The sequence below is a fragment of the Plecotus auritus genome (assembly GCF_963455305.1).
Source record: "Plecotus auritus genome assembly, chromosome: 8".
Lineage (NCBI taxonomy): Eukaryota > Metazoa > Chordata > Mammalia > Chiroptera > Vespertilionidae > Plecotus > Plecotus auritus.
The window spans coordinates 49630528-49774706 of record NC_137782.1 but is presented as its reverse complement, the minus strand read 5'-3'; the positions used below and the strand labels follow the sequence as shown (position 1 = coordinate 49774706).

Below are 144179 nucleotides of genomic sequence, written 5' to 3'. Positions count from 1 at the left end.
TATTTTCTCCAGACATAATAGAAATACACAATCTGTTAAGTAGGCAGATAGATCATGTATCACTAGTGAGAAAGGAGAATAATCATCAATGTATAGTATTCCACAAGTTTGGGGTAAATGAAGCTACTAAATGTAATCAGACTTTGCCTTTTGTACTGCTCAGAATGTAGCTGGGAATTGAGAATTATGCTTGGTAATGAGCTCTTAAGCACATTTGTATTGTGGGATAAAGTTCTTACTTGGATGAGTGATGTTCATTCAACCAGAGCCAATTTTAAAGGGATAGAATATAGGCCAGCAGATTTCTGTGGCACATGTATAACCTTTCTGTAAATGTATTGCCTTTATTTTTATATCAAATGAATGTTGGGGTTTCAAAAGGTATTATTCATAAATAGGATATAGTTTCTCAAAGGGGGAAGAAAACTAGCCCATAACATGCTGAGCCCTGGGAAATAAAACACCAAATCATTTCTTCTTTAACTCCAAAGGAAGCCTATATGTTTTATCAGTCACTTTTATAGAGAAAGAAGTCACCAGAGTTTCACCATCTATCTCTGTTTCTCTTAGATTGTCAATTTGGTTTGAGTTTTCATCAGAGTTGGATTAACAGCTGGGAGAAAAAGTTGTCTTATCCAAACATTCACCAGGGGGCACTGAGAAAAATCTATTAAATTTGACAGAGGACAGTGATACTTATTCAAGAAGACACTTTGAACATTTGTAAAGGCAGGCAATTTTTGTAAAAGTTCAGATAATTCTCACAAATTTAAGATTCTATTGAATGGAAAAAGCAATCCAATTCAACAAAGGAGAAATAAAGAGCCATATCTGTATGTATACTAATTAAGGAAGTACTTTAAATTAAGGCATTAATTTTGGAGTCCAAATGCAGTCAGACTTCAAAAACTATCAGTGCCAGAATCTAATGGAAAATAATAATTCTATGTAATAAAAGATATATATTATTTTTAGTTTTGTTGCAGGAAATGAAAAGGATTTAAAGATTGCTCTAGCTACAGTTCAAGTGGCATATATTTTTAAAAGAAATAGTTGAAGTAAATGTGATAAAATATTAATGTTATCTAATTTGGCTGATGGCATCAAAGGGGTCTAATACATTCATTTCTTGGTTTTTCTAAATATTTTGTAGCTTTATTTCATATAAACAAAATTCCTAAGAGACAGCAGGTAATTGTTAATAAAGTCATGGGAAATAACTTTGATAAAGAAAGCCATAATATTTATGTGGTGAAATGCAGATTGTAAAGTATGATCTAAGGAAAACATCTATATATATAAAAGTGTAATATGCAAATCAACTGGATGGCAGAACGACTAGTTGGCTATGATGCACACTGACCACCAGGGGTCAGATGCTCAATGCAGGAGCTGCCCTCAGCATGAAGGCCCCGATCGCCCGATGGGGAACTGGGAACTGGGGGTGGGTGGCTGTGGACACACGGCCCTGATCGCAGGCCAGGCCTAGGGACCCTACTCGTGGATGAATTTCGTGCACTGGGCCTCTAGTAATAAAATAATATACCATCACCAATGAAGAAATAATGTATCTAGTTTAGAGTTAGAACAAGGAACTACCCCTATATGAAGAGTTACCAGAAAAAAAATCTCTTCTATTAATATTCAATGAGTGTAGCATATTTACAGATTAAAAATCTTAGATCAAATGGTATAGCAGTTAATGTATTAGTTACATAAAGCATAATTTATAAGATTACCTATAATTTATTACAACAGTCCCATGTTGCTTTGGGGAAAAAAGAGTTCCCATGTATGAGTTCTACATTGCTATTGACTTCCCATGGCTCCTTGAGATGTAGCACTCTTTACTCATCATTAATGAATTATTCATTGAATACTAAAGGAAGTATCATTCCATCTCTTATCACACAAGCTATCATGAAATTTAAAACAGCAAGTTAGGTAATATACAACTTTCTCCTTTAATAAAGAAGATATTCTTAGGTATGTTTTCTTCTAAGTGCATGCACTCTACAACCCCTGAGGCAATTTGACCTCCAGGTTGCTACTCCAATTGTAAATATTCCTTCTGTCAGTTGGTGTTAGCATCGTATCACATGGTGACTGAATATGGTCCTCACTCTCACATCCACCAAGCATTAGGTATAGAAATAAAATATTTCTGTGGCCCAATTTTAGCAGTTTGAGCTGCACTTCCTGATAGAGATGTCCCCATTACTTTTCCTTTGTGACTATTCCTCAAAATTGAAATTCACTTCCCTATCCTAATGCATCTATAGAGATTTAAAACATATTCATGAAATATTCTGAGCAGTTACACATAATAATCTATCAACTGCTATAATGTTTCCTCTCATAGACCTTTCTCTCAGCAATACTTCATCTTATTAGAAAGATCTTATTCTTTTGCAACATATAGGGTGTCCCCAAAAATGTATACACACTTTAATAGCTAATAATTCACTTAATTTTGAAAATGAAATGTATGTTAATAAACACTGGCTTTGTAATTATTCAAAATGTGTATACATTTTTTGGCACAAAGCTTACATATACATATTTTGGTGCAAAAATGTGTCTCAAGCAATGTTTACAATACAGAAATAGTAATAACTATTATTACTTGGCATTGTTTTGTGTCTCCATATGTAAACAACATAATCAAAGCACATTGTATTTTCAAAGAAGTAAAATATAGCATTTCAAATTGTATAAAATAACTAGAGGCCCAATGCACGAAATTCGTGCAAGAGTAGGCCTTCCTTCCCCTGGCTACTGGCACCAGCTTCCCTCTGGAACCCAGGACTTAGGCTTCCCTCCGGCCGCCAGCAGGCCCCCTTGACCTGGGCTTCCCTCCAGCCGCCAGCAGGCACCCAGGACCCAGGCTTCCCTTGCAGCCCCAGCTTCATCTTGAAGGTCGTCCAGAAGGACATTTGGAAGGACGTCCAGTCTAATTAGCATATTATGCTTTTATTATTATAGATGAATATAATTGCATTATTTAATTATTTTTTAACATATATGTAGTGTTTCCATTATAGACCAGGAGGAGTAATCAGGGAGGGTGACTATTCCAACTGATGAAAATAGTTGGAGGTTAACATGCATAGTACTGTTTCACATTCAGGAACAATAGGTCAAGTGTGACTAATTGTGGCCCAACCTCTTGTGAATTGCTGTTGTTTTGAATATACATTACTAATATTGGGGCTTCAATCATATGCAATAGCAGAAGTATTGTCCAAATTATATTTTTAATTTTCAGGATTCTGTTAACTTTAATGACCCAAAGTCATAATCTAATCTTTTCCTCCATCAATATATCTGTTACAGATCATAATTTTCCCTGGACCTCCTCCTGAAAATGCATATAAATACACAATTTTAAGGTGAGTCTGATTTTTTCTAACAAGGTCCCTTCTTCTTTCTAGCATGGACCCTAACGTCCTTATGCAAATAAGACTATTTTTTGAATTTATGTGTCTATAAAATACTTCTGTCAGTGGCAGGAAAGACATATCTATGTCAGCCATTTCTGCTTGTTTAGTTCAAAATCTAGGATAAGCTTATTTAGTTTACTAAGACGAATGATCCAACCCAAAATCCTTATGTGAAGAGGTGTTATGATTGATAACCTTGGCTTCATATCTCACAGTTTCCCATACATATAATTCCTGAACAAAACATGCACTGCTAAAATGAGTGGATGTAGGAACCTCAGAGGACCTTGTAGTCTACAATCAAGATACTTGTAATGACCCACCCAAAAGTTCAGAAATCCCAAGAAGTTTGCTTTCATCTATTTTTAGGATTTTCTGGCTTATATACCATATATTCCACACTGAAGTCCACTTAGCTGGTGATGTATTTTTAGAATAATCTAAACTGTCTTCTCTCCCTTTACATAAAATATGCTATATTTAATCAACTCCAAGTTATCTATGACTGTAATTTTTGCTAATATGCCATGTACAAGATAGAATTATAATTATAAACTGTTGATGGCAAGACATTTCTCGATTTCTGCTACGTAAATTTGTGAAAAAAATATGCATCTTAAGATCAGTGTGATATTCTTTATCATTAGAAAGGCTAAGTATAAAATATTTTGAGCAACCAATCAGAGAAGCTCCTTGTTGTTTTTTTAAATAAAACAACAAAAATGTTTAATCTTGCAGATAGTTTTTCAATAGTTAATTTATTGTGAATATGATGTGAAATCTAAACTTATATGTCCGCCTGCATAAAGTAATGCATCATTCAGTTGAGACCCAGGGGACCAGATTTCCAGCTGTAACTCTTGACTGATTTTTGACAAAACAATGGTAATAAGTAACAAGACTTCAGACAGTTTATCAAGCATGCAAGTTCTTTAGTTGTGTCTCTAGAATTAACTGGTCCATGATCTCACATTGTAAGTATCCACTGCTTGATGAGATTACTAACTTTCTTTAGAAACTCCTAGTACACATTCAGAGAATCTAAGGAGGACATTACTATGTGGTACCACATGGATGGCTTGTACTTTATGAATTTGCCTAGTGTGTTTGTCTGCCTTGTGCATTCATTCATATATATGCACTGGGGGGGTGTCCCTCAGCCCAGCCTGCCCCCTCTCACAGTCCGGGAACTCTCAGGAGATGTCCTACTGATGGCTTAGGCCTGCTCCTCTGCAGGAGGAGACCAGGCTGATCAAGGGAAGGTGCCATCCCCATCACCCCGCTGCTGCCACTGCCGGCTGCCGCAGCTGCCAATGTGTTTTCATCAACATAGACTCCAGTCCCTTTACCACGAAAAGATGACAACTTTCTTTAGGCATTTTCAAGATGTCTCTTTCAAAGGATATGACATTTCTTTCTTTCTTTTTTTTTTTTTTTAACCCTCACCTGAGGATATTTTTCTATTGATTTTTAGAGAGCATAGAGAGAGAGGGAAAGACAGAAAGAAAGATCAATGTGAGAGGCACACTTCAATTGGTTGCCTCCTACATGAACCCTGACCTGGGCCCCAGCCAGGGAGGAACCTACAACCTAGGTACATGCCCTTGATCAGAATTAAACCCGGACCCTGCGGTCCGCAGGCCGAGGCTCTATCCTCTGAGCCAGTGGTCGGCAAACTGTGGCTCGTGAGCCACATGCGGTTCGCGAGCCGTGGTTTGCCGCTCTGTTGACTAATGAGTTTGCCGATCACTGCACTGAGCCAAACCGGCTAGGGCAGGATATAACATTTCTTAGCCCCTCCAGCAGCGGACCTTCATTTTTTTCCTCCAGGAGTGAGGTGGAAAAACCCTAGATCACCTTCTTGGATTCTTATTACCCAGGCAAGTGGCATACTGGAAGTTTAGCCAATGAGTGGTCAGAAAAGGTGTTTCCTCTGCAGCTCCCAAGCAGAGGCAGGACTGCTGGTGCGCCACAGCCACAGGGCTGCTAGGGGCCGGGCCCCCCTGCGGTTTGTGTCTCCTCTCTGGCCCCCCTGCGTGTTGTTCTTTCTGGTTCCGAGGCCTGGCGTGGGCCACCCTGTCCGTTGTTCTCTCGGGCTCTGGGCCCACGCTTGACCCCTTCTCCTGAGCTGGTCATGACCGTTACAGCATCCGGCCTAATTTCATATTATATATATATATATTACACACACACACACACACACAACCCTCACCCAAGGAGTGAGAATATTTTTCCCATTGATTTTTTATAGAGAGAAAGGAAGGAAGGGCGTAAGGGAGAGTAAGGGGGAGAGAAAGAGAGATGAGAGCAGGCAAATTGGTTATTTATCTCATGCATGTGCCCCAAAGGGGACAGGGATGGAACCTGCAACCCAGGTACCTGCCCTTGACTGGGAGTTGAATCCAAGACCCTCAGGTGCTCAGGCTGATGTTCTAACCACTGAGCAATGCTAACCAGGGCCATATTCAAGGCAACTTGTAAATAAAAAGAGTTTTGAGGGGTATCAAAATAGTTTGTTAAAGACACTGAGAAATAGCATAGTTTAGCACTATTTTTTTTAGGGCTGGTAAAGCTATCAAGTAATTGTTTTCATACCCTTATAAATAGAAGTAGAAAAACTCAAAAGTAGGTATCATTCTGTGATGAGGTGTTATCAGTGAAAGCATATTTGGGTGGAAAGAGAACATCTTATTGTAAAAAAAAAAAAATGACCAAGTTAGAAATCTGAATTGTATAATCTTATCCTATAAAATAAAAGGGTAATATGCAAATTGACCAAATGGCGGAATGACAGCGTGCTGCTCAGCCACAAGCCAGGCTGACGGCAGGTGAGTGCAAAGGTGGTGGTGGGAGCGTCTCTTGCCTCCGCAGAAGTCAGACATCCCCCAAGAGCCCCCGGACTGCGAAATGGCATCACCCCCACCCCCACTCCCAACCCCACCCCCACCCCGTGCACAAGTGTCGTGCACCAGGCCCCCTAGTTATATATATAATTAACAACTATATAATTTTTTTAAAATGCATGAAATCCAGAATTATTCTGAAGACATTATGATTCTGTGTAGGTAAATACTGACATTTAAATATTCAAACTTTAGTCAGCTTCCTGAACCTTCTCCTAGATCCGACTGTGTACTTTCTTATAAAGTCCAGTTTTAGCAAGAACCCTGCTAAGTCATTTTAACTATAATTCCTCCCATCCTGCCTCAATATCTGATCACCCTCAAAATCTGATCAGGTTCCTCATCCTCCATAATCTCCCAGGTGATAACTGATCACTCTTGTCTGTCTGGAACAAAGTGCCTGTTAGATTGGTTTTGCCAGACTCTCTTACCCTTGATGCTTTTCCTCTTAGTAATTTTCCACTGACCGCTACCCTGCTTCTTGGCTATACATTGCCCCAGTATAAATTCACTGCACTAGTTTCTATAGCTGTCACGATGGTCCCAAATAAAGTCTGCCTTACCATCTCTAACAATGTCATGGACTTATTTTTTTTTTAAATAATACCTGCCATTGTTTTAAAGAATTTTAGAAAAGATGCATATAAGTACTATAAAAATGCAATACCTTATATAACCCAATAAAGAAAACTAAGCAAATTATTTTTGCTGCTTAGCAAACTTAATTTAATTCAAGATGCCCACTTTCTCTTTTTGAGAAAACCATGAGAATAAAACTCTGGTTAAATCATGTCGTGTTCATCTAGGACCATGGTTGGCAAACTGCGGCTTGCGAGCCACATGCGGCTCTTTGGCCCCTTGAGTGTGGCTCTTCCACAAAATACCACGGCCTGGGCGAGTCTATTTTGAAGAAGTGGCATTAGAAGAAGTTTAAGTTTAAAAAATTTGGCTCTCAAAAGAAATTTCAATCATTGTACTGTTGATATTTGGCTCTGTTGACTAATGAGTTTGCCGACCACTGAGAGATCTCAGATAAGTATACAAAGATTCACAACTTAGAAAGAAAATGGTTTACAGAAAATTATAACCTATAGTTTTTATACCTTAAAAAGCATGTGCTACCATCTTATAGGCATAACCTCTCCATCTTTCTTAGCCTTGGACTACAAATTGAAGCTTTGGGCCTTTCAGAATTGTAAACTGAGCCAAAGTTCAGCCCTATGTGCAAAGCCCACGGTGTAGCTTTCAGTGTGCATGGTCAAGGGACTCTAGCTTCATCCCTGGGCTCATAGACTCTTTGAGAAATGGGAGCCCAAATTCTAATTCATTGTAGATGTAAATGCACAGCAGATCCTGGACACGTGGAGGATGTTTCAGCCAACAGTTTCACCAATGCGTGCAAATTACATAAGTCAGAAGTCACAGTTCAGAGCCCTCTCCAATATGAATAGTCATAGAGGTCTGTGACATGTTCTCCCTGCTTACTGCTGTTATAAAATTGACTGGCAGGATTTCAACCAGTTATTTGCATTGTCTTGCCAGCAGATAAGCTCCATAAACTGCATGTACAGGCCAACTGCAGAGATAAACCAAATGCTCTAGAAAATAAGAACTTGTAAAGTTAGGCTCAGAAAAATTGGTTGAGGCAGTTTTGCGATCTGTCCCAGAAGGTCAGACTGAACAAAAGATAAACATTTGTAAATTGAGCAAAGGTGAGAGAGTAGGTGAGTACCTTGGTAGAGTGACTAACATATTAGAATGCCATTTGGGAATTGAAACCATGGAAAATGCTCTTCTGGGCCATATTTGTCCATGGCCTCCACCCTAAAGTTCAAAAGCAATTTTAAATCACTTTAGTGAGCAGAGCTGAGAGGCAGAGATTCTGTCCAGACTGAGACAAATGACTGATCACAGTGGAAGCTGCCACTCAAAAAAAAAAAAAATGGGAAAGACACAGAGTCAAAATTTATGGCCCTCAATTTAGCATTCCTAAATTGTAAAGGAAAAGATTGTGGGACCAGCAGGATCAAGGAAGAAACTGTCAGAAATGAGAAAATGTTTCAATAAAAATGAAATGGCTAATGGGATTTTATTCTTCCTAGAGTATAATATTATAGTAGTCAGAAAAGCCAGCATTTTCATTGAGTTTGTAAAGCACCACCAAAAGCTCTTTGGGGGCTGGGAGGACTTGTCAGGTTGAATAATCAGAATCCATCTTACACTCACCTCTATTTGTATTTTTAGAATTCAGAATTCTTTGTTCCTATGTGAAAATGTGTACCAAAGACATTAGGCTAATTAATCTATCATTTGTGGTCCTTCTGTAATTTATTATATTGTCTTTCCAATTATCAGTATTGGGGCTATGGTTCTAAATTCAGAGAGTCGGATAAGACATATAGAGTCAGAGTAAATCCAAATATAATATTGTATTTTTGCCAGGTTTTTTTTTGAGTTTTGGGTTATGAATATCCAGAGTGGGAAGGTACACACATGAAATACTGAAGCCAAATGTCATGAAACTAATATATTTCCTTCCTTCCCTGTAATAAATCTGTAGCTTTTACATATAAAAACTGAAATTCTTGATTTATTCTCTATGACAAAGGAAAACATTTTCACTTGGTATTGTTATAAGCATAAACAGAAATGTACTGAAAATAAAGAAAAATGCATTCTCGGACCCATGTGTGGAAAGAGTAACATATCCAAAATAATGTACTATAATGAAGATAATACTGAATGGCAAATAAGTAGTATGAGAACAGCATTAATAATTAAAAACATTTCACAGAACAGTTTTGGATATTATGAAGAGAAGTTAACGGTAAAGCTTAACAAAGCATCTTTAATTATTTCTTTCTCCCTCAGTCATTTTATAAAACTACTGTACACTAACAATACATTAATAACTAAAACATTTGATATTAATATGCATGCTTTTGAAACAAAATTTAGGAAGTAAAATATAGATAAAATAACCTGTTTAGTATTGTATAGACAGAATTTTAGTAGTCTTGTTTACTATCATGGATTTCACACTAGGAAAGAAAGTGATGTTTTTAGGGCAGACTAGGGTTTGTTGTAAATCTGCACCATCACCACATGAGGTTGTGATGAGCTTTGAGACACTCACTGAATCTCAGGACCACAGCAGTGTTGTCTTCAGAAACTAATTGATTTCCTTTGGGTTCCCAAAGAAGGTTCTAAAATCGAACAGAAATGGATTTGCATCTCTATGCACTAGAACAATATGCTACTGTGCACATATATTCAGAAGATCCCTGGCTGGGAGTGAGGATTTATATGCAGTCTCTTTTTGTATTCATAGCACTCTGTGTTTTAGGAGACATTTCATTTTTATTTCTAAGTGGCATCCTCTTCTTTAGACAACTTTTCCTTTTCCACTCCTTGTTATCACTAAGAATCAATCGTCTAACTCTACCTGTCCAACTCCAGGGTTAGAGCTCAACAAGAGCTTCAGACCTTAGAATTTGAACATTGAATAGGAACACTTGAATGTTAAGAAGTGGGATCTGAATTATTATGATGGAAACACCCTCCTGAAGAGCCTGCTTTCAGCTCTTGAGTCTAGAGCTTTTTGCTCTCTCTGTGATGATTTGGTGGGATCAAGTGTTTCACAGAATAATTTCTTTGATTAACCTAAGGATACTCTATAAAACACATTTTACTTAATGTTATCAAAATTTAACTGGTTTTTATTTCCATGAAAAAGCAAAGGCATGTAGGGAGCTCAAAGACCAGAGCTTCCACAGACACATTACAAATTTGAGCAAAAACCATCAGTATCAACTTGGGCAGAACTATGATAAATAAAGGTTTACAGCATAAAAGTATACAGTGAAATTTTTTAAGAGAAGGTAACTTAAAAAATAAAGGAAAGAGAGTATATGGTATTTTGTGTGTCCCTGACCCAAACTCTCCCTGGATTTGTAGAGGTATTGAAGAAAACAGCCCATATACCCAGTGGTCCTCCACTGGGGGAAGCAGAGTAGACCTTATTTTCAAAGAATCATGTTTGTCTGTTTCTGTTTGTGGGCTACTATTCACAAGCCCCATGATCACATTTACACAGAAAATCCTAAAGAAATCACAAAGTACTAGAGCTAAATATATTTTAGCAAAGTAGAGGGTAAAATATTAACACAAAAATCAGCTGTGTTTCAATGCACTAGCAATGAATTATCTGAAAAGAAACTAACAGCCTGGCCAACAGGGCTCAGTGTTTGAGCATCGACCTACGAAGCAGGAGGTCACAGTTTGATTCCCAGGTCAGGGCACATGCTTGGGTTGTGGGTTCAACCTCCAGTCAGGGGGCATGCAGAGGGCAGCTGACCAATGATTCTCTCTCGTCATTGATGCTTCTATCTCTCTCTCTCCCTCTCCCTTCTCTGAAATCAATAAAAATATATTTTTTAAAAAGAAACTAAGAAAGCAATTTTATTTTCAATTACATCCCAAAAAATAAAATACCTAGGAATAAATTTAACCAAGGAGGTAAAGTATTTGTACAATTGAAAACTATAAAACATTGCTGAAAGAGACTAAAAAATATTTTAGTAAGTGGAAAGGCAACCCCATATTCATGAATTGGAAGACAATATTGTTAAGAAGTCAATACTACCTGAAGTGATTTACAGATTTAATAAAACCCCTATTAGAATTCTAATGATTTTTTGCTGCAATAGAAAGACCAATCCCCAAATTCCTATGGAATTTCAAGGAGCCCTTTGGGGCTATTTATAGACAAAATTCCTGAAAAAGAGAACAAACTTGGAGGACTCACGAATCCTAATTTCATAACTTATTACAAAGCTACCATAATCAAAACATTGTGGTACTAGCATAAGAAGAGACAAATATACTAATGGACTAGAATGAGTCCAGAAATAAATCCATATATGTATGACCAATTCATTTCCAAAAGGAATTCAAGATTACTCAATGAGTAGAAAGTTGTCTCATCAATTAATTTTGCTGGGTCCACTGCCAATAAGTGAAGTTGGAACATACCTCACACAATTAAATAAATTTATCTGAAACGAGTCAAATATCTCAATGTAAGAGCTTTAAACCATAAAATTCTTAGAAGAAAATCACAACCTCAGATTGTAGCAATGGATTCTTAGGTATTACTATAAAAGCACATGCTATAAAAGAAAACACAGACAAACTGGCCTTGTTAAAGTAAAAACAAACAAACAAACCCAAACAACTTTTGTGCATCGGAAGGAATTATCAATAAAGTGAAAAAGCAATCTATAAAATGGAAAAAAAAATACTCGCCAGTCCTATATCTCATTTACCATAAGTGTCTACTATCTAGAATATATACAGAATGCTTGTATGAGCATCTGCTTTCATGTGCTGACTCACCATTTTTATCTTTTTTGAAAGAATTTCTACCCAAGTCCTTTGCCAATTTTTAAATTAGGTTGTCTTTGGTTATTGAGTTGTAAGAGGGAAATTACTAGCATTGTTTTTAAACTTTTCCCAGCAGGTTCCATTTGTCTTCATAAGACAGAAATGTGAGGGAGCCCTGGCTGGGTAGCTCAGTTGGTTGGAACATATTCCCAATACGCCAAAGTAATGAATTCGATCCCTGGTCAGGGCACATGCAAGAATCAACCAATGAATACATAAATAAATGAAACAACAAATTAATGTTTCTCTCTCTCTCAAATAAATCAATAAAAAATTATAAAAAAGGTAAATGTGAGGAAACAAATTATGTGTAGAGTGTATATATTATCTAAATTTAATTCATTCCAAGAGGAATTTTTGGTTTGTGTATTTTTAAGCTAACAGATATTTCTTTCTAATTACTTCCATATATATCTATCCACACAGACCCACCACACATTTATCTAATTAACATTAGTATGATTTAGTAAAAACTGATAATTTATAGTTAAAATCAGATATTGCCTGCAAATGACAATTACATCTTAAAATGTTTCAGACCATTTAGAATGAAATGTAAGGGTTTAATGAACATAGAGAAAATGTTTTGCTGTAGTTGTAGTATTGCATTCCCTTATAAATGAATAGCAATGTTTCTCTGAGAAGTGAAGAGAAAAGGATATATTATATATACGAGAATTACTGAGGTCAGGGTAGGGAATGTCAATTTCTAGTACTCAGTATGATTGATGCTACAACTGATAATATTGATTATGAAATACATAGTGGGTGATTTAAACCCAAAATAAATTCATATGAATCTGAAACATATAGAGTGAAATACATTGATTTAGTATTATCATTCAATACATATGATTAAATGCTATAGGCAATGATGTCAGAATAGTGAAACTAAAATTTCTGCCTGATGTATATTATTTCCTGAAGCTTCCTGTCTTTGTTAAATTTCATGGCAGTGGCCACTGTCCTTATGCCAAACGTTTGGCAGATAATTTGGAATTAACCTTTGACTGCATATCATAATTTCTGATCTTGGCAATAATTTAATTTTTCCTTTAAAGTAGAAAGCATCCACTAACTGCCTTCCTGCTGAGACTGAGACAATAGATTTTGCTGTTTTAACCTGTAGGATGGACTATCCTCATGCCCCTCTCAACTAGTCTTTGAGGGGAAAAATGCTACAAAAGCTGAACTTGAGCAAAAATGTTGCTGTCAGAATTTTACTCACACTAAATGGCCTCAGCATGTCTCTGCCTTCCTATGGGAACCGCAATGGCTCTCTGTCAAATATCAAATTGATTTTAAAATTGCTTGGATGGCTTCTGAGGCACAGCAGTTGGGAGTGGCGTATTTATCTGAGTTGATGTCAGTACATGAGCCAGGGTCCCTTCCAGCAGGTGTGAAACATGTTTCCACGTGTTCCCAGCACAGGAGAGGTTAAAAGCCCCAAGATCAACAGCTTCACCTGCACATATGTAGATCACAGCCTTGCTTCTGTTCCACATTTTGAATATTTAGTATATGTGCTGCCAAAGTGAGTACATTTGGAATATTTATATTTTCGAGTAAAGCACATCACAATTTAAAACTTGTTTTTAAAATGTATGACTTTTAGACTGTGACATAGAGAACAAAGCTGTATACACAATAAAGGGTTAGAGAAAAATATTTTTTCAAAGGTATATAAGCTTGTTTGCATTTAGAATTATGAAAACGTGCGAAGGATTAAGTCAACAGGATGTGTGAATTCTCTGAAGATCCAGTAAATTTTAGGGCAATTAACCTTTATTTTCTTTGTGCCAATTAAGAGTCAGTTATTTAAAACACACCATATGATCAATTGCACCCAAGGATGCTTCAAGTGTTCAAGTCTATATGGTTGTTTAGTTTTAGTTTGTACTATGTCCAGTCTTTAAAAAATAAATGTATTGACTTTGTAAGAGAAAAAAGTTAAAAGTTAACTAGGATATGTAAGAACTCAGGAATAGCAAAAGACAGAAGAAAGTTTTAAAAAATCAAGCTAATTTGCACCACACAAAAATTGCCCTCTTTAATATAGTGAAGGGTCCTTTGTAGGAGGGGTAGCAGTTGGCACAGGTGCAGGGTTGTGTGTGTGTGTGTGTGTGTGTGTGTGTGTGTGTGTGTGTGTGTGTGTGTGTGAGAGAGAGAGAGAGAGAGAGAGAGAGAGAGAGAGAGAGAGAGAGAGAGAGATACAGTTACCTGTCACCTGGAACACCACAGAAAACCAAGCAAGACATCTACTCTACTTGCTATGGTGCATGAAGCATGAGATAGAATGTTGAGAAAAGTTAAAAGGTATTTTGGGTCAGGCAATAAGAGAGATGTAATATTCACAGGGAGTAGCTAGGTTCAATAAGAGAAAGAAGAGGGATATAACCCTGAGAAAGATGATGAAGAAGAGATAAAGAGAATTTTGCAAATGTGAGAGACTGTGTTTGGGAGAGAAGAGTGGAAGATTTTAGTGGGTCAAAGAGGTATCAGAGATGGATACCACTGAAGTATTGTCTAACAACAAGGGTATACAAATTCATTTGATGATGATGGCCCAGAGAAGCTTAGACTTCTGTCATGGCTGAGGTAAGGTGATTTGGAAGGCATGCTAGGCTCAGTCAGGAAGACGTTTCCAAGAGATGTGTGGGTGGCATCAATTTTAACTTCATGAGTTTCTCCTGCCCATCCACCAACCCCAGGTTGCATGTCTAGAAAATTAAAATAGAGAAGCAGATGGTGTATTTATAGAGAGCGCTCTGCTGGGCTTCTCTGTCTTGCAGTAGGAGGGAGTCATCTAGCCCAGTGCCTGAGACCTATAGGCCTTCAGAGGAGATCCTTCTTACCAGAATGCACCCTCGAGTGCCCTCTTATCACCTATAGTTTACTCTCTTGTGTCCAATAGTATCATAAAGAGTATGTATATTTCTCTATATTTGTTTTAACTAATAAAAGAATGTAATAAGGGGTCTAAATCCACTTTTTTGATGTTTGCTGACAGTTTTTAGGTCTCACACCCCTCGCTGTTCCTTCTGTTCCACACCTGGACAAGTTGATAGAAAGTCTGGGTTCTCCCTCCTTTGGTGCAGGTGGGAAAATTGAAAAGCAAGTCCTTGTCTGCATTTGGAAACATTCAACCCAATCCTTCCCCCTAACTGTAATAAAACCCCAGCCAGTGTTCTTTCTTGCTCTCTCCAACCATTTTGGACTTGCATTGGTGGCCTGCCCTGTATCTACAACACACCTTTCATGCACTCTTGCTGTGTTTTTCATCATCAGTCTTAACCTCAAACCAAACTGTACATAGGGGTTCATCTGCTTTTTCAGGATGAGAATAGCAATAACAAGGACACAATAAATGCATTGACTATTGATGGGAAAGAACACATGTATTTTCAACATTTAAAAGAGGCATTTTCAAAATTAAAGTGGCTTTAATTCATGTCTTCGATAATATCTCAAAACAAGATGTTTTGTCATAACTTATAAAAGTTAATATAATAGGATCTTGAGACTGAATGTTTGGGTGGCTTTGGTAATTGGCAAAGGGAACACCTGACTAATTTTAAAAATATATATTTTACAATCCTACATCCCAAATACAGCTGCAAACTGTTGGTGCTAAAATGACCTCTAAAGGTTATTAACTGGAAGACCAATAAACTCTGCTACCCTGACCATACCCCAGCCAGATGTCTTCTGCAGAGTCCTTCCTGGGACCCATGTATATGATCAACTAGTTAGTAGAGGGGAGAGGTTGGATAAATACACAGTGAGAATTAAAAGCATGCATTTTGGGAAAGTTGAGAATATTGCAACTATCTCAACCTGTTCAACTGTTGAATAAATGTGGAATATTCCAAAAAGCCAGGTTATAATAGAATCACATAGATTTTGAGGTGCTTTTAAAGGAGTATTATCCACTCACCTCCAGCAAGATGTCTGTTCAGGCCTGGATCTGATGTCTATTGTACCTTCCCAGGTAGAAGAGACATTGAAGACAGAATGGGTCAAAGAGGCATCAGAGATGGGTACCATATAGACACCAAAGAATATAATATAATGTTTGTATAACATTTTTCTGCTTGATTCTATTCAAATCTTGAGTTGGTCAATTCTAAATGAAGACAAACGTGCAAGTCTAGACATGATGTAGTGATTCAAGCCATTTAGGATGTTGAATACAATCTTATTAATGAATCCTTTCCTATGGACTCACTGTGTGAAATGAGAATTCCTACATTTCATTTTTTAAAATCCTTCTAACTTATTATACCCCTCTTTGCATATTTAAGGTAAACTATATGCTCTTTAGTGCAACTACTGGTATAAGACATATTTATACTTTAATCCCATATCCCACACTGCATTTTACTAAGATGCTTAGTATTTTGTTTAAATTATTATTCTTAATATATTTTGTCATAAACACTTTATTTAACAAGTTATATGATGGGACACTTAGACCTACCAAAGTGCTCTAAGCAGTAAAGGCACTGGTATTTATGTTGCTCATTCATATTTATTTGGAACCTTAATTTCCTTTTGTGTAAAATGATGCCTTTGTACTAAATCAGAATGATTTGGGGAGATTACATGGGGTAGTGTTTAAACCATGGGTTCAAGACTCAGATTGCTTGGTTTTGAATTGTGACTGTGCCTTTTAATAACTAGATGAATTGAGGTAAGTTATTTAAACTCTCTGTCACATTTATGACAGGGATGCTTGAGTATTAAGTGCTCAATGCTTACAAGTACACCTGGGATAAAAGTATGTTTGTATCTAACTTATTATCTATCTAATATATGCTAAGTGTCTGACCATTCGACCGATAGCTATGACACACACTGACCACCTGGGGGGCAGACACTCAATGCAAAGGCATGGAAACATGGAACAGACTGAAGAATCTCAGAGATTCATTGCAAGAGGGCGCAGGCCAGGCCAAGGGACCCCACTGGTGCACGAATCTGTGCACCAGGCCTCTAGTTGTAAATAATTATTTTAATAATGAGCCCTAACATTTTAGAAGAAATTACCTGGTAGATACATACCAGGTAAAATACTTTCCAAATAGTTCATGTCAGGAAATACAATCTAGAACTAAACTTATTTATTCAATTATCTGACAAAGTTTCTTTTAAAGTAATATAAAGGCACTGCACTTACAAGATTGTTACTAAAAATATTTGGCTTCTTTATTTTTTCCTTAATAGATGAATTATATCCTGCAAAACTATCCATTTGGGGAAGTCGATTTCCATGCATTTTTTAGAAGATTAGAACACATTTCTCCATTTAACAATGTGAGGAAATTGGAGAAGCAGATGAAACATCAAATTGAATCTCAGGAGAGATAAAAGGAACAATTAAAGGAAAATCACTTTAAGGTGGTTTTCTGAGCGAGTCCCTTTAACAGCTTAACAGGAAAATCTTCTTAAGAGAACTGTGAAAGAATATATTAACAAGTCATGGATACACCATGTGCTAATAATCCAAAACTCCTTAAAAAAGTTTTTTTGTTTACGCTTCTCCTAGTGTGAATTTTAATGATATCCATGTATTACATTTTTCCCACTGGGGACTGTCAGGACTGCTATTTTTAGTTTATTGGTAAGTATAATACTATATATTTTTATTTCAGTTGCTATGCTGAATACTGGCTTGCATTGTTCACTCTAGGCTAAATGAAACTATTGTTTTAGTACCCATAGTATTCATAGAACATTTTTTTTTTTGGATCATAGACAAAATAAATATGTATGTATATGATCGAGTTTGCATGTAGGGATATGGTCCTGTGCTAGAGAAATTATATACTTGATACATGCTGGAGATTAAGCAACCCTCTCATCGAATGCTAACTTCACCCATCAGTTGCAAAATCCAGCTTATGAAACAACTGTTTGACATATAATCATGAATATTTTACTGATTCCCTAAAAAAGCATTTCATATTGTGGAGATTGTAAACATAAATCATGATTTTAGAGATCACGGGGCTTAGAGCCATGGAATTATAGAACAGTTGCTACAACCCTGGTTTTATTATGCAAACATAGTCATTTGATAGTATAATTTCACATTCATGGTCAAAAATACAATGATAAAATATAGCACTTGGAGAACAAAAACATCCTTCTTCATAAATTTATTTAGGGACTCTGACACATAAAAAGTATTAGAGTGCATGCTTCAATTGTCAACCTCATAATAAGGTAAATACTATTATTACTAATAACACCTTCCTTCAAAGAACTCCATAGTGCCTGACTTGAAGATGCCCAAGGACAGTGTTTGTGTGCTATTTCATAATTAGGCACTGAGGTGCTTTGCCACAATCTATATGAGGTCTCTAGTCCGAGCTACAAACAGCCCCTTTATAACTTATTCTTATAAAATCACATTATTCCTCAAAAAAATATATCATCAACTTTCTGGCTTTTTCCAGTTTACAACTACCTAATTTTATGACATGTTCCTAAGTAGTTCAGAGAATCAGATAACTGACTCTCCTTAAAGATTATATAATAGAAAAATATTTTAACATTAGACTGAATCCAATGCATTCTTTCTCAAATTAGGTGATACTCAACCAACAGGACTTGGTTGTCTAATGAGAGGCAAAGTAAAATCAGACAAATAAAAGAACAAATAAAAATCTATTGCAACTACTCCTGTAGCCAGCCTTCATTGTTAAATTTCATATCACCATTACATTGACAAGACATTTTTATCCTATATCCTCGTGCTTATATTTTCCTCTCCAAGTTATAACTAGAGATAATGCTGAGAAAATCACAATGAGTGAAGATGCATCACTGTATTGCATCCATTATTGCAAGTACTTCCATTCTCCAATGAAATAAGGAAATAATGCCCTTTCTAAGTGTATCAAATGATCTCTGCATTTAAAGGCAAGCATCTGTTAACAACGTAAATAAAATGCAAATAAAACCATAAAATATGTAAGCTTATGGGAACAACTATAAAAAGCATATCTTTTCATTTTCAATAAATTCTTCATGGCTCAGCTGCAAAGAGAGTGTCTACACTGACTCTTGCTGGAAATAAATGCAGTTCATCATATAGCTGCAAAATATTTGAAAATACAATAAACATAAAGACCTATAAAATATTTCCATCATTTTTATCTGGTATAAAATATTTAATTTTAGCTGTCATGTGTGTGCTGATTGACTCTAGGAAAAAATTGGTGAGCCTGTTTCCATCTCTATCAATATTTGTCTTGAACTGACTTTATAATCCACTAGAGGCCCAATGCACAAAATTTGTGCACGAGGTGGGGGGTGTCCCTCAGTCCAGCTTGCTCCCTCTCCAATCTGTGATCCCTCTCACAATCCAGGACTGCTGCCTGCCTTCCTGATTGCCCCTAACTGCTTCTGCTTGCCAGCCTAATCACCCCCTAACCACTCCCCTACCAGCCTGATTGATGTCTAACTGCTCCCCTGCCAGCCTGTTTGCCCCCAACTTCCCTCCTCTGCCGGCCTGGTCCTCCCAACTGCCCTCCTCTGCTGGCCTGTTCACCCACAACTGCCCTCCCTTACAGGCCTGGTTCCTCCCAACTGCCCTCCCCTGCTGGCCATCTTGTGGTGGCCATCTTGTGTCCACATGGGGGCAGGATCTTTGACCACATGGGGCAGCCATCTTGTGTGTTGGAGTGATGGTCAATCTGCATATTACTCTTTTATTAGATAGGATAGAGGCCTGGTGCATGGGTGGGGGCCAGCTGGTTTGCCCTGAAGGGTGTCCCAGATCAGGGTGGGGGTTCCCTTGGGATGTGGGGCGGCCTGGGCGAGGGGCCTGTAGTGGTTTGCAGGCCAGCCATGCCCCCTGGCGACCCAAGTGGAGGCCCTGGGATCTGGGATTTATCTTCTACAATTGAAACTTTGTAGCCTGGAGTGGAGCCAAGCCTTCTGCTCGCTCTGTGGCGGTAGCCATTTCTGTTGGGATTTATGTATCTTCTATAATTGAAACTTTGTAGCCTTAAGCGGAGGCCAAAGCAGGCCAGGGCTGCAGAAGCTTGGCTTCCTCCATCGCCGGGGGCAACCCTAGCCTCCTGCTCTCTACAGCTCCGTGGCTGCCGCCATTTTATTTATCTTCTAAATTGAAACTTTGTAGCCTTAAGCGGAGGCCTGGGCCGGCCAGGGTATGCAGAACGCTTGGCTTCCTCCATCACCGGGGAAACCCAAGCCTCCCTCCTGCTCTCTCTGTGGCTGCAGCCATCTTGGTTGGGTTAATTTGCATACTTGCTCCTGATTGGCTGGTGGGCGTGGCTGGTGGGTGTGGAGGAGTGATGGTTAATTTGCATATTACTCTTTTATTAGATAGGATAATTCAGTGTCACCACCTTCCCTTCCTATTGTATTTATGCAGCAACAATTAGCACATTTAATCTCCAAATAACAAGAAAGATGAGTTTCTTTGAAAGTGACTGAAATTAAAAAATATGATACTATCGCCCTATAAAATAATTCTAATGCAGCCAGCTGGCTATGTTTCTGGGCATCTGACTCTTTTTAGGACTGGAGTTAAGCGGACAATGGTTTGTAATCAAAGCCTTATCTGTCCATCTTTCTGGTCCTAATGCATGTTCTGCTTGATGTTTTGTGGGATTGTATCTCACAATCACTTTAAATTGAAGTTAATGGAAATTTCCACAAGTTTGATCAATGTTTCAACATTTCATCAATTTCCAGTGTTCATTCTAGTATGTTAGATGATTTTCTATGTTTTCAAGAACATTTTCCATGAAGTTGGGAGAGATAATAGCAGAAACATCTAGAGGATTATATTAACCATTGTCTTGGTTGGGTTCCCCTGGAAAGAGACCTGAAGATGTTAATAAGTAAAAATTGATTTATTATTTTACCTAACTTATGTTTGATTCTTATTTTAAAGATTAAAGATCTATATTATATTAAACATAAATGTTTTTAGGTTACCACATGAACTAGAGACATAGTGAGTTACCCAACCTATATACTGCCTATAGAGTACACATACATATACAGATATATTCATACACATACACACAAATACAAATATACACACACATACATATAAACATGTACTACTTATAATATTAGGTATATAAAAATAGTTACCATAATTAAGCATAGCTTTGTTACTTTAGATATTAATTAGCTGGTTACACCTGGTTATTTAGATATAAATGCATATATGTTGTATTGATTTTTATAGCTCACCATATATTTATTGAGCTCTGATTTGCACCTTTCCATACCAAAATTTAGCAAGAATTTAGACCCACCGCTCATGAAACAAAATAAGTGGTTCTGATAGGAACAAGTAACCTCCAAGGCATATTTTCAGAAGATAATTATTTCATACTTATTACAGTTGTGGATGCCATCATGATGCACTGTCAAGATTTCTTCTTTAAGACGAAGTCATTTGTTCCTTTTGTGCTAAAAGCAGTGACATCTCAAGGTGCTTAGCCAAATCATTCTGTGGGAATTTCTTACTACCTTGTCCATGCTCATGGCACATTCTTGGAACAGAGTGCATCTAATGGTTAGTCAATGTAGAGAATACAAAGGCTTATCCACTTTGTCTTTAGGTAGGGCAATTCTAAAGGGTTTTTGCCAGGTCTAGAAGATTTTATGAGATCATCTGAAATCTTTACTGCTTCTTCTGGGTTTTTCAAAATTTCTCTTTTACTTTCTTCAATTCCCCACACTCCATACATGTAGCACTGAATTCCTCTAGATAATTTTTCATAAACTGTACTATAACAATCATACCTTATCTTTGCAAGCAGATCTACACTGTTGTAATAATACAGAGCAATTCCATAAAATGTGTTTATTTTCTCTATCAGATTTGTTCTGTCTTCACTGTAGATTTAATTTTAATATTTGAATGGCAGTAACTCTGTTATACTGCAGTAGGCAATCAAAACAGATATGAGCTTTTCAAGAATGTAAAATATTTATGTAGTGGTTCTCAAGGAAAATTATTTAATTCTGTGAAATATTTTTATCTATTCTACCACTTGAAATACCATGATTAATCTCTAATTGCCACTCAATCTTTATAGTAATTATATCCATACTGCCTCTAAAGGATAGGCACTACAATTTGACATATTCTATTTTAGAATTTTATATTCCCCATTGAAAACAGGGAGCATAGTTTCACAATGTATCCCTATTATCATCTATGGCTTACAGAACGAAGCCACTGGTGACCTAAACAATAAAGTCAGAATGAATTTCATCAGCACAATTTTTATGAGCTCAGAAACAGAAATCTGTTTGGCTTTTTCAAGGAACAAAGTCATCCTGTAGGTTCTCTTACAACATAGATCCATTCTTGCATGCCCACATTCTTACTTATTTGATCATATTCTCTATACCCTGCCAAGGGAGTTCTTAAGTTTTTACTCTATTTTAGATGAGCCATCACAATGCCAAGCTTCTAGGATGATCCTAGTAGTGGGTTATGATTATTTCCTGGTGTTTTAGAGAAAGGAATTTAAATCCTAAATCAAAGAAGAGTCCCCAACATATATCAACAAATTTTATTTCATGCTCTCAACTTCTTATTCTCTATTGTTCTATAATCCTCATGGTCCTCTCAAAAGCATGCTCTTCAAGTCTCTAATGATTAATATCAGTGAATTACTACAGTTGCCTTGATTCACATGCTAATTTGTACACAGCTGCATCCATTGTGCCAGCAGAGATTTGACCTCATTTCTGGACTTGTGGCCAGGAGAGGATGTAGGGGTCCAATCTAGAGAGGAAAGCATTGTCTTGCAAACTACACTTCACGGTTTCAGGACAGAAGTAATAGGCTCATTGAGGAGAACTTAGATAGGAATCAATACTATTATGTGTGACCCCACATTTCCCACTGAGTCCCACCTATACCACTTAGCAGACGCATGGCCTTTGATCACATTATAGATACTCCCAGTCTCAGCTTTTGAATATGAAATGAAATGTGGATATTGTATGTTACATAATATATATGTGTGTATATATTATATACAGAGAGAAAGAGAGAGTTGAAAATTAGTCCATTCTTGGTATTTTAGGTTGCAAATCTGATTGTTAGACTTCAACATAAATGATGAGCTAACATAGATTATGGCCCAAAGATTATAAATAGGATTGTAAGGAAAAAAAAAAATTTCACATATGAGAAATGAATTTGGCTTTTGTAAAGAAAAATTGGGGTTGGGAGGGAGGAGAATTATCTTTAAGGAATCAAGAGGATACTCTCCTAGGAGGAATTGGATGTGTGGTATAAAACTCCAGATGAGATAATTAAAATTAATGGGTAGAAATTATGGTGAAGAAGATTCTGTATCAACATGATAATATCCTAAAAACAACTACAGAGAAAATTCACTAAAATTTCTCTGGAATGGGTTTATTCTCATGTCTGTGGATGTGTTTAAGCAAAGGCAGGATGGACACTTGCCCAATGTGTTGCACAAATGTATGCACCTCTGGAAGGCCTGTAATATACGCTCAGTGATTAACTTCTCACCATGAGATCCTAGTATAGTATTTTTACCTTGCTGCATTATCCTATCCTATATAATAAAAGGGTAATATGCAAATTGACCCTAATGGCAGAACAACTGGGAACAACTGGTCACTATGATGCACACTGACTACCAGGGAGCAGACGCTCAATGCAGGAGCTGCCCCCTGGTGGTCAGTGCACTTCCATGGGGGAGGTCTGCTCAGCCACAAGCTGGGCTGATGGCTGCGAGTGCAGTGGCAGTGGCAGGATCCTATCCCGCCTCCTCTGCAGCACTCAGGATGTCCTACTGTGGGTTAGGCCAGTGGTTGGCAAACCGCGGCTCATGAGCCACATGCAGCTCTTTGGCCCCTTGAGTGTGGCGCTTCCACAAGATACCATGGCCTGGGCGAGTCTATTTTGAAGAAGTGGTGTTAGAAGAAGTTTAAGTTTAAAAATTTTGGCTCTCAAAATAAATTTCAATTGTTGTACTGTTGACATTTGGCTCTGTTGACTAATGAGTTTGCCAACCACTGGGTTAGGCCATTGGGGAATGGGCCTAAGCTGTCAGTCAGACATCCCCTGAAGGCTCCAGGGCTGCCAGAGGGATCTCTGACTGCCAGCTTAGGCCTGATCACCCAGAGAGCGGGCCTAAGCTGTCAGTCAGACATCCCCCGAGGGCTCCCAGACTGCAAGAGGGCGCAGTCCAGGCTGAGGGACACCCCCTAAGTACACAGATTTCATGCACCAGGCCTCTAGTAAATTATAATTAATCCATGATTACATTTAATGATATATTCAGGAACAGGAAATATTAATATACTTACTATGCATTTCTTAAGATATATTGATGTTTTTCCTCATTTTACTTTTTATTTATTATAGATTTATTTTTTCTGCTATATTAATCAATGTGAATATATCTGAAATAAACAGCATTTTTTATTGTTTTTATAAAGCTTGTTTTGCTAGTTACTATTGTGATTAAAGTTTTGCACAAAGTACCATTTGTGAATTTTCCCCCAAACATGAAGACTTTAAATATTCATTTAAAATTTTCTAAATAAATTTTCACCGAACAAGTTTTTTACCAACTTTAATATTGTTAATTTGCTGTCATTTGGTAAATATATTAAATTTATATTGGTGAATATGAACTTCACTGATTTCACAGTATATTTAACTGCAAGAGGCCTGGTACATACTAGATAAAGAAGTGCTAGAAGTCTGAAACAATGAACTCTCCTTCTAAACGTTTAACTCTGTTTTAATTAATTTTTATTAACTTTTCTTTTGAAAATAATGTCTTTAATAATTTTCAGAGAAATGGATGAGTTTAACAACATTGAAAATGTTACACTATATGATGGATACTGTCATGTGTCAACTTGTCTAGGCCATGTTAACCAGATATGTGGTTAAATATTATTCTAGATATTTCTATTCAGGTGTTTTTTTCTTTTTTAATGTGAGATTAATATTTAAATCAGTAGACTTTATCCTTAAAATCCCAATTAATGCCATTTTAGGGGCATTTCTGAGGTAAGAGAGATAAATCCATATACTGAGTCTAGTGGTTCTATATGAAATGATCATAGGATTTTTAAAAATATATCCTTATTAATTTCAGAGAGAAAGGGAGAAAAAGAGAGAGAGAGAAATATCAATGATGAGAGAGAATCATGGACTGGCTGCCTCCGCACACCCCATGCAAGGGATCCAGCCTGCAACCCGGTCATGTGCTCCCTTCTTGGTTCATAGGTCGACGTCCAACCACTGAGCACACCAGCCAACATAGCCTTTTTATATATTTACTAGAGGCCCCAGTGAATGAAATTCATGCATGGAGTGGGCGGGTGTCCCTCAGCCCAGCCTGCATGCTCTCCAATCTGGGACACCTTGAGGGATGTCGGATCCCTCTCACAATCCAGGACTGCTGGCTCCCAACCGCTTGCCTGCCTGCCTGCCTATTGCCCCTAACCACTTCTGCCTGCCAGCCTGATCACCCCCTAACCACTCCCCTGCCAGCCCAATCGCCCCTACCTGCCCTCCCCTGCCAGCCTGGTCACCCCTAACTGCCCTCCCCTGCTGGCCTGGTCACCCTCAACTGCCTCCCCTTAGGGCCTGGTCCCCACACAATTGCCCTCCCCTTCAGACCTGGTCACCCCTAACTGCCCTCCCCTGCCGGCCTGGTCACCCCCAACTGCCCTCCCCTTCAGGCCCAGTCACCCCTAACTGCCCTCCTCTGCTGGCATGATCACCCACAACTGCCCTCCCCTGCTGGCCAACTTGTGGCAGCCATCTTGTGTCCACATGGGGGTGGCCATCTTGTGTGTTGGAGTGATGGTCAATTTGCATATTACTTCTTTATTAGATAGGCTATTTTTTAACTGATTTTAGAGAGAATGGAAAGTATAGGGAGGGAGAAAAAGAGAGAAACATCACATCGATTAGCTGTCTCCTGCATGTCCCCAGCCAGGGTTCCAGCACACAACCTAGCCATGTGCCCCCACTAGGAACTGAACTGGTGCCCTCTGGGTACATAGGATGACACTCAACCAACAGGTCAATCATAGGATTTTGAAGATAACATTTTTTTAAAATATATTTTATTGATTTTTTACAGAGAGGAAGGGAGAGGGATAGAGAGTAAGAAACATCGATGAGAGAGAAACATTGATCAGCTGCCTCCTGCACACCTCCTACTGGGGATGTGCCCGCAACCAAGGTATGTGTCCTTGACTGGAATCAAACCTGGGACCCTTCAGTCCGCAGGCTGACGCTCTATCCACTGAGCCAAACCAGTTTTGGCTGAAGATAACATTTTTATAGTATTGTCTATTTGTCATTTGTCTATATCCTTGAGGTGTTCAATACTAAAAGAGAAGATGTGAAGTGCAATTATGAATTTGGATAGAAAAGTAGAACACTGCTAGAAAGGATATGGTGACATTTCAAATACAACCTACTATGCTTGAAGATGATAATGAAAACTTTAGCTCAATCCAAACATACTATCAAAGCAAAAAAAAATAGCAGAATGAAAGTTCAAAATATTTATGCTACACCAATTACCTTCTATAGCCAATATGATCAATTTTCTCTTTACTGTATATGAACTGTTCAAAGAAGATTGGTACAGGAGTCAAGGACATATATGCACTAAATAAACCTAATTACAATTGCCTGGTAAGTCTCCAATATATAGACATTGACTTGCCTTGTTTTAAGATAATATTTTAAAGTTTTTTTTTTCCATACAATCTTTCTAGAAGGGGAGGTGTAAAAGTAGAATCTTGGGCTCTTTCAGTAATTAATGTTATAATTTGAAGGAATGTAAGAATGTGTAAATCCATCTAAGTTTTATCATTTGGATGTATTATCTTATTGAATAATGTTAAACTTTGCTTATAAATAATAAACTTCAAAACTAAATTTTTTACAATTTGTTACTAATAATACACTTCTCCAGCTTTCTATGTGTTTACTGTGTGGGATGCAATCAAGTAGGTGTCGTGAGAAACTAATGTCAGTAAATGCCTGGTAATTTTCATGCAATTAGTAGATTTTTGTTGCTCTGGAGGAGGGAAGATAATCCTATATAATAAAGAGGGAATATGCTAATTGACCATCACTCTATCACAAAGATGGCTGCACCCACAGCTGAGGCCAAGTTTCCATAAGGAGCCTTAAGGAGCAATCAGCAGGGACCTGAGGCTCCACCCTCCCCTGCCCCTGTGGGGCTTGACAGTGGACCTCAGGCTGAGTCCCTCACCCAGCAGGGCTTGACAGGGGACCTCAAGGTGCACTTCCCATCCTGGTGCTGGGCTAGGGGACCTCTGGCTGCTCCCAGTGCCAGGCCAGGGGATGGGGGACCTCAGGCTGCAACCCCCACCCTGGCACCAAGCCGGGGGACCTCAGACCGCACTACTTGGCTTGACAGGGGACCTCAGGATGTGTCCCCCACCCCAGCACCGGGCCATGGGACCTGAAGCTGCGCCCCCCCTGCCTGGCTGGGCTTGACAGGGGACTTCAGGCTGTGCCCCCCACCCAGAGGGGTTTGACGGGGGACCTCAAGGTGCACCCCCAGTGCTGAGTCAGGAGAACTCAGGCCGTACCCCTGCCCAGTGGCACTTGATGGGGGACCTGAGGCTGCACCCCCCTGCTGGTGGGGCTTGACGGGGGATCTGAGGCTATATCCCCCTCTTAGTGCTGGGCCAGAGGACCTCAGGCCATGCCCCTCCACCCAGCAGGGCTTGACAGGGGACCTAAGGCCATGCCCCCCACCCAACGGGGCTTGACGGGGGACCTCAAGGTGCACCCCCAGTGCTGGGTTGGGGGAACTCAGGCCGCGCCTCTGCCTAGTGGGGCTTGATGGGGGACCTGACTCTGTGCCCCCTCCCTGCCAGTGGGGCTTGATGGGGGACCTCAGACCATGCCCCCCTCCCAGCGGGGCTTGACAGGGGATCTCAGGCCATGTCCCCCACCTGGCGGGGCTTGACGGAGGACCTTAAGGCATGCCCCCCCGCCCTGGTCTGGGCTGGGGGACCTCAGGCCACCACCCCTCATCCTGGTGCCAGGCCAGGGGACCTGAGCTACGCCCCCTGCCCGGCAGGGCTTGACAAGAGTGGGACTGGCCGGGTCTGGATCTAGCCCAATGGGGGGGGGGGGGTCTGGGTTTCATGCGATTTTGAGGTGAATGTGGGTGGGTAGAGACTTGACTCTGGGTCCTGTGGTGAGCCCCAGACTCTGACAGGAGGAAGGTTTTCATATACATTTTACTAATTTTCTTTCATCTCTGACATTTTTATAGAGAAAGGGCAAATAGCAATATTAAATTATTTCCTCTAATTAATCCCCTTTTAATGTGCACAAATTTTGTGCACTGGGTCACTAGTATGGTATAAAAGAGAAGGATATAAGTATTGACCTAAGAATCAGGGAAATGAGCGTTAGGATTTGGGGTAAAATAAATTAACCACGTATAGACATAAACACACTATCATATCAACCTTCTTACATTATGAGATCATGAATTGAAATATCTGTTCCATGACCTGCAGAAATTGGAAACCCTTATTAATACCACTCAAGGCAAATAGAGCCTCTATTTAAGTCACTGGAATTCAGTTTCCAGCTTGAAAAGGAAAGTAAAACTTTATAACAATTCCTATAAATGACAGATCAGAAAACATTAACACGAAAAGAAAACACAAACAGAATGAGTTTAATTCTGAGGAAGCTAAATAGCTCAAATACAAAGTCAGGAGAATGGAGAATGGAGAACTACGGCTCAGAATTAGAGATGGAGTAGACTCTGGAGTTCTTCAACTTACATTGGACATTGTTGAAACTAAACAAATAGGTCAATCTAAAGAAAAGTTTGGTCCCTTAGATATGTTGAGATCATAACCCTCAAGGTGATGGTATTAGGAAGTGGGGCCTTGTTATTAGTGCTTCTATAAAGAAAGCTCCAGAGAGCTCATCTGCCCCTTCCACCAAGTGAGGGTACAGTGAAAATATGGCCTTCTATGAGGGTGTGAGACACTGACTTGGCTGGCATCTTGATTTTGAACTTCCCAGCCTCCAGAACAGTGAGAAATTTCTATCATTTGTAAGCCCCACAGTCGATGGTATTTTGCTATAGTAGTCTGAATGGACTGATACCATCATATATCTTTTTTCTTTTAAGCCTCACCTGAGGATATTTTCCGATTGCTTTTTAGAGAGAGTGGAAGGGAGAGGGAAAGACAGAGAGAAATATTGATATGAGAGAAACACATCAATTGGTTGCCTCCTGTATGAGCCCCAACTAGGGCCTGGGCTGGGGAGGAGCCTGCAACCAAGGCAGAGGTACAATGCCCTTGACTGGAATCAAACCCAGGACCCTTCGGTCCACAGGCCAATGTTCTATCCACTGAGCCAAACTGGCTAGGGCCCATCATATATCTAACTTTAATTGTTGCAAATTTGAAACCTTAATAGTATTGATCTTTTGAGCCATTAACAAGATGTGTATATTTCTTTAAATTATAGAGGTCATCTTTAAATTTTCTCAGCACTATTTGCACTTTTCAGAGTATAGGTGTTTACTCTTGTCAGAATTGTTTCTGTTCTATTTGGGAAATTAAGAATATTAATAGAAATGATTCTAACTCCCTCTAATTATTGCCCTAAAATGAAATATGCATGTCTTGGGTGTGCTCCCAATAATGGTACACAGTGCTTTACTTGATGTAAAGCTCACAGGAAATGGACAATGAGATCTGACTCAGCAGAACTCAAATGATCTTTGCATTCATCTTTGTATTGGAATGAGACTTTTCTTTTTACATCTGTGAGGTTAAGCATGTATAAATGTTTAGTTTTACAATACAACTTAGAGAAAGATAATTGTCAATTTTATAGAGACAGGAAGATGTCTAACACTGGTATGTAAGAATGATTGGAGCTGTTTAATTTGCAGTAAAGAAAAAATGATGTGAAGACAAAGTTTGCACATACTAGTAATAGCTGATATTTAGCTAAACATGTAAACGACCTAACATGCAAAAAAAAAAAAATAAGTACACCCATCTCACCTACATGATTTAATGTGCCTTTCAGCAAAGCATTTGGTATTGGGTTTTATTAATTCACCAGCCTTCAAAGTTTTAACATGTTGCCATTTGGCCCATTACTACCTGCTTCTGAAAATTCCTAATTCTAGATTTCACATGCTGGTCCTGGTGACAGTATTTTGGCTCTATTCTTCACAATTAGAAGAGAGATAATCATTAATATTATTGCTTCTTGAATTTCTATTTGGCACAGTTAAAACTTTTACAACTTTTCAGCATCTTGGCAAATAAATTTGAGATAGGACAATTACTATAAGTTGGCATTGTGCATACTGTGCATTACTTACTAGATTTTATTAGAACTACTTTAATAACACTACCAAAATTTATCATGTTCAGAGAAAAGAGATCTGTGCTTATTTAGACATTATTTTCAGAGCATAACTTAATTATAGTTTATATAACCTAGATAGTAAATATGATTATTTAAAAAGTTATTCATCATCTTTATTTTGTGATTTTCTACAAGTCTAAGTTCCTAAGAAAGTTTTATATTCAATATGTTATGTAACAGAATGAAATCGCTTCAGGATCCAAAAAAAAATACTAGTATTTCATCCCTATGTTTTTCTAGTTCCTTCTTCCCTTATTTATTTGCACACTCTTTATTTACTATTTTATTTCTTTCTTCTTATTTAATTTATTGTGGTGACATTGATTAATAAGATTATACGGGTTTCAAGTGTACATTTCTATGATACATGATCTTCATATTGCATCTTTTTAAAATATGTTTGTGTTTATTTCAAAAAGGAAGGGAGAATGAGAGAGAAACATCAATGATGAGAGATAATCACTGGTTGTCTGACTCCTGCATGCCCCCTACTAGAGGTTGAGCTTGCAAGCCGGGCATGTGCCCTGACCAGGAATTGAAACATGACCTACTGGTTCATAGGTCAATGCTCAACCACTGAACCACCAGGCAGATTCATATTGCATCTTTACTCAGTATTTTCTTTTCTCTAGAAAAGTGATTCTTACTAGTTTTAATGTGGGCTTATACATTTTTGGTAAAAATTACAGATGATTAAAACTGAGTGTTCTTCCAAATTAGTAGTCTCTATTAACATTTTGGTTAAATCCATTTAATTGGATATTTGTGAAATAAAATTCATTATTATATAAGTTTGGAATGATGTTTTTCTTTATGTACAATCTAATAACATAAGGAAATAAAATAATAATATATGTGAACTTAAACATAATTCATTTTCAACATGACATCAAATAACTAATACTCATAAAACATAATTTTCCCCAGGAACTGTTTGAATTGCTTTACATAATCTAAGTCACTAAATGATTGTAGGTTTATTATTAGTGCCATGCTACCTTTGATAAAACACAGACACAGAGAAGCTCAGTGTTGCTCATGCTGGAACTTTAATTGAGCAGGTTTCACACTCAGGGTATGAGGAACTTAGAAAATATTTTAATTTCCATCATGTTATAATAGTTGGTATTAAAATTTAGAAATATGATTGTTGACTTTGAATTTTATGGAATACATTTTATATAATTAAATTGTGATTCTTATACATAAAGGATTCTCTCTAATTTGAGAGATTTATAAAGATCAATTGTGTGTTTTAACTGAGGCATTTTTCATTGTACTGCAAATATAAACAACTATTCACTAATGTAAATAATTTCAATATTCATACTATATAAAGATAGAAGGAATACTCTAACCCTGCTAAATAATTCAGGATATTTTCATTAAATCATGCCTTTGATAAACTTGGAACTTCAAGGAAATGTCCATTTAAATATGAATAGCTAACCATGCTACTGTACAAACCGAGTACCACTTCTAGAGGGTTTTCAAATTCAGGCTACTTTCAAAGGCGTTCAGTTATGTCTACAACACCAATACTTAATGAAATATAAAAAACTTTTCAAAAATCAGCACAGTAACTTCAGATGCTTTTTACATTAAAAGGAGAAAACCTAAATTATTACTTTAAAAGAGATACACTTGTAGTGAAGTTCATCGATTTATTCACTTACCTAACATTAACTCAGCATCCGTATTTCTGCAAGTTACTGATTTTTAAAAATTTAAGACTAAAATTGAGAGTTAGTATTGGTTTTCTGAGTCTTGATTTCTTCAGCATTCTCAAGGAATTTTAAGGATATCAGTCCATGTATTAAAAAGCTATTTGCAGGAAAGAGTGGCTGTCTGACTCTGGTTAGACTGTGCTCCATGTGGAAATGGGCTGAACATCCCTCAATCTGCCTTATTTTACTTTTAATTCTACTAATAAGAAGTGGATGTGTAAGATGGGGACAACACAAGAGAAAGGGAAGGCAATTATTCCTGTAGTGATAGGCTGACCTATAGGCTTCTGAGGAAGTAATACATTGCAGCTCCTCCATGAGTTATTTTCTTCCTGCAAATTTTCTGTCCTGTGCTAAAGGCATGTGTGATTATTGTCATTCTTTTCCTAATTAGGTAACTTTTTGACTTCCTGAAAAAGAAAAGAAACTGTCTAGGAAAGGTTCTCCTAGACCAGTGGTCGGCAAACTCATCAGTCAACAGAGCCAAATATCAACAGTACGACGATTGAAATTTCTTTTGAGAGCCACATTTTTAAACTTAAACTTCTTCTAACACCACTTCTTCAAAACAGACTCGCCCAGGCCGTGGTATTTTGTGGAAGAGCCACACTCAAGGGGCCAAAGAGCCGCATGTGGCTCGCGAGCCGCAGTTTGCCGACCATGGTCCTAGACTTTTGTAAATCAAATCCTATATAATAAAAGGCCACTATGCAAATCAACGGAATGGAGGAACAACCAGTCGCTATGAGGCGCACTGATAACCAGGAGGCAGACACTCAACACTGGAGCTGGCCCCTGGTGGTCAGTGCACTCCCACAGGGGGAGCGCTGCAGGGTTCACCAGTGGGCTCATGGCTGGCGAGCATAGTGGTGGGAGCCTCTCCTGCCTCTGAGGCAGTGCTAAGGACCCCTCAGAGGTCCTGGACTGCAAGAGGGCGCAGGCCAGGCTGAGTGACTCCCTCCCCGCCCCAGTGCATGAATGTCGTACACCGGGCCTCTAGTCTTTCAATAATTTTCATGCATTTAATTCTTTCAATTGCATTATATCTCTTTAACTTAGAGGGATAAAAATCAAACTTCAATGGGTGCATCACTTGGTCCTGTAAATCATGTTTAGCAATTACAAGATCAGGACAAAGAGCAAGACAATAATACATCTAGATTTAACAACAAACTTGGCAATATTTCTTATATTCTTATGGATACCTATGACTCCTGTGAATTCTGTGATAATGTTTAAAAAGATGTATAAATGTTAATGAGATATCTATCTGGAGTTCACTTTAAGATGCAATACTAAAGATCTCTCATAGAAAATGACTGTTGAAACTCAAGCTTTCAAAATGTTTGTCCATAACCCCAATTAAAAAGTATGAAAAATGTTATCATATCATCAGATGCAATAAAGCTAAGAGATTGAAAAAATAAATTGTGTACCATTAAAATTTCTGTCTTGTGCTTTTAGCCAGTTTATTATTAAGTTTATTTTGACACTTGTCAAATCCAAATCATTAAATTATGCGAAGTCATGTAGTATAGGATATATTTCACCTGCTTGGCATTTTTCCTATGCTTGTCATAAGACTATATCAAAATAATGTTGGTGTAAATTCATGAGATATAACACATGATATCATTCAGTCCACAGCCATTCATTAATTCTTACTAACTTGAGATAGAAGGCATCTATGACCCAAATGTCTCTTTCAGCCCAGCTTTAACCACTTCTCTTTTGGATAAGTGAATTTGTAAGGATAATTTATACCTATCCAAAGAGCCTAATTTATTATTTCATTGATGACCTATTAAGTACTCAGCTCTGTACAATGTCCTATGATTATTAAAGAGATAACTTTTTGGCATGATAAATTGCAATCCATTCAGAAAGGAGTAACTGATATGAATAAAAAAAATCTAAGCTAACTAGAAATAAAAAGATCAGTAACCACTCTATCTTTCTATGACCTGTAAAGTATCACTAAGGGATTTTGCAAATTAAGTGGCTTGCACTTAATCCCCTTTCTAAAGGTACTTCTTGAGGCATTTACTAGTTTTTCAGAGTGAATGTGGATGGAGACAGTGCTTTAAAACTATTTTAAAATATGCTCTGATGGGGTTAATTTTGAAATCTAATAGGCTGCTTCACACTGGACTATGTTTCAAAATAAAATTGCCCATAAAAATACTGTAGTTCCAGCCTGATAAATTCATGTTTTAGAAAAGTTTCCATAATTCTTTAGTAAAGCATTAAACCCACTTCACTGTTAAATTATATAGGAAAAAATGATCTATAGGCTTTTGTTTTAAAGAAATGACAGGGATGGCCACTACTTAAAGAAGATCTGTATCTTATGAGAAGTACTGTATAATGAAAATCACTCTACCAAAAGTGTCCATTCAGAGGAATGGCTGCTTTGGGAGAAATTATGGATGAAATGTGAAGTTAGATGCTGAAAATCTAGGTTATTTCAAAGTCATAGAATCCTCTCTGAACCAAGCCAAGTTAAAGTGGAGGCAGCAGACAAAACTATTCCTTTAAGGGGTGAAAACACAAAAGAACGAGGAATAAAAAGTAATGGTTAATCAATTAATCAGTAGATTGAATAGTGCTTTAATTTGTAACTGGACAATCAATGGGTACATGCTGCCTGTCACTACTTGAGCCAGGTAAGCAGATACAGGGTTGAATCATATGAGCTCTGTCTCTCCCCATAAATCAGCTGCTTATATTGGGTAGAAGAACAAAGATTACATGGTGAAGTAGGCAAAGGGGTTTGCCAAATGGGCAGTTAACAGGTAGTGAAGGCTGGAGATTTGCAAAGGCCTGCGAGTATGAAAAGGGCTGGAGGTCTTAAAAGGGCTGGTGGCTCTGGTTTCTACATCCAGGTTGTTAATCTTTCCATGATAATAGGCAGCTCCCTGATCGGGAGAATGAGCTGCATTTCCAGGTGAGCTCCCAGGTCCCACGTGCAACCCCAGCCAGGTTAGAATGTGCCTTCTTTAATCCGAACAAAACAATCATGATTAACAGGCATGATTAATATTTTTTATAATTATAGCTGGTCCCCAATATTCTATTTCTTCCCCTATCAAATTCACTGGAATATGTCCAATTAACTTAAATAATATTTACCTGAATATAAAAGAATATCTTTGTTATAATTATAAAAATTCTTAATTATCCAGTATCATATAATTTCCAGTAGATTTTCACATAGATTTTCTAATTTGATATTTAAAAACAGGCCAAATACATAAAGCAGGTGTGTATTCCTACAAAGAACTGTGACAGGCATAGGAGCACATTTGTTTTCCTCAACTCCACCTTCCTGGCAGATAGATATTACTATCTTTTATTTTGCATTTGAATTAAGTGAAGTGGGGCATTTTAATCACAGGTTGATTGAATCCATACCTGTTCTCCAAGCATAATCCAGGCAAATTCCACATCATATTGTTTACCACTTTAGGACATTGAAAATAAATCATTATTCAAAGCACTAGAGTATTGAAATGTAGCTGTAAGTGTATTGGATTTCCAAAGAATACACTACAACAATGGCTGGAGAACTATGGCCTGTGGGCAAGCTGCCTGGTTTTACCATGTTTTATGGAACAGGAGCCTAGTGAACCTTCTAATTCAGGCATCACCCATGGCTGTTTTATATTATGCAAGCAAACATTGAAAAGTGGCAATAGAGACCAGAGACAGGGCACCTTAATATGCCCTGATTCTTTAAGGAAAGATTCGCTGACTACAGCCTTGAATTCACAATGGCCACTGACAATTTCAAATTTCCACAAAAAACAGTGAGAAGCTCAATCCCCAATTAGAAGGAACTCAAAACCCAGAGCTTCTCCCTAGGAGAGAAAGGGGCCAACCCCACATGGGCACCCAGATTGTAAAACCTGCACCTGAGAGTCAGACCCCAAAACACTGAGCTTCAAAAGCCAAGGGTGCTCTGACCAGGAGACTCCCGGACTGCAGCAAACTGAGAAACCATTTCTAAAAGGCTCCTTGCAGACTCCCTTGCCCCAGACCCCACCAGAGAGGATGCCTTTTGAAAAGCTCCAAGAATTTATATAAAAGAAGCTTATTGCTAACCTTAAGCTTCAGCCTGAGGGTCAGGTCTTGCCGGGTTTGCTCCAGGGAAGAAGGCTGGAGATGTCATCACTTTTTTCCTTCTTTTCTCCATCCAGGCCAGCCTCAGCTCCCCTTGGCCCTGCTCCAGCTGCACACACACCACAATCATCTTCAGGCTCTTCCCATGCCATTGCTCATATTTGTGGGAGAGACTTCTGGTCCAAGCGACCAAGGGTAGAGAGTTTGGAAGATCTCACCCCCTTTCTTACAACAAAAACTGTACAAACTGAAAATCAATGACTGTGTAAACAGGTCGGAGAACTGATAGAGCAGCTCTTAGTTCAGGCCAGACTGCCCTGCTGGAACCTAGAGAGACAGGTGAAGGCAGTGAAGGCTGGATTGCTAACCTGGAGGATGGGCTTCCAGAGCCTTTAACTGGTGATTTGCATGAATGCTGGAGGATGTGTGCAGCCTAGATTGAGAGGGAGAAACTTCTGGAGCTTCAGTCTTTCCTAGATTTCACCTCTGGAATTCCAGCAGATTCTCAAGGGAAAGAGACAAAATAAAGAAGGAAATGAAGAAAGGAGGGAGAAGGAAGAAATTAAAGGAGAAAGAAAGGAAGGTTCCTTGTGTTTCTGGGAGTGGGAAAGGAAAAGTAACTATTGTGTAAATGTGCCCAGAAAGTTCTCTGTGAGTCTCTAGAATAGCATGTCTCCAGACAAGAACATACTGTATATATGGCAATAACTTCCATTGCACAACTCTGAGGTGCTTACAGTGTGTGTGTGTGTGTGTGTGTGTGTGTGTGTGAATGTTTGTACTAGTACATGTATATCTCTTAGTATACTAGAACTAAATCATCCTAAAAAATGGAATGTTATAGGGATCACATAGATACTCCGTTTTAGTGATATTTAATAGTATTATTTAAATGGATAGTTTGAAGAAAATAATTGCTGAAGTAACAAAAAAATCTAAAATTTGCATTTTCACCTCTTGCTACTTTGAGTCATTGAGAGACAGGTTAGGGATATACTGTCTAACAAGTAGTTTAACTGTATGAGATTTAATCTTTTGAAAAGATTAACAATATTGCCCTAAAGAATATCTACTAATGTTTGAGTATTCCAAACCAATATCCCTTAACTCTTTTATTTTTAACTAGAGGCCCAATGCATGAAATTCAAGGGGCTGGGCCCTCCGGCCGCCACGGCTTCGTCTGGAAGGTCATCCGGAAGTCAATACTGACTTTGAAAATATCATACCTCTACTGCTCTGCATCTATAATAATAAAAGTGTAATATGCTAATCTGGTCTAATTAGCATATTACACTTTTATTATTATAGATGCAGAGCAGTAGAGGTATGATATTTTCAAAGTCAGTATTATTCTGATTTTTTTCATCTGGGGCAATGTCTTAAGGCAAAAGCAAATTGTAAAAACCACATATCAGATCATTCCTATCTGAATAAAGGAACTGCCTGAAAGAAGAGACACATCTTTAATTGCTTTATAAAGGTGATGATGCTGTTGAGATCCCTATGTCTCTCAGTGGGGCTGTTGCCCTGTTTAACACGTTTAAACATCCTACCTTCAGAAAAGCAATTAGAGGTCATAATGAAGTAGTCTGGTTTAGTTAATGTTATATACAGTATGAAGATAAATAGAAGTGATTAGGGAAGGGAAATTTGGGGCTGAAATTTGCCTCAGGGAGTAACAAAGTACTGCCATAGAAACCAGCATTTGGCTTTCAGAATCATAAGGCTTATAGCTAAACAAGAGTCAGCTTGGAAATGAATAGCCCTCTCTCTATAATGCTCTCTCAGTTCAAATCCCCAGGTTCCACAAGCTTTTGTGCAACAAATTTAATTAGAAAAGAGAACCCATTATAAACTAACAAATGATTTACAAGGACAGAAAACCCTTTTGTAATCTGGAATGTTACACACACTAAGATAAATCACTCTAGTTATAGTTATTTCTCTATACATTTCAGTTCTAGTTATATCTCTATTTTAATAAATCTATTAATTTTTACTAAGGTTGCAAATCAGGAATTTGAAAAACTGGACATCATAAGAAATGTAGAATTTTAATGAAATATACATTTCTGGGTCAGTTTTACTTTTTCTTGTACATATTCAAATATGTTCTCTTCCTCTAAGCTGATTATAGTGAACATTTGCCTTCGCACAAGATGTAGTGGAACCCAGTCTTCCATCTAAGTAAAAGTGAGTGGAATGAACCCCTGATGGAGCAGATCATCAGGTTGATGACTTGTCTACCTTTCCTTTGCCAGATCAGAGCCAAAGAACCTAATGAACAAAATAAACTAATGAACAAAATAAACTGGTGAACAAAATAGGTCCAGAGGCCTGAATACATGGAAAAAACTGACAGATCTCAAAGGGAAGGCAGGTGGAGGCAATTGGAAGAGATTAACCAAAGAATATCCTAATCCTATCTAATAAAAGAGTAATATGCAAGTTGACCATACCTCTGCTACACCCACAAGCCACGCCCACCAGCCAATCAGAAGCGAATATGCAAATTAACCCAACCAAGATGGCTGTAGTCATGGAGAGAGCAGGAGGCTTGGGTTTCCTGGGCAATGGAGGAAGCCAAGCTTTCCGCCTGCCATGGCAGGCCCAGGCCTCCACTCAAGGCTACAAAGTTTCAATTATAGAAGATAAATAAATCCCAACAAAAATGGCTGAAGCCACAGAGTGAGCAGGAGGCTTGAGTTGCTCCCAGCGATGGAGGAAGCCAAGCATTCTGCCTCCCCTGGCCTGCCTTGGCCTCTGCTTAAGGCCACAAAGTTTCAATTATAGAAGATAAATAAATCCCAACAAAAATGGCTGCAGCCATGGAGTGAGCAGGAGACTTGGCTCCACTCAAGGCTACAAAGTTTCAATTATAGAAGATAAATAAATCCCAGATACCAGGGCCTCCGCTTGGGTCTCCAGGGGGCATGGCCGGCCTGAAAACCACCACAGACCCCTCGTCCAGGCCACCCCACTCCCCAAGGGAACCCCCACCCTGATCCAGGACACCCTTCAGGGCAAACCAGCCGGCCCCCACCCGTGCACCAGGCCTCTATCCTATCTAATCCTATCTAATGAAAGAATAATATGCAAATTGACCATCACTCCAACACACAAGATGGCTGCCCCCATGTGGTCAAAGATGACTGCCCCCATGTGGACACAAGATGGCCGCCACAAGATGGCCAGCAGGGGAGAGCAGTTGGGAGGGACCAGGTCTGCAAGGGAGGGCAGTTGTGGGCAATCAGGCCAACAGGGGAAGGCAGTGGGAGGGACCAGGCCTGCAAGGGAGGGCAGTTGGGGGCAATCAAGCCTGCAGGGGAGGGTTGTTAGGGGTGACCAGGCTAGCAGAGGAGGGAAGTTGGGGGCTACCGGGCCTGCAGGGAAGGGCAGTTAGGGGCAAACAGGCTGGCAGGGGAGCAGTTAGGCATTAATCAGGCTGGCAGGGGAGTGGTTAGGGGTGATCAGGCTGGCAGGCAGAAGTGGTTAGGGGCAATCAGGAAGGCAGGCAGGAGAGCAGTTGGGAGCAAGCAGTCCTGGATTGTGAGAGGGATGTCCGACTGCCCGTTTAGGCCCAATCCTACCTGGATCGGGCTTAAACAGGCAGTCGGACATCCCTTGTGGGGTCCCAGATTGGAGAGGGTGCAGGCTGGGCTGAGGGACACACTCCCCATGCACAAATTTCATGCACCGGGCCTCTAGTATTTATATAAAGAGCTAGGTGGCGTCACGACCGAATGGGCGACTGGTCACCATGAAGTGCATGGAGCACCTCTTGGTTCCCCCCTCTCCCCTAGCCCCTGAACCACTCACCATGACGGGGGCTGGTGGCGGGGCGGGACTGGGGACTATTGAGCAGTGGTGGTGGGTTGCTTTGTGGGGAGGCTGTGAGCTTAGCGGAGCAGTCACCCAGGCAGCAGAAAATTTCGCAAAGCAGTCTTGGGGCAGGGGAGTTTTGTGGAGCAGTTGTGGGGTCTGGGAGCCCCGTGGAGCAGTGGCAGGGTGGGGTAATTTTTGCAGAGTGTCCATTGGGGAGCTTTGCAGAGCGGCAGTGAGCTTCACAGCGCAGTCGAGGGGCGAGGGGGAGCCTCGCAGAGCAGTCGAGGGGGCTGCAAGCTTCGTGGAGCGTCCTGGGGCGGGGAGCTTCACGTAGCGTTGCAGAGTGGCAGAGGCCATGCAACGGAGGCCAGGCTAGGCCTAGGGACCCTAACCATGCATGATTTCATGTGCACTGGGCCTCCATTATGTGCATATATGCATAGCCCTGGACACAGACAATAATATGGTGAAGGCCTGGAGTGGGGGGTGGAGGGGCTGGGTGTAGGGGAGGAAAGAGGGGAGGAATGGAGGACATCTGTAATAGTGTCAACAATAAAAAATTTAAAAAAGAGTTACAGGCATTTTAATGATCTGGTTAGAAATATAGTAAGGATTCAATGCTAATCTGTCCTGACTAATGTTTTAATATTTTTTAATATTTTAATATTTTTATGTGTTAATATTTTTTCTATTATAAAGGGAGTATTTTATATTTACTCTGCTTTTCACCAAGTAGAGTAAAAGGAGAAAGAGAATATGGTCACTTAAGGACATTTTCCCTTTGAAAATGTGTTTAGATATGTAGCTCTGATTTATTCTCTCTCTTGTTTTCACCCTTTTCAGGTTTATTACTAAAAGAAATAGAAATGTGTGAAGGAAAATTGGTTGAGGCCTAGAAGATGAGATTGGACAGGTTAAGAGACTGTAATCAAAAGCAAGGATAGGATAATCAGATAGGACACTGACTTGTATTTGAAATGTGCTTTAAAGCCCTTGGGACCCATCGTGTTCCAGCAGCATAGCATCAGCCCTGGTGACGATGCTGTTGTTTACTGATCCAACACGTTGGTCAGGTGCTGCTGGTGCTGCTTGTTTGACTGACTCTTCACAACAATCTTGTGTAAAAGGGAGACTGGACCTCATTTCACAGACTAGAAAGATTAGGCAGTTTCACAATATTCACAGTTTTTTAGATAAAGGTGAATTAATTCAAACTCAGCTCTGTGAGGCTCAAGCTTGAGCACATCTATTACTGCTAACTTTTTTTTAAATTTATATAAACAACGAGATATTTTTCTGTCTCAACCATTAGTAATTTAAGATTCACATCTAATCCTATGAGTTAACTAAGGGTGGTATTGAAACACTTTGGGGATTAATGTGAGGCAGTGCTGTTTTTGTAAATATCTGTATTGATGGAGCCTCTATTAAAATTAAAAATGAGATCTTAATACCAGGTCTTTAGAATAGGATATAACCGGTATGAAACACCCATGTGACTAGGAAGAGATTAAAATAGGTATTGAGATATTGCCAAGTACATTATTTAGGATATTACAGCTTCTCTAATAGAGTCAGGAAGCATTTTTAATGCAGTTCAATAGGATGCTTTTTAGACTAGAGAATAGCTTTGCAGCCAGGTGTGCTCTTACATATACCCTATGATTGACAATCCCATCATTAACTAAACCAGAACTTATTTTAACACATCTGTTTAATACACCTGAGCACAAATGTGAAAATGTGAAACCTGGTATATATATATATATATATATATATATATATATATATATATACACACACACACACACACACATACACACTGTGCACTTTTATAAGGTGTTCATCCAAATTGAGAGGTTTTTATAAAGCTTTCAATGACAGGACCTTCTGCATCACCCAACCATCCTATTTCTTTTTTCTAATAATCTACTTTTCATTGATTGTTTCATCTGTTGTTTATCATTATTTCTAGTTCTTCAACCATCATTATATTGTGTTAATTTTTAAATACAGGGAAGATTCCTGCCTGGAATAACTTATACAAATTTCCGTAGCTATAATTTTTCAAATTTTATGATACTATGGTAGAAATACAAATATCATCTGTACTCATAAATTTCTATTCTATTTGCAAGTTTTCACTCTTTAAAAATTTTCTTTTAATATTCTTACTCTTTTTTTTTTTTTTTTTCAAATTTTTATTAAGGTATTATATGTGTACATATCTTACCATTGCCCCCCACCCCCACCCCACTCCCATACATGCCCTCACCCCCCAATGTTTTGCATCCGTTGGTTACTCTTATATACATGCATATAAGTCCTTCAGTTGATCTCTTATTTCCCCCACCTCTCCCTAACCTTACCACTGTAATTTGACAGTCTGTTTGATGCTTTACTGCCTCTGTAACTATCTTTTTGTTCATCAGTTTATAATGTTTTTCATTATCCCCAAATGAGTGGGATCATGTGGTATTTTTCTTTCATTGACTGGCTTATTTCACTTAGCATAATGTTCTCTAATTCCATCCAAGTGCCTACAAATGGTAGTAATTCCTTCTTTTTTACGGCAGCATAGTATTCCATTGTGTAGATGTACCATAGTTTTCTGATCCAGTCATCTGCTGATGGGCACCTAGGCTGTTTCCAAATCTTAGCTATTGTAAATTGTGCTGCTATGAACATAGGGGTGCATATATCCTTTCTGATTGGTGTTTCTGGTTTCTTAGGATATATTCCTAGGAGTGGGATTACTGGGTCAAATGGGAGTTCCATTTTCAGTTTTTTGAGGAAACTCCATACTGTTCTCCACAGTGGCTGCACCAGTCTGCATTCCCACCAGCAGTGCACGAGGGTTCCTTTTTCTCCGCATCCTCGCCAACACTTGTCGTTTGTTGATTTGTTGATGATAGCCATTCTGACAGGTGTGAGATGGTATTGCATTGTTGTTTTGATTTGCATCTCTCGGATAATTAGTGACTTTGAGCATGTTTTCATGTGTCTCTTGGCCTTCCTTCTGTCTTCTTTCGAAAAGCTTCTATTTAGGTCCGTTGCCCATTTTTTTATTGGATCATTTATCTTCCTTTTATTAAGTTGTATAAGCTGCCTGTAGATGTTGGAAATTAAACCTTTATCAGTGATACCATTTGCAAATATGTTCTCCCATACAGTGGGGTTTCTTGTTGTTTTGTTGATGGTTTCTTTTGCTGTGCAAAAGCTTTTTATTTTGATGTAGTCCCATTTGTTTATTTTCTGTTTGGCTTCCATTGCCCTAGGGGCAGTATCACTGAAAAAGTTCTTTTGGCAAATGTCTGAGATTTTGCTGCCTGTGGATTCCTCTAGTATTTTTATGGTTTCCCGTCTTATATTTAAGTCCTGTACCCATTTTGAGTTTATTTTTGTGTATGGTGTAAGTTGGTGATCTAGTTTCATTTTTTTGCATGTATCTGTCCAATTTTCCCAACACCATTTATTAAAGAGACTGTCTTGACTCCATTGTATGCTCATGCCTCCTTTGTCAAATATTAAGTGCGCATATTGGTTTGGGTCGATATCTGGATTCTCTATTCTGTTCCATTGATCTATATGTCTGTTCTTGTGCCAGTACCAGGCTGTTTTGATGACAGTGGCTTTGTAATACAGCTTGAAATCTGGTATTGAGATCCCTCCTACTTTATTCTTCTTTCTCAGGATTGCTGTGGCTATTCGGGGTCTTTTTTTATTCCAGATGAATTTTTGGAGAGTTCTTTCTAGGTCTGTGAAATACGCCGTTGGTATTTTAATGGGGAGTGCATTGAATCTATAGATTGCTTTGGGTAGTATGGACATTTTAATGATGTTGATTCTACCAATCCATGAACATGGTATGTTCTTCCATCTGTTTACATCTTCCTCTATCTCTTTTTTCAGTGTCCTGTAGTTTTCCGCATATAGGTCTTTTACCTCCTTGGTTAGGTTTATTCCTAAGTATCTTAATTTTTTTGGTGCGATGGAAAATGGGATTGCTTTTTTAGTCTCTCTTTCTGTAAGTTCATTGTTGGTGTATAGAAATGCCATAGATTTCTTGGTGTTAATTTTGTATCCTGCTACATTGCCGAATTCATTTATTAAGTCTGTTAGTTTTTTGATGGAGTCTTTCGGGTTTTTTATGTACAATATCATGTCATCTGCAAATAAGGACAGCTTTACTTCTTCTTTTCCAATTTGGATGCCTTTTATTTCTTCTTCTTGTCTAATTGCAGTGGCTAATACTTCCAGTACTATGTCAAACAGGAGTGGTGAGAGTGGGCATCCCTGTCTTGTTCCTGTTCTTAGGGGAAATGGTTTTAGTTTTTGCCCATTGAGTATGATGTTAGCTGTGGGTTTATCATATATAGCTTTTATGATGTTGAGGTATGATCCTTCTATTCCCACCTTGTTGAGAGTTTTTATCAAGAAAGGGTGTTGGATTTTGTCAAATGCTTTTTCTGCATCAATTGATATGACTATGTGATTTTTATCTCTCAATTTGTTTATGTGATGTATCACATTTATTGATTTGCGGATATTGAACCATCCTTGCATTCCTGGGATAAACCCTACTTGGTCATGGTGTATGATCTTTCTGATGTACTGCTGGATCCTATTTGCTAGAATTTTGTTGAGGATTTTGGCATCTACATTCATGAGGGATATTGGCCTGTAATTCTCTTTCATTGTGTTGTCTTTATCTGGTTTTGGTATTAGGGTGATGCTGGCTTCATAGAAGGAGCTTGGAAGTGTTCCTTCCTCTTGAATTTTTTGGAATAGTCTGAGGAGGATAGGTTTTAGTTCTTCCTTGAATGTTTGGTAGAACTCTCCTGTGAAGCCATCTGGCCCCGGGCTTTTGTTTGCCGGAAGCTCTTTGATGACTGCTTCAATTTCTTCCATAGTTACTGGCATGTTGAGCTGTTTAGATTCTTCCTGATTGAGTTTTGGAAGGTTATATTTTTCTAGGAATATGTCCATTTCCTCCAGGTTGTCCAGTTTGTTGGAATAGAGTTGTTCGTAGTATTTTTTAACAATCCTTTGTATTTCGGCGGGATCTGTTGTTATTTCGCCTCTTTCATTTCTGATCTTGTTTATTTGGGTCCTCTCCCTTTGCTTCTTGGTGAGCCTGGCTAGAGGTTCATCAATCTTGTTTATCCTTTCAAAGAACCAGCTCTTGGTTTTGTTGATCTTTTGTATTGTTTCTTTGGTCTCTATGTCGTTTATCTGTGCTCTGATCTTTATTATTTCCTTCCTTCTGCTTACACTGGGCTTTTCTTGTTGCTCTTTTTCTAACTCTTTGAGTTGTTGGGTTAGGTAATTTATTAGCCCTGTTTCTTGTTTTTTGCAGTAGGCTTGTAGAGCTATGAACTTCCCTCTCAAGACTGCTTTCGCTGTGTCCCATAGATTTTGGATTGTAGTGTTTTCATTGTCATTTGTTGTCATGATGTTTTTTATTTCTTCTTTGATCTCTCTGGTAACCCAGTCATGGTTTAATAGCATGCTGTTTAGTCTCCATGTGTTTGATTTCTTTGGGTTGTTTTTATTGTAGTTGATTTCCAGTTTTATGCCACTGTGGTCTGAGAAGATGCTTGATATGATTTCTATCTTCTTGAATTTGAAGAGACTTTGCCTATGTCCCAACATATGGTCTATCTTTGAAAATGACCCATGTGCGCTTGAGAAGAATGTATATTCTGTGGCTTTGGGGTGAAATGTTCTGAAGATGTCAATTAATTCCATCTGGTCTAGTGAGTCATTTAGGATTGATGTTTCTTTGCTGATGTTTTGTTTAGAGGATTTGTCCAATGGTGATAGTGGGGTATTAAAGTCTCCTACTATGATTGTATTGCTGTCAATGTCTCCCTTGATATCCTCCAGGAGTTTTTTTATGTATTTGGGTGCTCCTGTATTGGGTGCATATATGTTTACCAGAGTTATTTCTTCTTGTTGGATTGCTCCCTTTAGTATTATGAAATGGCCTTCCTTATCTCTTGTTATGTCCTTCAGTTTGAGATCTAATTTGTCAGAAATAAGTATTGCTACCCCAGCTTTTTTTTCAGTTCCATTTGCCTGGAAAACCTTTTTCCATCCCTTCACCCTCAGTCTGTGTGCGTCTTTTTTTCTGAGGTGGGTTTCTTGTAGACAGCAGATATATGGGTCGTGTTTTCTTATCCAATCTGTTACCCTATGTCTTTTGATTGGGGCATTTAATCCATTTACATTTAAAGTTATTATTGATAGGTACTTATTTGTCGCCATTCCTATTCTTTACCCTTGTGTTACTTCTTCGCTTCCTGTTTCTTTCTTTCTTTCTTTCTTTCTTTTTTTTTTTTTTTACAGTAGACCCTTTAGCATTTCTTGCATTGCTGGTTTGGTGGTAATAAATTCCCTTAGTCCTTTTTTGTCTGTGAAGCTCCTGATTTCACCTTCAATTTTGATTGACAGCCTTGCTGGGTACAGTATTCTTGGATTCAGCCCCTTCCTTTGCATGACTTTGTATATTTCATTCCATTCCCTTCTGGCCTGATGAGTTTCTGTTGAGAAATCAGTTGCTAGTCTGATGGGGGTTCCTTTGTATGTAACTTTCTGTCTCTCTCTTGCTGCTTTTAAGATTCTTACTTTGTCGTTGGTGTTTGCCAATTTAATTATAATGTGCCTTGGCGTCGGTCTTTTGGGGTTCATTTTGCTTGGGACTCTGTGAGCTTCTTGGATTTGTGTGGGTTTTTTCTTCCCTATATCTGGGAAATTTTCTGTCATTATTTCTTCAAAGAGGTTTTCTATTCCTTGCTCAGCTTCCTTTCCTTCTGGAACCCCTATTATGCGGATGTTGTTTTGTTTCGTGTTGTCCCAAAGTTCCCTTAGACTCTCCTCCTGCCTTTTAATTTTTTTTTCTAGAAGTTGCTTTTCTTGGGTATTTTTTTCCATCTTGTCTTCTAGCTCACTGATGCGGTCCTCTGCTTCTTCTAGTCTACTCTTGATGCTTTCTATTGAGTTCTTTACAGCAGCGATGTCATTTTTCATTTCTTCTTGGTTCTTCTTCATTTCCTCTTGGTTCTTGCTCATATTGTCGAATTTGTCTTCCATTCTTTTCAGCCACCTTATGACCATTTCTCTGAATTCTTTTTCTGGAAGGTTGCTTGCCTCCATTTCGTTTACTTCCTTTTCTGGTGATGCCTGCTTTTCTTTCATATGCGGGTTGCTTCTTTGTCTCCCCATGGTCTCTCTTCTCTGGGTGTCTGGTTATGTAGTTCTCTCTCTCCTGGGTTGATTTAAAGGCACAAAATACAGCACTACCAGGTACAACTCACAAAGCACTGAACAGGAATGTATTCACGATATTAATAACCTCCAATAAAGGTGACCACCAGAGAAAGGCAAATTAGGGGATAGGAGAGAAAGAAGAAGAGGAAAAAAGAAAGAAAGAAAGAAAAAAAGAAAAAAGGAGTGTGAAAATGAAATTGGGAAAAGGGAAAGTAAAGGGAAAAAAAAGTAAGAGACAAGAAATTGACTAAGAGAGAAAGGGGAACAGACTATATATATATTGGGGATAAAACTCCAATAGAACAATCACTAATCCCAGCAAATGCCAGCAACAAGTGCCTGGGGATTAGTACAAACTACAACACCAACTAATATGGAGTGAGGCAAGGTTAAGCTGAAGCACAAAACAAACAAAAGAATAAACAAAAGAAGAATAAGCAAAACAATCTCACAAAAAAAGCATAAAAATTGGATATATTCTACATTCAAGCAAACAACAACAAAAGGACAGAGATAAGGACAAGTTTATGGATAACTCAGACAGCGAAGGGAGAGGTGTATGTGGACTTGGAGCAGGGGATTGGAGATTAGATATGTAAGTAGGGTGAAATTTTAACAAGGGGTAAACAGAAAGAATAGGGAAAATCTAAAGCAGTAAAAGGGTAAGACAAACAGGACACTGAAAAGGGGGAGGTTAGGAAGAGAGTGATGGCCTAAAGGTAGAGTTGAGATAGAGTAAAACGATGCTAAAGGAAAGATAAAAAATAGAATGTAGAACCCTAATCCCAAAATAAAATGAAGAGAAAATAAAATGACACTTTAAAAAAAAAAAAAAAAAAAAAAGATAAAATAGCAGTAGTAATAATACGGATTGAAAATAAAAATGTAATCATTAAAAAGGCAAAATCAAGTGATGAAAAAAGAAAAAAAAGTTTCTTGATTAAAAGATGCAAAAAATGAAAATTAAAAAAAAATAAAAAAATAAAAAAAATAAAAGGTAAAAATAAAATGTGGAGTAGTGAAGGTCATTCACTTCCTCTGTTTTTCTGTTTGGCACGCCTCTTTCTCAGTCCAGACAGTATTGCAGTTCCCTGCGATCCACTGCTCTTCGGTGTTGTAAGCCAGTCCTGATTTTAAGCAGGCGGTGTGTCTTAATTTCTCGTATTCTTTTATTTTTGATTACACAAGAGTCAATTTGTGATTCAGCCCCTGGGTGGCAGTGTTTCTGGATTGACTTCCGGGTCTATCTATGGCCTCTCTAGGGAGTGTTAGAGCCTTCTTTCCCTGTGGCACTCGGGCCTGTGGGAGTGGTCTGCCTCAGAGCTGACTCTCTGATGGTCACTCCCCGCTCCGATCCCCAGGTTCCAGAAAAACAACCTTCCCCTGCAGTCTCCCAGGGTGTCCCCAACTGGGTGATCCTATGTATTGGGCTTAGTAATCAGAAGCAAGGATTTGAAGAGGAAAAAGCCCAAGTGTGCGAACTCCGGGACTGCGAGTGAGCCCAGGCACCCAGGGAGCGCACGGGCTGCGCGTAAGTCTGGACTGCCTGAAATTCTTAGGGTGTCCCTGCACTTCAGATCAAAATGGGTTGCTTTTTAGAGTGCCCTTCTCTTAGCAGCTCTGAGGACCCCTTTCCACAGTCACAGATCACGCCAGCCCCTACAGCCACGGATTTTTCTAGGCACAGACTTCCCTGGTCCTCCAGCTCCCGCAAAACGCGCGTTCCTCTCTCCCGCCGGGACCAGAGACCTCACCTTATCCCAGGCGAAATCTGACCTTTCCGTGGTGGAGTGTAGAGCTTCTCTGAACCCGTGTGCTTGCGCCAGTTGGGGAGCGTTGTTCTGGGGCTCGCAGCTGTTCCTGGGGTGCCGCAGTTGTGGATTCTCAGGCTTCAGATAAGCTCCACTTTCCGGATCAAGATGGCGCAGACTCCGCGTCCAAGCCCGCAGTGTTGTGAAGATGTCTATGCCATCCTTCTGAATTCAAAGCAGTGAAGGAGAGGTGCTGCCACGAGGAAATATCACAAGCCGACTTCTCCACAAACCCACGCAGCTCCAAACTTTAAAGGCTCAAATTGTTGAGCATCCCGATCGAGCAAATATCCAACTTCGGTATCGCTGGTTACGTACACAATTTCAATAAGATGAATGGATCTCCAAAATTATAGCTACTTTCATGTATTATCCAGATTTTCCCCTTGTTTCTCTCCCTTTCGCCCTTTTCCATTCACATTTTTCTCCCTACAAAAAATATTCTTACTCTTTGCTAAGTAAATAATAATATGAATGCATAAGGATTTACTACAGTTTATCTACTTGTTCTTGCCTACTTTCAATGTTTTCCTAAATTGTTGTATTTCAAGTCCGATTTTCTCAGGCTTTTGTAAAGTTGATATCTGTGTCACCAACATAACAGTATTTGAATGATATTGGTGTGGATGTTTACATGGTGTGGATGTTTACAGTTCAAAGTACAAAGTACAGAGTGGAAATATTGTAGCCATTCAACTACTGTAACTTTAGTTCAAAATTATTCAAAATATTTTATTAAAACATATATGCCCAACTTGGTTCAGATCAGTTAAAAATGAACATATAAACCAATTTTAGAACATTGTTCTCCCTACTTTATTTTTGTTTAAACTATGAATTTTGAACTCCACCTTGATTTGAATAGAATAATAAGGATCATTCTTAAAATGTTGATTAAAATTAAAAGTTTTATTTTATAATCTAATGTTACCATAAAGCTTTATGTCTAGCTGCTTAGCATCTATTCTTCATAAAGTTACAATAAAAATAGCCACTGCACCTAATTCTATATTCCATAATAAAAAACACCTCAAAACAAAGGTTATACTCTAAGTTTTTAATAAAAAAGGGAATGCTGATAATTTTATTGCTGTGCATGGTAGGATTCAGTGCAGTTTATTATATTACTTAGAATGAATATTAATTCAAGTTTGAACACAGTTCTTTTATTTGCTTCTCACATTTTAGTAGCAATAAAAAGTTACTTATATTATTTCACACATTCCACCATTTTTATAACATTTAAATTTAATGATGAGTAAATGTTGACAAATATTTTGTCATTGTATTGTGACATAATAAAGTTGCATTTTGGTCACATAGGAACACAAATTATGAAAAACTTTTAAACAAAGTAAATAAAATATATACAAAGCTGTAATATCAAAAATAATACATATATACTATATTTTGATTAATTAGCATACGCCAATTAGCTGTCTAAATGTGAAATCAGTTTTAAAATGTGGTCTTGACAAAGATTTAAAAATATCAAACTAGAATGAATCATAGAATCCTTGTAATAAACTTGCTTATTTATGTAAATGAAATAGTTTTTTCAAGTTTTATATGATTACTCAGATTCTCCTAGGTATTTATCTGAGTATAGTATCAGGAACTTAACACACATGTATACTTTACTCTTACTTGGTAAGATTTAATAAATGCATAAATGAAATACTATTAAGATACTCTAGGTTTAGTGCCTTTCCCACATTAAACATTCAAAAATGTTGAGAATTTGTATTGGATGTTATGGGGGCGCGGGAAATGCTAGGAGAGTATGCCAGTGCTGTGCTTGAGGTGCCTTGCACTGGCATTTTTCTCCATATCATTATTCAGTGACAACATGTGGCTAGCTTGAAATAACCATGAGTATTTGCTCCAAGGAAATCAGAAAACACTATTAACTCAGGTCTTATTTTTCTCTCAGAGAAATGGAACCTACAACTCTTTACCAAGAGACTCCCCGTTTGCCTCAAAACACATTAGCATTTTAAAACTTTTATTTTGATTGAACTTATTGGCGTGACATTGGTGAATAAAACCATACAGGTTTCAACTGTATAATTCTGTAATACATCATCTGCACACTGCATCATGCGCTTACCACCCAAAGTCAAGGCTCTTTCTGCCACCATTTATCCCCCATTCTACCTCACTCACCCTTCTTTTCCCCTGGCAATCATCATACAGTTGTCTGTGTCCCGCCCCCATCCCCCCTTAATGCCTTCACCTTTTACACCCAACCCTCCCCTTCTCCCTGCAAGCCCTAATTATTTGACTGCATAGCAGAACCAAACATACATGCTTATATTTGAAAGGGAAGTTCCAAATCATGAAAGCAATCAAAATTTTCATTCTCACCAGAGGCTGATAATTCTAAAGAGCTCAGGGATCCAGCTAATGACCCTGTTCCCTCAAAGGCATAGGTCTGGAGGGAGTCCAAAGGATGAGCGTAAGTATCAGTGTTAGCTTCTTCCAGCTTTTCTAGGATGAATTCCTTGATTACAGCATCATCTGGGCCAACCTGCCATGACATCCTGCACAAACTCCTAATCTCTGCAGAGGTGGTTTTCCGAGTCCGAGGTTCCCTCATGAAGGTGCTGCACCTCAGCTCTCCAACAGCAAAGGCCTCCGTATCTTCTTCTCTTGTCCCTCCATCATCATATCTGAATATATTCTCTCTGCAATCTTTACCTTTCTCAGGAAAAAGAGTCTGTTTTCTTCGTTGTTGTAGATGTAGGATCATAAAAATAAACCCTGACAAATAAAGCATACCAAAATATTAACACAATATAGCATAACGTAACAAGACATATTATGATAAACTTCACAATCCTTGCTTTTGTGACAAGATCAATACATAAGATTTTATTTTTTTTATTTTAAGACAAAAAAGATATATTTATTGTTGTTGAAAATTTACCAAAGGGGCTTGCAGAAAGACATGGGATGGATAGCAAACTTCCTGGTTCATGATTTAGAGTAGAAAAACATCATGAAAATATAGTGAAATGTTTTTGATGATAATTTAAAACCCCTAACATTTTATTTTTTCTTATATATTGGAAATAGAACAAAGCAGAATATGGGAACATTTTCCAATCTATTTGCATTTGTCCATTTAGTAACCAAAGAGGCAGGTTAATAGAAAGTAAGCACAATGGACCAGTTTGATAGTCCCCATCGAGGCAAATTCGGTGGTATAATTATTTTCTAAGTTAATATTTACTGCCTACAAAGTGTGCACTGGGCATTTTTCTAAAAGCTTTTAATCTATTCAGTAATTTAACTGTGAGAACCCATACGTTATTCTTAATTCCCTATTAAAGTTGAGGAAATGGAAGCCTGGGGATGTTCAATAACACAGTCACACATCAAGGAAACAGAAAGCTGGCACTCAAAATCAGATAGTTGGTTCAGAATCTGCAATTTGTGATACCATATTAATTTTAGAAATTCCAAACTATCAAGTCTTTGAATCATAACACTGGTATATCCACTATCAATATTTATTAATAAGGTAATTTTAACATGTAGAAACAGAACGATTTAAGTACACTCTAGATTTTAAAGAAAATGTGCGTGTGTGTGTGTGTGTGTGTGTGTGTGTGTGTGTAACCAGTTCTTACTCAATCTTGGATCTTATGTGGCTGTTCAGAATTTCACAGATAGGACTAGAATAAAAATTGAAGCAATACCATTAACATTATCACAAACATAAATACAGTATGTGATATTTATATAAAACTTACATTTAAAATATAGAAACACTGCTCTTGACTCAAATAAGGTCATCATGTTTAAATTCAGGTACTGGAGTTTAAAATACATCTGAGCCCTGGCCAGGTGGCTCAGTTGGTTGGTGCATCATCCTGTACATCAAAAGATTTTGGGTTTTGCTCCTGGTCAAGTCACATACCTAGACTGAGAGCCTGACCCCCAGTTCAGGAGCATAGGGGGCAACAAATCTATATTTATCTCTTACCTCTCTCTCTCTCTCTCTCTCTTTTCAAATCAATGAAAAGATATTAATTAAAATATATTTTGGGTGAGGATTAAAAAAACCTTAACCAACCAACCAAACACAAAAATCTCATTTGAGATATATAGTTGAAATTGGAAGGGGTCTAGTAAATAATTTCTAAAGTTATGAACTGGAGACAGTCCTCATGAAACTCTCAGAGGAAACTACCATTGGTGGACCCCACTTCCCTTCCTCTAAATATTATGCCTGTGCAGCTGCCCTTGGTATACCTGCAGAATTTCAAGACTTGGCTTAGGTCTGGTAATTTAGTACTTGCCAAAACTACACTGTTTTAACTACTTCTTGATTCTGATGTCTAGCTATGTAGCTCTAAATTCATTTTTATGATCCAAGATCACTAAAAATAACAGGAAACACTGAAGCTAAGTATAAGAGAATGTTGGATGGTAAAAGAGGAAAGCATGAGTTTTGAAGCTTTGAGAAAGTTGAGGGGAGCAAAGGCAAAGCAAGTCTAATATTTTATGTCAGTTGAGCCATAAGTTTGGGAATTTAGAAACAGTGGCTGTTTTAATTGCTTTCAAGACTTAGTAAGGTTGTGTTGGTTTTAATACATAGTTATTAGGTATGGAAGAGAAGGGTTTAGATTACAGATACTGATAGATTATGTAAAAGCTTATGCTAAATGAATCATTTGTTGTCTTGAAAGCCTGGCTACATGAAACATTTAGGGGCTCATTTGCCTCATCAGTAAAATGAGTATAACTTATCTTCTTTTGAAAACAATAATAACAACAACAAACAAGAAATAATGGAGTTATTTGACAGCGATTTCTTTTGTGTTTAGCACATTGATTAAGTGTAACTCTCTAGTTTACATCTGTGCATCCTAATATTTACTCTCTTTTTAACACTCCAAAGCTGAGAGTGAGTTGCTGTATAGGATTGAATCATGGTTGGTTATGGTTATGGAATCTCAAAACATCATTTAGGAGCTATGGCACCCTTTGTAAAGCACATAATTCTTTGAGGTTCACTCGCTGTCTATTCAACACAGGTGATAATAGTTACTACTTCATGAGGTTATTCTAAGGATCAAATTGCAATATATATTCAAAGCACTTAAGACACTCCCTGGAGTGTAATAAGCACTCAGCAGAAGCTCATCATTGTTGCTACTAATTTTTACATAACTATGTATGTTGCAATGTGTGTGTGTCAAAAACATTCCTAAACAAATGAGCACATACATACATACTCATCTAATTCAAGAATTGTTGATTTTCAGCTTGAAGTGCATATTCATCATTTTTAAAATTTACTCCACCTGATTTAAGAATTGTAATACATCCAGAAGAGAAATTAAGTATGTGCACACACACAAAGCCATGTTATATTGCTATCATAATAGAAATTATCTATTTTCTATATTTATCATCTTATCTTCAGTAAATGAAGGTATGTTCAGTTCAGCACTACTTACCAAGTATTATTATCACAGTGCATATCAGAATAGCAGTCATGATCTCTGTCCTGGATTCCATAAAAAGCATATCTTTATTGTGGCAGGTCTGTATACTGCCACTGTCACCACAGTCACACACTTGGATGGTAAGGGTGTTTGTACTTGTAAGGGATGGGATACCATTGTCAGCAATTAAGATGGATATGTAGAAGACAGGCTCTTCTTGAAGGCTAAAACCAGTTCTATTAGTCAAAATTACAGCTGTGTTATCTAAAACAAAAATTCATGTGCATAATTTTTTCAACAATACATAAGAAATTTATACCAGGCATATGCACTAGAGGCAATAGTATAGAAATACCTAAATAACTTTTTTTCAGTTCAGTTTCTTACACCTCAGTACTATGTTTTCCTTTTTGTTGTTGTTTTGGTATTTCCATCTCCCAAAAAATATTTTCTGTAGCAATCAGACAAACTTTGTAAGGTAATCTATAAAACCTAAACAAGTGGAAGTCTCTTGAAATGTATGCCTACTTATAAATTTTCTCAAATCATCTATTTAAAATAAATTCTCCATCTTGCTCTTGAAGTCTATAAAACCCTTTTGATTCTAGTTACTAGACAGATATAATGTGATATAATTTACATTTTTTCCCAATATATAGTTTATTTGTAATCACAAATGTTAAACCAAATCAATTATTTTCTTTGTTTCAATATCTATATTTTGTCCCAGTACATTGTTTTGTATTAATATAAACAAATCTAAGCTACATATTATTTTTTATGTTGATATTTGGGTTTTCTATCCTAAGTTCATTTGAGTTCCCTTCACTGGGGAATTTGACCAGGACTAAAGTGAGATAACATGTCTGCATTTATTCTCCCAAGAAAAGATCCCCAACATTAAAGATTAACCTCTGTTTTCTGGAAGGACAGCTGTTGGTATTGGTTACAGATTCTTGAATAATAAAGGCAATGGTTCATATCTTTGGGATATAAAAGAGAATTAAAACAAAAATCCATAGGGTGATAAAAATATTTTACTGAAGTTAAAGAAAAAAATAACAGAGTGACTCTTTATAAAGTTAGTCACTTCTATATGGTAGGAAAGGAAATTTTGTCTCTCCATATGAAATCCTTTAGAACCTTTTGTCCTTAGATTGATATAATCATTTCATTTTGAAGGAAAAATAATAATATTAAACCTATTTTATATAGCTACTAGAGGCCCGGTGCATGAAATTCGTACACAGGGCGGGGGGGGGGGGGTCCCCTCAGCCCAGTCTGCACCCTCTCCAATCCAGGACCCCTTGGGGGATGGCCGACTGCCAGTTTAGGCCCCATCCCGGGGATTGGGCCTAAACCGGCAGTCAGACATCCCTCTCACAATCCAGACCACTGGTTCCTAACTGCTCACCTGCCTGCCTGCCTAATCACCCCTAACTGCCTCCTGCCAGCCTAGTTGCCCCCAATTGCCTGCCCCCCACCAGCCTGGTTGCCCCTTACTACCCCCCCTGCCAGCCTGGTCGTCCCCAACTGCCCCCCCCCCCCCCCCCGTGCTGGCCTGGTCGCCCCTAACTACCCGCCCGCCAGCCTGGTTGCCCCTTACTGCCCCTCCGCCAGCCTGGTCACCTCCAACTGCCCCTCCCATCACCAGCCTGGTTGCCCTCAACTGCCCCCCCGTGGGCCTGGTCACCCCATGCAGCCTGCTTGTTCAGTCGTTTGGTCGCCCCTCACTGACCCCCCTGCCAGCCTGGTTGCCCCACGCAGCCTGTGCGGTCATTCGTTCAGTTGCGATGGTCGCTTAGGCTTTTATATAGATAGATAGCCAGAATTAATGACACCAAATATCTTTGAATTAATTGAGCTAACATGAGTACAAGTTAAGTATGTAACACTCTGATCCCCAGCATAGATTGAAATTTGAGTTACCTGATGACATGAAAGGAACCATTCTGTCAGAATTGCAATTATATTTGCAAAGCTATCCAGACTTTCTAAGGACTTACAGCCACTCATGACTTGAAAAAGTGCTTCTAATTTCAAGAAATCCAGTAGAAAATGGGGATAGTATTTTCAGAACTTGATTTTGGGTTTTCTTTCCCATTTTCATTTCCACTACTTGCTCTATTGGTATGTCTCAACATTATCAGTATGCAGTTAAAGTATAAAAAGCAATGCTGTAAGTTCACTTAAAATCAACCACAATGCTAGGAAAATGGGTCAAAAGCCATCAAGAGTGAATGTAATTACCTTGATTATCTCTGATTGTAAATTTAGAGTTCTCTGTGTCTTCCACAGATAAATTGAAATAAAAATTTGGACTTTCTATGGAGTCATCTTTATCCACCGCACTGATGGTCTGAATCTCCTAGGGAAAAAAAGTTTTGTTTTGTTTTTTTATTCAGGAAAAAGATCACTGTTGTTGTTATTAGATTTTTTAGTAAAATAGCTTTACCAAAATCTTTATGAACATTGCATAGGATAACTATCAAACGGATAGAGATATTAACATATTTTCTCAGATTAAAAATATCTTTACTTGCCCTGATCAAAACAGTGTTTTGCTATCACATAATGAATATATTTTTGTTGATGGGCCAGATGGTTTTCATAAGCTGAGTTTGTTAGAAGTTCTCAAAGCCCTGCAGCTCTATGTCAAGACTTCCTCCCATTCTCCCAGCCTAGATTTCTCCCTTCCTTCTCTCCTTCTCCCTTTCCCATCTGAACGCCAGCCATTATGATTTGCTGCAATTATATATTTCCTGCTTATATTGAGAGCATAACTGCGGAGAAGTTAATATCTTACTAAAGTATTTGCTAAAATAATGAGTTTGTTTAAATTTATTTCAGGAAATAGTGCATTTAAAGCTTAGGGACAATGTACATGATTTCCTTTGACCCATAAAGGTTATAGGAAAAGTGTTCCACCTCAGGTAAGTTCCTCTATCTTGGATCATAAGAAGTGAAGTAATGCAGCTATGAACAAATAAGATCTCAATTAATTATTTTCTTTAGACATGGATGTGTCAGTCAAGTAGCTCCATATTGTCAAAAAAGAAAAAAAAAAAAGATATGCTGTCAGGGTCAGATAGTGAGATTGTGATTAATTCTGGAAATCAAAAGTTCATTATATAAGTTAACAGTGTGTTTATACTTCTGAACACACAATTTCTGAGTTATTACCTTTTAATATTTTCAGAAATTACTTTTAATTATAATCTGCATCTGATATTTACAGCCATATGCTTAATAACTTCGTTGTGTTTGATTTTATGTGTGCAGGTAGGTGTTTAATTATGGTTTCTTTTTTTATGAGTCATTTGAAAAGAATGATACAACCTGTACTCTACAATTCCTGTCTTATAAGGATTTAGTAAATTTCAATACCATTAGATGAGTACATGGGCAGAATTGGCCTTTATTAAAAGTAATTTTATTAACATTAGCAGTGATAGTTAAGACTAGTGTCATACATTACAAGTTCTTCACATGGGGCCCATTTCCTTCTTAAGAGATTCTGAATGAGTTATAAGATGTCTGTTACACTCAGCATTGCAGAGAAACACTGTCGAAGTGTGACATTTTTAAAAAGAAATGTAAGTTATACAGAACCCACAACATAAAAGCATGGGATTAATATGTCAGCAATTTCTTATGAGTTCTTACCTGACCAGAGCTTGCATTTTCACAAACATAAGTCTTATAAAGTTCAGGGAACTCAGGAGCGTGATCATTAATATCAAGAACTTGTACATACACAGGAACTTCAGAAGTCTGTTCTTCATTGTCTACAACAAACAGAATACAAATAGATAATGCTGTCTTTAGGGGGAATTTTTTTTTAAAAAAATTAGTATGTAGTATAATTTCATTTGAATAAAAGCTATCTGAAGACAGGCTGTCTATATCATTCATATATTTATCAATAATACAGAGCGGAAAAGAATGTTATCAACACATTTAACTCAACCAATATTTCAAGTGCCCTGTACCTGCCATAGATGTAGGAGCTGATGAGAAAAAGTAGTAGAGAAATTAGTTATATGAACATCTTCCTAAAACCCAGGAAATTTAAAAAAAATATTTGTATAAATTCATCTAATCATGATGAATATGTGTTATTATCTTTCCCAGTTCTACTGATAAAAATCATTGAGAAACTGTTTAATTTTACACATTGTAGATAATTGACTTGCCTAAGCTCATAGCTGAAGTAGAAAAAGCAGTTAAGAAGCCAGCATCCAGTAGTCTCAATGAAGAGCATCATTCAGTATACTTTTAAAAACAAAAACAGGACATGGTATATAATCTAAATACATGGTAAAATAAGATAATTAAAATAATATCTAAGTATGCATACATTGAGTTGGGAGGATTTTCTTCAGTGAGCCAAGAAATACAGAACCCATGAAAGACTGGGAAGATATGACTAAATAAATTTATTTAATGGCAAAAAGAAATGTAAAAAAAGCCAAAACAACAACCAAACAACAGTGATCAGAAAAAGTGTTTGCATCACAAAATGAAATATTAATAGCTCACATTTCAAATCCTGACAAATGATATGAAAAAGACAATTCATTCCCAAACCACAAATTCACAGATGAGAAAATTCAAATGATTCATACCAGGGTTTCTTAATCTCATCACTATTGATATTTTAGACTAGATAATTATTTGTTTTGAGGGGTTATCTGTACATTGTAGGATGCATAGCTTCATTTTTTAGTTTCTATTTAATGCTAGTCATGATCCCCACATTGGTTGCGATAATTAAAACTGTCCTCAGACATTGTCAAATGTCCTAAGAGGAAAAATAGCCCACAGTTAAGAGATGCTTCTCTATAATAACAGTATTCACAAAGATTTTTGCTCACCAGAAGCAAGGAGAATGATTATTTGGTCCATGTAATTTATCTTAAATGTGCAAAACAAACTCAGTGATGGAGGAGTAATGTGGGGATGTCCACATTTTCTAGAATGTAATCTGGCAAAAGATAGTGAAAATTAAATTACACATAATTAGCTTGGGCACTGTCACCAGAAAGGGACTGGGACCAAGGTGGGTCTACCCATGTTCAATCTGGAATGTGCAGGTTCTTGACTTCATGCAGGACATGAGTGATTTTGAGAGTGCCTTCATTAAAGCTGGGGACCCTGAAATTAAGAAAGGGCTTAAGGTAGAGGAGGGAAGATCACAGCAACAGGAGTGGGTTTCGGCAGAGCTGCCTTAGCCCTTTGGAAAGTGAGGAAGTCTAGACCAGTGGTCGGCAAACTCATTAGTCAACAGAGCCAAATATCAACAGTACAACGATTGAAATTTCTTTTGAGAGCCGAAAACCGACTTCTGCGCATGGGCCACGAAGTTTCAATCGCACTGTACGTGCGCACCCACACGTGGTATTTTGTGGAAGAGCCACACTCAAGGGGCCAAAGAGCCACATGTGGCTCGTGAGCCGCAGTTTGCCGACCACTGTTCTAGACTAGCCTAGACATGACTGCTTTGGCCCTTTAGAAAGAAAGTCAAAAGGGCAGAAGAAGTGACCCTGCTGGGCTGCATGGACTCAGGAAAAACAAGCTACAGAGGCGAAAGCAGTGCACTTAGAGACAGGTTCAGGGGTTAGTCCAGGACAAGCTGCTGCTGCCCACTGCTTCCCCAATTGCAATTCTCCTGGGAACCTTTACTGCTTAGGAAAAAAAAAGCAAAGTTGTCCACCTGAGGAAAGAAGGAGTGGGGGGGAGGAAGGCATGGGTATGCTCTAGGGAGAGAGCATGCACTGGGTTCTTTATCCTAAGAGTTTTTAATCTGTTTTTTAAAGGTGGGAATTTTAGGTGAGTTCTTAGGGGAGAATCTAAATAAAATACTCATTAGCTTTCCAGGTATGTCTTTTAATATGCTGATTCATCCAGATGAGCATATAGAGGGGTCATGGTCATTTTCTGGTCAGTTTCACCTTCAAAGAATGTCACCAAAGAGGGACCATATAAGACAGGGTTGCCCCACCAGGGACTGGAATGTGTAAACCATTTGCTCCTGTGTCCTTGGTTAAGGAAGATAAGACCTTGTGACTTGTTATCTGGCTGTAAATTGCTCAGCCTTTAAACTACCTGTCTTAGTTTCCCCATTCCACTTGCCAAGGGATTTTCCTAGATTCTTACTATCCTGCCTCAGCAACAGTACATAAAAATATAAGATTCAATTAATTTATTCCAGAATTGTTTGCATCACACCGAAATAACAAAATAATCCAAAGTATATCAAAAGGGAATTGGCAAAATAAAGTATAACCATACTATGAAATTCTGTGTGCTTATTAAAAATGAAAGAGTCAATGTAACAAATGTATTAATATAATGAGCTTTAAAATGGATTTTAATCTTGGTTCTCAACTTGAAAAAAATATTTACTGTTTATTTCAGTTGATTCTCGGTAAAATGCAAATTATACTAGTAACTATTAACAGAACTTTATTTATTTAATAAAGATTAAATAAATTAATGCATATAAAGCATTTAGAAGATCAGTTAGCATATAAAGAAGCAATAAATATAATTATTATGTTATTTATCTACTAACCAGAAGTGATATACATGATATTTTGTGAAATGCAAGTTGCAGCATAATATATTCTATATTTGTATAACATTATTTTAAACCTTTCCTCTTTTTATTTAAAAATGCTGTGGAAAAAGTACATAAATTAAATAGGAAGAATAAGTTTCCTTTGTTTCTCAATGTTTCTATTTATAACTTACATGCTCTTTTGTTCATGGAAAAGCATTATATTTAAATTTTAATTTCAATGCAGACATTTTTTAGTCTTTATTGTTGAGATTACAGATGTCCCCCATTTTTCCTCCATTTCCTCCCTCCATCCAGTTCCTGACACACCCCAGGCCTTCACCTCACTGTTGTCTGTGTCCATAGATTATGCATATACTTTTTTGGTTAAAGTCTGCCCACCCCCTCTCACCCCTCCACTTTGAGCTCCATCAGTCTGTTTCTTGCATGCTTGCATGCCTCTGGAACTATTATGTTCCTTGGTTTATTTTGTTCTTTAGATTCCACATATGAGTGAGATCATGTAATACTTGTCTTTCTCTGATTGGCTTATTTTGCTTCCCATAATACTCTCCAGGCCCCTCCATGCTGTCTCAAAGGATAAGAAATCCTTCTCTTCTTCTTCTTTTTTTTTTTTTTTACAACTGTATAGTATTCCATTGTATAAATGTACCATAGCTTTTTTATCCACTCACCTACTGATGGGTACTTGGGCTGTTTCTTAGATATTGTAAATAGCACTGCTATGAACACAGGGGTGCATATATTCTTTCTGATTGGTGTTTCGGGGTTCTTAAGATATATTACTAGAAGTGGGATCACTATGAAATGGCAGTTCAATTTTTAATTTTTTGAGGAAACTCCATACTATTCTCCATACTATTCTTCCACCAGCAGTGTACCAGGGTTCCCTTTTCTCCAAATCCTTGCCAGTACTTGTTGATTTATTGGTGGTAGCTAATGCAAAAGGAACCATCCTCAAAAATGCAAAGGGAATGCATTGTACAGGAGAACATAAATATCAATGAGACATAGGATAAGGTGTTAATTTCCAAAATATATAAAGACCACATACAACTCAACAAAAGGAAGACAAATAGTCTGATTTAAAATGGACAAAGAACATAAATAGACACTTCTCCAAACAGGACATACAGATGGCCAAGAGTCATATGAAAAAATGCTCAAAGTCACTATTCATCAGAGTGATGCAAAGATAATTTTTTTTAAAGAGACAATTCTCTCTGTTGAAAATAAGGGAAAAGACTGTCCCTCCTTCCTCTTAGAACATTTACCCTAGAAAACTTGTAATTTCTCTGCTTCTTTAAAATATATGTAAGCCTTTTAAAAGTTAAAGAGCCATAGCTGGTTTGGCTCAGTGAATAGAGTGTCAGCTTGCTTAATTAAGGGTCCTGGGTTCAATTCCAGGCAAGGGAACGTACGTGGGTTGCAGGCTCCGGGTGCGTGAGGAAGGCAACTGATCAATGTGTCTCTCTCACATCAATGTTTCTCTCTCTATATCTCTACTGCTCCTTTTAATCTCTCTAAAAATAATGAAAAAATATCCTTGGTGAAGATTAAACATACATACATTACATATATATACATACATACATACATACATACATAATAAAATAAAAGTTAAAGAAACCTCTTGCCAACTTTTCACTCCAGGTTTGTATTTCTCAAGTATTGGGAACCAGCTCTTTGGAATGTAATCATCAAGCAGGAAGCACTGCTTCCTTCCAGTTTCTGTGAGAGGGTAGGAGCTGCTAAAGTTTAGCAAAGGTCTTGACCCAAGTTGCAAACTACCTCTTGTCATATAGGAATGAGAACCTTAATTTTCATTTGGATAAAGTCAATTAGCAAACACAGATGGTCACTCTAACTATTTAGTAAATTTTAAATAACTATGTGTGACACCTGATGTGAAGTCCTCCTAATGGTTTATCTTGAGAACTTGCTTGCAATGGGCTATATCTGCCTGGGTGTATAAAGGGTTAGATTTATTTCTGTCTTGGCAATCTCTTAGCGATTTCCTTTAATGGACATCACATTCTGGTCTATTATAAGACTGATCAATGACTGTGTTCCCTCTATTCCACTGCTGTAGAGAGGGTTTCTGTGTTGGGATGAGATTTTGAAAAACTCATGGCTTTTAGGAAATACATAAACAATTAAGAATTATTTTAAGACTCTTCTCTATCCTATATAATAAAGAGGAAATATACAAATTGACCATCACGCCCTTGCACAAGATGGACACCCCCATGTGGTCACAAGATGGCCACCACAAGATGGCCAGCAGGGGAGGGCAGTTGTGGGCAATCAGGCCAGCAGCGGAGAGCAGTTAGGGGTGACCAGGCCAGCAGGGGAGGGCAATTGGGGGCGACCAGGCCAGCAGGGGAGGGCAATTGGGGGTGACTGGGCCTGCAGGGGAGGGAGGGCAGTTGGGGGGAACCAGGACTCCAGGGGAGGGCTGTTGGGGGGGACCAGGCCTGCAGGGTAGGGCAGATGGGGGAGATCGGGCTGGCAGGGGAGGGCAGTTGGGGGCAATCGGGCCGGCAGGGGAGCAGTTAGGCATAGATCAAGCTGGCAGGGGAGTGGTTAGGGAGTGATCAGGCTGGCAGGCAGAAGCAGTTAGGGGCAATCAGGCAGGCAGGCAGGCAGGCAGGCAGGCAAGCTGTTGGGAGCAAGCAGTCTTGAATTGTGAGAGAGATGTCCGACTGCCGGTTTAGGCCCATAGGGATCGGGCCTAAACCGGCAGTAAGACATCCCCTGAGGGGTCCCAGATTGAAGAGGGTACAGGCTGGGCTGAGGGACACCCCCACCCAGTGCATGAATTTTGTGCACCGGGCCTCTGGTTGTGTTATCTATACTAATAGGAGTAATATGCAAATTTGTCCTCACAGTAACAACTGAACAACAGGCTTCATGGGGTGACCAGGCTGACAGGGGAGGCAGTGAGGGGTGAGCAGGCTGGCAGAGGGGGGGGAAGGGGGGCAACCAGGCTAGAAGGGGGGCAGTTGGGGCAATCAGGCTGGTATGGGGGCAGTTGGGGGTGACCAGGCTGGCAGTGGGGGCAGTGAGGGGTGACCAGGCCAGCAGGGGGGGCAGTTGGGGGCAACCAGACTGGCAGGGCAGGGCAGTTGGCAGCGAACAGGTCAGCAGAGGAGCAATTAGGGACAATCAGGCTGGCAGGCAGAGGCAGTTAGGGGTGATCAGGCTGGCGGGGGGGGGGCAGTTAAGGGCAATCAGGCAGGCAGACAGGTGAGCAGTTAGGAGCCAGCAATCCCTGATTGTGAGAGGGATGTCCAACTGCTGGTTTCAACCCGAGGGATCCCAGATTGAAGAGGGTGCAGGCTGGGCTGATGGGACCCCCTACCCCCATGGACAAATTTTGTGCCCCAGGCCTCTAGTAATCATGATAAATGGATAAAATAAAACATTAAAATATTTAAAAAGTATTTCTAGAGATTTCAAGATAGAATGACTCAAAATTTAAGGCTCATCTATTAATGTTTTAAGCATATAATATATCACCATAGAATCACTTTTTGCTTAAATAAACTAGAAAAAGTACTGCAGGCACAAATAAATTTAAGAAAAATTAGCAAGAAATTCATTTAAATATTGTATTCTTTTTTTCTGAAAAAAATCTGTTTAAAATTAAGTTCAAATTAAACCTCTGACATGACTATATAAAACATACATATATCTTCACAGCTTTATTTTAAAGTAGTTAGTATTTTTATTCACTTAGCTGACATGCTGAGAAATAGCTTTTTGCTTCACTTGGGAAGTTTTCCAGGAACTAGACTAAGCACAGTGAACTTCATTTGCTGGTAAAACAAATGTTACAAGGCAACATCTATTTCCTACAATCAACAGAACTGTTGTGCTGCAAGCTTGTAGGTAGTGAACACATACAGCAGGGTTATATATAGCACTTTTTATGGGATGCCCTGTTTTCCATGATTCAGGCAGTTCGTTTATATTATTACTGAAACTTAAAAGGCGATATGATTTTTAAACTATAATAGCAATGAGCAGGCATTGTTAAGTGAAAATAATAATATACATGTATAAATTGACATATAATATATCACTTAACTTTATTCCCAATAACATTTTAAACTAGTTTTTGTCCCTATGTTCAGAAGTTATTGAATGTTTTAAAAAGTATAGTGAACCGATATGTGGTTCCCAAATGAGTACTTACATAGTTCTCTGGCTGTAATGCTGAGGTTGCACCAAGCGCTCGTCTCTCGGTCAAGAGGGTGAGTTGTGATGATGGTGCCATTGTCATCAATTTGGAACGTGTTGCTTTTGGTAATAGAATACCTGAACCAAAAAAGTGTTCCTCAATTTTATTTACTCTGTATAACAGTGATACATAACACCTCTTTAAAAGCAACAAGACAAATTGTTAAGTGCATGTCCACATAGATAATTAAATTCAGACCAATCTTCAGAAAGGTGTATTTATATATTTATGATTCAACTCAGAGGAGACAGGGGGGGAAAACACTAAAACACTTAAATTGATGTATGCTCAATCTAAACTCACACTCATTTCTAAGAGAGAATTTTAATAAATGAGTAACTTGTTTTAAACAAAATGGCAAAATGTCATTTATAAAGAGTAATACAAAAATGGGGATAAAAATTAATTTTTAACGAACCTCTTTTTTAAAAATTTAAAGCAAGATAAAACATATTCTCAGCTTACACTGTTCTGAGTCTCTTTCCAACACCACATAATTGCTTGTTAAATCTGAGCATCATATTATAATTACTTGATAGCTGACCTATGGGAAATTGCTTGTTTCTGTTTGCTGAAATAAAACAATTAGATAACATTTTAAAAATAAACCACATATACAGGGGTGGGCAAAAGTAGATTGATGGTTGTCCATATGGAAAGTAATACAATACTTAATAAATTATAATACAAGAATAAACTTGCATACTCACAACTGTAAACCAACTTTTTAAATTCATGATATGATGAAAGTGGTATATCAAATCTCTGGGAAAAGTTAAATTAGGTTTTTAATAATAAATGGTGCTGGTATTATAGGAATAGCCATTTGAAAGTGATAAACTTAGATCCATATTCCAGTTCAAAGGATACCCAGGTTACAACAATCCTTCACCCAGATTACAACATTTTTGGATTTGTATGCTTTCCCTTATGATTAGTGTCAGATTATAGTTTGGCAGAAATACTACACAAGAAAATATTATTCTCTCTCTCTCTCTCTCTCTCTCTCTCTCTCTGTGTGTGTGTATATATATATATATATATATATATATATATATACACAGATATACAGATATATACATATATATATAGAGAGAGAGAGAGATATAGATATAGATAGATAGATAGATATAGATATCCCAGGAGTAAGGTTAGTTGATCTAATGTGCTATTAGATCATACATGGAAAGAAGATAGATCATAAAATTCTCTCATGCAAAAGCCTGGAAATTGATCTCCAGTTCCACAATGAAAGAAACCTTTGAAGTACTCAGCAAAAGCTTACCTGCCTGCAAATGATTAATAATAAAAATTAAAAAAGAGAAATAACTAGGGTTTGGTGATGGCTTTTCATTGCACAGGTATTCTAGATGACTCTGATGAAACATCAATGAGGTTTGCCAAAAATCATGTGGCAAAAGATAAGAATATTTTAATCTTGAATTGATAGGTCTCTAAAAATATCTGTAAATTTTAGCTTGGTGTTCCAGGAAGAATTAGAATCGAAATTACAGAGAACTAAGTTTTAGAAGCATTCAGTTTTAACTCTACTCACTTTAAAACTTTTATAAGCAATCTACTTATAGGCCCACAGAGGGTCACATTTCCTACTTAAGAGATTTGTTGACTAATAAAACATTAGTTTAACAGTTAATATTTTGTTTTAAAAATCTAAAATATCCTTTTCTACAATACACCATTTGAAATAAAACCAATCCAATGTTAGAGATTATTTCCAAATTAAAGTTTTTAAAAATTATGATCATAAGTCAACATTAATATTTTAAGTAACAGTCTATAAACACATTTTAGAAAGAGCACATGTCTGCAATATATTTCATAAAAAGCCTGAGCTAAAAAGCTTAAACAGTAGAGTTTTGATGCTTAGAAAATTAATCTTTGGTTCACTTCAAATGTCCTTTTATAGACTCTTCATTCTAATATATACAATGAGATACAACTCAGCCATAAGAAAAGATTAAATACTATAATTTGCAACAGCATGAGTGAATCTAGAGAATATCACGCTAAGCAAAATAAGTCAGACAGAAAAAAATAAAAACCATATGATTTCACTCATATATAGGATATAAAACTGAAAGAAACAAATGAACAAACAAGAAAAACAAACAAAACTCATAGACAACAGTATGATGGTCACCAGAGAGAAGGGGGATGGGGGAAGCAAAGGGTAAAGGGGGGATATAACGTGACAGAAGATTTAACTTTGGGTGGTGGGTACACAATGCAATATGAAGATTATGTACCATAGAAATGTACACTTGAAACCTGTATAATATTATTAACCAATATCACCCCAATAAATTTATTTTTAAAAAGCTGAAAGATTAAAATGTGACTGAGCAATGTTTTCTCACTGCTAATGGCTCTTGAAGGATATAAACAAATGGTTCTTCCAGGCTTTCTCCTCCAGATGCCTTTATATCTTGTTCTTAATGTTTGTCCAATCACAAAAGTTCTATCCCCACTTCACAGAAAAAACTGAGGCATGCGAAAGCCAAGTCTCTATACATTTAACTTTGTTTTCATGATATATTTTGAAGATTTGCTATACCACATAGGAAAAACAACCCTTGTGAAAGCAATATATGAAAAGTAATCTTATTTATAAGATACTTACAAATGGAAAAATGTCTAGAAAAGGCATTGAAAGATATTTTTAATAGGTGCTCACAAACTATTTTTAAAGGTAATTAATTTCAATGTAAAAATAGCAATTGTTACTAAATATATATATATATATTTTGTAGAAAATAAGGTAAATAACTACCAGAAGTGATACTATAAAACACATTACCTCTGTTCATATTTGGGTGTGTCTCCTATATACCTAACATTTTCACTAGTAGTAAACACACAACTCTAATAATTTTGTATTATCTTTTAAAAGCATGCCATTTTTTAATCGACATTCACAGGCATTGTAAATCATTCATCATTCATTGCCTTATTTACATCACTAAGATTCAATATTTAAATTTTTTTCAACAAGTTCTTATAAATTATAACATAATGAAGAGCTTAATCATTAAGGCATTTTAAAAAATTAGATAGTCTTAAGTATTCTAAGGGAAAACAATAAATAGGTTAATATGTCTATTACTTAAAAAATCTAAACAATTGATTTACTGGGTTATAATTATATATATAACATCTATACATATAAAAGGCTAAGCGATCAGCCAACCGGCCAACCGGCCGGTAGGTATGATGCGCACTGACCATCAGTGGGCAGACGCTCAATGCAGGAGCTACCAAGTGACAGCAACTTTGCAGAGTGCCCTCTCGCACTTCGGGGCACCTTGGGGAATGTCAGACTGCCAGTTGGTTTTGGCCTGATTCCCACAGGCCAGGCTGAGGGAGCCCACCTTCCAGAGGGACCACACTCACTCCACAGATGCCTTTGGAGCCCCAGTGCTGCCTCAGGCACAGCTGGCTGGGGAGGGACCACAGGAGATTTGCTCCAGGGCATGTCTGGCCCATCTTATCCAGTCCAGCCCCACTGGCCACCTTCTAATTAATTTCCTTTCAATGTGCATGAATCTGTGCACTGGGCCTCTAATAGACATATTTTTCCTAAAATTACTATAACTAAATAGGAACTATATCTACAAATTAGGAAGTGGTTTTTATTAGTAGTTACTATGGAAAACTGGGAGCATTGCTCTGTCTCACAAATGCAAAGAAGCTCCTTCTCCTCTCGGTAGCGCGCCACCCCCCACCCCCCATGCCCCAAAATGCATAGCAGAGCCAGTATCGTCATACATACACGGAAATTTGTGGAATTTTCTGAAGTGTGGAAAATAGGTGATTAAGGGAACATGTAATAGATTTTGCTTTTAAATCTAATCAGGCCTATGATGTGAATACTGAAATAACTAAAGAAGAAAATTGAGTACATGAATGTAACAGACTAGTTTAATAGTGGCAAGTACAGTTTACATGTAACACAGATATTTATTTCTAACCAATTAGACATTTCATTTTTACTTCTTTAAGTGGTATCCTATAAAAATCTTTCTACATTTTTAAAAAATATATCTTTATTGATTTCAGAGAGGAAGGGAGTTGGAAAGAGAGATAGAAACATCAATGATGAGAGAGAATCATTGATTGGCTGCCTCCTGCACGTCCCCTACTGGGGATCAAGCCCGCAACATAGGCATGTGCCCTTGACCAGAATCGAACCTGGGACCCTTCAGTCCGCAGGTTGATGCTCTATCTACTGAGCCAAACCAGCTAGGGTGCTTCTACATTTTTTGAATATTATTTTATTCAAATAATATTTTAATACACCACATTTGGATCACCTTTGTTTCTTCTTTGACTGGGCACCCTCACCTCCTTACCCCACTTAATGGAGTTGGTTGCATCCAATTTTAGATAGTGACTGCCTATTTCTTGCATGTTTGCAATTGCTTATTTTACTGCTTTTTAAGCAATAATGAGGTCACCTATTATAAATTGTCTAAATTGTTGCTAAATTTGATAAGTACTATGCAGAGAAATATAGACATATCCTTGTTACATTCACATCTTATATTTAAGCCAATCTGTGTTCATTCATTCATTACTGCAAAGTTGGCCTTCTAGACATACCTGATAGGACATCTGTTGTAATCTGGATCTATGGCGGAGACCACGCCCACCAACGATCCCTGTGGGCTTCCTTCAAAGATCTCAAACATGTAATACGGAAGGAGGAAGACAGGAGGTTCATCTTCATCTTCCACCAGGACCCTAATAAAAGTGGTGGAAGCCACAGTGTGATACTTCTTGAGCTGCTCGTCAACATGGCGGTTTTTAACTTTTGCTCTAATATTATAGTAGGTCTGTTGCTCATAATCCACTTTCTACAAAGAAATACAGTGTACATAAAAGAAATGGCTTCAGTACCCACACATTACTTAGAAAAAGGACTTTTTTGTTGTTACATTATCTCAGTTTCAGTTAGGTTTTACTCCCCCCCACCCCCTTAGGTTGTTCTTTTTCTGTTAAATTTAATGAGGTGACATTGGTTAATAAGATAATGTATGTTTCTATGATTCATGATCTGCATATTGGTTTTACTTTTTATCTACTGGATCCCTCTGATATTATTATTAAGTAGTTTCACAGCAATTCCCTACTTGTACTTTATTTTTATCTATTACAAAATGTTTTGGGATAATAACTATATTTTTTAAAATTAGGTTAAAATTACACTTTTCTGGGCAAAAGAATCTTATAGAATTAAGAATTAATTTCCTGTATTTTAAGATCATTTAAAAAAGTTTGTCCTCTATTTGAAATTTTGAAATATGTTCTACATATAAATAGAAGCTCTGTAATAAGTAAATCTCATCTCTAAATACCTTGTCTCCCTAAATCATAAAGCACAGGTTCTCATTTCAATTACTTAATAAAGCAAAACTAACTGCCTATACAAAATAATCATGTGTTTTTCTGATTTGATTTTGCATTATTCTGCAAAGCAAATAATTTTAATATATCTACCTTTTTCAATATAACGATGCCTTCTTGGGTCTCATTATTAGTAATGATGTCGAATGTTTGTGAATCATCATTTTCAATGCTGTAATCCATTTCTGCATTCTTTCCTATGTCCCTATCTTGTGCCATGATTGTTCCTACAGAAGTACCAATGGGTGCAGATTCGGAGACATTCATGCGGTATAAGCCTTTAAAAACAAAATTCAAGATACTTTGTATTAACATAAGACTCTCCCAATTGTAGAAAATCCCATGCACACCTTTCTACCTTTTATTTTTATAATATGAACATTTCCTTAATAATATAATTCAGCATCTATTATTGTCCCTTAAATATATCTTAGAAAGTCCTATTACCAGTACATATAACTTTCAAATTTCTATTCATATACTTTCTTAATATTCATGGATTTATTTTTTATTGTACCCTTCAACCATCCCAAATTAAATTTGATAAAAAGGGTTTTCTAATTTCACTCCAGCATTCTGATACCTAAAGTTACCATTAAATGTAAGCATGAATTAAAGATAGGAGAGACTAAAAGACAATAGTTGAGTCCTAAGTATGATAGTTGATTTGGAGATGTTGAGCCTGAATTCCATTAAACATAGTGGAAGTGAAAAAGAAAGTTGGATCCTTAAAATTTGGAAAATGGATATAGTGGAAAATCTGTGTTTAAATTAAATGACCCTACTGCTTTAGCCATAACAAAATATTGGCAATTATACTTGAAATTCAGAGATAATAAATAGAAATAACTGAGCTCTTTTCCTTATTTGGCAGAAGAATCTTGCATAAAACTGGTAACAAACTAGCAACTCATATATTATTATTTGTAATATATGCTTAAATGTAGGAAATAATCATATATGTTAATATTCTAAAGAATGAAACTTCTTAGAATTAAAAAAAAAGCCATGCAATGTAATGTTCTTTAAAGGGATTCTCAATCTTCTTAGAAGCATAAGGCAAGTCAGTGCACATGTCACCTTCTAATATGTTCCTTTATTTTTTAAGCGAAGGAAATGTTACTTAAAAGTTGCTAATATTTCACTGGGTAAGGAGATAACAGTTTAACTATACTGCAGTGTTTATTTTATTGTGGGAAAATGAAAATAATTTTTATTTGATTGCACAAATTAAAAATTGCCAACAAATTAATCTGGAGAACAGAGTGACACTGCACTAAACCTGCAAGCATATGCTTTAAACAATTTGATAACACTTTGTGCTGTTTTCCATACCTTCAAAAATATTTTGGACAAAAAATGCTTTACCAGGAGTGCAATGGGATAGCAATAAAGGGAAGTAACTCAAACAAGAGTAAGGAGGCCAGCATGCATCTATTTTGTAAGAATAGTCAATGCACACATTTTCAAATGATTGTGGTGTGGGATGGGAATAGGGAAATCATTTTGAAGAATGAGGTAACTTTATGGTATTAGAATCATGTCCTCCACACTCACATTCAATTGAAGTTACTAAACTATCATTGTGCCTTAGGACTCTGGGTCACTAAGAGGATTTAAAATGATTATTTCAGTTTTTTAATAACTGATAAATATTAGTTTAAAAAAACTAAAAAAGCAGCTGAAGTTTGGAGGATTTTCTGTCTTGACATGCTTCATTGAGAGCTCTCTTCCTTCTAGTCTTAAACTTGCTTTTTTACCTATATATGAATAAAATGTAGACCAGATTTATTCAATGAATTCAGCCACCATTTCTCTACATTTATTATATACCAATTATTTTATAAAGTTCTCAGCATTTCAGATTTACTTAGACATTGTCTTCTTGCCTTTAGGGCATATTCATGTTGTGAAGAGAGTCACAGAACAATACAACTCATAATGAGAAGATGAAGGTCACAAACTGCTACTCCATTGCCTACATTCCATCTGAAGAGGAGCTTTTATTGACTCATAAGATATAGCACAAAGGGTGAAAAGTTGCAATGATGTAGGATGAATCAATTTTAAAAATCTAGAAATGAGCTTTAGAAATGTAGATCATGGTAATTATAGTTAACTAGGGGCCCGGTGCACAAAATTTGTGCACTGGGGAGGGGTCCCTCAGCCCAGCCTGCCCCCTCTCACATATTGGGAGCCCTCAGGGGATGTCCTACTGATGGCTTAGGCCCGCTCCCCGTTGGGAGCGGACCTAAGCCGCAGTCTGGCCTCCTTTTGCAGGAGGCGACTGGGCTGATCAGGGGAAGGCACCAGCCCCATCACCCTGCTGCTGCAGCCACTGCCAGTCACCGCAGCCACCAAGGTATTTTCATCAACACGGACTCCAGTCCCTTCACCATGAAAAAATGACAACTTTCTTTAAGCATTTTCAAGATGTGTCTTTCATAGGATATGACATTTCTTTCTTTACATTTCTTTTTATCCTCACCTGAGGATATGTTTCCATTGATTTTTTCCCCTTCCCTCTGATCCCAGGCTCCACCCCTGCCCAAGCCTAAAGCCTCCGCCCCAGGCTTTAGGCTTGGGAAGGGGAACCCCCCTTCCGATTGCAGGCTCGGCCCCTTCCCAAGCCTAAAGCCTCTGCCCCAGGCTTTAGGCTTGGGAAGGGGGTCCCCGCCCCTCCAATCGCAGGCTTGGCCCCTTCCCAAGCCTAAAGCCTCCGCCCGATGGCTGGCTGGGAGTGACCTGGGTGCTGATGAGGTTCCCTGGACCCAGGTATGTATGCAAATTAACCACCATCTTTGTTGGGTTAATTTGCATACTCACTCTGATTGGCTGTGGGCATAGCGGAGGTACGGTCATTTTACATGTTTCTTTATTATTTGGTAAGATTATATTGTATTTGGTAACTAAATTTTCTGAGAGTATATATCTCTCAGTTGCTCTCAACACACACACACACACACACACACACACACACACACATGCACACATGCACACGCACATCCACTGGTGTGCGGAGATGGACAGGTTAGTTTGACTGCAGTAATGATTTCACTATGTATATATCAAAACATCATGTAGTACACCCTGAATATGTATAATTTCCATTTAAAAGAAAACACAGTAGCTACATTTTGTAAACAAACACAATTTAAAATTGGACAATAGCACAGAAATAAAAATTCAGAATTCTAATATTTCTCAAAAGTTCAGAAAATTTGTTAACCCTGGACCTGGCACAAATTGGCTTCACTGAGTAGTGTCTGCATCATTTAGGAGTGTGTGTGTATTTGTGCGCGTGTGCGTGCGTGCGCATGGTAATTTTCTCATGATTTATGGAAATGCTTGCAAATTTATTTCTGTAGCTAAGAAAGTATTCCCTGAAAAAGAAACTCCTTAAAAAATAAGTTCCTCCTAGGAATGTCATAAGAATTTCTTTCTGAAGCACACTGTGTGATTTAACTTGTACTTACTACTTAAATTTTCAGAGCAGATGTGATCTTTTCTTGGTACAAAAATAAAAAAAAATAGGTATACACTATTTTATTTCATTATTTTATTTTATTTTATTTTAATACTAGAGGCCCATTGCAGGAAGATTCCTGCAATAGGGCTTCCTGTGGCGGTCTGCTTTCCTCCCTTCTCCCCCACCCCGCCTGCTTCCTTCCCTTCTCCCCCGCCCCGCTTGCTTGCTTCTCTGCAACTTTGCTCCCTTTTGCAACACTTGGCTTTCTTCTTCTACGCTGTCTTCAGTCTTCGCTCTGCTCCTGGATATGCAAATTAACAGCCATCTTGGTTGGGTCAATTTGCATACTCACTCCTGATTGGCTGGTGGGCGTGGCTGGTGGGTGTAGCAGAGTGATGGTTAATTTGCATATTACTCTTTTATTAGATAGGATATTTTATTGATTTTTTACAGAGAAGAAGGGAGAGGGATAGAGAGTTAGAAACATCGATGAAAGAGAAACATCAATCAGTTGCCTCATGCACACCCTCCACTGGGGATGTGCCCACAACCAAGGTACATGTCCTTGACCGGAATCAAACCTGGGACCCTTCAGTCCGCAGGCCGATGCTCTATTCACTGAGCCAAACCAGCCAGGGCGATATACTCATTTTAAATTATTCCTGGTAGTAGGTAGAAGAATGATTCCCAAATTTATTTGTGTTGTAATAACCCCGAATACATGCAGTAGGGAATTAAGGTTTTAGATGGAATTTAGGTTGCTAATCAGTGAACTTGAAATGTGGACATAGTCTTGGTTTATCCAAGTGGTCCCAATGTACTCACATGTGTCCTTAAAAGTGGAAGAAGAAATAAAAGTGTAGGTCAGCGTGATAGCAGTGAGAGAAGGATATGACACCTTTTGGTGCTTCTGAGATCTGTGGCCATGCACGAAATCCAGAAAGAGGCCTCTAGGAGCTAAGTATGTCCTTCAGTTGACTGCCATTAAAGAAACAGAGACTTTTATCCTACAAACACAATAACTGAATTCTGGCAACAGCCAAATTCAAAGAAATTTATTCTGCCCTAGAGCCCACAGAAAGGAGGCAGCCCTGCAGACATATTTTGCATGATCCTACTTGGCCTGCTGACACGCATATCAGACATCGTTAAGAAAATAAGTTAGTGTTAAGACATGAAGTTTGTGGTGATTGGTTAGAGAAGCAATTGAAAAATAACACATGAGGGAGAAACCAAGATGGCGGCATAGGTAAGCACCTAAACTGCTGCCTCGCACAACAATTTCAAAACTACAACTAAAAGACAGAACGGACACCATCCAGAACCACAGAAAAGCTGGCTGAGTGAAAATTCTACAACTAGAAGGAGAGAGAAAAGCTCACAGAGAATTGGAGGTACGGCAAAGGGTCTTTGTGCGCTCAGAGAGGAAGGGCGGCTGAGAGCCTGGCTGACTTTCTCTGGCAGAAGGGGGAAGGAAGCCCCCGACCGCACTGAACCCCAGTTCTGACTGCACTGAACCCCAGTTCCAGGAGAGCCCCTGGGGACCCACGCTCTTACGGGGGGAGTCTGGACTCTCGGGCGGAGACTCGGGAGCCAGGGAAGGCGGAGGACTGAAAGCGCGCGCGCGCACGCCAGTGCGCACAAAGGCTGCGGAGGTTGCCACAGGCTTTCCCTAGTGGAAGGGAGTCGGAGATTCCTGACTCCACTGGGCCCCAGTTCTGACTGCACTGAACCCCGGTTCCAGGCGAGCCCCTGGGGACCCACGCTTTTGTGGGGGGAGTCTGGACTCTCAGGCGGAGACTCCGGAGCCGGGGAAGGCGGAGGACTGAGAGCGCGCGCGCGCACGCCAGTGCACACAAAGGCTGTGGAGGTTGCCACAGGCTTTCCCTAGTGGAAGGGAGTCGGAGGTTCCTGACTGCACTGAACCCCGGTTCCAGGCGAGCCCCTGGGGACCCACGGTCTTGTGGGGAGAGTCTGGACTCTCGAGCAGAGACTCAGGAGCCAGGGAAGGTGGAGGTCTGAAGGCGCGCACGTGCACGCAATGGTAAGGCTGACAGGAAGCCAAGACTGAGACTCCACCCCATCCAAGCTGAGCACAGAGGCTATTGCAATTTGGCAAGTCTAATCCTATAAGGCTGTCTCCAGCACTGAACTTCTCCCAGCATAGACACAGCTGATCCTTACAGCCAACTGGCCTGGAGGTCAATTCTTCCCAGTGATACCAACAACAATCAAGACTTAATTACAACAAGGCTGTACACACAGTCCACAAAGGGGTGCACCAAGAGTGTCCACCTCAGGTTAACTGGGGAGGCAGACACACTGGGCCATATTGGAAACCTAGCACACAAATCTACCTTACCAACTCAGGGAATCAATGAAAATGCGGCGTCAAAGAATCAGATCACAAACGAAAGAAATGGAGGAAAACAAACGACTGGATATAGAATTCAAAACCACGGTTATAAGGCTTTTTAAGAATATCCTAGAAAAGGCTGATAAATATAACGAGAACCTCGAAGATATGAAAAAGGACCAACTAGAAATTAAACATACACTGACTGAAATAAAAAATATTATACAGAGACCCAAAAACAGACAAGAGGAACACAAAAATCAAGTCAAAGAATTGAAACACAAAGAAGCAAAAAACACTCAACCGAAAAAGCAAAAAGCAAAAAAAAAAAAAATCCAAAATGTTGAAGATAGTGTAAGAAGACTCTGGGACAACTTCAAGCGTACCAACATCAGAATTATGGGGGTGCCAGAAGAAGAGAGAGAGCAAGATACTGAAAACCTATTTGAAGAAATAATGACCGAAAACTTCCCCCACCTGGTGAAAGAAATAGACTTACAAGTCCAGGAAGCGCACAGAACCCCAAACAAAAGGAATCCAAAGAGGACCACACCAAGACACATTATATTAAAATGCCAAGAGCAAAAGACAAAGAGAGAATATTAAAAGCAGCAAGAGAAAAACAGTTAATTACCTACAAGGGAGCACCCATACGACTGTCAGCTGATTTCTCAACAGAAACTATGCAGGCCAGACAGGAGTGGCAAGAAATTTTCAATGTGATGAATAGCAAGAACCTACAACCAAGATTACTCTACCCAGCAAAGCTATCATTCAGAATTGAAGGGAAGATAAAGAGCTTCACAGATAAGAAAAAGCTAAAGGAGTTCATCACCACCAAACCAGTATTATATGAAATGCTGAAAGGTATTCTTAAAGAAGAGGAAGAAGAAAAAAGTAAAGATAAAAATTATGAACAAATACACATCTATCAACAAGTGAACCTAAAAATCAAGTGAATTAAAAACCTGAGGAACAGAATAATCTGGTGAATATAATAGAATCAGGGGCATAGAAAGGGAGTGGACTGATAATTCTCAGGGGGAAAGGGGTATGGGGGGGTTCATGAAGTGACTGGACAAAAATCATACACCTATGGATGAGGACAGTGGGGGGGAGGTAAGGGCAGAAGGTGGGGTGGGAACTGGGTGGAGGGGAGCTATGTGGGGAAAAAGGAGAAATAATTGTAATAATCTGAATAAAGATTTATTAAAAAAATAACACATGACTCATTCATTTGTATTTGACTTTTCATGCTAATGAAAATAGCATGTCTTAGAACAATTAAATTTATTTTATATAATGTTAGTGCTGGTAACAGTGCTTTTAGAATGCACACTAACACCTGCATATATTCAACAGACTTATTATTATGGTATAATAAAAATTCAAGATGCTTTCTACTTACCTTTTTTAAATGTAGGTATGTTGTCATTAATATCAGAAAGTGTAATTAATACCCTCGTTGTTCCAGATAGTGCTCCAGGCAGACCAATCCTGTCTTTGGCTTGTACAATTACCCAATATGAATCTTGCAGCTCTCTATCCATTTTAGAAGATGTTCTTATAACTCCTTTAAAAACGTGATAAACTCCAATTATTATTTTATTATTAACCATGATATATTCCTAGTTAATTTCAAGAATTCAACCATATTATCATTCTTTTGACACATTTTGAACTTCTACAATGTGCCAGACATAGCTCTAGATAAAATAATAGCAATAATAGTAAATTAAACAACAATTCTACCTAGACTTTCATGGGTCATCACAATATTAAGGACAGTAGTAGACCCTTAATAAAAATCCATTGTATGATAACCCACAGGTATAGAAGAAGACTATTATTTTTACCTCAATCTATTTTCCACTGTCTTCTCTAACATAATATTAGTGTGCTACAATTAACTCTTCTTCTTAACTTGGAATAAGTTAGGTTATTATGGGTAAATGTGTAAATTACAATACCAAATGTATGCAAAAAACATTGTGCACCTGTGATGTCTATTTTGAGTCATGTTGAATAAAGAAAGATTGGTTTCTGACACTATTATTCATTACCTACTAATAGAGATGAACACACGCACAGATATTCGAACTCAAGATGAACCATGATGAATATGACAATACATGTCCACTATCTATGAAGTCGTTTAGTGAAAAAAATCATCACTGAATAAAACCTAGAAAAAAATGTCAGCAGTTTATAGGACAAGGGAATGCAGTCCTAAAGATTTGGGGAACACGTAACAAAACACAGGAAAAATAATGGCCAATCCTCAAATGTGTCTGGAAAAAGAAATGCATTAAAAAAAATTGTGATACCAGGTTTTGTGTGTGTGTGTGTTTTTTTTTTTTTTAAGAAAGAAAAATAGCTATGTTGTGAGAGGATTTAATTGTGGCTAGAGTATTTCACAGCTATAATCTATTATGTGAATCAGTATGAAAACCATTGAATATTTAAATAGATGCTGCTAGTATCTCCCTATATGTAACTCAAGAGAGAATTGTTTTATATCAGCAAAGGAGAATAGTATTTGAGCTTCAGATATATGCTATGATATATCCAAAGATGTAGAGATCAGTACATCAGTGAGTGAGAGGAACATAGAGGCCTTCACTCCCCATGTGGGAGGCTTCCACGAACTTTGCCTACTTTATTTTCAATTTTTCTTCTCACCTTCAGACTGAAGAAAGGATATCCTATCTAATAAAAGAGTAATATGCAAATTGACCATCACTCCACCACACAAGATGGCCGCCCCCATATGGACACAAGATGGCCTCCAGGGGAAGGCAGTTGGGAGGAACCAGGCCTGCAGGGGAGGGCAGTTGCGGGGGGACCAGGCCTGCAGGGGAGGGCAGTTGAGGGGGACCAGGCCTGCAGGGGAGGGCAGTTGGGGGGGACCAGGCCTGCAGGGGAGGACAGGGGCGACCAGGCTGGCAGGGGAGGGCAGTTAGGGGCAATCGGGCCTGCAGGGGAGAAGTTAGGTATCAATCAGGCTGGCAGGGGAGTGGTTAGGGGGTGATCAGGCTGCCAGGCAGAAGCAGTTAGGGGCAATCAGGAAGGCAGGCAGGTGAGCGGTTGGGAGCCAGTAGTCCTGGATTGTGAGAGGGATGTCCGGGCAGTCAGACCTAAATGGGCAGTCGGACATCCCTTGTGGGGTCCCAGATTGAAGAGGGTGCAGGTTGGGCTGAGGGACACACCCCTCCCACCCCCATGCACGAATTTCGTGCACTGGGCCTCTAGTATAATATATTCCCAGATCCTCTTATACACGCTGAAATTTACAGCTTCATGTTTTTTGGCTCTCATCTGTCTCGCTGCCCATTCCACCTCTCCTCCTTTAATACAATCCACAGCTTTAACTAACTTGCTCAATATGTTTTTAGAAAATAGTGAGAATTGGGAACAAAGACAGTGCTTAAAATGGTCAAGAAGCCCCAGTATGACCCAGCACATATCTGTTCTTCAGATACCTCATTTTCTACTCTCCTGCTCTGTGCTTGTCTACACTGGCCTCTGGTCTAAGAGCTTCAACACTCTCCCATCTCAGGAATGTCTCTTACATTCCATAACCTGGAATGCCCTTCCACACCCTTCACCTCTGCCACAGGCTCAGCTTTGCATTCTTGTTTCAGGTTATTCTGTCTTGACCACCCAATATAAAGTAATCCTCACTTTCTTTCTCTTATAGCATCTTGTTTGTTTCACTTAATAATAATATTCACAAACTGAGTGTATGTATTCATGAGTATTCAACATGTTTAATATATATTTGTAAGTTCCAAGGAAGGAATTCATGTTCTTTTTCTGTCTTTGTTATAATTTTTAAGGGTGTAATATCATAAATTCAGTATATTGCGACAATGCCTGTTAACATATTTGACCCTTCTCAACCAAGATTGTGTGAGGGAATTAAAACCTAATGTCTTAAGGAATCCACTGCAAATATTAAAATAGCTTTTGTCCTGTGCATCCCAAATAATAGAAGCTAGGTACCATCCTCGATAGAATTGAAAATAGAGTCACTCAAGTCATATTTTTCTGAATCTGATTCTCTTAAGAAACCCTGAGTGAGAAAGAAAGGCTGAGGCATTTAGTATTTGCTAATTGAGTGAATTGATAAGAAATGTTTAAAAGTCCAATAGAATGCTCTAATTCTTTTAAGCTTTTCATGTTACCAAGATGAAAATAATAATTTGCCTCTTAAAACAAGTATAGAATTTCCCTTCTTTTGAAACTTGCCACATTCCTGGCAGTTAGCTATGTACTTGTTTGTTTTATTTTTGTTTCTTGGTTTTCCATTTTTAGAGACTATAAGCTCTTAAAGGCAGGATTTATATGGGCTTAATCTTTGTTTTGGACATGGCAATCAATATTTTTAAAATGAATTGGTGTCATATAACCCTTCTGCATTCAATTGACATATTTAAAAGAAGAGAAAAATGTCCTATTTATTTTATAAAGTATTCAATTGATAAATGGAAATTGGAAAAGCATTTTTAACATGTAAATGTTTAAATCTAAATAAAAATACATAAAATGCAGAAATAAATTCTTGAAAGCAAATGCCTTATTTCAGTTCCTACATCCAGCTGTAAATTCATGCTTAATATTAGTCATTCTGGTTGGGTTTTTGGTGTATCTCATTGTGGTTTTAGTTTGCATTTCCATGATGATTAACGAGGTGAGCATTTTTAATATGATTGTAGGCTTTTTTATATCAATATTTTTGTCAACTGCTTATAAAGTTCTTTTCCTCATATTTTGAATTGGGTTATCTGTCATTTTTGAATTGATTTGCAAGAATCCATGCATATGTCTTATGCCCCACACACAAACCATTTGTGGTATGAGTGTGTGGAGTCCAATCTTTCAGCCTTAGAAAAATCATTTAACAGACTAGAAAATGATTAAAAGTTTTAAGTATAACCCATTTATTTATTTTATATTATTTTTTGTATAATAACAGGTCTGCAATACAACATGTTTGTAAGCTGAGAATTTTTCCTGTTATATTTGCCTATTTAGAATTATGCTGAATTGCACTTGGTTTCATTTAGAAATACCTGTTGTTGGTTCAATGGAGAAATATGGTTGGCCATGTAGTAACTCGTACACAAGACGAGCATTATTATTACATAAAGGATCATCAGCATCACTTGCTGTCACCTGGATGATGAATGTCCCTAAAGAGAAAGTAAACAGTTAGTACAATGATGATATACAAGACTAGTCTACATCCTTGTTCTGAATTTCAAAACCATGTATAATTTCTATATAGACAAGAGGATATAACCTCATACAATGTAGAATTTTAAACATCTATGCCTGTGACATAATTAACTGTAACCATTGAACAATCCATTATAATGTGTGAGTCAGGATTTTCAAAGGTGTGTTATTAGCAGAGAAATAAAAAAAATTGGAAACACTTTCCTTCAAAAATTATGGTTTGATCAGCACCTCAAAAATTGGAGAATGTTGATGGAATTTTAATAAATATTACTTAACTAAGCTGGAAATAGTATCAAGTTGAGGACAGGTATAACTATTTTGCCTGTTTAATTTCCTTCTATAAACTCCCTACTTGTTTAAAGAACTGTTTTTAATGCAAAGCAAAATCTACTAGATACTGATGAGTAAGCATTATCATTAAAATCCAGTAATGATTAATATAAATATGAAAAATAAGTACTTGTACGTTTAAAATTAATGCTCAACTTAAATTTATTGTAATCTAGCATTATGGGTCTTTTTGAAAATTTGCATTTATTGATTTATGATGTTCTGTGTCAATAAGAATGTTAACACAAATAGCGCAAGTCAAGTAGCCTATGTGATTTTTTTTTGCAACTAGCATCATGTGTTTTTAGTTTTCTAATTTTGTAAACTGAAAAATTGTAATAGAAAGCACTTGTATTCTTCAGTAATAAAACTTTTGAAACTTTACCATATCCCTTAATTACATGTAACTAGAGGCCTGGTGCACGGATTCATGCACTGGTGGGGGGGGGTGTGTGCCCTCGGGGATCAGCCCAGTGTGGGAGCACTGCTCATCCCAGTCAGCTGAGCAGCTGTGGACCCGCCCTCTGAGCGGCTGCTCCCGCAGTGGGAGCAGCCATTCATCCTGGTCAGCCGAGCAACGCTTCCACTGTGGGAGTGCACTGACCAGCAGGGGGGCAGCTCCTGTGTTGAGCATATGCCCCTGGTGGTCAGTGAGTGTCATAGCGACTGGTCGACCGGTCGTTCTGGTCATTTTGCGGTTCAATTGCTGGGCTTTTATTATATATGGATGTTTGCTGTTTTGTCTTAGTATTTTGATGTTAGTTATTTAACACTTGTTTTATACTGTACAAGTACTCAAAATGTACACACATTTGTTTCAAGTGTTTTATTTTTTTTAAATATATTTTTATTGATTTCAGAGAGGAAGGGAAAGGGAGAGAGAGATAGAAACATCAATTATGAGTCATTCTTCATCTGCTTCCTGCATGTGCCCTGGGGATTGAGCCCGCAACCCAGTCATGCGCCCTGGACCAGAATCAAATCCAGGACCCTTCAGTCTGCAAGCCAATGCTCTACCCACTGAGCGAAACCAGCTAAGGTTGTTTCAAGTGTTTTAAAACTTATTTCTGCCATTTGTGACACCATTTATGGACCTTAAGAGCATTAAAATAAGTAAGATAAGTCAGACAAAGAAAGACAAATACTACTTAATATCATATGTGAAATCTAAAAAAGCTGAACTTATAAAAACAGAGAGTAGATTGCTGGTTACCAGGGGCTGAGAGTGGGGAAATTGTGGAGATATTGATCAAAGGATACAAAATTGCATTTAAAATATAAATTCTGTAGAAATGCACAACATAGTGATTATCATCAAATATATTATTTTATAAACTTCAAAGCTGCTGAAAGACTAGATCTTAAAGGTCTCACTACAAAAAGAAATGATAACTATGTGACATGATGGAGATGTTAGCTAATGCTACAGTGGTAAGCATAGTGCAATATATAAATATATCAAATCAACACATCATATATCTTAACCTTATACAATGTAATATTAAAATTACATCTACATAAATAAATAATAATAAACAAATTATTGTAGTGATTGTGAAGTTATTTCAACAAAAGCCTTCTTAGGAACCACCGATTCAATCAGTTTTTATTGGGCAAGATGTTCTTTTAACTACTCTTTTTTGGACACATCCATTTATTTCCCCTACAGCTTCTCATTGTTTCCATTTCATTTCTTTCCTTGGGCGTTTTCTGTTCCTAAGTTGCAGAACTAGACTATCTGTATGTAGCTTCAGAAATAATAGTCAAAATCATGGTATGGTTAGTTGTTGACCAAAAGAAATTCTTTGTAATAAAGCCTTAGATTTTCTAACACGTGATTATTTCTCATACCCCATGGAAGAAGCTACAAGTAAAAAGTAGATATCTACCAAATTCACTCTAGCTTATTGCAGTGCACCTACTACTAACATTATTTAAAAAAAATAAAAGCAGGTAAACTTTGGGTGGTAAACACACAATGCAATATATGATGATGTATCATAGAATTATACAAGTGAAACCTATATACTTTTATTAATTAATGTCACCCAAATAAATTTAATTAAAATGGTGAAAAAAACAATTTTTTAAAAAAAAATTAGGGACAAATGTTTCCAGGAAAATTCCTGAAATAAAATAGGGTGAAGCAGAGCTGCTCTGGGTAAAACTGGGCATAGAATAACCCTACTTCAGAACACCTGTGACAATATAAAATGACCCCAGGATTATGTACAAAGGAAAGCAACAATTTCCCAGAATAGATATGTGTATATTAAATTGCCTCACCCTTAACACCTACTATTCCATCGTAAGACACCATCCTATGATAAGAATTAAATATTAAGAGTTTAGGTGGACTAAATCCTTGAAATTGAGTTAGAAATGAATGCAAACCAGTCTTCTCTTGGGGAGTGAGGGTGCTTAAGTCAGCATGCATTTCTGAATGGAGTCGCATTCGCTTGATCAGCTATATCATTTGTAAGAGCAAACAATTGTATTTGCTGTATAAAGATTCTCTTAAATCCTTTTTTATCTATTCATTTTAGTGAACAAAAGTTTAAGTACAAAAATTACTCTCTCAGAATCATACATATATTCACTAGGATAATTCTGGGTTTTCTTATCACTTTGAGAGTTGCTATTGTCTGCCAATATTACCCTTGAGAGACTTCTTCAAAAATGCAAATTTAAAATCAGTTTTACCTTTCCAGCTAGCTTTTGAATCTTCAGAGCTATTTTTTTTTGCAAAAGAACTTTATGATAACAAGTTTAAGAGATATTTGACTTCGCCTATTTTTCACACACTGTATTGCAAAAATGTATTGTTACGTATGTCACACAAGATGTAAACTGTACCAGTGCTTGAGAGAAAAATTATAGTTTAGTACTCTCAAGAATCTTCATTTGCTGACATACTTTTTACTTGTTATAACACAGATAGAAAATTATAATGAAGTAATGGTATGTTAATATAAAGTATTTATTATATGTGAGCAATTACATATGAATTACGCTTTGTATGATAATGTTAATAAGTGCTAAAACTTCTTGAAGATTGCAAGCATTATTGATAGCATCTATTATATTCCCAACACTTTAGACTTATTTATCCTTCAAGAGTAAAATCTAATGTAAGAATAGTGTAATTCTGTCAATGTTGATTTATATGGACTTTAGTATAGACCAGAAATATAACAAAGGACTGAATGATTCTCACCCAAATGTAGTTGAATATTTGTAACAAAACTGTATTAGATGGTGATGTCTCATATTTCACACAGAATGCTTCATCTTCTAGGATTATGGGAGGCATTCAAATATAAAAATGGAAAAGAGTGATAAATTTTTGATATGCAGACTAGTTTAGACATCATGTAAGCAATAGAGAAGTCAGCTACCTGTGGCAAGAAAATTAGGAAGTACAGTTTGCATTTATAGAATACTAAACAAACAGCACACTATAGTTTAATATAGTGCTTGAATGACAAGATTTGAACTGTAGATTTCAAAATGGCTCATTTATTTTTATATGTAATGTTTTTGTTTTAAATTCAGTGGTAAAAATATTAACAACCTTTTCTTAAAATGAAGTTATAAATTGTCTAACAGGAAAAGTATTTTCACTTGCATTTTTAGTACAGGTACACTTTGATTAATCTGAAACAAATTTATTGAGAGGATATTGACTTGTATAATGGTTAAATTCCACATAGCACAAATCAAACAATAGTATTTTGACATACAGTCTGAATCTGTGATTTTTGGCAACAACAAAAACAGACATAAGATATTAGATGGTCTAGTAAAAATGTAATTTTCAGAAATCAAATCCATGATGGAATTGGTGGTTTAATTCATGCACCTGCTCACTCCTTTACACTGTGAACTCATTTTATCAGTACAATAATTATTAGTCATTTACAAGTATTAATTGACCCATCCTTACTGTGTTTATACTTGAGGTGCAATTACTTTACAGCTTAGAATCTCTAAATGACACTCAAGAAAGAGATGGCATTTCCCTCTTGTCTATGCACTCATTCATTTATTTAATCATCCCAAACCTCAGGTACTGTATTACTCTTGGCCTATTAGATCTTATATTTTTGTGTGGAAGAAATATACTATTTGCACACCCAGACTGATGAGTGAGCAAACAGAATGTTTTATCATAGTTCCACCTGATAGTTCTAGTTTAAAAGAACTGCATTTCAAAGGTAAATGTAATCAGTACAAACCTATCATTACTTGTAAATGAATATTACTTGTAAATAAATATTATTTGTTAAATAAGCAATGCATGGTTTATAATTTTCTTGGTTTTCTCTTTTCATTATCCTTAAATGTAGATTCCTTTTAATAGTCTACCAAGTTCTAAGTTTAAAGTACAGATTCAAATATAATAATTAGTAGTAGACTCTAATACAATACAAATCTACTTAAGAAAGACAATGGAGAATAAAATTTTTCACTGGTTGCTTTGTAAAAGATAAAATAGGTATGTAGGGAATTTGGAAGCAAAATTAACACTCAAGAACCTGTTAAATGGCAATGGATATGGAAAGAAGATAAAGAATTAAAGGTATATTCAAATAAAATAAAGTCCACACCGTCCATTAGTTAAATATTGAGATTGAGGGAAACAGAAAAAATATGTATAATATAACAAGTTCCTTCAAAGCAAAGTTAATAACTGTAAGCATTTTCCAGAGGGAGACATCTAAAAAAATTATTGACAGCAATGGAGGTGTTCCACTACTTCCATATTAGAAAGTATTTCTGGTTGCAGCTGCCCATTATGCTATTGACCCCTTCCATTGCTGGAAAGATATGAAAAGTGATCATTGTTTTTGGTATGATTCCACACATAGCCTGAACCTTGAATTTACTTGTAATGAAATATTTACTCGCACTTCCGCAGGCTACATTAAATTACACAGACCGACTAGGTTAATATGTACTGGGACCTCTAATTGCAAAGCGTAAGTAGCCACATATCGTACAGACCAAACCCATGTTTTGTGATCTCCATCAAATCAACCACAGCATGGCTACACTTGGTGCCATGATACAAATACTGTATTGTACACACTGGAATCCCATCGTGGGCTCACTCTCCAACTCTATAAAATGCCCGTGTTGTACCTCCTCTCTATAAAATTCTGCCCCTCTGCTCTCAGTTACTGCCTTTGCCTCAGGCATCACTGATTAAATAGAAATAATCATGTGTTACCTGGTTTGTTAACAATCAATGTGTTAACCTACCTAGATCTGTCCTCTCTATTATTGCTTTAAATTTCATCACTCTTTCTCAAGAATAGTTTTCTAGCAGTCACATCCCTTTTATTTTGCTTCAAAAATACTCTTCTTTTGCATCATTTCCTAGAGTATGTAACTATGCTATTAAATATCCCATCTTAATAAATAATTAAACAATAATTTTTAAAAATCGCCTTTACACTTCATATCCCTCTCTCTCCTGCCTCACATCTCTATTTTCTCCCTGTAGCATAGCACATTTAAAGTGGCTAAATTAACTGTCAACCTCATTTTCTCCTTCCATTCATGCAATAGAATAATTTCCAACATAACGTAGTTACACAAATTCAACCAAATTACTCTTACTGAAAACACTAGGGGCCTTCAACTTGCTAAATCAAAATCAGGGCTATCTTGATTTTATTCTACCTCACAGCAGCATTCCACCTAGATGTTCCATTGCAACATCTCATCTCAGATCTTTCTCTTCTTCCTATATCACTGGCCAATCCCATTCATACTAATTTATGAGCCAACTCCCATTTGCTTAACAGTCGATTTACCAGGTATGTTTTTCTCATCTCTGCCTATATTGTCTATACGAGGATCTCATCTAGTGCCATGACCTACATGCTCACTATAGGCCAATAACTCTCATATTCATAATACAATCTTCATCACACTGCTTTTCCTAGAACATGGCATGGGTGTCCTCTGTTTCATTCCATTCAAATTTTACCTGCAAACTTGTCCCCACTTCCTTCAGTCAATTAATCATCAGCATACTTTTCCCATACTGAATACTTTCATAACATACAGTATCAAATATTATCTTATTTATTGCAAATAGGTATTGTTTGTATTATAACTAAAACATAAGTTTCATACTGGTGACTAACTCTATAGATCTCCTTCACAATTGAATCCGCAGTTTCAAAGAAAAGTTCCTAGAACATGTTAAATTCATATGTGCTTATTGAAGAAGGAGGATGAGGTGAATAAAGAAAAGAGAAGGAGGAAAAGGAGGAGGAGGCATAAGAGGAGGAGAAGGAGGCAGATTGAGGGGGAATAAATAATGTTTCATTGCCTAGCTACCAAATGGAACAATATTAATTTGTCCTTTAAACCTAATGATAATTGGTTGTAATATGTATTACACAACTAAAATAGTTTATGCTTTAATTAAAGACCTGTGTTCTGAATAAATGTAGAAAGAGGTCTTTAAATTGCTACCTGGAAGGTTAAAAAAAAAACACAAAGAAATCAGGAAAATATACAATGGAATATACATTTTTATACTCACTGGCTAATGAATCAAATGTTAAGGTAAAACAGTTTTTGAGTATGGAAGCAAAATTTTAAATGATCATTATTAAATCACATTTAAGTTTATCACATTAGTAAATTATATATATTTAATTTAATTATATATTGTGTTTTCAAAATTATCTGATTCAATGAGTAAGTGGACCAATTTTACACATCCACACTATAATTATGCCCTATTGGAAAGACATTTCTGATTCCCAAAGTAGCCAATACTTATATCTTATGAAAAACATTCTTTTCTACAGTTATTATTTTTGAAATATTTATAAAAGTAACATTTGCTTTAAAAAGGAATTTGGAAGTGTATAATGCTTCATAGAGGTATTCAAACCTACTTATTTTTTAAAATATATTTTTATTGATTTCAGAGAGGAAGGGAGAGGGAGAGAGAGATAGAAACATCAATGATGAGAGAGAATCATTGATCAGCTGCCTCTTGCACGTCCCCTATTGGGGATCGAGCCCACAACCTGGGCATGTGCCTCTGACCAGAATCGAACCTGGGACCCTTCAGATCACAGGCTGACGCTCTATCCATTGAGCAAAACCAGCTTGGGCACAATCTACTTATTTTGTTTTTAGGCTTCCTGTTCCATGATTTTGATGCACGAAGAATTAAGTGGACTATTCCTCTTTTTATATGCATATCTGTTAGGATCCACCATTTTTCCTTTATTAGAATACAAAAGTATATTTTGTATTGGAATATAAATTTTTATATTGAAGAAACCAGTAAGTGAACAAGCTAAAGAATTTCTTAGATCACTCAAATAAACATGTTTAAACTTTTTCCTATTGCTTTGAAGACTGAGAATATATTTTAATAAGACAATTCATCAATATGTATTACCATTGTTTACACAATTTTAGTAGCTTCCTATTTCAAATATTTTACTTAACATACTTGTAAAAGGAAGTACAAATGTAGAATTTTCAAATAATTCACTTTCAAATCATATCCTCAAAATCTCAAACTTGTTTACATTGCTAATATATGTTTGATGTCAATTAATATGTAATACCTTCTGGAGACATCTCTGGTACAACGGCCGCATAAGGTTCATGTAGGAATTTTGGTGCATTGTCATTGATATCCGTAACTTTGACAACAAACTCAGATTCATATTCCACAGCCTTTCCAGTAGTGATGTCTATTAAATGGGCTTTTAGATTGTAGAAGGCCTGTTTCTCTCTATCCAGCTTCTGTGCCACAGATAAGACACCTGTTGTTCCATCAATGAAAAAAATACTTCCAGCTCCATCTCCTGAAATCTTGTACTTCAAAGACTTGGATCCATTATGCATATTTGAGCTCAGCTGCAAGTGCAAAGAGCAATCATTTAGTTTCCATACATGTCAAAATGGGTAAGTCAATTGTAATGGTTTTATTTTCTAATCTGCTTATTATTCCCCAAGTTAATAATTCCATACAACTCCCATATAATATCAAATAAGGTCTGATATTAATTTTAAGATTAAATTATATCTCCACGTATATTCTACGCAATTCTTAAATATACCTGTTCTCTTTGCGCTCTCATTATTTTTATCTTTTAAAAGCAAAGTAAATCTGTTTATCTTTGTGTTAATGTAATTTTGAATTTTAGATATAAAAAAGGGTTATTATGATATAGGGTACATTGGTTGTATTTTTTTATAACTAAATTATTTTTACACAAAAAGGAAAATCTGCCATAAGCTCCTAATTATTGTGAATCCATGATTTTCTTGTTTCATCACTTATGAATATGCCCTTCTTCAAAGTAAGAGCTTCTCTGAAATTTTACAAAGTGAACCAAAAAATACAATCGTAAATTCATAACTTTCTGATAGCTCAAGATATAATGTATTATTCCTGACTAATTAGTAAATTGTTCTATGTGCTTGGGGGAGAATATCTGAATATATCTAAAACAACCAATTTTAATAACTTTAATAATGCATTGAGTATCACTGCTATCCAATAAAAGAAACAAATTGGTACTACTAATAAAAAGCTAATGAAAAAGTTCTAGCTATCTTAATTTGACAATTCATTATCATAAAATAAAAAGTCTTCATGATCTAATAATAAGAAATTAAGGAAAACAAATGTCCTCTCAAATAAATATAGTATATGGAAATAAAGTATGGACCATGGTTTCCAAATATCATTTTGATGTAGTTTGAAAATTTGATTCAATATTGGAATGAAAGTAAGTAAAGTTTAGTAAAGTATACATGCTTTTCAAGTACACTGATAGAGTAATTTTCATAAATCAGTGAGTTTGATCTTTTTAAGAACCCAGATTTAAGTTAAAAAAATATTTTCTCGAACATCTGCTTCTTAATTTCATAAGATGCATCAGTTACATACATTCATCACTACTCTCTTTTAAACAAGTTATCTGTATAATATTATTTAAGCCTAATGAAGTTGTTTAGTGGGGAAATTACCGTATTTTCATAAATATGTTTACAGAATGCAAAAATAGGCAAAGCCAATTGCTATATGAAAGGGGTTGGGGGAAGGAAACATGTAGGGAGGAGAAAAATAAAAAAAACTGGATAATATGACAGTGAGCCAGGGAGGTAGTCTGTTTGGATTGCACTGATGCACTTCCCTGCAGAGCCTTACTCACTAGCCACAAGCTCCTGTTGGCCTGTCATTCTTTCAATGAATGGAGAGCATATGGAGTTCTTTGGAGTCTACTGTAAATGTGGTTAGAGAGACTCAGTTAAGTAGCAGACACTTAACTACGGACCTCACTTATGGTATTCTGCCTGTGATTGACCTGCAGTCATCTGACAAAATGAAAAGGGAAGGGAAATATTACTTTCAGGACATGTGTGCATGCACAGTTTGAATATGTGCCTAAGATCCTAATCTAAGCCTTTGGTTGAATGTACTCATACACATTTGGTCAATGGAATAGATGAGCTCCTATGGAATCTGGACATCAGGCTACTACTGCAGTTCTCCTGAAAGGGAAAATTAATGAATTCTGAGTGTTTCACCCTTTGGGCCCAATTAAATTTTAGTGCCAGTTAATTAGCAGTTAAACTTACTTCAGTTCATTCATCTATAGAAAGAGCTTTACAGAACAGGACTTGATATTGTAATTACCTCTGTTTAAAGAAAATCAAAGAATAATAAAAGCCAAAAGTATAAATAGGAAATGTTCTTTCTCATTAAGGAAATTCTCTTACAATATATTCTTATAAGAAAGTGAAAATAATAATTCTTTGTACTTCAACTTCACTAATCAAATGAATATGTAGGCTCTTGAAGCTATTCAACTGTAAAAGAATTTGGTATTAGCCTGCTTCTTTAAAAATTAATGAGGTGTATATCAACACCTGCTTAGCATAATAGAAAATCAGGCTAAATACTGTTGGTAACTTTATTGTTCTCAGTGTAGTTGCTTTGATCCATTACCAAAAATAACACCATCAAATTTCCAGATGTGAATAATGAGAGCTGGGTTTTTACATGGGAGACTAAAGTGAGATGGGAATATCAGAGCTTTCCCTCTTCTGCAAGCTTCTGTGGTTACTCTCAGTGGTTCTCAACCTTTTTAATGCCGCGACCCTTTAATACAGTTCCTCATGTTGTGGTGATCCCCAACCATAAAATTATTTTCGTTGCTACTTCATAACTGTAATTTTGCTACTGTTGATGAATCGTAATGTAAATATCTGTGTTTTCCGATGGTCTTAGGCAACCCTGCTAGCGGTTCTCAACCTGTGGGTCGCATTAAAAAGGTTGAGAACCACTGCTCTAGGTGCTAACAAACCTGAAGCAATTACTTATGCTGGTATTTGAAGTTTTCTAATGGTTCTACAGAGAAAATTTAGAATTCATCAAATACCAACACTTTCAACTCATTTACTTAGATTTATACAACATTATTTTCTGTAACATTTTCAGAAAATCAGTACCCGGCCAATGATCTTTCTAGTGATATTCATTTCCTCTTCTACAAAATATTGGTTCCAAATCCAGCCACTCTTCAGTCTCAAATGAGACCCCTCTGGGTGCTTTGCTTCCTCTGTCTTAGAGTTTTCTGTTGCTGTAAGGCAAGGCCATAGGAGGGAAATTCCCACCATAAAAGGTAGGAATAAGCAACAATTCATTCTGCTCATTTGATGCCAGCTGATGGATACTCTTTAGAAGAAAGTATATGTTGCAAATGAAAATCTTAGATTCTTTTATAATATTTTAAAAATCTGAAGTATCTTTCACATTCCTAAAGAACAAAACACAAAACAAAATTTGTCATTTTAAAAATAGCACTTTCTCACATAATTGCTAATGTAAGGATACAACTTTTGCATTCATAAAAATGAGACAAAAATACACATTTAATTTCTGTTTCAATTAAGCCCATTAATTATATTTTGTAGCTCAGCAATAACGTGAATGGAATAATGGTATATTTCTGCTCAGGCACTGCAGTTTAAGCTGTAGTCAAATCTGCCTGAAGGTTGGAAAGTTGCTCTGGCGTCTCCTTGATTGATAGCTGACATTCAAATAGACTTTAAACAAAATTATCAGGGTAATATTGATTAATAGGATCATATAGGTTTCAGGAGCAGATTTCTATGATATAAGATTTGTATATTGCACTGTGGGCTCACCACCCAAAGTCAAATCTTATGTCACCATATTTTAGGACCCCTTCACCCCACCAACTTCCCTCTGGCAACCACCACACTGCCTTTTGTGCCCACGGGTTTCAGTTTTATATCCCACATGTGAGTGAAATCACATGGTTCTTAGAATTTTTCTACTGGCTTCTTTTACTTAGCATAATATTCTCAAGGTCCATCTATGTTGTCACAAATTACAGTATTTCATTTTTTCTTATGTCTGAGTAGTATTCTACATCTTCTTTATTCAATCCTCTATCTCAGGACACTTTTGTTGTCTCCACGTCTTGGCCACCATGAATAATCCAATGAACATAGTGGTACGTATATATTTGCAAATACATGTTTTTGAGCTTTTCGGGTATATATACAGGAGAGGGGTTGCTGGGTCTTATGGTAACTCTATTCTTAATTTTTTGAGAAATCATCAGATTGTTTTCCATAGTGGCTGGACCAGTCTACATTCCCATCAGCAATGAATGAGGGCTCCCTTTTAGCCACAACCTCTCAACACTTGTTAATACTTGTCTTGTTAATAAAACCATTCTAAGAGGTATGAGGTAGTATTTCATTGTAGTTTTGATTTGTATTTTTTTAATTACTGGTGAGGTTGAACATCTTTTCATAGATCTGTTGGCCGTTTGTATGTCTTCTTGGAGAGGTGTCTGTCTGGGACTTCTGCACATTTTTTAATTGGGTTGTTTGTTTGGCATTGAGTTTTATGAGTTCTTTATACATATTGGATATTAAACTATTATTGGAGCTATTGTTTGCAAATATCATCTCCCATTTGGTCTGCTGCCTATTTGTTTGGCTGCTGTGCAGAGGCTTTTTAGTTTAATATAGTCTCATTCATTTATTTTTACCTTTACTTCCTGTACCTTTGGGGTCAAATTCATAAAATGTTCTCTATGACCAATTCCATAAGTTTAGTACCTATGTTTTCTTCTATGTAATTTATTGTTTCAGATCTTATATTTAGGTCTTTGATCCATTTTGAATTAATTTTGTACATGTTGGAATTTGCAAAAAAAACAACAAAAAAAAAACACCAAATGAATAAAATACCTATGAATAAACTTAACAAAGAATGTGGAAGACCTATATACTGAAAACTGCAAAACAGTATTAAAAGAAATTGAAAAAGACACAAATAAATGGAAAAATATCCCGTGTTCTTAGATTAGAAGAATCAACATAGTTAAAATGGCCATATAACTCAAAGCAATATTCATATTTAATGCAATCCCCATCAAAATTCCAATGTCATTTTTAAAATAAATAGAAAATAAAATCATCATATTTGTATGGAACCACAAAAGACCCCAAATAGCCAAAGCAATCCTGAAAAAAAAAAAAGAATGAAGCATGAGGTATTACACTACCTGACTTCAAATTATACTACAGAGCTACTGTAATCAAAATAGCATGCTGTCGGCAGAAAAACAGACACACAGATCATGGAACAGAATTGAGATCCCAGATGTAAAACTACATGTATGTGAGCAGGTAATTTTCAACAAAGGCGCCAGAAACAAACAATTGAGTAAATAAAGCCCCTTCAATAAATGGTGCTGGGCAAATTGGAAAGCCACATGCAAAAATAAATGAAACTAGACTTTTTTTATTGATTTTTTTTTTTACAGAGAGGAAGGGAGAGGGATAGAGAGTTAGAAACATCGATGAGAGAGAAACATCGATCAGCTGCCTCCTGCACACCCCCTACTGGGGATGTGCCCACAACCAAGATACATGCCTTTGACCAGAATCGAACCTGGGACCCTTCAGTCCGCAGGCCGACACTCCATCCACTGAGCCAAACGGGCCAGGGCTAGACTTTTTTTTAAACCTGCCTACTTCTTCCATTTCATCTAGTAAAAACACTATCCCATTAAAGCAACAGCGAAGAAAAAAAATATGGTATTTCTCCTCTTTTTTCAATAAAAGTATGTTTTCTCATACAATCTTCAAAAACTATGGTTTTATGTAGCATTAAATAAGCAAACTGAAAATTCACCTTAAAACCCAGGGGATTTAATAATCATTTATACTGATGTTATAAAACATTCTGAGAATATAACATTTGTGCAAGATATTTCCCATTTTTGTACTATGAAAGAGAGGAAATGGAATGCTTTTTATCTTAAAAATAAAGATAAAAACAAAGAATGCAGGTTTTCGCCTGGTTTGGCTCAGTGGATAGAGCGTTGCCCTGTGACTGAAGAATCCCTGGTTTGATTCTGGTCAAGGCACATGCCCAAGTAGGGGGCGTGCAAGAGGCAGCCAATCAATGATTCTCTCTCATCATTGATGTTTCTATCTCTCTCTACCTCTCCCTTCCTCTCTGAAATCAATAAAAAATATTTTAAAAAAAGAATGCAGGTTTTAGAAAATAAATACAAAATTATAGAGACTGGGCAAAAATGGCTGAATGTTTTTAATATGTAAGACAAAGATGAAAGGTATCTTCTAGTTATAAATATTAAAACAATAAAACTCAAACTATGGAGTTTTCTATTTAAAACTTTCCATTTACCTGAAATTGATTATACCAACTTTCTCTGAAATGACATAATTCTCAACTTTATATGTAATTGAAAAGCTTTCATTTTCCACAGCTACATAGCACCCCATAAAACCAAATTAGATTTGTATGCTTAGGACTCATGAAGAAAAACAATTTTGTGACCTCTACAATGGAGTTTAATGCCATAATCAACAATAATAACAGCAGGAGCCATGGAGTTCCTATTTCTGTTAGGAGATTTCTATATGATCTTGTTTGGATTATTCATGTATTTTTGTAAGTCCCCTGAGAGATTTTTTTTTAGGTCTTTGGCTCCTGTTAGGAAGAGTGTTGAAAAGCACCTAATTAAAAAAGAATACATTGTGCCTAGCCAGTGTTGCTCAGTGATTGAGCATCGACCCATGAACCAAGAGGTAACTGGTTTGATTTTGGATCAGGGCACATGTCTGGGTTCCGGGTTCTATCCCCAGTAGGAGGTGTGCAGAAGGCAATTGATTGATGTTTCTATCGCTCTCCTTCCCTTTTACTCTCAAATTAATAAAAACATACACACACACGTGTGTATATATATATATATATATATATATATATATATATATATATTATACATATATATATATGAAAAATCACATTGTCAAAAATGGGGATGGTGTAGTCCTTCTGCAGTTCCTTTAAGCCAATGTATCTGTTATAAGTTTATTTAACAAAAGTCATGAAGAATCCAGCTGAGGTGAAAATTAAAGATAAATTTCACCCTTACTATTTGAGATTCAAGTAATGTCTGTTGTTTAGAAATTGTTAAATATGTATATTTAATATCTAGTGAATAATTAAAATCTTTGGAACATGTAGTTTCCTTTATGAGAATGTATTTTGCATAAATTTGGGAAATTATCACTAATAGTAACTTTAAGTATACTTATAATGTTGGATGAATGACATTCTTGTTAACTTTATATTAAGATATTTTCATACATCTAGAAATAGAGAAAATAGTACAATGAACACCTAGAGACCATTACTTAGATTCAAAAGGATCAAGGCTGGACAATTTTATTCCATCTATGTACGTATCCATTTTTGGATGTTAAAACAAATTTAAAATGTTATAGTATATTAACTATTCATTACACACTCAGGCACAAATGCTACATCTCTGTGTGCAATTTATCCTCCTAAAAATCAAAATTGAATACTAAAAATTGAAAGTAAGTCTTTAATATAATCAAATATTCAACCAGTGTTCAAATTAAAATACTTTTTACTTAGAATTCAAAGATGTCCACACAATGCAGTTTGTTAATATATTCCTTTGGTCTTATTTTGTCCACAGGTTTCATCAGTTTAAATTTGTTTCCTTTTCACTTATGTGTTGGACAAGCAAGGTAGAGTTTCCCAAAATATGACTTAATATGTTTGTTTTCTATAAATCAGTAGAGGTTTGATTAGATGAAATTTTAAATATTTGTCAAAAGTACTCAGAGCTGATGCTCAGTACTTCCTATTGCACGATGTCTGGAGGCATGAAATACCTGTTTTTTTTTCACATTTTTTTTAGTGTGAAAGTTGTTCTTGTTTCAAGATTCATTAGTAGATGCGTGTATTGTTGGTTGGTTCATTTATTATGAATTTCCTACTTACCATTTGTTTTAAAGTCTTACCAAATATTGATAATTGCTTAAATTGACTATTTCAATGACCACATGGTGAAACACAACAGAGAAATAGAAATTTAAAAAGCACCAAAAGAAACTCCTACACAAATTAATATCTGAAATAAAAACAAAATTCACAGGATGGTTTTATCAAAAGATGAAACAATATAGAAGATAATACATTGGTTTTGAAGATTGTTTTTTAGAAATTATTAAAATTACAGTACAGAGAAAAAGTACAATAGTCATTTTTAAAATTAAAAAAATTAGTAACTGAGGAATGATCTTAAGTGGTATAATAAATATGTCATTTGAGTCCTAAAAAGGAAGAGAGATCTTGGCTTAAGAAATGAGAATGGCCAAGTGTAAAGAGCAAATAATAAAATTTCACCAGAAAAATGAAACAGTAAGAATATCCAATAACTGTTCATCAGAAATAATGTAGGACTGATAGAATGGCATTCATAAAGTTATGAGAGAAAAACTTTTAACCTATAATTAGATAACCTTCAACAAAGCAAAGTAGAAAAATTAATCAACAATATCACTGAACTCTAAAAATACTAAGTAAAAATTCTTCAGAATTAAGGACATGTGAATTTACACAACATAATAAAATATGGAAATATAAAATATAAAGGTAAATATAAAATGTTTTTTTGTGTTTTATTAATATTTTAAAAATAATTTCACTATTTATGCATTAATAACAATGAGCTGCAAATATATAACATATGTAGAAATAAAATTCATGATGGTGGCACAAACAACAAGATGTGGAAAATAAAAATATCTGGTAGTCAACTTCTTATAGATAAAGATATAACAGTCATTCAAGTAGACTGCTGTGACAAGTGACTAATATACATCAAAATGAACTGCTGATGCACACATCTCAAAATAATGATGCTGAGTCAAAAAATTCATATTCTATGTTTCTATTAATATGTCATTCCAGAAAATGTTAACCTAGCACAGGACCGAAAACAGATTGGTAGTTCAAAGAGAATGGAGGTGAGGAAGGAACAGAAAGGAAGGATGACCAGGCTCATGATGGAACGTTGTGGGTTAATGGCTATGTTCTTTATCTTAATTGAGATTATGGTCTCACAGGAGGAAAAATATGTTTAACCTATAAACTAAAAAATATTTTTTACTTTCTACATGAAGACACTTTCAAACTTGTCCACTGGGAGGCAATATAGATCCAATTAATTGGAAAAAATATTAAAAAAGGAAGTTCAGATTGAGGTACTACATAATACCAATTGTAGAAGTGTTTCAAAATTAGAAAATAATACACTGCCAGACAATTTTCATAAATAGATTGTAAAATAAGTGTAGGTTAAAAAAAAAAAGACATGCAAAATTTATCATGATAATTGCCATGATAGTAGGGAGAGAAATTGGCTTAAAGGCTGGACTTTAAAAATAACTATCACATTTTTCTCCCTCTAAAACAATTTAATTATATATATCAAACAATAGTATTCATTAAATCTGGGTGATTCCTCTACCATATGTCATATTTTTATATGATTGAAATATTTCACAATTAAATTTAAAATTAAGTCAAAATATAATTTTATAATCCTAAATCATAATAAAATAAATATGGGTAGCCTTTTATTTGAACCTTTTTGTATAAAAGTACAAGAATGAAATAGTAGCAGAAATGATGTCTGAATGATGAAATAATGTGGCTTTGTTTATACTCTTCTACATTCTAAATTTTCTATAATGGTAAAAATATACCCTTCTATTTAAGGGAAAGAGAAAACATTTCAAATAATGGTGCACTTGTGATTGAAGAATGTTGGCAGCTGTCAACACGCCAGACTGAGAAATACTCAGGGCTGAGTCCAGGCTAATAAGGAAAAGTGCTATCAATTAGTATTCTGAAATGGTCCCTAGAGAAACAAGCAGTGACATTTTCACCCTACATCTGCAATCCTTGTTATAGTTTCCAATCAGGTGAATAGCTGGATAAAAAATGGCATATTATTTAAATATGGAAAAAGAAATTCATGCTAATACCGTTTCATGTTAGTGTGTTTCAATTTAATCTAATTGCCAGAATCTAGGTATAATTCTTTATATTTATTAAGTAAAATATAGAATATTGTATAATTCAAAATATATGATGTATAATAATAAAATAGCATTGATATTAACATAACATTATATAATGAAACAATTTTAATAGTACTATATTTAAGTAACACTATTTCATAAATATTAAATATTATGTCCAAGTAGAATCATATAATTTCAGTATTGAAAATGCCAGGCCAGCATAGCTCAGTGTTTGAGCACAGATCTATGAATCAGGAGGTCATGGTTTGATTCCCAGTCTGGGCACATGCCCAAGTTGTGGGCTCTATCCCCGGTGTGGGGTGTGCAGGAGGCAGCCAATCAATTATTTCTCTCATCATTGATATTTCTATCTCTCTCTACCTCCCTCTTACTCTCTGAAATCAATAAAAATATATTTTAAAAAAGAGAAAAATTTATTTCATCTAATACATTGCATTCACATAGAAGAAATTTATATCTAGAAAATTTAAGGGATCTGCCCAGTACCAAATAGTTATTTAACAGTAAAGGTAGGACTGGAAACCTAATCTTAAGGGCACAGAGTGAACAATATATACTATGCTTTACTGAGTGGAAGAAAGAAATTTTATAGATATCTGGCATATCATGCATAACATCTGTCATCTTTAAAAATTGAATACAGATCTATAAATTGCATTATACTGTTTGGACAAGTCTTGAAACTAGACATAAAAAATGTTTTCTATTACCATCTTTTAAGACACCTCCAGCCCACTTATTCTAAAGACTCATGAGATTAATAAAAAATGGAAGAATAAGTCAGAATGATGGATTTGGTGGCTGTCGGGGGGAAGATAAAAGTTGAAAGCTGGGGAAATGTGGATGGTTTAAATATAGAAACCTAATCCTATTTGTGATCTCTTAAAAATCAAAGGAAAGTTGGCAGCCTTATAGAGTGACACTCTCCCTCAAGACTTTTAAATGGCTTTCTCAGAACTGCTAATCGGAAATATGGAAAGATATATGAGTGATATAGCCTGCATACATAAGTGAGAAGAAAGCAGCATTTCTGGACTCAAAATTGTCATTGTCCATATGCCAACTCTTTCTCCACAGAGCTAGAATATAAAAGATTGTTCTTTGTCCCATTTATGAACTCTCATTAAACATACTGTGCATATTTACTGTCACGAATAAAAGCTGTGTGCTACAGATAAAGGAATAGAAAGTCAGACTGCCTGTAGAAGAATGTTTCTAGCCCTCTTTGACAGTACTGCCTTCTCCTTTCCCTATTTGTGTGGTGTCCTAAGATACGGACTAACAAGTGCATTTCTCCTTGGCTGGCCATCGGGAACTGTTTTTGAGCAGTGAGGAGGGATGTAGTTTAATGAGCACCCCATTCGAAGTGCTAAACATTGACAAGATTGAGCCTGGGTGGGCAAAGTATTCTAGAATGAGAAGAGACAAATTCCAGTTGCTGAAATACACACTGCAAAATCTCATTAAAAAAAAAAATCAGGTATCTCACCCCTGACACACACACCCCTACCCTCCACAATATACCAAAACATGATTTCTCCTTATTATTTCAAGGCTAAATCTTTGTATGCCTCTGTCCTGATGATCTGTCTAAAACTCCTTTTGGACCATATTCTTAATTATATGTTGCCAATCCAAGTAATCTGTATAGAATTTGTGTCTTTGCCATTGTGTAACCTGATATTAATTTAGCCATTGCATGTCCATAGGCTATTTCTTACACTTATTTTTTTGTGTGACTGCTGTCAAACCTGGAAAATATATTCTTTACAGAAATATCTTCTTCTCTTAATTTTCTTTTAAAAATAAGTAACAAGTACAAATAAAGCAATTCTTTATTTCTAATATCTGAAACATTATTCTAATGTGACTTTCATTATTAAAGAGGTAAACCCATGTACATTTGTCTCTATTTTGATTGTCATTGTATAATTTAAAACCACTGGGAATTCCCTGAAAACTCCAAATCTATTTATTTGGAGAGAATACATAAAATTAGTCTCACAGTTGTTTTTATTCACTTGTAGAAAAAAGTGAATAAAAACAAATTTCAAAATTCATATTCACACAATGTCATTCAGCCATTGAATGTGATGCTTTAGGTCATTTTATGACATGGGAATATGGGTGTAATACTTGGTTAGATGGGAAAAGAAATTAAATACATTTAAAATGATTCCATTCATTTAAGGGAAAAAGGTAGACAAATGCAGAGAAAGTGTAGAAGATTTTGCCCTCATATGCAGACAGTAATCACCTCTGAATTGAGGAATTATAAATTGATTTAAATTTCCTCATGAGTATTTCTATGTTTCAATATTTATTCAGTTAATACATATATATATCATGTTATAATAAATTATAAAACTATTTTACACAAATAATGGTTATTTAGCACCATAGTAAAGATCAAGAAATTATTCTTTACCGACTAAGGTGTTATTCTCCCAAATATGTCGAGATGAAATGTTCTGAAGACAGTTGGTGAACTGAAGAGTCCACCTGTGCAGCAAGGATGGCTGATGGCTAAGACAGTCTGCCACCCACTAGCTGAATGACTTCAGGGAAATGACCCAACCTCTGGGAGCCTTAGTTGTCTCATGTGAAAAGGGAGGATAATAATAACCTATCCCTTAGGGCTGCTATCTTGATTAAATGAGTTTATGCATCCACGGTCTGACACATATTGTTACGTGTTTTAAACTAACTATACAAATACCTACTTATAGGTGAGTGGTAAGGATCTGATCATTTCTTTACTCCAAAACTTTGAAATATTCAGCTGCTGTTATTTCCACAAACAATACACACAGTTTTTAAACTTTATAGATGACTTTTGTAAAAATAGTGTAAGATACATTGTCCTTGATTTATGTGCTCTACATGTATTTTCAAATGATTTGAATGCCATTATATTTTTCCCCAAGCATGGCTAAATGACTATGACAAATAAAAATTGTCATGCTTGAAACAATGTATGATGTTGTATGGGCGTATATAGGCTGAAAATGATCCCAATGAGACACAGAACAATTATGGCTTCAAAGAAGACTAATTATGACTTAATGGATGGAAATATTATAATCTAGGCACTTATACCATTTGTAACTGGATCTATTTAGAAATTGTCTTTTCTATGACCCCTTCTTGATTACATAAAGATAATTATTCCATCTGTGAAAACTTACCAAAATATAATGTATTATGGAAGGCTTGTGGAAAGCTGAACTAAGCTCAGCTATACTAGCTTCTCATAGAAAAAAAGCATGGCAATTAATGTAATATCTCCATCATTAGGAAACCACTCAGTAGGCCTAACAAAAAAACAAAAAAACAAAAAAACAAAAAAAAGAAAACTCTTAAAATAATGGGTTCTAAAGCTATCCTTAAAAATAAGAGAAAAGTGCCTTGGCCAGTTTTGCTGAGTGGATAGACAGTTGGCCCTCAGGCTGAAGAGTCCTGGGTTCAATTATGGTCAAGGGCACATACTTGGGTTGCAAGCTCGGTCCCCAGGGTACGTGCAGGAGGCAACCCATTGCTTTGTCTCTCTCACATCAATGTTTCTCTTTCTCTGTCTCTCCCTTTCCCTTCTACTCTCTCTAAAAATCAATGGAAAAAATATCAAAATATCCTCAGATTAGGATTAACAAAACACACAAAATAAATGAAAGAAAATAAAGTTTTATCTTCATCAATTTAAAGAACTATGTCTAACTTCTATAATGGGGTTAAAGCCAGCAAACAGGGTGCAAAACACATATTAAAATGCGGCTCTTGGGGCTGTAGGTGGCAATATTATAGTAAAAGTAGTTCAATATTTTTTTTCTTTCTCTCTTTTAATTTGAGGGATTACTTATAGGAGGGAAAAATTGAGTCCTTGAAATATCTATTAACAATCTCCATTTATCCCATAAGCACCTTTATAATACCTTATAGCAAAGTAGCATGGATGGTTGGTGGCCAGTTATAGACTAAATCTCAAAGTCTATTTTTTTTTTAATGTTATAGACACTGCCTCAATACTCATTTTGAAGAAGGCACTCTGTATGGTGTGAATCTACTTAAAATCTTGTCTACTTAAACACCGAAGCAAGGATATTTTAATGAATGTTAGGTGTTTCAAATAAAATGTTAGGTGTTTAAAGCTGAAATATCTTGGAGAAATCTGTATTATCTATTGTCTCATTTCCCATCTAAATGTCTACCATTATATCTAATTTATTTTTATTTTTATTTTAATCATTAGTTAAAATACAATGTTAGTTTTCAATGAAATAATGTGAATCTTCTATTCCAAGCATGTTAAATTGGCGACCCATGGGCCGCATGCAGCCCACAATGAATATTTTTGCGGCCCAGCTAATATATTAGTATGTAAGAAATGTTTTAATAAAAATTTCATAACTTAATTTTTACAATATTCTGTTATACATAATTATTAATAACAAACTACAATGTTCGCTAAAGACTGATTACTATAATCATGCTGCATTCATTTCCCTTACGTGCCTTACACGCAGGCGCACTATTTCTCTCCACATGCTCAAAGTCACTCACTAATCAGTGTAGGAGGGTTCCTTTTTCTCCTCATCCTCACCAGCACTTGTCCTTTGTTGATTTGTTGATGATAGCCATTCAGATAGGTATGAGATGGTATCGCATTGTCGTTTTGATTTGCATCTCTCGGATGATCAATGACTTTGAGCATGTTTTCATATGTCTCTTGGCCTTCCTTACATCCTCTTTCAAAAAGTATCTATTTAGGTCCATTGCCCATTTTTTTATTGGGTTGTTTATCTTCCTTTTGTTAAGTTGTATGAGTTCCCTGTAAATATTGGAGATTAAACCCTTATCGGTGATAACATTGGCAAGTATGTTCTCCCATGTAGTGGGCTTTCTTGTTGTTTTGTTGATGGTTTCTTTTTCTGTGCAGAAGCTTTTTATTTTTATGTAGTCCCATTTGTTTATTTTCTCTTTAGTTTCCATTGCCCTAGGAGCAGTATCAGTGAAGCTATTGCTTCGACATATGTCTGATATTTTGCTGCCTGTGGATTCCTCTAGTATTTTTATGGTTTTCTGTCTTATGTTTAAGTCCTTTATCCATTTTGAGTTTATTTTTGTGTATGGTGTAAGTTGGTGGTCTAGTTTCATTTTTTTTTTGCATGTATCTGTCCAATTTTCCCAACACCATTTATTGAAGAGACTGTCTTGTGACTCCATTGTATGTTCATGCCTCCTTTGTCAAATATTGATTGAGCATAGTGGTTTGGGTCAATATCCGGGTTCTCTATTCTATTCCATTGGTCTATATGTCTGTTCTTGTGCCAGTACCAGGCAGTGTTGAGAACAGTGGCTTTGGGAATGCAGACTGTTGCAGCCACTGTGGAGAAAAGTATGGAGTTTCCTCAGAAAACTAAACATGGAGCTCCCATTTGACCAGGTGATCATACTTCTAGTAATATATCCCAAGAAACTAGAAACATCAACCAGAAAGGATATATGCACCCCTATGTTCATAGTAGCACAATTTACCATAGCTAAGATTTGGAAACAGCCTAAGTGTCCATCAGCAGATGAGTGGATTAAAAAACTGTGGTACATCTACACAATGGAATACTATGCTGCTGTAAAAAAGAAGGAATTCTTAGCATTTGCAACAGCATGGATGGTATTGGAGAGCATTATGCTAAGTGAAATAAGCCAGTCGGAGAAAGATAAAAATCACATGATCTCACTCATTTGTGGAATATAATGAACAACATAAACTAATGAACAAAAACAGTTCCAGAGACAGATAAGCATCGATCAGACCATCAAACCTCAGAATGAAGGTAGGGGAGGGTGGGGGTAAGGGGAAGAGATCAACCAAAGGACTTGTATGCATGCATATAAGCCTAACCAATGGACACAGACAACAGGGGGATGAGGGGATGAGTGGGGGTTTGGGGGGGCATTGGGGGGATAAGGACACATGTTTAATACCTTAATCAATAAAGAAAACAAAAAAAAAGGAAAAAAGAAAAAATAAATAAGCAAAGAGAAAATAATGTCTTAGAGAGCTCTTAACAGGAAAGTGTAATTTAAAAGGAGGGTTAATATCTAACTAAAAAGTGATATTATGGAGCTTTTATTTTTCATCTAACACTACAGGAAAAGGGTTATACTTTGCTCTACTAGTTCATGAGCAATTCCAAGAAGTATTTGCTCAATGACAAAAAGCATTACCATTAAAACACAAGCAAAAGATGCATCTATGTTCTTTTCTCTTTATTATTTTTAGTGTTCTACTTATAGTTCATGTTTTTCTCTGAATTGGGTAGTATTATTTCTTTATCAAAGGATGTCATAGAATCTTCACTAAAGATTTTAAAGAATAAAATAGATAGCAAGTTTTTGGAAACAATTTACTAGTAGCTATAATTCAACTTTAAAGCTGGAAAATTGTGGCATTTTTCTGTCCTATTATTGATATATAACTTGCTCATTTTATTGGGAATGACATTTCTAATTTCTAGAAAAATTACTTAGGTTATTTTAAACCATAACTTATGTGCCCAAATTATTTCCACTTTAATATACTATTTTGCAAATTTACAATGATCCTTTATCATGTAAGTTCTTAGAATGAAGACACAGAAAATGTGGATATACTAATCCTGCATGTTGATAAGTCACTGTTGTATAATAACATACAACATTTTTATTTTATTAACATTGGCTCAGATCATGATATAATTTTCAGGTGTACAACATTATAATTCACCATCTAATATACTACACTATGCTCACCACAAAGAGTCTAGTTTCCATCCATCACCACACAATTGGTCACCCTTTACCCATTTTGTCCCTCTCCACCCCTGAAACCACTCAGGTAAGCACTCACCTGTTGCCTGCTTCTCTGTTGTTTTGTGTTTGTTTGTTTGCTTGGTGTTTTTGTTGTTGATGGTGGTGGTGGTGGTGGTGTGTGTGTGTATTTGACTTGGTATTCCAAAGTAGGGTCTCTGAAAATTGTGTTTTGCTCTAATATTAAGACATTCTTTGAAACTTGGAGACAAAGTTCCGAACTCCGCCCCTCACGTCGCTGCCCCGCCGTCTGGCCCCGGCGGACCCGAGACCCGCTACCAACCAATCTGCCCGGCACTCGTGTGCACCATGTCTGCTTCCTCCAGCGGCACTGCTATGAAGAACGTGGTTCAACAGCTCCGGCTGGAGGCCGGGCTCACCCGCGAGAAGGTTTCCCAGGCAGCTGCAGACTGGAAACAATTCTGTCTGCAAAATGCTCAACATGACCCTCTGCTGACTGGAGTACCTTCAAGTACCAATCCCTTCAGACCCCAGAAAGTTTGTTCCTTTTTGTAGTAAAATGAATTTTAAAGGTGTTCTAAACCACTTTTCTTGAACCGGTGAATATTCAAAGAGAGCTAAATCTGAAGCCTGTACAAAAAGCTTACCCTATAACATGTGCCATATTATACAAACTTTTGCTTTTGTCAGTCCTTAACATTTACCTCTCTGAATTTTCAAGAATTTCTATTTCACAAGAATGATTATTTTATATACACTGGCAGCAGCATACAAATAAAATACTTAGTATAAAAATTAAAAAAAGACATTCTTTGATGATTGTGAATGTCTTCTATAAAGCAGTTAATGCAACAAATTCCTGAAGCCAACATTTCTGCTTTACTAAAGCTAGAACTGTTTTGAAACTGAGATGAGAATTCTCCTACTGAATCATATAAGAATCTGCAAGAGGGCATGTATCATTTCAAAAGGAAATTGACCAGTTAAGTTGTGGAAAGGCAGGTTTAGACCATGTGCCGGATTCTCTCAAATGAGGGGTGATGTGAGTTGCTAACAAACTCTCTAATAGTGTGGATTTTTTTTTTAAGTGTCAAACGTATTTCTGGTCACTTTGGTAAAAGTAACTCATTTCTCAAATATGTGAGCTGTAAGCAGTTTTGCCAGTGAAAAGGATTCATACAAGGTTATTAAATTCCATATTTGTTTATGTTTCATCCCCAATCTGACATGCCAAGGCAAAGATACAGGTATTTGAAGATCATGGGCAGTAAAGAAATTCACCATGACAAAAAAATAAAAAAATTCCATTTCCTCATATTCATCAGCAGAGTTCTCAAACATGAGGTCAGTGGCAATAAAACCCAGTCAACAAAGGTATGTGAAAAGAACACTATATTCTTTTAAACACAAAACACTAATTTATATCACAATATTGTCAATAACATGTTATATACTACTGTGTAATATCTGAAATCCTATCTAATAAAAGAGTAATATGCAAATTGACCATATCTCCGCTACACCCACAAGCCACACCCACCAGCCGATCAGGAGCGAGTATGCAAATTAACCCAACCAAGATGGCTGCGGCCATGAAGTGAGCAGGAGGTTTGGGTTTCCCTGGCAATGGAGGAACCCAAGCTTCCCACACACCCTGGCCAGTCCTGGACTCCACTCAAGGCTACAAAGTTTCAATTATAGAAGATAAATAAATCCCAGCAAAAATGGTGGCAGCCATGGAGCTGGAGAGAGCAGGAGGCTTGGGTTGCCCCTGACAATGGAGGAAGCCAAGCTTCCTGGCCTGCCTTGGCCTCTGCTTAAGGCAAAAAAGTTTCAATTATAGAAGATAAATAAATCCCAAGAAAAATGGCTGCGGCCACAGAGCGAGCAGGAGGCTTGGGTTACCCTGGTGATGGAGGAAGCCAAGCTTTCTGCCCACCCTGGCCTGCCCGGGCCTCCACTCACGCTCAAGGCTACAAAGTTTCAATTATAGAAGATAAATAAATCCCCTGCCCGGGCCTCCTCCTGGGTCACCAAGGTGGGGGAGGGTGGGTGGCCGGCCTGCAAACCACCACAGGCCCCTCTCCCAGGCCACCCCATGCCTCAAGGGAACCCCCACCCTGATCTGGGACACCCTTAAGGGAAAACCAGCCAGCCCCCACCCATGCACCAGGCCTCTATCCTATCTAATAAAAGAGTAATATGCAAATTGACCATCACTCCAACACACAAGATGGCTGCCCCCATGTGGTCAAAGATGGCTGCCCCCATGTGGACACAAGATGGCCACCACAAGTTGGACAGCAGGGGAGGGCAGTTGGGAGGAACCAGGCCTGCAAGGGAGGGCAGTTGGGGGTGATCAAGCCTGCCCGGGAGGGCAGTTAGAGGTGACCAGGCCTGCAAGGGAGGGAAGTTGGGGGCAACCGGGCCTTCAGGGTAGGGCAGTTGGGGGGGACACAGGCCTACAGGGGAGAGCAGTTTGGGGGAACCAAGCCTACAGGGAGGGCAGTTAGGGGTGATCAGGCCTGCAAGGGAGGCAGTTGGGGGGTGAGCAGGCCTGCAGGGGAGGGCAGTCAGGGGCAATCAGGCTGGCAGGGGACCAGTTAGACATCAATCAGGCTGTCAGGGGAGTGGTTAGGGGGTGATCAGGCTGGCAGGCAGAAGCGGTTAGGGGCAATCAGGAAGGCAGGCAGGCGAGCAGTTGGGAGCCAGCAGTCCTGGATTGTGAGAGGATGTCCGACTGCCTGTTTAGGCATGATCCCACTGGGAAGTCGGACATCCCTTGAGGGGTCCCAGATTGGAGAGAGTGCAAGCTGGGCTGAGGGACACCCCCTCATGCATGAATTTCGTGCACCGGGCCTTTAGTATAACATAATATTTAAGGGGCACATGTTAAGAGAATGGGTGACAAACAATGCAGTATCAATTTATATTATAAAAATTCCTAAAAGAATAATAAGAATTCTAAAAAATGCATAGGAGGCATTTGTGCATATAATTTTAAAGCATCCTCAATTTATGATGATTTAATTGAATTTATAAAAAGTCTCCTGGCTGGAGATAAGTATTCTGGAAACATTCCAAAGGGGAAAAAAAACAACAAAAATATAAGCAGATAATATGTGCTTTAAGACTTCTACAAATTGTGTGTGTGTGAGGGAGGAAGGGAAGTAGGAAATGAGAGAGAAAGAATAAATATTTCATTAACACACAAGGAAAGGACTTATTAAAACTGAGGCTGTAAAATGCCAATATAATTTACATAATCTGATACATTTCAGTCATTGTTAAGACTTGGGAAATTAGAAAATACATGTAATAAATTAGATGATTTCTAGATATCATAAGCTGGTTGTTTTTAAAAATTGAATGATTCCAGACTTTTAATTTTGTTATGTTTATTCCTTTTAGGAAATAATTTATTGGTTAAAAAATTTGGTAAGGAGAATATTCAGATTATATTGAAATTTAAACATTTTTAAATAGTTTTACAATGTATTTTTAAATTATGGTTGACATACATTCCATTAGTAAGTTACTCTGATTTTATTGACTATATTCCCTATATTTTATAATACTTCTCAGTAATTTATTTTATAACTGGAAGTTTGTAATTCTTCACCCCCTCTAGCTTTTTCAAATAAAAAATTATAAGCATGCATATTTATATAATTGACATACTTAAACATCCAAAGTATTTAGAATTTTAATAGAGTATTATTTGAACATATTTTATTATGTTATTTGATATTGTAAATACACCCAAAATATCCATATTACTAAATTTGCAAACATTTTATATAAATAATATCTTCTATATAAATATAGTAAGTGAATTCATAGAGCTCAAGTTAAATTTATATAATATAAAGAAAACATTTACCATACTATTTAGATATTTTTTGTTGTTTACCTCTTCCTCTGTTTGTTGTTGATTTTTTAAATATATGTTAGTTACAGATTTACTAAATCTCTTTGACAAAACTTCAATGAATATTTTTTCAAAATTAGCAGCCTAATTAAAATTATTTTTAACAAATTAAAATTGAAACAATATTAAATGTCAATATTAACATTTTGCATTTTGTTAATTTATACATTCATGTGATTTGTATTTGATAAATTAGCCTTTTTATTATATGTAATGAATATAATATATTGCAAATTAATATATATGCATGCTTTAATATGTATGTGTTTATATTCATAATATACTCATTAGTTTACTTTTATTAGTATTATTATTATAACATTCTTAGTTACTTAAGCTTTTGGTTTTCAGAATTGTCTAATGTCAATGGCAAGTTTGATAGAAAAAGAGAAAGAAAAGTAAATAACTGTATGTCAGATTTGATAATAGATTATCCTTCAAAGAAACATTTAGATTTATTTTGATATGCAGAAAGCACCAAACTGAATATCATTTACTAAAAATAAATTATTTATCATATATTAAAATATTCACTCTGTAAATAAATATTTCCCTCATATCTTTAAGGTTGACAACTTTATTGTTCATAACATTTGATAGTACAGACTAATGCATGATAAATTAAAAACCAAAGGCTAGAGAAAGTAAAAGATGCAGTAGTGAGTGGAACATACCTCCCAGGAAACAATGTTTCGAAAGTTCTAGATGTGAGCAACTTTTTATTTTCCTCCGTCTAAATGGTAAAGATGGCGAGTTGCTCTCCCATATAGTTGTGTTAGAGAAAGTTCAGTATACATGTCACAGGTTTAAAATTTTATAATTTTTTCTTTCCTTTATGAAGTGCAAACTAACAAAGAGCTTTTCAAAGTACTTTCTGCCCTTATAGTCATTAAAGAAATAATTTATATAGTTCAGTATATGCCTGATTAACACGTTCTTACCTGTGTCTCCTCAAGTTCAAGGAATTCTGTGGAAATTAACATTCCAAATTCATGTTTACCACCTGAGAAGTATTAGAAGAGATGGTCCTTACTTTGCTTCTCATCAAAACTGCATGAGCCACATTGCTCTGAGCTTGGGCTTTAAGTACTCTTATGTCACTGCTTAATACTGAATGCTATTTTGGGTTTAGTGTGTAAAACCACGGACACTGAGCCCTTTGTGTGAAATATCATAAGGTCTCTCTGGTGTCCACTCATAGTCTGGAATTCAAATGCAGACAGCTCAAGCAAGTAGTATGAGCTGATTATATATGGGTTTTTCCTTTTTTCTAACAACAAACAAACAAACAAAAAAATAAAGTACTTATTGGTTTGAGCTGATAAAGGGGAGATGCAACTTATGTAAGAGAATTCCGCAAGTGGAAAGGTCATGCCCTCTGCTTGGGATTAGCTGATGGAACAAATGACAGGAAAGTTTCTAAAAAGAGAAGAGCTTTTCTTTCCATTGTGTCTGTGCCTTCTGGCTGCTTCTTAATTCAGTCTTTCTGCTCAGAAATCGGTAACACAGAGAAAGAGAAGGCAGTGTCTAAATTGTAATCCTCCTCTTTTCCTGGGCTTATTTACTACCTAAATATACTGATTTCACGAAATGTATAATTAGATTTTGTCATAAATATTATTTATTGTAAAATACATAATATTAAGTTTTATGCTGTTTTTTCAAGCCGTGTTCAGTTAAAAGTAATTTGTACCAGAACTTAAACTGTTTCCTAGGGTCAATAGGAGGTAACCGCTGAAAATTCCCACGTTGTAACCAATCACTGAAGAACCAAGAGTCCCTGCCTCCTCACTCTCTCAGCGGCTTGATAACAATACATCCCTGAGCCACATGCATGTTTCAGTCTGAGTGCTCCCAGTTTACAAACTGTCTTTTTGGTGTATGCACAATAAACTTAGATTAATTCCTAAAAATAACAATAATTCACAAACCAATTCAGAGAGAGGTGAAAAATATGAACAGTGTCTAAAACTATGAATGTCTATATAACAACATTTTAAGGTTTGTATGTACAGTTATTGTAAGGAGACAGCATCAATTTCAGTCCTGCAATATTGGGACTATAAGCATGTGCATTGCTTTTTTATCCTAAGGAGGGAAAGATGGTAGCAAAAGGGTTACAACTAATGCTGTGAGAATGAAATACAATGCGGTCTGATTTATGCTTATTTCATTTTTTTTTTGAATTCACAAAAAAACACAAATTTTATAAGTTACTGTTTGTTAAATAAATGTTCCGTACCTCTGTGACATGTGGCAAATCAAACAGAAGTTAGCTTTTTTTTTTTTTTTCAATCGTGGTAAGGACACAACATAAGATCGATCCTCTTAACAAATTTTCAAGTGTACAACACAGTATGGTAAACTATAGGTACAACGTTGTAAAACACATCTCTAGAAGCCAAACATTATACCCATCAAACACCCTCCCATCCCCTCGCTGCCTGGCTCTATCCACCAGCTTCTCCTCTCTGCTTCTGTGAATGTGACTAACTCAAATGTCTCAAGTAAGTGGAATCATTCAATATTTGTCCTTTTGAGACTTGCTCGTTTACTTAGCATAATTTCCTCAGGGCTGTATCCACGTTCCAGAATACGCAAGAGATGTGAGAATCTCACATTTTACAGGATGTGGCTTCTTGCTTAGATACAATTTCCAGCCCCACTTTGGATTGCAATGACACTTTTGAACCTGAGAGGTCACATTCAACATCATGTCCTGAGAGCTTATTTTATGGCATAAGGGAGCAAGTGTGGGCCGCACTGCTACACTGATTGTTACAATACCTTAAAAAATCCACCACATCTGTAGAAACTACAGTGAGACAGGATTATGTTTCAATGGACAGTCTGGAACTATATGTTTGATGTAGGACACCATTAACAGCAATTTTTTAATTTCTTTAAATGGAAGATGTTTTTATAAAACACCTGTGCAAGGAAACCAACTAGATTTGATTTTCAGATAGCCTCAAAGCACTTTAAAATTTAAATTACTTAGCAAGGATGTTGTCTGCCCTGAAGGACAAAAGACAGACTAGAACCCAGCAAGTCTTTACAACTATGTCACAACCAAGAATGTAGACGACAGGGCTGATGGGAATAGGAATCATACCAGCTGAAGTCTTTTCCAGCTAGAGGAGGAGAAAGAAATTTTGAAGAGTGAACGGAACATGACTGCATATGAAAGGAGAGTCTCAGAACTAGTACACCACTACTCACAGGAGAGTCAAAGCCATGACATGAAGGGTTTTTGGAGGTCTCCATACCACAGAATAAACACGTGAGAGGGTGGACAGCTCCTCAGACAGATGCTGTTTCATAACTGCAGAGAAACATTCTGGTAAGCAATCAGCATTCTCACGCAGCCTGGGGGAATTCTACCTATGTCATCCGCCAGCAGGATGGGCAAGAGAGCCTGAAGTTTCAGAGCCTTCAAGCAAGAATTGTATTGAATAAATCTAAAGGTATGAATTAAAATGTAATAATTCATCAATGCTCTGAAGAGCCAACATTTTTTATAAACCAGATATTTGAAAAATGTAAATCTATTGATTAACTGTAGACTGAACCATCTAATAAATTTCAGATATAATGTAGGCAGGAGACAAAAGCCAAACATCACTCAGATTCTGACTTATTCCTTGAAGATAAACCTTTAAGCAGAAAGCTTCGGTCTACCAGCTTCACAGCCTTGACTATCCAGGTACCTTCCATTAAATATTTAGGTTTCATCCAATCACTGTGTTCAGGATGATAAAAGATAAGGTCTACATCATCACCAGTCCTGAGCATAGTATTTCTCAAATTAAAATTATACTCACACATATTTTTTGAAAAAACAATTATGATATATTGTCCTAGCGGCCCAGGGGTCCTCAAACTACGGCCCGCGGGCCACATGCGGCCCGCCGAGGACATTTATCTGGCCCACCGGGTGCCGCTGCCTGTCCTGCTTAGCAGCTGACTCGTCCCAGGCCCGCAGTGCGCATAGGAATTTGTTCATAGTTTTTTTTTTAAACTATAGTCTGGCCCTCCAATGGTCTGAGAGACAGTGAACTGGCCCCCTGTTTAAAAAGTTTGAGGACCCCTGTAGCCAGTTTGGCTCAGTGAATAGAGCATCAGCCTGCAGACCAAAGGGTCCTGGGTTTGATTTCAGTCAAGGGCATGTACCTTGGTTGCAGGCTCCTCATGGCCCCAGACCCATGCGGGAGGCAACCAATCGATGTGTTTCTCTCACATCAATGTTTCTTTCTGTGTTCCCTCTCTCTCCTACTCTCCCTAAAAATCAATGGAAAAATATCCTCGGTTGAGTATTAAAAAAAAATTATACTATATTAAGATAGAATAATTTGCCCTGGTTGTGTTCTCAATGGTTAGAGCATTACCCTCCCCCACCACCACCACCCCCAACACACACACACACTCCAAAGGGTCTTGGATTTGATTCCCAGTCAAGGGCACATACTTGGGTTGTAGAGTTGATCCCAGACCCAGTCGGAGTGCATACTGAAGACAACCAATCAATGTGTCTTTCTCACGTTGATGTCTCTCTCTCTCTCTCTCTCTCTCTCTCTCTCTCTCTCTCTCTCCTCTTTCACTCTCTCTAAAATAAATCAATGAGTATAAACAAAAATTTTTTAAGAAGATAGGATAATTTGAAAATGTATTTGCTATATAGCATCACTGTATTCATTAGGATTTTTGAAGCTGCCATATAAAAACTAATACAAAACAAAGTCCCAAAACTGCTTAAAGAATGAAGAAATTTGACACATGCATAGAAAGAAAGACTTAGGATTAGTTGATTCAATGCCTTCACAATGTAATTAGTTATCCAGGTCCACTTGATCTCTCCTTGTGCTCAAGAGTAAGTAATTTTTCTCAAAGTGCTCCCAAAGCACTCTATGTTTGTCTTATTGACTAAAATAATCATTTGTCCATATGTGAGCAAATTATGCCAAAGAGAAAAGCTTAGAGAATCACTAAGCCATTCCTGCACCAGGAAGTAAGAAGTACCTGTTGGAGAAACAGATTGATTTCATCAAATAAGGGTGAGATACTTGACTCTAGTTATAAGCCAACAGTATTCACTGTAAGTATTATTGGTGGGGAGAGGTGTACATCTCCACCTGTTGCTTCTGGGGTGGGCTTCTTGCCATATCCTGAGAAAAGGAATTTTCTGAGACTCACATGAGAGGATGAAGTATTGTTGAAGGCTTTATATCTGTGGAATGACACCCACTGAGTGCCCAAGGTCCCCTCCCTCGCCTACCAACCCTGGAAGAAGTGTAGCTGTGGCTTCAATAGGGCTAAAAGGTGCTAACCGGTTTGGCTCAGTGGATAGAGCGTCGGCCTGTGGACTCAAGGGTCCCAGGTTCGATTCCAGTCAAGGGCATGTACCTTGGTTGCCGGCACATCCATTGCAGGGTGTGCAGGAAGCAGCTGGTTGATGTTTCTCTCTCATCGATGTTTCTAACTCTTTATCCCTCTCCATTCCTCTCTGTAAAAAATCAATAAAATATATTTTTTTAAAAAAAAGGGCTAAAAGAAAAGCCAGTGTCCAGAGTTTCAATTCCATGTTAAGACATAGTCAAATCCAGCATCAGGCTAGCTAAGTTTGTGTTTCCCACCACAGGCCACCAGTCCATTGATGACGTTGCTATATGACTATGGAGGGAACACAGGCAGGAGCAAAGCCAATGCCATTTGTTTACCAAAGAGCTGAGACAGCCAGGAGTCAAGAGCCAAGGGAGTGAACTCCTCTGTTTAGGGGATTTTGCATCCCCAAATTTTCCCAGGCTTGCACTGGCTTCACCTCTTCTAGCCAATGATTTCTGTTCCCAGGTCTGACTGACAGACATATTCCCTACTCATCCCAACTCACTGAGCATGCATTCATCTCCTTTTTGTTGGACCCCTTCCCCCAGTGACCTGCAGGGAATGGGCTGGTGGTTCTCTGGGGAGTGTCAAATTGCAGCTCCCTGGTGAAGCTGCCCAAATGACATGCCTATAATATATGGCTTCCCTTTTGCTCCTTTCCTATTGTTAATAACTAGCTAATTACAATGATACCATAGTCATGTGTAAAATCACTTTTTTAAAAAACTGAAAACAAAAAATAATTTCCTCTGTGGATAATCATTAGATGTCATTTTTTTCTACTAGTCCAATTTGCTGTATTTTATTTTTTAAGAGTGAGCATGTATCACAGTGATAAATAGGAGAGCATAAAATGCACTGAGAACAAAAACAATAAACAAAACACTAGCTAATCAATATACTTCAAACAATGGCAAGTCTTTTTCGTCAGACACAGTAAAACTTGGCCCCTAGTTAAAAAACAAAACAAAAAACATTCAATTGAATATGGCAACTTTTGTATGGCCTTAGAAGATTTATCTTTTAAATTCTAGTTGTAACAGCATTGGTTTGATATAATTAAAATGTATCTGTTCATAAAAATCCACATTTCATTCTCTTAGTTTTATTTTGTTACAGTAAGCAGACCTTCTCTGGAGTTCTGCATCCAAGGAAGACTTTTGTTTGATTAAATGATAACATAACCTCCATGATAAAGGAAATTGGCAATAAATAAATATATGAATAACAAAAAATGTCCATTCAATAAAAGTCATCCTTCAGCAATTGGCAATACAAAGACAAACAATTTAAAGTATTAGAATTCAGAAATACAACTCCAGAAATGCAGAATTATTACCTTTGACCCCTGACTCTTGATCTATCATCTACCATCTTTACTTTTGTAAGACATTATGTCAGAGATTAGAGTTATACAAAGACACTTCGACTCTGACCAACCTTTTCTTGAAAATGAAATAATTTTTAAGTATCATAAGGAGTAAAAACAAAATAGAAATCCAATAGAATCATTTGGGAAAAGAGGACTATCAACCTCCACTGAACATGTGATGAAATGTGAAATGTGTGTTATTGCTTCAAGAGTGATCATGGGAAAACTATAGATCAGAACAACTTGATTTCAAATTATGTTGTATTGTATAGCTAAAGGTCCTACATATTGCTTAAGTTGCCTGAAATGTGATGGTACCTCTACAACTTTTCTGCATTTTATAAAAATGTTGCATATACCTATAAAAATATTCTGCTTAAATGATATATTTTTAAATTAATGAAAAACTGGTTATTGAAAATTAGTAATGTTTTAATGTGAATTAAGTGGCAATCATTCTCTCTTTCATGACCTGCAAACTAAGAAGCCCACATGCTAAATCCACCTGGCCTTCTATTTACGTAAATAAGATTCTATTGGAACTCAGCCGTTCCATTTGTTTTAGCATAATCCAAATTGTCTGGTGACTTTCATACTATAATGGCAGCCTTGAGTTTTTGCAACAGAGACTTGACTGAAAAAGCTAAACTGCTTTCTATCTAGCCATTTACAGAAAAAGCTTACCAATTCTTGCTTTGTGTTTATGTGATATTGTGACATTTAGTTAATATTTATAGCATAGTTTACTTACAGACACATCAGAAAAAGTTCATTTAACAAGGAGATAGTATGTACAAACATTAATGAGATGAGGGAGTGTGCTCTGAAGCTATCTTGCCAAAGAACAGCTTAGACCATATGAAAACTGTTAGCCTTAAATGTTCAAAAAACATCCAGGAGTCCATTCTGACTGGAGTGTAGAGAAGTAGAAAGTAGGAGATGGAGAGGTGTGTTTGTGAGGATGTGATCACTTGTTACATGGGGGGCAGACTTTATAAGGCCTTGTTGTCAAATTTAGGTAGTTTGGCTTTTACAAGTAGCGAGATGGAAAGCTGTTGGAAACTTTTGAAACAAAGAGAATGTGACTTAACTTATATTTTAAAAAAACCAATGTAGACTGTGTCTTGAGATTAGAATGGCACTGGCCATGTTGGAAAAGGGGGCGAAACATATTAAGAACTACGGTATATTTAGTATCCAGCTTCTTGATTTCAGCAAACTTATGAAGCAAGTATCATTGTAGTTATGCCCAAGCAGAGTTTCATGGAAATAAAGGAAGAGCCTTGGCAGGGTTATAACAGATCCAATGGTATCCGTGGTGGGAGTTCACAGTTGTCTCTTTAGATTTCCAGAAGCTATTTGGCTACTCTCTCTCTTCATCTAGTCCTGTCCCACTTAATACCAAAGTGGGTCATTACCTTCTTCTGTCTGAGAATGGCTTTTCTTTCTCTCAGAGTTGTTGATTATGTATAATTTATCCTTTTTATGGCTGAATGTTGCACCTGTAAGTTCTTAGTCACAGATTTTAAACTTCTACTAATAAATGATTATTCTCTTCCTAGTATAGACCTATCTCAACTAACGTGAAAAAAAAAAACAAGTAAACAACCTAACATTATACTTTAAAGAACTAAAAGGAGACAAAAGCAGCCCAAGATTAGAAGAAGGAAGGAAATAATAAAAATTAGAGCAGAAGTAAATTAAATAGAGAACAAAAAGAGTATACAAAAATTAATGCAACAAAGAGGTGGTTCTTGGAAAATATTAATAACATTGACAAACCTCTGGCTTGACCTCACTAAGGAAAAAAGATGAGAATCAAACAAAATGAGATATAAAAGAGAAGTTACCACAGACACCACAGAAATACAAAGGATCATACAAGAATACTATAAAGACTATATGCCACTAAATTCAATATCCTAGCCCTGGCCAGCATTGCTCAATGGTTAGAGCATCGGCCCCTGAACAGAAAGGTCTTGGGTTCAATTCCCAGGCAAGGGTGCATACCTGGGTTTCAGGTTTGATTCTATATGGGATCTAAAGAACAAAATAAACTGATAAAAAAAATCAATAACCTAGAGAAAATGGATAAGTTCTTGGAAATATATAACCTTCTTTGAATGAATCCCAAAGAACTGGAAAATTGGAATAGACCAAATTAACAGTGAAGAAATTTAAACAACCACAAAAAAAAAACTCAAAAAATAAAAGTCCTGGACCAGATAGCTTCAGTAGTAAATTCTACCAAATGTTCAAAGAAGATTTAATACCTACCCTCAAACTCTTCCCAAAAATTGGAGAAGCAATATTCTTCTGTTAAAACTTTCAAGGGGTAAAAGTATTCCATGTTTATTAGAAATGGTCCTCTACTTATCTTTTGGATTCACACCTCTAGTCCAACTTTCTATGGTAATTCTCCAGGGCATCCCTCCAGCAGAAAAAAAAAAAAAATAGAGAGGATGTGTGGCCTTTCTAAGTGATAACGAGTTCTCAGACCTTGTGATAAATGTTGGATGCTATTATTTCATCCTCACACCAGGCATGAGGAAAGTAAAACTCAGAAAATGTCATGTAGTTAGGATGTTTTGCAGCCAGATTTCAAGTTCCTGTCAATCTGATGCCAAAAATAATACAGTTTCCACTCTATCATGCTGTCATATATTTAGGAGTGCCAGTGAATGTACAACATTCATTTATTCAAAGAATGTTGATTGTTACTCTGTGTGATGCCCTGTGTCAAAAGTAGATAAAAACAAACAAATCAAAAAGTCCCACTATAGTCTTTCTCTACAAGACTCAAGGCATCCCTTAGTTAAAGGGCCCTGCAGTTTTTAGACTCTGGTAAATGCTATGATATATTTATCACAGAATACTATAGGAACACAGGAGGATGTGGCTTAATCTACCCATGTTTTGCCAATGGAAGTGTGGAGGCAGTGGGAAAGTTCCTAAAAGAGATGGTGCTCATATTGAGTTCCATGAACAAGCAGGTCATCAAGAAAGGTAAGCCTAGTGCAATACTGTTAAGAATGGTGTCTTCATGGAATGCTTAAAAAAGCAGCATACTTGGATTTTAAAGTAGATTTTGAGAAATGTTATGAGTTAAGCATGAAAATATAAGCAGAACAAGAACATGGAGGTGGAGAAACCAAGATGGCGGCATAGGTAAGCACCTAAACTGCTGCCTCGCACAACAATTTCAAAACTACAACTAAAAGACAGAACAGACACCATCCAGAACCACAGGAAAGCTGGCTGAGTGAAAATTCTACAACTAGAAGGAAAGAGAAAAGCTCACAGAGAATTGGAGGTATGGCAAAGGGTCTTTGTGCGCGCAGAGAGGAAGGGCGGCTGAGAGCCTGGCTGACTTTCTCTGGCGGAAGGGGGAAGGAAGCCCCCGATCGCACTGAATCCCAGTTCTGACTGCACTGAACCCCAGTTCTGGGCGAGCCCCTGGGGACCCACGCTCTTACGGGGGGAGTCTGGACTCTCGGGCGGAGACTCGGGAGCCGGGGAAGGCAGAGGTCTGAAGGAGCGCACGTGCCAGTGCGCACAAAGGCTACGGAAGTTGCCACAGGCTTTCCCTAGTGGAAGGGAGTTGGAGGCTCCTGACTGCACTGAACCCCAGTTCTGACTGCACTGAACCCCAGTTCCAGGCGAGGCCCTGGGGACCCACGCTCTTGTGGGGGGAGTCTGGACTCTTGGGCGGAGACTCGGGAGCCGGGGAAGGCAGAGGTCTGCGTGTGCGCGCAAGGGCAAGGCTGACAGGAAGCCAAGACTGTCTGTTCCACCCTGAGATTCCACCCCATCCAAGCTGAGCACAGAGGCTATTGCAATTTGGCAAGTCTAATCCTATAAGGCTGTCTCCAGCACCGAACTTCTCCCAGCGTAGATGCAGCTGATCCTTACAGCCAACTGGCCTGGAGGTCAATTCCTCCCAGTGATACCAACAACAATCAAGACTTAACTACAACAAGGCTGTACACACAGTCCACAAAGGGGTGCACCAAGAGTGTCCACCTCAGGTTAACTGGGGAGGCCGACCCACTGGGCCATATAGGAAACCTAGCACACAAATTTACCGTACCAACTCAGGGAAGCAGTGAAAATGCGGCGTCAAAGAAACAGATCACAAACGAAAGAAATGGAGGAAAACAAATGACTGGATATAGAATTCAAAACCACGGTTATAAGGCTTTTCAAGAATATCCTAGAAAAGGCCGATAAATATAACGAGACCCTCGAAGATATGAAAAAGGACCAACTAGAAATTAAACATACACTGACTGAAATAAAAAATATTATACAGAGACCCAACAACAGACTAGAGGAACACAAGAATCAAGTCAAATAATTGAAATACAAAGAAGCAAAAAACACTCAACCGAAAAAGCAAAAAGCAAAAAAAAAATCCAAAAAGTTGAAGATAGTGTAAGAAGACTCTGGGACAACTTCAAGCGTACCAACATCAGAATTATGGGGGTGTCAGAAGAAGAGAGAGAGCAAGATACTGAAAACCTATTTGAAGAAATAATGACCGAAAACTTCCCCCACCTGGTGAAAGAAATAGACTTACAAGTCCAGGACGCGCACAGAACCCCACACAAAAGGAATCCAAAGAGGACCACACCAAGACACATCATAATTAAAATGCCAAGAGCAAAAGACAAAGAGAGAATATTAAAAGCAGCAAGAGAAAAACAGTTAATTACCTACAAGGGAGCACCCATACGACTGTCAGCTGATTTCTCAACAGAAACTATGCAGGCCAGACTGGAGTGGCAAGAAATTTTCAATGTGATGAATAGCAAGAACCTACAACCAAGATTACTCTACCCAGCAAAGCTATCATTCAGAATTGAAGGGCAGATAAAGAGCTTCACAGATAAGAAAAAGCTAAAGGAGTTCATCACCACCAAAGCAGTATTATATGAAATGCTGAAAGGTATTCTTAAAGAAGAGGAAGAAGAAAAAAGTAAAGAACAACAAATACATATCTACCAACAAGTGAACCTAAAAATCAAGTGAATTAAAAACCTGAGGAACAGAATAATCTGGTGAATATAATAGAATCAGGGGCATAGAAAGGGAGTGGACTGATAATTCTCAGGGGGGATAGGGGTATGGGGGGTTCAGGAAGAGACTGGACAAAAATCATACACCTATGGATGAGGACAGTGGGGGGGAGGTAAGGGCAGAAGGTGGGGTGGGAACTGGGTGGAGGGGAGCTATGGGGGGGGAAAGGAGAAACAATTGTAATAATCTGAATAAAGATTTATTTTAAAAAAATTTAAAAAAAAGAACATGGAGGTGTTTGATTTAGCTGTAAATACATTAATGTCTTCTGGGAAAGGATAATTTGACTAAACTGAATTTTAAGAAAGTAATTTTGGCAACAGTAAGGAGTGGTGTCTAACAGCAAAGACAGAATATCCAGTCATGAGTCCATTTTAGTAATTCTCACACATATGGATAAAACATAAAGGCCTGGGCTAAAACAATGTTAAAGAAGATGAAAATGACTTGTAAAGATATTTGTTATGTAGGCCCTTCAAGATTTGCTAATTGTAAGTAAATATATGGGAGAAATAGAATGTTTCTTCCATAGGTTCCTAGATTGGTCAATTATGAGAAAAATGGCAAAAGGAAAAGGTATAAAGTAAAACAGTTGGAGGTAATCTGTCTTAGGTATGTGAGAAAATAAAATAAAATGGAAGCGACAAGAGATGGGGAGAAAAGGGAATGGTGTTTTAGAGACATGATGCCCTTGAGTTTATAATCAATATGCTCAGGTGGGGGGATGGGTACTTTGTGCCACTGTCAAAGTAGTGATAGCTCTTCAACCTATAACATCACATTTTCCTCCCTCAGAAGGACATAGAGAGGAACTCTATGTTCACCTCAAGCTATGTTTTTAAGTTCTTGCATTATTGACCATAATACAGTTTGGCATCATGGGATTAAAAGAAACCAAAAAAGCATAAATTATCCTATATAATAAAAACCTAATATGCTAAGTGTCTGGTCGTCTGGTTGTCTGGTCTTCTGTTCAATCAATCAAAGCATAATATGCTAATGATATGCTAAGGCCGCACAACCACTCGCTATGACATGTACTGACCACCAGGGGGCAGATGCTCCAACTGGTAGGTTAGCTGGCTGCTGGGTTCTGGCCAATCGGGACTAAGCAAGATGGGCAGACACGCCCTGGAGCCCTCCGACAATCCCTCCCCAGCTGGCCAACTTCCTGCGTCCCTCCCCAGCCCCAGTCTTGCACCAGTGGGGTCCCTCAGCCTGGCCTGCACCCTCTTGCAATCTGGGACCCCTCGAGGGATGTTGAGGAGCCAGTTTTGGCCGGATCCTGCTCAACACAGGAGTTGCCCCCTGGTGGTCAGTACGCTCTCACAGGGGGAGCACTGCTCAGCCAGAAGCCAGGCTCACAGCTGGCGAGTGCAGCGGTGGTGGTGGGAGCCTCTCATGCCTCCGTGGCAGCACTAAGGATGTCCCTCTGCTGGCTCTGATGTCCCTAAGCCATCAGTCAGACATACCCTGAGGGCTCCCGGACTGCAGAGAGGGCGCAGGCCTGGTTGAGGAACGCACCCCCCCACCCCCCCACCCCCGACCGTGAGTGCATGAATTCCATGCACCAGGCTTCTAGTTCTCTTATGAAGCACAAAACTAAATTTTACAGATATGTATAGTAGCCTCCCAATACTTTGTTTTTTTAGTGGAAGTGAGTTCTGTCTGCTGGGATGGCTAGCCCCACAGATTCATCCCCTTTGGGATAATTATAGAAGCCTTTATCCAAGACACCAGAGGATTTTCTTGAGGACTTCTCATAGAATCAAAGTAACTCCCCTCACTAATTCTGGCCTGCTTATAACTGTTATGAAATTTGCTAGAACACAGTTGAGACACTCATGGGAAACAGCAGTGAAATGGATTTCAGTATCAGTCAATCAATAAGTTAGCAAAGATAAAATTCAAATACATTGATATTACAGGCTCTGTTTTATACTCGCAGCATGTTTTTTTCTCCTCATATTAAAGCCATGGATGTCTCCCACTGTAGAAAGAACACATGTGAATGGATCGGAAACATATTTTGCACCAGTAGGCAACATTCATGTTTAGAAATTGTCTTGCAAATGGATGGTCACTTCTTCCATGATTAGTGACTGACTTATCAAAGAATTTCTTACTAATAATTACTTTCTTTTCTCCAAGAATAATGTGTTGTTTCTATGTATACATGGTACTCTTAGTGGCAACTCCACCTAAAAAACCATGTGAGTCATCTTGGAAGGGGCCCCTTCCCTAATCAAGCCTTCAGATGACACCACAGCTCAATCGCAGCCTCATTAGAGATCCTAAGGTGGGGTGCCCAACCAAGTCATATCTGATTCTGACCTATAGAAATGTGAGATTATAGATGCAGGTTATTTCAAAGCACCCATTTTTGGTGTAGTATATTCTGCAATAAAGGTAAGTAAGACAGTAACAGTCCAGGAACCCTGTGTCTACTGCTTTACCAAGTGACTACATGAAACATTAAGTTTAATTCACAAAATGAGCTATACTGATGCTACTTATAGATGTACCATCTACAGTTACTAAAGCATAGAAGATAAACATAGGAATTAAGTAATTTCAATGTACCCTTATTCTATTGATTATTCAAACCTTTAGTGAACCTTATAAATGTCAGTGGCCTTATATCTTATTTTGATTTTTAATTCGGATTATGAGTACATTTTTTAATGTATATTCCCTTCTAGGGGAACTCTGTCTTTTGTGTTCTTACCTCGAGGTCCAGTTATAGTGCCATGCTTAGCGGGAGTCAGTGCGAACTGAAGGAGTCCCTGTGAAAGGCCATCCATTAAAAGCAGCCAAAAGTGTTTTTCAGGCCTGATTGTGCTTTAGAAGCAGTTCGTAATGTCAGATGTTTGGAGTGCTTCTCAAAATAATGTTAAGAAAAAAAATACATAGAGTGGGATCTGAGTTTAGGTTCTAAAGGAAAATGTTGTAAAGTGCAGCAAGGTTATTTTAGTTTAAAATTTTGAGTTTAGTTCTAAAATTTAAAATTCAGAACTTTCACATGATCATGTGTAATATAAACTTTCAAAGACAACTATCCCAGATAACTTACCAAAAGACCTTTCTGTCCTCAGGGCACCGATAAATGATGGACAAAATAGGGCCTCCTGTGACAAACACTTCACGGAAATCATTTTTGGTAATTCTGTGAAAGCTGGTAACGTGTGAAATTGTTTCAAGGAACCTCATTATGACCTCCTATAATCTTCTCCTTTTAATAGTTCTATGTAGGATATTTTCTTCTTTAAAAAATATGCAAGCCATTTATCACTGCCACACTTGTGAAGGAAGAGGGTCGGTAAGTTTTCACACATAGCCCATTTCCCATCAAGTAGCTAAAGTAGTTAAAAACCTCTCCAGTGAGACTAATGAGTTTGCCGACCACTGACCTAGACTCTCAATTCCAATAATTACAGGCTGTTGTTGTTCCTTGTGATTAAGCCCCTAGACTATTTCATGCCCTGTTTTGTCTTTTTGTTTTGTTTTGTTTTTTTTTACTATGGAGTTCATGAAACCAGCTTTTTGTCTATTTAAAGATAAAGTCAGTATATGAAACTACAGCTGAAGAACTGACTAATGGCAGTTAACCAATTACTGAAATGCAGGTGAGGAAAAACACTGGGATACATTTTAACTGTGGCTCTTCCACATTTAAGTTGTGTGACAAAGAGTAACTCATTATTTTTGTTATCTATAATATGGATTGTATTGTCATGAATATTCAATTACATAATATAAATAAACTTGTTATAGGCACCATGCTCACCCTTAAAAAGTATCACTTTTCCTTCTGCTAAAAGTAAATATTTTGCTTGCTAATACTACTGTGAAAGATTAGATGGTGTTGCAAATTGATTCAAACCAACTAGCTTTAAAACTTTGTAAGGCTATTTTTTAATAAATGTCCTTCAGTGAGAGGATTAAGAACACTCTTACCCTAGACACTATGCCAATAACAGGACCGAAGAGAATGCCTGTAACTCTTCGTGATTTGGGTAAATGACCCTCTCTTCAGTCTCTGCAGCATCACTGTCAGGAGGGAAGATAATTGCAGATATCTGCATGGCCTGGAAAGGACCTCAACCCCTCTATTTTCTTTACTAACAGCCTCAGGACCACCATTTGCCTGGATCTAATCCTGATTACTATCTAACCCTATTTATAGCATAAGGACCCTGAGACTCCCAGAGTCATCCTATTACCTGACATTCATCACCACAGAGCTGTGCCCATTATTGTCCTTCTTGGAATAGTCAATCATCAGCAAAATTCCTCCAAACATTATTTATAAGCATTTTAATGCTTCTAAATATTTCACTTTCTTGCTCCAATCAATCTTAGCTCTCCCTGAGCATACTTCTTCCCCAGCAGCCTGCCATGTTTATTCCTCCTCACACTTGAAGAAGTGAAAGCCTCACGAAGAGATGGGCCATAATACCATGCACAACTCTTCTTGATACAGTCATCTAAGGAACCTAGATCACTTTTTCTCATAATGTGAATATTTTAATTATTATACTGCTGCTCTCTCCAACAAGATTTTCCATTTCTCTCCCAGAAGACATTATAATTCTTTTTTTTTTTTAAATATATTTTATTGATTTTTTACAGAGAGGAAGGGAGAGGGATAGAGAGCTAGAAACATCGATGAGAGAGAAACATCGATCAGCTGCCTCCTGCACACCCCCCACTGGGGATGTGCCCGCAACCAAGGTACATGCCCTTGACCGGAATCGAACCCGGGACCCTTCAGTCCGCAGGCCGACGCTTTATCCACTGAGCCAAACCGGTTTCGGCAAGACATTATAATTCTTAACAATTTCTACATTGATGACATTAGTACTTTGAAATCCTCTCCTCCAATAGCCTTCTCCACTTCATGACAATCTTTTTACCCAACCCTAGATTTTGTCTTTACCTATCTAGGATCTTATTTTCAAACTTCACATTTATCTTTTCATCTTACAACCCTTCTTGCCTAATGTTGGACCACAGAGGGATGTATGATTCATTCAGACACTATTTCCTCTCACCTACTACACTCCCATTTGCTCACCTCACTCCACCCCAACTCCACCACCCTCTTGCTGTTTATCCGAAAGGCTGGCACTCTTCTTCCTCAGGGTAATTCGGATTTGCAGTTTCATCTGCATGGAGTGCTTTTCTGCTTTAAAACCACATAGTTACTAAAAAGTAAGGTTCACAACCAAGCAAATTCAATTATATTGTAATGAAGAAACAGGGAATACTCCATTAAAATAAGGAAAGATTCCTCCATTAAGATTCTGGGAGTAGAGAATGGGACTGAAAGGTCTTATAAGCAGGAGTTAGTTCTCAGAAGTCATTGACTTTCTGGGCAAAAGAATGAGGCAAGGACCAATGTACCTACATACACCTATCAAATCAGATTTCTTGAATGCCATTCATTTATTTTAATTTCGCCAACCTGATAAAGGACTTTACTCATGCAGATCCTGATAGCTACATTTAAGGCACTGTTTGTGGCTACCTCTGCAGTGTGGCTCTTTTTTAGAATGTTTTAGACACTCATTAAGCATGACTAAACCATTGATTCCTAAGTGATAGTTCAAAAGTTAACTAAAAATCATTGGAGTATTGATTAAAGAGACCAACATACAATTAAATTACACCATGTATCCTGAAGTATTTGATCACAAATAAGTCATTTGGATCTATGCTAGCATTATTTGGAATCAACAATAGCCAACAAAGAGTCAAGAAAAGTGTTACTTATCAGATGTCTGCTGAGGATATATATAATGAGCTGGTTTGTATGGAAAGGTGGGATAAGGTGTGTACTAGTTTATTGGGGGGAAGTACCTAGGATTGATAACTGTGAGAAATCAGAAGTAGCCAGGGAAAACTGTCAGACCACAATACAAGCCTGATGTCTATGAAGGGAACTGGAAAGGAACGAGGGTTGGTTAGGAGAGATTTAAGGCAGCAGCAACACTATTCTGGGCAAGTTTTGATTTCTCTCCTGTGGGTCATTGACTCAACACAACCTGTAAATGGAGTCTCCTAGAAATGGGCCTGTACTAGTAGCTCTGTCATCATCAGTCTCTGGTGGCAGCAGCCTCAGGGCATCATGATCTTGGCATCAACATGGTAGTGGATCCAGACTCCAGAGGGGTATTAGTAGGGACTGCCAGTCACCTATGTTCATCATAGCAGCAATCCATAGGGGGGATTCTCATGGTGACCACAGTGACCATTTTTACAGTTTGCATGAAGGTTTTCTTTTTATTTTTTGCCCTCACAAAAATGTATGCAGGCTTACAAATTAAATATTAAATATAAAGTAGTATGTTTGATAGATATTTGTAATATCAAATGATCTACTTGATCATTATTTGACCTATATGACCAGTATGCACACACACAAAAGGAGTAATCAAAACAATCTCGTATTTTCACCGGAAAGCTCCTCCAGGACGGTGGGACTTGCACCGTTCTTGGCTCTCTGCTGCTGCTAATTATACCTCCCATCAAAAACTCTGGTGTGTCAAAAGGGGTATCACGCCTTTTCTGGGGAAGCATGAGGGGAATTGGCAGGAAAGGCTGTTTCCTCATAAGCCTGCTTTAAGACTAAAATAAAAGAAGCCATGGATGTGTCTACTTAAAGGGAAATTTTACTATGAAATTAAATTAAGGAATAATGAACTTATACAATATAAAAACCTTGAACTTTTTCTTGAAACTTGGAAGATGAGCACTCAGAATTCCCTACATCATCCATCCTATACTTCCACTTCTGACCCAGCTCTTCCGAGCTTTTGCCTACTAGTATGCTACAATTGTATACTTATTGTTATTTTGTGTGATAGCAACAATTGTCAAAGCACTCTCTACAGGCAACGGTAATTTCAAACTTAGCTTGGGCTTCATACTAAAGTGCACTTCACAAAGGTATGCAAACCAAAAGTTCTGATTATGAGAATAAATGTCTTCTTTCATTAGTTTGAATGTTTGTACTCAACTCTAAAACTAAATAAGAGGCCCTTGACTTAGTTGCATGGCACAAAGAATCAAGTTACTCTAATGGCACCCAGAATATTCAATAAAGTATCAAAAACATAGAGATTATAAAACATGATGAAAGCAGATCTGTATAACAAGCTATGACAGTACTCTTGATAAGATAGGCCATATGAGCCTTCCCACCAGGAAACAGTGCAGAAAAATACAACATAATCAACTATGAGGCTTTCTAACATTCTGGGTTTGTTTTCATGTATGTTCATGTTAAAATTACATCTAATGTAAATAGTCGAGATAAAAAAATGAAATTAGTCTTCAGAAAATTATTTCAATGGTGTAAAGAAAAAAATACTAGAGCATACTTTTTATTCATGTTCAAATAAAATTGATGTTTATACAAAAAACAAAATTTCAGATATAATTCTATTCATAAGAGTTAATTTATGCAATGCTACTGAATCTCATTCACATGCAACTCTTATGCATACATAGTAAATGGAAGGACCCTTGAAGGGTTTTGAATGCTAAATATCTGGTCAATTCAAGTGTTATTTGGGCTATTATTTTACTGGAGAAACATGTAGCACCATTTTAATTAAAAAGCTGATTGTCTCTTGATAAACTAAATTTAACTTCACTGCTCAAAACCATTTGATCTGTCTTAGTAAATTTTTGCTTTCACTAAATATTGTAAATAATAGAGTTTCTAGGAGCAACTTACTTATGGAAACTGATTTATGTCCAGGAACTTACGTTTCTCCATTTCAACACATCTTCTAAAAAATCCCAAGAACATTTTCATGTTAAGGAAATTTATAGCCAAAGGATTTCTAACTTAAGTCAGTGAATAGTAGTTCTTTTCTTCACCAATAAAATGGATAGCTAACATGAAGCTGTATTTTCTGTTCTGTATTCTCTTGGTAGGTATTCTTGCAACAGTCTAACAACTGCTTCACTGATTGCTTCTCACTGGGAAACACACTTAAATAGGAAATGCACTATGTAGGCTGGTGTCTAAAAACAACATTGCCGGTCTGCGCCATCTTGATCCGGAAAGTGGAGCTTATCTGAAGCCTGAGAATCCACAACTGCGGCACCCCAGGAACAGCTGCGAGCCCCAGAACAACGCTCCCCAACTGGCGCAAGCACACGGGTTCAGAGGAGCTCTACACTCCACCACGGAAAGGTCAGATTTCGCCTGGGATAAGGTGAGGTCTCTGGTCCCGGCGGGAGAGAGGAACGCGCGTTTTGCGGGAGCTGGAGGACCAGGGAAGTCTGTGCCTAGAAAAATCCGTGGCTGTAGGGGCTGGCGTGATCTGTGATTGTGGAAAGGGGTCCTCAGAGCTGCTAAGAGAAGGGCACTCTAAAAAGCAACCCATTTTGATCTGAAGTGCAGGGACACCCTAAGAATTTCAGGCTGTCCAGACTTACGCGCAGCCCGTGCGCTCCCTTTGTGCCTGGGTTTACTCGCAGTCCTGGAGTTCGCACACTTGGGCTTTTTCCTCTTCAAATCCTTGCTTCTGATTACTAAGCCCAATACATAGGATCACCCAGTTGGGGACACCCTGGGAGACTGCAGGGGAAAGTTGTTTTTCTGGAACCTGGGGATCGGAGCGGGGAGTGACCATCAGAGAGTCAGCTCTGAGGCAGACCACGCCCACAGGTGGCGAGTGCCACAGGGAAAGAAGGCTCTAACACTGCCTAGAGAGGCCATAGATAGACCCGGAAGTCAATCCAGAAACACTGCCACCCAGGGGCTGAATCACAAATTGACTCTTGCGTAATCAAAAATAAAGGAATACGAGAAATTAAGACACACCGCCTGCTTAAAATCAGGACTGGCTTACAACACCGAAGAGCAGCGGATCGCAGGGAACTGCAATACTGTCTGGACTGAGAAACAGGCGTGCCAAACAGAAAAACAGAGGAAGTGAATGACCTTCACTACTTCACATTTTATTTTTACCTTTTATTTTTTTATTTTTTTATTTTTTTTTTATTTTCATTTTTTGCATCTTTTAATCAAGAAACTTTTTTTTCTTTTTTCATCACTTGATTTTACCTTTTTAATGATTACATTTTTATTTTCAATCCATATTATTACTACTGCTATTTTATCTTTTTTTTTTTTTTTTTTAAAGTGTCATTTTATTTTCTCTTCATTTTATTTTGGGATTAGGGTTCTACATTCTATTTTTTATCTTTCCTTTAGCATCGTTTTACTCTATCTCAACTCTACCTTTAGGCCATCACTCTCTTCCTAACCTCCCCCTTTTCAGTGTCCTGTTTGTCTTACCCTTTTACTGCTTTAGATTTTCCCTATTCTTTCTGTTTACCCCCTGTTAAAATTTCACCCTACTTACATATCTAATCTCTAATCCCCTGCTCCAAGTCCACATACACCTCTCCCTTCGCTGTCTGAGCTATCCATAAACTTGTCCTTCTCTCTGTCCTTTTGTTGTTGTTTGCTTGAATGTAGATTATATCCAATTTATATGCTGTTTTTGTGAGATTGTTTTGCTTATTCTTCTTTTGTTTATTTTTTTGTTTGTTTTGTGCTTCAGCTTTCCCTTGCCTCAATCCATATTAGTTGGTGTTGTAGTTTGTATTAATCCCCAGGCACTTGTTGCTGGCATTTGCTGGGATTAGTGATTGTTCTATTGGAGTTTTATCCCCAATATATATAGTCTGTTCCCCTTTCTCTCTTAGTCACTTTCTTGTCTCTCTTACTTTTTTTTTTTTTCTCTTTACTTTCCCTTTTCCCAATTTCATTTTCACACTCCTTTTTTCTTTTTTTCTTTCTTTCTTTCTTTTTTCCTCTTCTTCTTTCTCTCCTATCACCTAATTTGCCTTTCTCTGGTGGTCACCTTTATTGGAGGTTATTAATATCGTGAATACATTCCTGTTCAGTGCCTTGTGAGTTGTACCTGGTAGTGCTGTATTTTGTGCCTTTAAATCAACCCAGGAGAGAGAGAACTACATAACCAGACACCCAGAGAAGAGAGACCATGGGGAGACAAAGAAGCAGCCCGCATATGAAAGAAAAGCAGGCATCACCAGAAAAGGAAGTAAACGAAATGGAGGCAAGCAACCTTCCAGAAAAAGAATTCAGAGAAATGGTCATAAGGTGGCTGAAAAGAATGGAAGACAAATTCGACAATATGAGCAAGAACCAAGAGGAAATGAAGAAGAACCAAGAAGAAATGAAAAATGACATCGCTGCTGTAAAGAACTCAATAGAAAGCATCAAGAGTAGACTAGAAGAAGCAGAGGACCGCATCAGTGAGCTAGAAGACAAGATGGAAAAAAATACCCAAGAAAAGCAACTTCTAGAAAAAAAAATTAAAAGGCAGGAGGAGAGTCTAAGGGAACTTTGGGACAACACGAAACAAAACAACATCCGCATAATAGGGGTTCCAGAAGGAAAGGAAGCTGAGCAAGGAATAGAAAACCTCTTTGAAGAAATAATGACAGAAAATTTCCCAGATATAGGGAAGAAAAAACCCACACAAATCCAAGAAGCTCACAGAGTCCCAAGCAAAATGAACCCCAAAAGACCGACGCCAAGGCACATTATAATTAAATTGGCAAACACCAACGACAAAGTAAGAATCTTAAAAGCAGCAAGAGAGAGACAGAAAGTTACATACAAAGGAACCCCCATCAGACTAGCAACTGATTTCTCAACAGAAACTCATCAGGCCAGAAGGGAATGGAATGAAATATACAAAGTCATGCAAAGGAAGGGGCTGAATCCAAGAATACTGTACCCAGCAAGGCTGTCAATCAAAATTGAAGGTGAAATCAGGAGCTTCACAGACAAAAAAGGACTAAGGGAATTTATTACCACCAAACCAGCAATGCAAGAAATGCTAAAGGGTCTACTGTAAAAAAAAAAAAAAAGAAAGAAAGAAACAGGAAGCGAAGAAGTAACACAGGGGTAAAGAATAGGAATGGCGACAAATAAGTACCTATCAATAATAACTTTAAATGTAAATGGATTAAATGCCCCAATCAAAAGACATAGGGTAACAGATTGGATAAGAAAACACGACCCATATATCTGCTGTCTACAAGAAACCCACCTCAGAAAAAAAGACGCACACAGACTGAGGGTGAAGGGATGGAAAAAGGTTTTCCAGGCAAATGGAACTGAAAAAAAAGCTGGGGTAGCAATACTTATTTCCGACAAATTAGATCTCAAACTGAAGGACATAACAAGAGATAAGGAAGGCCATTTCATAATACTAAAGGGAGCAATCCAACAAGAAGAAATAACTCTGGTAAACATATATGCACCCAATACAGGAGCACCCAAATACATAAAAAAACTCCTGGAAGATATCAAGGGAGACATTGACAGCAATACAATCATAGTAGGAGACTTTAATACCCCACTATCACCATTGGACAAATCCTCTAAACAAAACATCAGCAAAGAAACATCAATCCTAAATGACTCACTAGACCAGATGGAATTAATTGACATCTTCAGAACATTTCACCCCAAAGCCACAGAATATACATTCTTCTCAAGCGCACATGGGTCATTTTCAAAGATAGACCATATGTTGGGACATAGGCAAAGTCTCTTCAAATTCAAGAAGATAGAAATCATATCAAGCATCTTCTCAGACCACAGTGGCATAAAACTGGAAATCAACTACAATAAAAACAACCCAAAGAAATCAAACACATGGAGACTAAACAGCATGCTATTAAACCATGACTGGGTTACCAGAGAGATCAAAGAAGAAATAAAAAACATCATGACAACAAATGACAATGAAAACACTACAATCCAAAATCTATGGGACACAGCGAAAGCAGTCTTGAGAGGGAAGTTCATAGCTCTACAAGCCTACTGCAAAAAACAAGAAACAGGGGTAATAAATTACCTAACCCAACAACTCAAAGAGTTAGAAAAAGAGCAACAAGAAAAGCCCAGTGTAAGCAGAAGGAAGGAAATAATAAAGATCAGAGCACAGATAAACGACATAGAGACCAAAGAAACAATACAAAAGATCAACAAAACCAAGAGCTGGTTCTTTGAAAGGATAAACAAGATTGATGAACCTCTAGCCAGGCTCACCAAGAAGCAAAGGGAGAGGACCCAAATAAACAAGATCAGAAATGAAAGAGGTGAAATAACAACAGATCCCGCCGAAATACAAAGGATTGTTAAAAAATACTACGAACAACTCTATTCCAACAAACTGGACAACCTGGAGGAAATGGACATATTCCTAGAAAAATATAACCTTCCAAAACTCAATCAGGAAGAATCTAAACAGCTCAACATGCCAGTAACTATGGAAGAAATTGAAGCAGTCATCAAAGAGCTTCCGGCAAACAAAAGCCCGGGGCCAGACGGCTTCACAGGAGAGTTCTACCAAACATTCAAGGAAGAACTAAAACCTATCCTCCTCAGACTATTCCAAAAAATTCAAGAGGAAGGAACACTTCCCAGCTCCTTCTATGAAGCCAGCATCACCCTAATACCAAAACCAGATAAAGACAACACAATGAAAGAGAATTACAGGCCAATATCCCTCATGAATGTAGATGCCAAAATCCTCAATAAAATTCTAGCAAATAGGATCCAGCAGTACATCAGAAAGATCATACACCATGACCAAGTAGGGTTTATCCCAGGAATGCAAGGATGGTTCAATATCCGCAAATCAATAAATGTGATACATCACATAAACAAATTGAGAGATAAAAATCACATAGTCATATCAATTGATGCAGAAAAAGCATTTGACAAAATCCAACACCCTTTCTTGATAAAAACTCTCAACAAGGTGGGAATAGAAGGATCATACCTCAACATCATAAAAGCTATATATGATAAACCCACAGCTAACATCATACTCAATGGGCAAAAACTAAAACCATTTCCCCTAAGAACAGGAACAAGACAGGGATGCCCACTCTCACCACTCCTGTTTGACATAGTACTGGAAGTATTAGCCACTGCAATTAGACAAGAAGAAGAAATAAAAGGCATCCAAATTGGAAAAGAAGAAGTAAAGCTGTCCTTATTTGCAGATGACATGATATTGTACATAAAAAACCCGAAAGACTCCATCAAAAAACTAACCGACTTAATAAATGAATTCGGCAATGTAGCAGGATACAAAATTAACACCAAGAAATCTATGGCATTTCTATACACCAACAATGAACTTACAGAAAGAGAGACTAAAAAAGCAATCCCATTTTCCATCGCACCAAAAAAATTAAGATACTTAGGAATAAACCTAACCAAGGAGGTAAAAGACCTATATGCGGAAAACTACAGGACACTGAAAAAAGAGATAGAGGAAGATGTAAACAGATGGAAGAACATACCATGTTCATGGATTGGTAGAATCAACATCATCAAAATGTCCATACTACCCAAAGCAATCTATAGATTCAATGCACTCCCCATTAAAATACCAACGGCGTATTTCACAGACCTAGAAAGAACTCTCCAAAAATTCATCTGGAATAAAAAAAGACCCCGAATAGCCACAGCAATCCTGAGAAAGAAGAATAAAGTAGGAGGGATCTCAATACCAGATTTCAAGCTGTATTACAAAGCCACTGTCATCAAAACAGCCTGGTACTGGCACAAGAACAGACATATAGATCAATGGAACAGAATAGAGAATCCAGATATCGACCCAAACCAATATGCGCATTTAATATTTGACAAAGGAGGCATGAGCATACAATGGAGTCAAGACAGTCTCTTTAATAAATGGTGTTGGGAAAATTGGACAGATACATGCAAAAAAATGAAACTAGATCACCAACTTACACCATACACAAAAATAAACTCAAAATGGGTACAGGACTTAAATATAAGACGGGAAACCATAAAAATACTAGAGGAATCCACAGGCAGCAAAATCTCAGACATATGCCAAAAGAACTTTTTCAGTGATACTGCCCCTAGGGTAATGGAAGCCAAACAGAAAATAAACAAATGGGACTACATCAAAATAAAAAGCTTTTGCACAGCAAAAGAAACCATCAACAAAACAACAAGAAACCCCACTGTATGGGAGAACATATTTGCAAATGGTATCACTGATAAAGGTTTAATTTCCAACATCTACAGGCAGCTTATACAACATAATAAAAGGAAGATAAATGATCCAATAAAAAAATGGGCAACGGACCTAAATAGAAGCTTTTCGAAAGAAGACAGAAGGAAGGCCAAGAGACACATGAAAACATGCTCAAAGTCACTAATTATCCGAGAGATGCAAATCAAAACAACAATGCGATACCATCTCACACCTGTCAGAATGGCTATCATCAACAAATCAACAAACGACAAGTGTTGGCGAGGATGCGGAGAAAAAGGAACCCTCGTGCACTGCTGGTGGGAATGCAGACTGGTGCAGCCACTGTGGAGAACAGTATGGAGTTTCCTCAAAAAACTGAAAATGGAACTCCCATTTGACCCAGTAATCCCACTCCTAGGAATATATCCTAAGAAACCAGAAACACCAATCAGAAAGGATATATGCACCCCTATGTTCATAGCAGCACAATTCACAATAGCTAAGATTTGGAAACAGCCTAAATGCCCATCAGCAGATGACTGGATCAGAAAACTATGGTACATCTACACAATGGAATACTATGCTGCCGTAAAAAAGAAGGAATTACTACCATTTGTAGGCACTTGGATGGAATTAGAGAACATTATGCTAAGTGAAATAAGCCAGTCAATGAAAGAAAAATACCACATGATCCCACTCATTTGGGGATAATGAAAAACATTATAAACTGATGAACAAAAAGATAGTTACAGAGGCAGTAAAGCATCAAACAGACTGTCAAATTACAGTGGTAAGGTTAGGGAGAGGTGGGGGAAATAAGAGATCAACTGAAGGACTTATATGCATGTATATAAGAGTAACCAACGGATGCAAAACATTGGGGGGTGAGGGCATATATGGGAGTGGGGTGGGGGTGGGGGGCAATGATAAGATATGTACACATATAATACCTTAATAAAAATTTGAAAAAAAAAAAAAATAAAAATAAAAACAACATTGCCACTGGGGAGAAAGTATGCAAAATGTATTACTTCAACATTTTTGCACAGTTGTACTGGTATCCAGGGTATCGTGGTTGCTTGTTTACACTTAAGTCCATAGTGCACTCTGCTTTGTCTTTTTGCAACACAATTTTCCTATTCCTATGACTATATTTTTTTAATATAGACTATAAAAATGGATCCTATGTTAACAGTTTCTTCAATAATTAATGATAAATAAAGGGCTATGTCTGTATAAAAATTATTACATTATGACTAATGCTTTAATAATTAATATGGACAATAAGGCTGGGTAAAACTATGCACTCCTCACCACAATCTTGAGTGATTGTCAATAAATGGTTGTATCTATCATGATAGACTAAATCATACTATATTTGAAAAAAATAATGAAAAGGTAAACCATAGTGACTAAAAATAAATGATTCTTTCTCCTAAAACAACATTTTACAAAGCTTAGCTGGGATTCTGCTTTGTGTGTACTTTCTTGAGAACTCAAGCTATCAGAGGGATGTATAGGCAGACACTATATTGAAATGATGCCTGTTATCAGTGTGGCATAAAGAAAGACTGATGGGCTGTGTACTGGTTCATTAATATTACAACTGGACCTGACAAATGTCACTTCTACTCACATTTTATGGATCTTCAATGATGCAGCAGTGAAATCACATAAGCTTCTCAGAAGGAGAACCAGCAATATTAGAGGGACATTGCTAATTATAACCAAAACCATGGTTCTGCTGCCTGTCACCGTAAAAGCCAAACTCGTGAGACAGGTACTGGTGAAACAAGAAAGATGTTTATTTAAGTGTTGGCCATTTGAGAAGATGGGGAACTCTTGTCACAAAGCCCATCTCTCCACCTCAGTGCAGGCAGAGATTTTTATAAGGATGGAGATGGAAAATAGAGCAAAAAGATCAAGGGAAGAGGGTTCAAAGTTCTCTACATGCAGACCAGTACAGTCCAATCCTATAAGGATCTTAAATTGGTAAAGTGCTTGTCTGGTGTCATTCTGGTCTTTGTTATCCTGGTTCTATATCTTCTTGGTTCTATGGTTGAAGGTCAGCAAATTTCCCAGAACTGAGATGACTGAAGGTCAGAGTCTGTATCTTCAGTAGTTAGTTTCTAGGAGTCTTATACACACATGCTGTTTATCTACAAGCTGCATTAGTCAGAGTCAGCACTTAGAGAAACAATGTCAAAAAGAATGGAGGGGTGGGTTATAATTCCCTTCTGTTACAAAATGATTCCACAGGCTGGCTACCTATGCTCCAGTTAGTAGGATCTTCTATTTACTATATGTAGACACACTCACGCACTCCTGTAGGAAACAATGCAAACAATGCAAACATTTCATTAAGTCTCTGTGTTCCAGGTCAAATTCCAGGAGCTTGGAATGATATATGGGTGGTTTTTGTTTGTTTGTTTGTTTGCTTGCTTTTATCATGTTTAGATATCATGTCCTCTTGGTTTAGAGACCTACACATTGAAAAGACAAGTTTTCTCAAAACTCAAACACTATGCAATAATAAAGTAGTTACGGAACACACAATAAACTCCTGTATTTGGAAAGACAGAACTCTAAGTGCTCAGAGCAGTCACAGATATGCAGCAATTCTGACTTCCCTGCAAGCATGGCTAAGGCCTTAACCCCCAAGGTGGAAAATGCTCCAGGGTCATGCCTTAATTTTGTACATAGAAGAGTTGCCCAATCACCTTTTCTCTGTAGATGTTGGTATCATATACTGGCAGGGTTTTTTTTTGTTTTGTTTTGTTTTGTTTTTTATCCATTATTCTCCCAGATCATGTCTACATTGGATTAGAGACCATACTTTCATGGAAGTTAAGCAGCTTCCTCAGCCCATTACCTGCCTCCAGTCACCTGGATTAAAAGAACATTTTAAGTCAAAATAGACATAGTTTGTGTTGGTCTGGGAGTAATGATGGTGGATATTCTGGCATGGCAACTCAAGAAACAAATTGGCCTCTGATTTTAGTCAGATCGACATGCCAAGACATACACTCATATTCTTTCTAAAATCTACTTCCAGAATTGGCTGTGCATTTTATCTTTTCATTCCCATCCCAACCATGATGAGGCATGTGGTAGGCAGAATTCTAAGAAAAAATTTATTTCAGCAAATGATTAAAATTGAGTGCAGATGAAAATAGCTGCATTTGGTGACATCAAATCATTTTACATAAATGGACAGTTAAGCATTGACTCAGACTATTACCATAAATCAATACAATAGTCTGAAGAATAGTTAGATTTTTCCAAATGTAGCCAAGAAGGTATAAATTCTCGCTAACCAGGAAGGCTGAATTATTTATCTTGTTTTTGTTTTTATTAATATTGTCATAATTATTGTTTCAGGCTGTATAAGCAAATAAGTTTCTAGTATAAAATTTTCTTCAGTTAGATAATTGATCTTTAACCAGTGATGTACAATTTTAAATGCCATTATTTTATTTTCAACATTATTGCTGCCAAATATAATAAAAATTGGAAAGGTAGAGAAATTTTTACCATGTTTTTCACACAAGAACTATAGCATAACTGTAAATTAAGTCAGATGCAGAAGAACTATAATTTCACATTAAATGAGATTAGACATGATGAAAATATCTATTATACAAAAGTTATGTAAATATATTTTGTCACTTAATTTTAGTATTTGAGATTTGATTAAATTGTGAGTTTAAACTTGGCAGTTAATATTATTTAACTAAAATATTTGCATCTAGATGCTTTCTAATAAGTAAAAATCACAAATTCATTTCAAAGATTAATATTGTTCAGTGTTTAAAACAAAAATTCAAATATAACTTTTTAAATGTTAAGAAAATGCCCCCAAAATGCAATTGAATTTGGTAATAATATAATACCAGATAAAATGAATAGAGAAGTGTTCTCTTTAAAATTTAGCAAAAAATTGTAGAGTGTTATCTTTTGTATTAATTAATTATCATAATTTGCCTGTGAAATTATATGGCACTAAAATTTTCATTCTTAGAAGTAGTTGAAGTAAAAAATTAAATTTTTCTATTAGATATAGTACTATTCTAATTATTCATTTTCTTTAGTTGGTTTTTGTAGTTTGTGTTAATCAAGGATTTGTTCCTTTTTAAATAAGTGTTTAATTTTTTGAAATACAGTTTCTCAAAATATTTCTTTACTGTAAAGGACCAAAATAATATTTACTTCAGAAGATTTTGATAAATTCACCAACTAGTGGATATCAAATGCATTTGTTAAATTGTAAATTACTTGCAAACAGTAATTATTGTAGTCATTTGGTATTGTAATGGGAAATTGTAAACCATACCACTATTCTTATTTCTGTAAATACTGAATCTGACTAATATGTAGCTTGTAGATAAATAGCATCTTTGTATAAGAAACATAGGAAATAACTTTAGAAGAGGCAGACTCTGATCTTTAGTTATCCCAGTTCCAGGAGATTTGCTGAACTTCAACTCTAGAACCAGGATGACAAAGACCAGGATGACACACACTACGATTCCAGTAATTACAGGCTGTTGTTGTTCCTTGTGATTAAGCCCCTAGACCAGTGGTCGGCAAACTCATTAGTCAACAGAGCCAAATATCAACAGTACAACGATTGAAATTTCTTTTGAGAGCCAAATTTTTTAAACTTAAACTTCTTCTAATGCCACTTCGTCAAAATAGACTGGCCCAGGCCGTGATATTTTGTGGAAGAGCCACACTCAAGGGGCTAAAGAGCCGCATGTGGCTCGCGAGCCACAGTTTGCCGACCACGGCCCTAGACCATCACTTGACTAGTTTTTAGGCCCTTATTGGAATGGACTGTGCTGGTCTGCACATAGAGAACTTTTCAACCTCCTGCTCTTGATTTCTTGGTTCTGCTTTCCCTCTCCCTCCTTATAAAAAAACCCTCTGCCTACACTGAGGTAGGGAGATGGGCTTTGCAATAAGAGCCCCGGGTTATCTTAGATAGCCAGCATTTGAATAAACCTTTGTCCTTTTCACCAACATCTGTCTCATGAGTTTGGCTTTCATGGTGACAGGCAGCCAAAACTAGGTTTTGGTTACAGCATCATATATCTAACTAATTGGAAACTAAGAACTATTCTAAGCCGGGGTTCACAACCTTGGCACTATTGACATTTGGGACTAGATAATTCTCTATTGTAGGGCTTATCCTGGGCAATGTCAAATGCTTAGGAGCATCTGTGGTTATTACCTCAGATACCAGTACCAACCTCTCTTCCCCAGTTTTGAAAACCAAATGTATCTCCAAACATTGCAAATGTATTTTGCAAGGCAAAATAACTTCTGGTTCAGAGCCGCTGTTCCAGGTTGGAGGATGAGATGCAACATCTCATGAAGTAGCATATACATTATTTTTTAAATAGATGAGAAATATATTATTATTCCATGTATTCCAGGTTCTAAAACAAACAAAAAAGTTTAATACAAAGGCAAATTGATCTTTTAAATGCCCTTTTTACAAAGAGATTTACAGATATCTTAGCAGCGCTATGGAAATAGTGGGAAATATTTTATTGTTGGTACGGAAAGCCCAAGTGACAAGTAGTAGTCACTATGTCTTTTTCTTACAAAGTAAAGATAGAGATACTCTAGTAAACTGAATAAACATCATTAGCCAATGTTCTTTTATTTTTTCCTATTTTTTATTTATCAAATTTTAATAGGAGCACAGTTTATGAAGTTATCATCCAAGTGTCAACTAATTGAGATAACTTATAGATGAGTATGATAAATACATCCATCATGACAGGACAGTCACAGTTTTGCTCTATATCCTTCCTCTGTTAGAACAGTTTTTTGTGTTGGCTTATTTTTAGGAGTCTAAAGGGAAGAATTCAATGTGACCTTCCCTACACCATGTGTTCAGAAAATATGATACGCTCTAGGGAATTAATGACATATCATCACCATTACCCTAGCAAACACATCAGTGCTGTAATTTGTGCTAACCATAAACTGGGTATGGGAAGGATACTGAAATTAAATTGACATTGAATGAAAGTTAAAATTATAGCCCCCTCAAATATGCCCACGGGGTTTCCTTCATTTTAATAAGGTATTATAAAGGAGCATTCTGATTGATAGGTGTTTAGTATTCATGAACCATCTAAAAAAGACCACTTTTAGAAATGATAAGGTTGCAGACAACCTTATTAAAAGTGGTCTTACTGCTCTGACCAAGTGGCTCAGTTGGTTGGAGTATCGTCCTGTACACAGAAAGGTTGTGGGTTTGTGAGGGCACATACCCAGGTTTTGGGTTCATTCTTGGTGTGGGAGGCAACAGATCGATGTTTCACTCTCAAATAGATGTTTGTTTTCTCTCTCCCTTCCACTCTGTCTAAAATTAATAAAAGCATGTCCTTGGGTGAGAATTTAAAAAAAAGTGGTCTTACTAACTTTTCATAACTTATATTCACTGATGCACATGTAGAACTTTTCGTTGTGGGTGAAACCAAACTGACAGGATGTCAACTGCATATCATTTGTTTGTAAACTTTGGGGTGATATAAACAGGCTGCAAGTTTTGTTTTTAAATTCCATTGTTACTATTATATGATGTTATATTTTACTTAATTTTGCTTCAAAATGCTATTAAAAGATAGGAATGTTGCTAATTCCTCTCTTAGTAAAAACACAGGAAATAATTTGGTCTAATGTGACACTGACTTGTCACATACTCATGCTCCTCTGAGAACTACTATGGAAACTAGAAAAATACATCATATAAATATAAATCTGATGGAAGGCATCTAGGACTTTAAAGTTCAAAATTCTGGGGAGAAGGAGAGCCTAGCACTCTGTTCACCTCTTGTTCCTCAGAGCATTTTCAACACTTAGTATAGGGAGATAGTTTGGAAAATTAATCAGATGGAGATTTCAAAAAAAGAGCAACAAGCAGAGCTCCCACAGTCTGGCGAAGTGTAATGATAAACACTGGAGTTCATGGATTGAAAGACAAGTAGGGCCTGAAAGGGTAATAAAGTGGAGAAGAGAGAGATTCAGAAAACTGACCTTGACATTTGACATTCCTGAGGCCTTTGAGACTAAGCTATGTAGGGAGAGGGACTAAGAAGCCAAGCAAAAAAGAAATGGAGAATTGTTATTAATGTCACAGTGCTGAAAAAATAAAATATGAATCCAGCACCTTCTACAAAGATGGATGCTAATAATTATTCTAGATTCTCAGTTGATACTCTGAAGTGGCTCTTTGGAGAGAAGGTGAATCAGAGGTATGTTTACATATACAAAAAATGCATACTAGCCTGGAACAAATGTAAACCCCAAGTTGTCCCTATTTGGAGTATGAACCCAATTCCAACATTTGTCAGTTGAGAGGACTTGTCCAAATATCACTACCAAGCAATTCTCAGGAGACTATCTGGGTGTCCTACAATTTAACTCAATCTTGACACTATCTACACCGGAGACAACAACAGGTCCAACATAGTAAGGGTTCAGTCCCACAAGGTTACCATCCATTTCAGATGTCAATCATAAGTCCATGTCATCACCTGAGCACCTGGCCTACTGGATACAAATTGGAAGATCCCATAACCTCCTCCTTGCATTTCAGGGGCCAGTGGAAAGCTCAGGTTGCCACCTGTACTCCTAGCTGACTGTCTATGAATCAGAGGTTCCCAAGACCCTTATTTGGATTTGATTAAGTTTTTTAGAGTGGCTCACAGAAGTCAGGAAAACAGTTTACCAGTTTATTATAAAGGGACATAACTCAGGAGCAACCAGGTGGAAGAGAGGTATAGGGCAATGTATCAAGAAAGAGCATGAACCATTCATGTTCTCTCCATGCACATCACTCTCAGGTCTCCACATAGTCACC

The 144179-nt window shown here is 37.3% G+C and overlaps 2 protein-coding genes across 2 annotated transcripts; one reads left to right on the top strand and one right to left on the bottom strand.

The window, feature by feature from the left end:
* Nucleotides 1–50185: 50185 nt before the first annotated feature.
* On the bottom strand, nt 50186–111441 carry CDH19 (cadherin 19). Its single transcript, XM_080684556.1, has 12 exons — nt 111322–111441; nt 92653–92960; nt 89754–90048; nt 81645–81764; nt 77978–78142; nt 70838–71022; nt 69941–70194; nt 65276–65397; nt 58158–58279; nt 56742–56859; nt 54504–54755; nt 50186–51795 (listed from the first exon to the last, which is right to left on the bottom strand). Exons 2-12 carry the CDS (start codon nt 92854–92856, stop codon nt 51344–51346), a joined length of 2289 nt encoding a protein of 762 aa, XP_080540682.1. The 5' UTR covers nt 92857–92960; nt 111322–111441; the 3' UTR covers nt 50186–51343.
* On the top strand, nt 106765–107004 carry LOC308256353 (guanine nucleotide-binding protein G(I)/G(S)/G(O) subunit gamma-5-like; the record flags this gene model as incomplete). The annotated part of the gene is made up of 1 exon (XM_080684599.1): nt 106765–107004. Exon 1 carries the CDS (start codon nt 106798–106800, stop codon nt 107002–107004), a length of 207 nt encoding a protein of 68 aa, XP_080540725.1. The 5' UTR covers nt 106765–106797.
* Nucleotides 111442–144179: the final 32738 nt, after the last annotated feature.

What these genes read in the sequence shown, in the direction of transcription:
- CDH19 (XM_080684556.1), bottom strand. Translation starts at nt 92,856, where the DNA reads ATGAGCAGAATGAATTGTTGCTTATTCCTACCTTTTATGGTGGGAATT. An exon ending in CTAGAAAGATCATTGGCCGG is followed by an intron (nt 90,049 to 92,652) that starts GTACTGATTTTC and finishes TTGCACTTGCAG; the next exon opens with CTGAGCTCAAATATGCATAA. An exon ending in TACAACAGATGTCCTATCAG is followed by an intron (nt 65,398 to 69,940) that starts GTATGTCTAGAA and finishes TTTTTGGTTCAG; the next exon opens with GTATTCTATTACCAAAAGCA.